This window comes from Sylvia atricapilla, chromosome 17 (genome assembly GCF_009819655.1).
Source record: "Sylvia atricapilla isolate bSylAtr1 chromosome 17, bSylAtr1.pri, whole genome shotgun sequence".
Classification (NCBI taxonomy): domain Eukaryota; kingdom Metazoa; phylum Chordata; class Aves; order Passeriformes; family Sylviidae; genus Sylvia; species Sylvia atricapilla.
Genome location: NC_089156.1, coordinates 6,249,271 through 6,393,072, shown reverse-complemented (window position 1 = coordinate 6,393,072; position 143,802 = coordinate 6,249,271). Strand labels below are relative to the sequence as shown.

Genomic DNA, 143,802 nt, shown 5'->3' with positions numbered 1-143,802 from the left:
ATTTCCCTCTTTGTTACAAGATTATGGTCATGTTATGCCAAAATCTGTTATGAACCTTGCTGTTTCCAAAGGCAGAATGAAATGCTAATCCCAGCATTTGCCCTTGCATACCCATTAAGCGAACAGCCATTCTCCAAAACCCTCTGGTGATTACACCATGTCATTGGCATCTCCTCTTTTAAAAAACACTTGAGAAAATAAAATAGAAATCATGCTGTAAGCTTCTTCCCATCAGAAACCTCCGGGATCTTTAACTGCAGAAAGAAAAAAAAGCCTTCCCTAGTGCCTGACAGCAAGTTGCATTCTTTGCCGAATGGGAGGTCAAGAGGTGACCTTGCCCCTGCCCAGCTTCCTGACGGTCCCCGGCTGCCAGCGCCGTGCTTGGAGCCCTGGGCTGCTCGGAGCTTCTCGCTCTGCGGGCCGGCACCAAAATGGCCTGACGGGGCGGGAGGGAAAAGGAAGCTGCTTCTATTCCCACAGCCTGTTGTTTGTTTTTAATGGTAAATGGCAGCTCCATCACTGCATCCCACAGGTCCCAGGGAGGGCCGTGGGCTGCGCAGGGATCGTGGGCTTGTGAGCTGCACAGGTGCCACCACAGCTGGGACTCTGCAGGGGTTCAGACAGTGCTGCAGCAGGCAGTGAGTGTCTGGGGAGGGATGAGACATCAGCCTCATGAGACCTACCTCAGGATTCTTTTTGCTGTGCACCTGATTTTCTGACTTGCAAATTATACTTCATTCCTAGGATAAAAGTATTTTCACTTACATTTCACTGCAGGGCTGGAGACAAAGAGCACCTTCGCTCTCAGGTTTTTTGCCATCTTGAGTTTTCTTTTGGGCCTGGATGGAGAACTACTGCCCAATGGGATACTGTGAGGCCTTCAGGAATGGGAACTCCATTGAAGATGGGACAGTACCAAAGCACATCCTTCGCATGAGACACAAATCCAAGCTGGTTTTTCTAGTTGCAAACATGCCACAGAGTGGAGGCAGCAGTCAGTCAATGCCCAGTCAGTGTTTGTGTTTCAGTGACCCTCATGGACATCTCAGTCCTTTGGCAAGAGTTGCAGCACCACAAGTAGAGTCAAGCTCCATCACAAATGTTTTTCTCTGAGCAACCAGGAGCACAGACAGTTCCTTTTGCTTCTGAGGAAATGTCTGTGAGGGTATGCAAGGGAGATATGCAGGAAGCTCAACACCAGATCCAACTTGTCTTTCTCATGTTAATCGCTTGTCTGTCATAACACAACAGTTAAATCTCATTGTACAAGCAGGCACTTGGAAGACAAAGGCAGCCACCCATACGTGAGGCTTAAAATGACTGGCAAGTGCAGAAAATTGTCCTACCTGAGACAATTACGTGCCATTCTGTGAGTGAGCTTGTGGCTCCCCTTCTGAGAAGCTGGCCTTCAGAAGCATTGCAGACAGGCAGCATTTCTTTTGCAAAAGCAAACATATTTTGCTAAACATATTTATGCTGGTTGTACCATCAGGTCTTTGAGACAGAAATGCTTGAATACTCTTTGGCTTTACAGGGCTAATACTTTTTGCATGGGGCTGCAGTAATACTGCTGTCTCATCTGACACACAGCTTCTTGCCAGAAGAGTACATTCCTCCCAGGTAGCCTCTGAAAATGAAACTTCAGAGGAGTTTTGCACCAGCCATGTAGCGGTATGAGGGGTCTGTTGCCTGCTTAATTTTGCCAGTCATCACTTGCTTCCATAAAAAAGGAAGAAATGGCGAATATCACAACATTCCTAGATTATTGCAAGGCTGCCTGCCTCTGCTCCTCCGCCGCGCTTTAGCGGGTGCCACACAGTGACAACACATGCATGGCTGCATCCACAGGGCACTGACTGGTGTTAGAGAGGTTATACCCATGGCCCACAGTGAAAGTTACACACTCACTCATGGCTACTGCTGTCTGCTTGATGCTGCTCTACACACCTATTGTACCCTGAGGATTTAAACTGTCAAACAAAGAGCCTGCTCTCTATTTTCTTTGCTCTTGTTCTGTGTCTGCTTTACATATTGATGGAGGATTACCCTGGTTTTACCTGCTTGGCAGGCAGCTATTCCACTAAGTACTAACTGTATTGTTCTACATCTCTCACATTTCTTGACTAAAATTCAATTTACTTTTTTTGTCACAAGAACCACATGTCTGATTGTCCTGGGCTCATTCTCTTTTTCTGGTTTTCCTTCTCTTTTCAAAATGAAAAGCTTGTAGAAAAGCTTTAACTGAGCTAATGGAAGGGGAGATTGTTGTTTTTAAGGCAGATGTGTGTCTAAGAGCACTTTGGCACTGCAGAAGGAAAAAAATACAGTCAAAGCAAAGGCTTCAAAGAAAGTCAGTCTGCTGTCTTTATTCTGCATGCTATACAGCAGTTGATGTTTTGCAATGGCATGGAGCACAATGACCAGATATAATCTTTTCTTTCTCTGCACATCTGCTAAACACACAACTCACACCCCACAGCTCTTTAGGTCCCTTTGCCTAAGTCACAGGATAGAGCCTGGGTGCCCCACTTCTTGGTAAAAGGGGCTGGGAAGAGACACAAAGAGCAGTTGAGACTTCTGGACCATGTGCCATACAAAAGGAATGGTTTGTTGATGGGGAGGGACAAGGTGAAACTCTGGAGTGAAGTCTTTGGCCAGGTTGAAGCAGCGTGGGTGGGCTGTGAAGCCACAGGGGCACATGAAGAGAATGGGTGCCTGGCCAGGGCTCAGTGGCACTGAGGGGCTGGAGAGTGGCAGTCACCCAGCCTGCTCCTGCCCTCTGCAGCTGCCACTGCTGGCTTAGGGGTTTTGTGCTCAAGAACTCAGCTCAGCAGGAAGGGGAAAGGGTGGTGTGGAGGCAACTGCCAGGGCAAAGGGGAGATGAATATTTCATTTGTTACGGGGCCTGAAATAGCTCTTAGCAGCCCTGAGTGCGAGAGTCATGTTGCGAGGTGGGGGGAGAGGTGGGTGCCAATTTGTCAACAAAGCTGCTTCAGAGTTACACCGAAGATTTATGAGTGACTGCATGGTCCTTCTAGCAGCCAAATCGGCTCAGGGTAGGTGAGCCTCATGCTCTGGAAGGGTAACAGAGCTCAGATGTGTTCAGTCAGCCTGGTCTGGCTGGAGAGCGCTGTTACCTGCACACTTCCAAGGCAGCAGCGAAGGCCTTGGAGCTCCAAGGTGTCCTGGGGAGTCACTTCTCCCTGGATGTTTAGCTGCAGCTGGCCATTAAGTGCCTTTTAAAAAGTCACCCCAAAGGTTAAGAGACAGGCCACAGTCTGATAATAGACCCCAGGCAGAGCCAAGACAAGAATCTGACCTAAGGACTGTACAGACCCAGCACACTGGGCTCACACAGAAACACAGCTGTGAGAGGCTACTGCCCACACTTCATTTCACACTGGGGTTTTAATATAAAACATCTTTTTGATCAATCAGTTTTGATGTTTTTAATGGAAGAAACAAGGAACCTGCAGGATAGAAGTCCTAGATTTTGGCCCTGAACCCTTGTTATTTCCAAATCAGAAGGATAAAACCGAAACAAACAAGCCAGCTCAGTGCTATCTGACCTCTTTATAAATCCTGACAGCTACCAGTGTCCCAGCCCAGTCTTCACAGGCACTCGCTCTCCTGTCCCACCCACTGTACCCAGCTCCTCACTGTCCCACGTTTGGACAGCAGCACAAAAGTCTGGTTGTGCTTCTGCACAGGCTGGAACTGGCTCAGATTATTGGAACAGCTCTAACTCTAAAGTGCTTGAGATGTGTTATCACCCAGGGATACAGATGTAGTTCACTGAATGCATTTAATAAGCTTAGCTCAAACCAGATTGGTTTTAGGACATTTTAAACTGATTAAGCTGGGCCATGTGACATGGCTATGGCTTCACGTGGAGATGAGACCTTAAATGATTATTTTGCCTCTTAACTCTAACAAGGGACCAAAATCTCCAGGCGTTGATGTTGGCACTAAAGCAATTATTACTGAAATAAATCTGGAATAAACCTGGAAATACTTCAAAAACAACAACTTATTCTTCAAGGGAAATACTCCTATTGGAGTTCAAATTCAAGGTGGCATTCAGACTTGAAGCTGGATTTCCCAGTCACAGCTTAAGCTATGAAGGAATAATAGAGCTGGAGTCAGCCAGAGGAAAGGCCAGAAGCACTGCTTGGGTGCAGGACATCCTTCCACCTCAGGAAAAGAGACACAGGCAGGGCCTCTTTTGGGAGTATTTCAGGAATTAGAAGTAGACACAAATAGTTTTATGACATGATTCCAGAAGAGTTTTTAAACCCCCTGCTTCCCCTCCTGTAACACAACAGACTTCTGAAACACTGACACACTTCTTCTTAGCTCAGTGACTGCAGTTTGGGCAGGAGATAACAGACTGTGCTCTTGGACATGTCTCAGCACCGAGTGAAGGGTGTTCTTTGGGATACCTTGTTCTAACCCACGCCCCAAGTATCCCTTCCCCACACTGGAGACTAACCTGGAAGGGTGTAACTTTCCCCTGAAAGCACCTTTCTCTTAAACACCAGCCTGTGCTGAAGCTGGGGGTCAAAGCAGGCTCATTCAGCAAACTAGAACGCTGCAAACAGCATCCCACCCCCAGCAGAAAGACCAAAATCATTATCTTTTAAGGAACAGCCAGCCCTCAGGCTGCAAAGAGGAGGGGGTGAGGGACCCATTATCCTGCACAGCTCCCACTGCAAATTTACTGGCCTCCTGTCTCATTCTAACAGAGTGAGGTTGGGGGAGAGAAATACCACACATAAATTTGCACAATCAGTCATACAAGGGGGAGAAAAAAAAAATCCACAGTCGTCTCCAAGATTTACGAGCCCCCCTGAGCTACAGCACAGAAAAAACAAAGACACACACACACATACACACAAGGAGTGAAGGGAAACGTGATCCCACTTGCAGCTTTATTCCTTTATCATGTTCCCTGACAGCAACCTGGGCTCAGGCTGTACAAAGAGGAAGCACACAGAAGGTGTGGCTGTGAGCAGCAGAGCAACAGTCCCAGACTACTAATGTCCATGTTACAAAAGCTTGGCACTGCTCCTTCTGGGTTATCTTGAAGCACCAGAGAAATCCTCCAGTGCCCCTCTGACCTCAGTTAAACTGGAATAAACTGAGTCCTGACATCCCAGTCAGTGGAGCCACTGCAAACTCACCTGGCATAAGCTGGGACTGAAGTATGTCCCATCATTGCTTACATCCCTGGGATGTGCCCATTTGGACAAGTGCTGTCTGCACTGCCCACTCACTCACAGTTCTTCCACAATTTTTAGAAAAGCTCTGCTTTAACAAGAAAGAGACCTGTGGATCTGGTCCTCAAGCGTGTCCTATGTTGGACAACATGGCACATGTAGAATTTAGATCCCTTTAAACTCTCAGTTTGGGCATTAAAAAATGAATGCACTAAACAACACCATTTTTTACCCCCCCCCTTGATTGTGGAATCTCCTCTTTCTCTCACAGAGACAGTAAATGTACACTGGTAAATGATACACTTAAAACAATCTAAATCAAGTGAACATGACAAGAGCTTATCATCAATGATCAATCACACTGCTTGTCGCTACATTCCACCCAGCTCCTTACAATATTCTATCATCCACATAGGCTGTGCAGTGACAGGAACATTCCCCTCTTACATGTGTGTACAGCACCTAATGCACACCTCCAGAGCCAGTTCTGGGCTCTGACCACTGAGGAATGCTGGCTCTGCTCAGCTGCTAGTCAGAGCTAAGAGAGGACCTCTTTGTGCAAATTAAAAAATTCAATTAAAATTTTCATGGCCTGGTCATTGTCCCTGAAATCTCCTAACTAAAGTGTTCCCACCCTTTTGTGCCTCTCTGTTACTGCTTTCTAACTAGGTTCAAAAACACAGATTTAAAAATTCTAAACATCAGTAAAGCTCAAGGTAAACTCAGAATCAAATCTCAGCAGCCTATTTTAACAGCTTCTTCTTGTAAGTTTAGCTTTAACAACCTCCAGCTGAGGGATGGTTGGGTACAGTTCACCAAAGCAATATAAGCAGAGGTATGGTGCAAAGAAGCAGTCCAAAAGCTCTATTTAGCTTTCTCATCACTGGTCCTGACTCCAGCACAGAACCAGTGATTGGTTTACACCTATTTCCCCATTAGTTGACATAAGCAGTTTAATCTGCAACCTGCCCTATCACACAGACTTAAAAGACAGTGATTCCTTCCCTTTTCAGTCACATAATATGACCGTGGCCAAAAAATATATTTGAACACCTCAGGCCACTTTGAGGGATTATTTGGTCATGTTCCAGTTCAGATGCTTTTTCTGAAGTCAGTCTGTGATTTTCACTTTAGAAGTTCTGCTGCAGGCTGAGATAAGTCATGGAGTCTGCAGACACCGATGCTCAGTCCTTAGGAACACCTGTAGAAGGGGAATGGCAGGTGCAGCTGAGAGAAGCACCTGGGCCCACAGACCTGGGGCTCTGTCCCAGGTATGCCACCAGCTGACAGCCACTCAGTGACAAGTTTTTAAAAATAACATGACTTGGGAACATGAGCTGTCTTTGTAAAAGTCACTGATGAATTTTGAACTCTAAGGCCCAATGCCTTTCCTAAAAGCCTTGACTCTTAAAAAGCCTAGCAGGGCAGATGGGTGCAGAGTGGCACCAGGAGCATCAAGTAACAACCAACCTCATTGCATTTGGAAACAAGAGTTTCAGCAGAACTGGAATTGGCCCTTAATGACCAACGCTAAAGCCAGAAATTAAAATGATCCTTTTCCTATACTGCCAAATACATAAATTTATGTGCTATCTTTATGATAAGAAAGCTACGGTGCCTGAGGTTTTTGGGACTCATTGCTGCATGGCTGAGGGACAGGAGACTGTGTCAGGCAGAGGCAGGGCCAGAGATGTGCAGGTCAGCTTCCTTTGAGAAATGGATCCGAGTATGAGCGTGTGGGAGCTGCCCACCAGCCCATGGGATGGTTTTGCTTGGTCTGGAACAGATACTGCCCTCAAACAGGATTTCTTCAAGGAGACAAAGCAGGCTGGAATAGGACGAACACAGTGCCTCAATGGCTGTGGGATGATGTATTTGTGCCTTACCATCACACCTGTTAAGAGCTCAAACGCATTTTGGAAAAACAGTCCAAACCTCACTTCAACTAGATCTCATGCAATCCAAATCCTCCACTCTCCCACCTCCCAGAGCTTTTGTGCTGCACTTTCAGTGCAATTACATGCTAAATATCTGTCTGTCAATATGCTGGATCCCCTCAATTTGTATGACATGCTTTAACGCAGGCCTAGCCAAGCCTAATGGAATGACAGCTATGCCCTCCAACCATAGACCGAGGGCTGCTGGGAGAGCTTGCCCGGCTCCATCAGGAGCAGGGGAGGGGAGCAGAGGGGAAAACCAAAGGCTTGGACCCCTGCCTCAAAGAGAACAGACTGGCCACCTTCTCTGTGGTTGGCTCTGGATGAAAAATCAGCAAGGGAACGCCGTGCTGTGTGTGCTGCCTGGCCCCAGACACACACAGCCTCTGTCATGGGTGGTTTGCCAGCAGGTGTAAACGCAGAGAGCTTGTAGAGAACATTACTGGGCAATGCTGGTTTACAGCAGCTGAGGGTTAGATCCCTCTGTCGTTGCACTGATCCCATATCATGGGTGTTTTAGTCATGCACACCAGGAAAGAGTCAAACTGGAAAAAAAACCATTCTTTTTGAAAGAAATCCTTAAACTCCCAGGCTAATCTTCCATAATATCGATGAATCTCTCCAAGCTTGTTTTTGTCTTCATGTCCAAAACAGCTGGGAAGGTCCTTAGAAATGACCAAATCCATCACCCTCTGGTAGGAAACGAGAAAAAAGAGCCAGGGAGAACCGCTTTAACAACCAGAGAGAATTCTATTTGTTCAAAACCTGGTACAAGCGGAGGGGGAAGATAAAATGTATCCCAACTGCACATGATCAGGAGGGGAATGAAAACCGACTAGAGGGACACGGCACTAAAAATAATGATTTTTCAGCCAGCAGCCAGACAGGCGTCTAATCCCATCTGAATAGAGACATCACTGGAACAGCACCCGTCAGGGTGACTGCTGATGCTGATTCCAGCTGGACAGGTCTCAGACAGCCCAATAAACATACCTCAGCCCTGTGTTTCTGATAAACCTTTTCTTTAATTCTTTTAAACTGCTTTCTTCCCTCAAACCTTATTGTCTCCACTGTAACCTAACAGGGTTTTAAAAAGATATAATGAAAAAAGTTAAATTAAATCCATATACTATTAACCCAGGCATTTCAGGGGACCATCCTGGCATTTGGTTGTAACTGTATTTGTAGCTGGGCTGTGGGACTGTTCCTTTATGTGATGTTTGACAACTCTGTGGTACAAGAGCTCTTTTTTACAGATAAAAACTGTTGACATTTTCCTTTTCAATATTAGAAGTGTTTAATAAACACCTCCACATAACAAATATCAATTCCTTTGCCTAGAATAACAGCTCTGGACAGAGATTCAGTTATTCTGAATTTCCCACTCAGTAGGGAAAGTTTGTTTATTTTAAATCAGTGCAAGAATTTCCTAACATATTTATGGAAGAGAAAACAATAAATCAAATGAATACAAGCCAATTCTTGCCTCTGGTAGGAGCTGTCAACTCGAGCTCCCAGCCTTCCTCCTAGCTCTTGCAGGAGCCATTGAGCCTCTCTGAACCAAAGGCTATAGAAGGGCTGCATCCTGGATAAACCATGGATACAATGGTTCAGCTGAGGGATTCCTGCTCTGCAATGGCTCTGCAAGCAGTTAGTTAGTTGGTGGTGCCAGAGCCCTCTAGCTGAGGGCAGCAGTGAACAATGTGCAGCTGGACTCACACTGGGCACATTTCCCTGTGAAGCCAGGCCTGGTCAGACTGCAAGGGGACCTCCTCATTTCAAGACTCTTCACCCTGGCCTAATGTCTGTCCAGTAGCTGATATGTTTTATTGCACATTTCAGCCACGGCTGCAACACGAGTGTATAAATCAGCATCCCAAACAAAGTGTGGCAGGGCACCAGCTCAGTCCTGCTCTCATAATCATTTTTATAGCCTTGAAACAGAGAGGTCCTGCTCCCTGATCACCACAGGGCACCAAGGATGCTCTGCTCTCCGATTTAGTGCTCTTTTTCTTGCCTTCTGTTAGTGTTTAACTATGTCTATAAAGAAGCATAAACAAAATCCCTCTACTTTGCTTTATGACGACAAGAAGACCATCCCAAGGAAACAGCAACACCTGCCAACTACCATTGCTGCACCTTTTGTCTTCTTCATTTACTCTCTAAAGCTGATTGCCAGATTCTGTTTGTAATTCATTATTCCTCCCCTATGTGCGCCTTTTTGCCATGTTAATTCCGTAACTACAAACCACCTGAAAGAACAAAGGTTATGGGGAAGATTTAATTCCCATGTTCAGTGCATTCTGACACTCGAGCAATCTTTCACCTATCTCAGTGGGTAGGAAATAAAGTCAATCCAGACTAAACTGCTCCAAAATTTAAGCACTCAAAAAAAGTCAAACTTGAACATTGTTCAAAAGTACCCAGTAGACTGCTTTTTATAGAGGAGTGCAATGAAATTCTATTTCCAGATTTTCCCTGGAGCATTCCAAATCTGGACTCGTGGTACCATTACTGCATTTTAAGCACACTTACTGAAATATAGAAAACACCTTTGCTCTTTATGACTTCAAACACACTCTAGACTAAATGACTCAGAATGAATACCTGAAATAATGTCAGCAGAGCCAGATGTTTAGCATTTGCAGAAGTTAGTACAAAACAGCTCAGTGTATACTTTTCAAATACTCAGAAGCAAAATATCCCAAAATATTTCCAGACATGTCAAAATCAGAAGTTCTTCATATGCTTTGTGGAGAGATTTTTATTTTAAAGTCAGCCGTATGTTTTTTTTTTCTAGGCCTGAATAATGATGCAAATCTGATGAGAATTAAGACAGTAAAGGAGCCTACAAAATCCTTTGGCTACACAGCAACAGAGAGGGGGTCTCCAGAGAAGGAAATTTCATCCGTCTGCTTCGCTGACAGGAGAAGGCTCAGCGTGATAAAAGAGATCCTGCCACTTGCTCTGAGAAACCCCAGCAAAACTCTGCACTGATACATCTCCTCTGACACCTGCTCCAGCTGATCCTTCGCAGTTTGACAGGCCTGGAGGGCTGAGGGCTGGAGAGGAGGTGGGCCAGGTCCTGAGAACAAGCGTAACGTTTCGTGTGTCTGATCTGGCTCTTGGCTTTTGTAAAGGCTGAAAATGAAGAAAATCAAACATTTGGGCACCCATTCTGTCATGTTGCCAAGGCTGTGCAACCTGTTCTCTGATGTTTATCTCCTACTTGAAGTTCATTTCGCAGTACAGTATTGCTAGACACTTTTTAATTTTGCCTTTCTAACATTTTATCTTACAAATCAATCCTTTCAGCTCCCTATTCCTTATGCTCCTTGAACTTGTATCTGTGCAGGAGAGCACTGCATTGTTCATCCCTCTCTAGTCCTCTGGGGACTTCACTGAAATCCTCACCTTAAGAACAAGAAAACATGAACTGCCCCCGGCTCTAGTGCACAGCCAAAAAGCCTTGGAAGTTGCAAGAGACCTGAGGCAACGCTCCAGATGTGTAACACATCTTTCTCAATTTACATGAAACATATTCACTTGCAAATACTGACAGCACACAAACTCCTGATAATCTACATGCCACACATCACAGAACACGTACACTTGCCACAGCATGACAACATCAGCTAACATAGCTTTTAGAAAGTCTTAGAGAAGAGCTTTCTCTCACAAGCTTGGCTTTGTAGCTGTGTCTCCAGTGCTTTTCCATGAACATTAGTGTTTGAGGCTATGATTTATCTCAGTTACTCACTGGAAGGAGAACAATGTAAAGGTCTGAACCTCACAGAATTTCTCAATTCCATGTACTGGCACTGCTTTTTCTTTCTGGAGTGAAAGAGTGTTTAGTCTGTTTAGCCTTTGTAATTCATGAAAAAATAAATAAACAGGCATTGGCTGTGTTGTTCTTTCCTCCCCTTATAAATACATCATCCTGATATGTGTTACCTGCTGCAAAACCCAGCCATTCTGCTCTTTCCTTTACAGATAAGACGAAGCATCTTTTCTCAGTGACGAATAACTGAGTCAGACCACATTACCTGCAGTCAGGTTGCAGATGCCAACCAGCTGCACATCTCCAGCCCCGTTCCCTGCTGTTCTGGTCTGCCTTCCTGTGAACTGCTCCCAGGGGCTGCACAGAAACCAGGGAGAGGGAGGCTGGATGCACTGTTTCCACTCATAGAAAGCATAAGCCTCGCAGAGCAGTGGCTCCTTCGTGCCTCTCTTCCTGAAGGAGGAGTCTGTGTTTGGCCTCTAGAACTGAGCATGGGCACAGCTTTATTCCCCAGATGTGGTGTGAAATTTCCCCATGTTATAATTCAATTCTCATACAGTGGTGCTATCACAGCAACAAAATATGCTGCTGTCCTTTCATTCCCTGTCAGTCCATCTGTGTTTACAGTCCGTTCTGTAACCACTGAACTTGAGCTTCCTCTGGTAAAAAATCAGTAAGAACAAAAATCAGGAAGGATTACACAGCAGCAAACTAGTTTAAAAACCCACTCTGATGGCATTTCTTAAAATCTGTGCCAGATGGAAGACTTTCAACTAAGAGAAAAACTTGGAAAAGTCCCATGTCTTCTGGCTGAACTACGAGCAACTAAGTTCCATTGCACCGACAGGAAAGGCAGTAAGAGGCAGCTCATAAATTACACTGGGCTGCTGCCATCATGAGTTACCAATTTGTAATTTTGTACAGATTACACCAAAGCCATGGGCAACATCAACCTGAGCTCTCAAACTCCCACTGAGCTGGGACAGTCTCACTCTTAGGGGCACAGGTAAAGCTATAGTGCATGTCCCCTCTTAAGCAAGCACAGCCCAGAGCAACATCAGCCACACTCTGAAACCCAGAGCTCCCCTGTGCACAAAGCAGTGTGAGGTTTATGAGCTCACATCATAAGACACATCAACTTGCATGATTGCAAAGTGGATGCTCACCTATTTTGCAAAGTGAATCAAAAAAGCAGAACTTTTTAACACTTTAGTTAAGTTTGATCCAATCCAAATTTTTTAAGTCGTTGGTGACTTGCCAAATGAGCAAACATGGAACATTTCCACAAACACAGAGCAGCTCACTGGCATTCAGAAGGGAGCTTGGAGAAACTGCAAAAGCCAAAGGTGTATAAGGCACAGCCCATCCATTCCTCCTTCTTTAGTTGGCATAGAGCATTCCCATACTGAATTTTCTTTATGAAGGAAAAGAGAGAAGGGAGAGAGCTGGTGTCAGGTGAGGATTTCAGGGTCTGGCTCATCAAATTCCAGGAGAATGACCACCCTCGTAACCCAAAACAGCTGCTGTGTTTATAGTAAACATAAATGATAACTGGGTGGCCTTTGAAGCCACCATGTCCAGTCCTGGTAATTATGGACAAGTGGATACAGCAGTGATGATCCAGAGCATTTGTTTAACGTTCAGACATAATTAAGGCCATTATCAAATTTCTGCCCCTTCAGCAAAAAGGGGGAATGGGGTCAATTGTCTGATACCACAGGCAGAAAAGCAAGGGAAGAGTTTCTTCCCAGAGTAACTCACACTGGATAAAGTTCCTGAGTACCACCTGGTGCAGCACTCGGACAGAGGCAGGTGATGATGGAAGGCCCCTTGGGCACACCAGGCAAATGGATTCAACACCAGGGCCTCCCACAGAGCTGTCCCAGCCCCTGTCCCTTGGGTCCAGGAGACGGGGCAGCTCAAACACCAAATGCATGTCTTGGAATGTCACTTCTGAGTGAGGGGAGGGGGCAGTGGCAGCATTACTAATTGCAAGGAGGTATTGCTTGTGTGCACTGGGAAGCACTTCCCCTCCTCCAGTGCCACCTCTATCCTGACCCATGGTGACTGCTTTGTGAAGGATGCTCTCCTTTCCCAAACACTCCAGCTTTATGGCAGAGGGAAATACCTAGTTTGCAAAGGGTTATTCTAAACACCAGAGCTGATGAAAAGGTAACTACACAAGGCCTTTATGGTGGGAAATTGAAATGACCCATAGTGAGAATTATCAAACAAAATCTAACCAAGTATGACAGTGAGAAAGGCTGGAGGGATGGGGAATGAATTTTACCTTTTCAAAGTTGGAGATCTAGTGCTAGGATCCATGTAGCATGTTTATTCCCTAAATAAAACCATATGATTATAGTGCATCTAAAAATTCTCCACCAGCTGGCAGGAGCTGCAAATGCCCAACTGTCAAAACCACATTTTAGCCACACTTTGGTGAGATCAAAAGCACCATCCACAGATATCTGGGCATCCCAACGGCCTTTTTTATTGTGACCTCACAGGATTAGCTTTCTTTCCCTCCTCGGAGGGAGAAGACCACAGACTGGGAGGTGGACTGAGATGACAAAATGTGGCTTGGAGGACTTGGAGTAACACCCCACAGAGCTGCCTCGCACAAACACAACTCGCTGCTGAGCAGTTTAGGTGTGGATCATCATCTATCTCCTCACTTGCAGGAGTCCCTGGCACAGACCCAAACTGCCAGCAGCACCTCCTGCTCCATCCAAGGGAATGTGGCTCCAGTAGGCCAGAAGGGCTGAGGGATGGGGTAGCTGTTCCCTCGGGAGCTGCTCCCTAAGGTCAGGGCTGGGGCACAGTGCTGGAGCAGCACTGGGAATGCTCAGAGCTCTCTGCTCAGAGGATAAACAGAGGGCTGAAATCTCTGGGGTTGTTAATCTGTCACCTTTCCCCAGCACTGAATTAATTTTTTTAATGTGTTTTTAAAAGGAAAGTAAATAAAAAGAAAAAATAGAAGAGATGATAAATGGGACCCTTTCTATTCCCTTCATCACTGGGCAACACCACCCAGATATCTGGCAGGGACAAAATATTAAAAGCTTTCCCTGCCTTGCCATCCCCAAGAACCATCTGGATTCACAGAAGGTCTAATAATCTGTGTATCCCAGATTTACTCTCCTCTCGCCTCCTCTCCCTGCTGCTACAGAAGCTGCAATGAACTGCTTTTTCCACTTCATGAAACTCTGGACTGCATGAACAGTGCTGCTCAAATATAAACCTGATTTAACAGCATGCTAAGCTAGTCCAAAAAGATCCTGAGTTTCCATTGTGCTGCCTGGATTTTCCTACTAAGAAGCTGGAAGAACACATCACATAACCTGAAACTATTCTGTGCAAAGCCTGCAGCTGTTAAAACAGCAAACAGTTTCCCAGAGCATGTCTGTCTTTGCTGCAGAAGGGAGTGTGTGAGGCTGCCGGCCGCACTGGGCAGTGAATCAGCCTGAGGCCCGCGGGACTCAGCCCAACTCTGACCTGCTGCGTGACCTTGACCCTGTTACTCCACTTCTTTGTGCCTCTGCTCCCTTTGCAGTACTTTATCTGGCCTCCCTGTTTACCCTGTCAGCTCTCTGTGCTGCGTTTGTCTGCTGCAGCCTCGTACAGATGACACAGGCAGGGGCCAATACCATAATATTAACACTTGCTAGCCAGGTTCTGCACAACTCTGCACCATGGAGCAAGGGACTTCTTTCCACAGCCGTGAAACACAGCAAGAGCTAGTACAGACTCTGCCATCACCATAAAAACAGACCAAATGACAATAAATCCTGACAATTGTTGTCATCTGTCTCTAAAATCACTGCTGCCACCTCAGGGAAGGCCTTCTCCTGGAACCCAGTGCCTCTGCAGCCAGGTGCTGTTGGGCTTTTAGATGAGAGGTGCATAAGGAATCATATTGCCACAGGGAAAACTTGGAGAGTTCCATTCCATTCATCTTCCTTGAAAATCTAACTGAAGTAAAGCACGCACTTGGTAGCACAGAACAGGAGAGGAATGAGCTCCAGAGACTACTGGAGTGCACAGAGTCCTGGGGACACCAGTGGTCTTTGGAACACAAGCCATCTCAGCTGGATTTTCTGCTTCCTTCCTAACACAGCTGCCATTAACAAAGCTTGGAGCAAAAGATAAACACCACTTCAGCCCCTGCAAGGAGCACCTTCATGTGTGCACCATCTCTCCAACTGTCAGAGCCAAATGTTTACTTGAGGCTCGAGCCAATTACTGCTGTAGACACAGCAACAAGAGTTGGTTCAGTGGGAGACATGCAAATGTGTGCTGGGGTTCCCGTGGGGGTGTGAAAGCTGCAGACCATGTGCTGCTCCTCTGAACACACCTGTAATTGCTTCTAGCCCAATATTTACCTTCCTGAAGAGAGCAGTGACCAGCCACCCAACAGCACCTGGCTGCTGTACAAAGCCCCAGTGGAGCTGCTTCCTCTGGTTTGTGTTTAGAAGGAAGCGGGGGCAGCTAATAATTTCTTCTCTGTAGCTGTACCACACGAGTAATCAAACAACTGCTGAAAGTTGGGAAGGGAGGTGTAGGGGCAGGGGGGGAAGGACCATGTGTTAACCTAACTGATAAGCTTTGCCCAGCCACAGCTCAACCTGTCTTGAAGGTGGGGTGATGGGCATGTGGATTTGTTCTTAGCAGTTCACCTGCCGCTGGCTTTCAACACTTTTTATTCCGTTGTTTTGTTTACCTTACGGGCCTATTGTCATCACCTCGGCGCTGCCAGGGCGGCCTCAGGTGCGAGCGGCGAGCGCTGGAGGTGCGGCCGCCACAGGACAGAACAGCCACGCCGGGAGGGGCTGCTCCCGCTGCTTGTGGAAATCGCTTCCTTTGCCCATGGTGATAACATCGGGCAAACAAACGCTGTGCGGACTATTGAGCCTGTCCTTCTCCTCGTGACTTGAATTGCGTGGAGCATTCAAAGCAGTATAAATAGACCTAATGTCCAGTAATGAAGCTGGAGCAGACACGAGGAGGTCTGAGTACCGCTTGATGACAGGTCCTGTTGTGGGATTATTGGATGAATGGAGGTGCTAAGCATGGTTATTGTTTTCAAGTAAGATTCAAAAAGACTGCTTCCCATCTTTTGAGCTCCCATTTTCAGATGTAAAAATCCTGCCCAATAAAGTCCAGTATGTTTGCATGGGATTTTTGGCCCACTGTCCCAATTACACACAACACAGGCTCCACGCCCAGGGAAAAGCATCCTGCCTAACTCAATTTTGTCAATTTTCTGCAGGTTGGGTGTGAGTGGGTGTGTAACCAGTGGATGTGCCAGATTGTTACAAAAGTGCCCAAGAGGGTAAAAAAACCCCACTGCTCTGTCTCCAACTCACTTATCTGTCTTCAAGAAGGCTTTTACTAAAATACAGAGTGCCATCTTTCAGTGTTTATGAATAACCTGCTTCTCTTGAATTTACTCCCAGTGTACTGGCAGAGCACAGGCACAGCCCTGCTATTTATTCTGCTAAACAAATAAGCCAAAATTTGTGTATGAAATCCACAAACAGTACATTTTCCTGATCGTTTTAGGAGGCCTTCTCTGTACGTCCTCTAGTATTAATCTACCTCTTCTGATTATAAGGCCACCAATACTGAACACAGCATTAAAGATGGGATTTCCCAGATCTCCTAAATGGTGTTGACACAAAGACAATGCACCACCAAGCACAGGCATTCAGCACTGCAGTCATAATCGCTATCTTTAATGGCACCTCCATCACCATTTGAGCTCTTCACCCCCTCTCCCCCTATTCTGCTCACACAGCACAAGGGTGGCTGGGTCTCAGGCCTCCTGCTCAGAATCCTGCAGCAGCCTAGTCCACAGCTGCTCAGCCACTCAGGGATAGTGGTGTGCAGCTGCTGAGCCTCAGAGCCAGCCTCCAAGAGTCCTGACATGGATTTTAGTGGGATTTACTGCAATGAAATGCAGAAAATCTTGTTGCCTTTAGGATTAGCCCCTTCATTTGCACATACAGTATAGCATGCTGTCTGGGTCCACTTCCTTGTACATGGTGCTCAGTCCTTCGGTTACCACCAAAAGAACTTCTGCTCGCAGGACACTCACAATTTTAATTCTTTCTATCAGCAGGCATTGCAGCTGGGCAGCTTCCAAATATTACTGGAGCAAGGACCATCAGGAATTTTATCATAGTCAGCCTAACTTGGGTTAATTTATACTGATTATGAGTGACTCCAAGTCATCAAATACAGATTAGTGTTACTGCAGTACAGGAGTTTTACAGCACTCTTGGAACTAAAATGTAGTTATTTCACTAGAAATGTTCTCAGTTTTCATTACAAAACGGTAAATACCAAGGCTGGAGCAAGGTGGGCTGAGAGAAGGCTGCCTGGGCAGGAGCAGTGCAGCCCTCAGCCTCCCTGGCCCCCAGAGCCTGCTCAGGGAGCACAGCTGCACTGCAGGGTAGCATCCCACAAGAATAACAGATAAACATACTCACTTCACAAGCCACTGGGCACTATATTTCTTCTGATGAGAACCATCCATTATTCTTCCATCCTCCTCTCTGTGTCACATTAGTGAGAGGTTTTACAAAGCAAGCCAGGGGACAGCTTTATTTACTCCCAGCTGCAGTGCACGGCACCCAGGTCCATCCGTATTGGTTACACATGACCTCGGGTCTTCCATTATGGGCTAATGTCTGCAGCCCTCTGACCTCCGGAAGTGCTTGAGGAAGAGCTGCAGTAAATCAGAGCAGCACTTAGTCGCGGAGGAAGAAAGTCCCTCCTTATCAATCTGCCAGCGGGAGAGGAAGGACTCTGGCTGGGCTGCTGAAGGGTGATGGGCTCTCAGCTGCTCAGAGAACTCCACAGACAGAAGCAGCCCTTGCATTGCACGTTGCCAAAATGGACTGTAAGAGCAAAGGGCGTGTGGGGTGAGCCTGGCTGTGCTCCTCTCCCAGCCTGGGCTGGCAGGGGCAATCCCAAACACTCACTTCACAGGGCAGGTCCTGTCTATGAAGGCCTCTGCTCGGCATGGACTGACTCTTCTACTGTCTTCCTTAAAGGATGCCTGGTCTCACACACTGACTCCACAGCGAAGAGAGGGCCAACCCAACCCTAACCTAACCCTGTGCTAAGGTCTGTAATCAATCCTTACCACTCAGCTTCTTACCAGAGGACATTAGCAGTCTGTGCAGCCTCAGCAAATTCGTCATCATGGAGTTACCCAAAGAAGCAATTAAACACCCTGTGTGGCAGAGCATGAGAAATTACAGGTGGAAGCAATAATTTAACCACAAAACGCCACACTTGCAAATCATCATCAGTACAAGCAGTTCTTCCAGTGAGGGTGGAAACAAGCAAATTTGCCACATCCTCTGTGCTGACAGGTGGAGCTCCAGCAGGACACAGAGCAGGGAGAGCATCAGGGAACAAAGCTCCTATCTCTGCTGGTCCTGCAATCAGCAGGGGATTTCAAAACTAGTAGCAAGTAGTTCTTAGGGAGGTCCAAAGAATACTGGGATGGGACCAGGTACTCTTCTATTCTGGATGGGCCCTGAAGGGAAGAGGATGAAGATCTGCCAATGAAATGCATAACTTATTCCTTACAATCAAGGCAAGAGGACCTTGGAGAACAAAAAATCAAGGTGGCAGTATCACTTTCCTTCCCCGTTTACCTCCTACGCAGATCTAGTCTCCATCTCAGAGTGCCTGGCTCAGTCAGGTCACAGGAGCTCCCTAGCTCAAAGACAATCCTATACCTCACACAGATTATTATTTTTTTTAATTCTGCTGTCCTAAAAACAAATGAAAAAGCAGCTGATCAGCTTGACCAGGTCTGGAGAAGGCTTGAAGATCCAACATCTCATCTCCATCCTTCACCCCTAGAGCGAGAATATTATCCAACATAAAAAGCAAGAGAAGAAAAGGGAACAAAAGGATTTTTAATGTAATCAAATGTGTCATGTGCCTAAGAAGTATTCTCTTATGTCATATACATGCATACACAGATTGCTTTGTATTTGTATTTTCCTTCTTGCCTGTCTCCAGAACAAACATTGCAATTTTACTCTCCCATAACTGTTTCTTGGCTCCTTCTACACATTCCAGTCCAGCAGCATCACAGATTCACTATAGGAATGACTTGCTCCCTCAGCTGATGTAGCTCACTGCCAGACCAGCATTATGCTCTCTGTATGAGGGCGGTTCTTTGGGGAAAGGCAGCAAAAGAGGCTCCGCCCTTCAGGATATGGGAAATACTACCAGAAAGAATACTATTTTTTCTGGCAGAGCTTAAGATCCATACAATATTCTCCAAGGGTGGAGAATCACCTCCTAATGACAATTCATTAGGTCACCTGAAGGGGTTTTTTTGTGGTTTATGTGCTTTGGGTTTTTGTATTTTATTGCAAAAGGAAGTTAACAGTGGGAAGGTTTTGCTCAGCTACAGTTATAGACAGGCCCAGACCAGAACCTCCTAATTACAGAATCCCAGATCTTGGAAATGCCCACACATGTATTCACGTTTCAGACCAAATTTTCCACTACATAAGGACCAGTAATTGGGAGTTTTTAAGACTATTTAACACTAAATATTAAAAGCAACCAGCCACACAAACCCAGAGACTGCAGAAGGAACAGCATGGTTCCATACAAATAATGCAGAATCCATTGAGATCCTGGGTGCCTGGATTCCTGAAGACAGCAAATGTGACACCCCTTTTCTCCTCACCTCTGTAACGATTTGCTTGCTGTTTACTTGTGTTTCAGAAGTACTAAGCCACAAGATCCTGTCCTGTCAATTCTGTCGCATTTCATGTGATGACTGTCCCTCTTCCACATGATGATAACGACTTTGAAATTCACTTGGCATTTCAGCTCCCTTCCCGCTTCTCTCAACAGCTACACAAATGATGTCAACACACATAGAACAATAGCTGATAAGCACAAAGTGCACAGGAGCCTGTTTCCACAGGGTGATCCCCAACAAGAGACTTGTATGCATTACAAATGCATCACTATTTCTCATGGAAATAAGGGAGACAGAATTTATTGCTCTGTTTGTGTTGAAGGTCCCAGATGTTGTTGAGCCCTGATGCAGACGGATCAGGCAAAACAGAAAGCTGAGCTAGGTAGACCCAAGCTGTCTCAAAGAGAAAACTGAACTGTCCCACCTGTGTGTCTCAGCCGTCACAGCCACCAGGGCTGTCACCTCCTGCTATGCCTGAAGGAAGGAGCAGGAGCACAGCCAGCCCCCCACACCAAATACACATGATGTGACATTTGCACTGCAGCCAGAGTTTCTCAAAGGGATACACTACCAAATTAATGCATAATGATAGCTTAGCACAGTCCTTTGCTTTCCCTACAGATCTATCCTTGGATAAAACACAATATATGGTTTTCTTCAGAGGTTTCTTGTTTTGTAGTTACTTTATCTTTTTCACTGCAAAAATTGAATCAAATATTTCTCAAACAAACAAAACACCCACAACAACAACAAAAATCACAACAAAACAATAGCAAAACACGGCACAAATAGAAACCCAGTGTTATTTTTTGTGGTGCCAGTTTCATATTATGGCAGCTTAGAATCCTGTGGCTCGCCTAAGACACTGAAATAAAATAAAAACTGTGACAAGTCTGTAGCCAAAGAAAAGTACCACCAAGACAATAGACTCCTGCCACACTATCTTTGGCAGTGGAGATATCCTTGCCTTTCACTGCTTCAGCCTATTCCCAGAGTGCTTTTATAGAGTGTTGTTTTAAAATCAGGATCATTCAGTGACCAGATTTATAGCACAAGTGGAAAAACCATGCCAAGGGTCCCTTTGGTCCTGCTCCCTAAGCACTGCCAAGCCTGCCCCCCTTTATTTTTTAACTTTTCTTTCTTTTAACAAGCAGTTTTCTGTCATGATCACACCTATCTGTCAGCCATTAACAGCGAATGGTGGACAGTTAACAATGGTACTTCAAATAGCAAGGTCACATCGGCTTGTGCTTCAATTTTACAAGTCTTTAAAATAGGAATAAATGCAGCTCAAGTGTGCAAGGAAGCTGTTATATAAATATGAATAAACTGAATTTGAGAGCTTTGAAAATTTGATAGTGCCAGTGAAATCCTGCTACTATAAAGACAACCAGACTTTGCTCCTTTCTACATACTAAATCATTTTGAAACCTGTTTGCTGACTGTTTTTATAGTTACTGTAAAGTGAGAGAACTTCCAAATTCACACTGCCCCAAGTATTTTTTACCACAGAGAATCTTACTGCAATTAGTCTGGTTTGTAATGGAAAACAGATGAAAGGAGAAATTAAATCAAAACCTTGCCTCATATCTAAGGTGTTTTCATGCCATGCATCCCAAGACGTCTTCCCAAAAACAACAACATTAAATTAAAAACTGAAATATTTCTACTAGACCCAACAAATGCAGATTAAGCTGAAATTTAAATGGAAAGTGAAAAGATTTTTCCTTCTCCTCACCTGCCAAGTCTTCAAAGTTCAGGGCTCTGTGTTTCTCTTTCAACACTTAGCAGCAGAAACACCTAGAGTTGAGTGGAGAGATTTCCTCCTCACACTGGCATTATTCATTATTTCTGAAGTGTCGACAAATGTCTTCAACACTACACAACACACACAAACAGAGAGTCCCTGCTCCAACGAATTTACAGTCTGAGGCTGTTATCTTTGTTCTGTTTTGGTATATCATCACAAATTTCAACAGGGTACCAAATGAGCCCAATCCACCTTCCACCAGCAGTTTTCCACTGCTTTTAATAGGAATTGAAACAGCCCCAGTCAGACTAAGTTGTAGAATTAGCTATTGCAGGAGAGAGCAATGGCATGTCTGCAAACAGCAAAAAACCTGATTCTCAACAGTTTTGTTTGAAATCAAGTGTATATTTGAATGTTTCCACACATAATACATTTTGAGAACTTAAAGAGCTCCCTTTTCACTGTGTCTTTCAACCTCAGCAGCGCTACAGATCAAGCAGCAGCAGGCAATTCCTGAACCAAGGCAGGCTGGCAGCTACAGTAACAGCTCCAGCTGGTGGAAGTTGGTGAAAGTTTTGGTTTATTTTGTGCTAAGCTTTCTGCCAGGACATTTCACACACTGGAAGTGTGTATTTTCTCTGATATTTCTGAGAGCCTCCAAGTGTTCCTGCAAATAGCCCCAGAAATTTATTTCAAATTCAAACTGTGGTAATTTTTGCCTATCCAAACCTCTGCCCTGAGTGCTTATTCATGCCTTTTCCCCAGCTGTACCCTGGGGGAGAGAATGCAGTCACACAGCCCTGTGCACTAACACACACGAAAGGGATATACACCTATTTACACCCCAAAGGCTGTACAAGGATAGCCCCAGCTGGAGATGTTGCCCTCGTGGCTTATGCTCTAGCTGGGGCATGGATCCTTGTCAACCTTCCTGTGTAAACCAGACTGGATTTTAAATGTTGTCATAATTAATTATTGCAGTTCAAGCAGCATTTCAAACCACAAGGGAAACACATTCCAGCTAAAGGCAGAAGGGACATTACTGGGAAAAGATTGGGGAAAAAAGGCATCTTAAACCCACATCCACCACATGTCCTGGTTACTACTGATTCACACCATGCCAAAGCTCAGCACCAGCACAGCCAAATGCCAAATGCCACAGCTCACAACAGCCTGACCCCACCACTCCATAAACCATGCTGAATTCAGACAATGTGAAATGACTGAGAAAACTTCTCAGTTCACAGAGCATCTTCCAAGTCACGTGGCAGCAGAGTCCCCACCAAAGCCCTCTCTGGCCTACCTGGTGCCATCTTCTGGCAGAGAGGGATCCAGAAGCGCTTTCTTGCTCCCAGCACTTGGCTGACCTGCCCTCCCTTCCAAACAGGACATGGCCAGTAACTGCTGTGAACATCCAGGCAAGGTGCCACGTGTTCCTTCTCCTTCTGTCCTCCAGCTCACAAGTGCTTCTTGCAGTTATCTCTGCTTACAGCCAGCACTTTCTGATTTGCTCAGAAATGTCCTCCTCCCTCCAAGATGAGAAGTCCAAGGGGTTTCCACCCTTTTCCTCAACTGCTTTGCTCAGTCACTCAGTCACTGTGGAAAGCAAAAATAAGATCATGAGGCTTGTGTGCAATGGAACAGACAACTTGTTTGCCATAAGATGTGAAAGTACACCACAAAAAAATTGCTCTGATAATTCTTAAGTTCCTCTCAAACAAATTGCTCTCTGATCCTTGTGGTTTTTTTTCACCTATTTCACTAAAATATTTCCAAAAGCTCCAAAACAAATGCAGGCATAAATAGCTTTCATCAGAAAGTATTCAGTCTTACCTAGAAACACTGCTTGGGGATTTAATAAGGTCACTGCTTGTCCATAGTGCATCAAGATGATACTTCATTTGCTGAACAAAGCTTTTTAGTACTTATTAAAGTTTTAGCTTGTACTGAACTTCCATCTTTTGAAAAGCTTTCTTAGTTTGTCTCTGTGATATAGCATCACCCCATTGATTACACACCTCATGGAGAGCTGACAGGAGCAGACACACTGATCACCTGTGTTCAGTGTTTCATTCGAGATCATCTCTTTCCACCCTAAACTGATCTGTTTATTGTGGAACCACTCTGGGATACAAGCCTAGTATCAGAGTGGTCATTTGGTTAAGAAAGGGGTTTTTCTGCCCCATCTGTCAGATGGAAATTGAGTGTTCCAAGATGCATTAAGTTTAGGTTGCTGTGAAAATGGGATCCACTAAGAAGGTTACATGCAAGCTTAGTTTCTGAATTATTATAAAATTTTGGATACCCAGGTTGAAAGCACAAGTCCAAATTTTATACAGAAGTGCCTTCAGCTTGAAGGAAATAAGAACTCCCAGGGAATGAAAGACTAGCTGATTTCCTTTATAAGCCCTGAAAAGTCTTTGGGGAGAAGAGACTTGGTCCACACTTTCAACATCTAGAAATAACCTCCTCTTGCTCCCTGTCTCCTACCTTCCACTTGCCCATTTCCCATAAAGGTCGTTTGCAAACACAATTGATTTGAAAACTCAGATTATTCTGTTAAAATTGCTGACTGTGTACTTGGCACCCTGAGCCAGATTGGGACAATCCCCTCAGGTCCTTTTTCCAGCTAATTTATAGCAATTTTTGTTGAGACAAGGAGTTATGGTGTGTAAAAGGCTTGCTGTCAGCCTCTCATAAAACCCCAGCACCCTGTCAGAGAAGGGACAGAGCCTGGGAAGAAAGTTTCAGCAGTGATCAGCTGGTTTCCAGATGGGTGGCCTTCTACACACTGTCCAACCCCTTGGGTCCAATAAACCAGCCCTGATTTTGCACTTTAAAAAAACAAAGATACAAACCCTCCTCTACTCTCCAATAGGGTTTTATAAACACGCTCCCAGTCTCTGTGTCAAATTTATTAGGAAGAAATTCATTCTGCTGCCTTTCTCTTTGCATGCATGTGTTCAGCCCCTTTTGCTCCAGTTTCTCACTTTTACATGGGGTGGAGAGACTTGCATCATGATTTACACCCTTCTGGGTTGTTTTCCCATCAGAAATGAAGAAAGGGCTAAACAAGTCAGAAAGCTGACGGATGGGCCTCCAAGGTATAAAACCACCCACATGAGGCAATGTTTGTTCTCAGTCTGGCATAAATTCTCCTCTTGTTCTGTCCTCTCCACCTTAGCAAACCAGAAGAGCACACGATTCAAGAGGAACAAGGCTGATCAGCAGTGCTGTAGTGAGAAAATGGCCCAGTTGTGAGCAGGAGAGCATCCTGCCTCTGGAGCAGCACAGTCACTGCACCAGTGCAGCTGCTTGGGGGCCTGGCTCTGCCTCGGCACACAAACCACACTCCCTGCACCTACAGATCTTCAGTTCCCTTCTAAGTACAGAAATCTAAACCAGCCTCTAGACAGCTATTTATTCAGCTAATGTCTGTCTGTTTACATTAATTGCTGCATACATAATTTTCCCTGTATTTAGCCCCAATTCCCCTTTTACTTTCAGCTCATTACTCTTGCTGGCATCACTGACTTCAGCAGTGCAAAGATTTCACACTTGCCATTAACCTGAAGGGAGTCAGAAATGGCCACTGTCACTCTTTTGCCTGGTAGGTGTCTAAGAGCCAATATTCAGGCTTTGGACTTTCCTCATAAAGCTGCAACTTCAAAGCAAATTTTATTCTTCTCTGAATTCAGTCCAGAAACATTCTTCACAGGAACCATTAGGACTGTTCTCTCAACTGTCCTATCAAGATGATGACCCTGATTATAACATGCTCAAAGACTTCCAAAAAGTGCAAAAATAGAAAACATAATTGTAGGGGGAGACTGACTGTCTTCACAAAGAGTGAGTAAATGTCATATTTAATCAAGATGTCGAACTAAATTTTTAGGCATCATAAATGTCTTCTCACTAAAACACATAATTATGGATGATCCTGGAATTTGAGCATGTAGGCTTTGTACTGAGGAAATTAGTAGAAACTATGTTAAGGAACAGACTTAATTGTAAATATGTGATAATGACAGCACTGATCCCTTAGAGCTCTCTGAAGGATTCACTGAGTGTATGGGTAGGAGTGAGCCAGCTGATACTCTGTAAATGTATTATTTTTTTAGAAAAACAACCTTTTATGAAGGTCCCTTACAGAAGTTTCATAATGGTGTGAGAAAGAGGAGACAATTGATTACTCCCATCATTTCTCTGATATACCTATTATAGGAAAAATCCAGATTTGCTTGCCATGACTTGCAGCCCCCTGAAGGTTATGACCAGCTTCCCATGGACTTTGCCATGGCCACAATTTAACTCGCAGGTATGATTAAACCTTAAAGAAAAACATGTCCAACAAACAATTACAGCATTTTTCATCAACACAAATCTCATCAACCTCAGCAGCACAATCTTTTTTAGAACAATGAATTTTCAGTGGAAGCCTACAAAAATCCCATGGTGTAGTATCAGGGTTATTATTACTTATTTAGAGGTATAAAGTTCCCTCATGAGATGCAGTGAAAACCAGAGCTCCTTTGTAAAGAAAGAATGCTTCACATCCACTATTAATAAGCTTTCACTGCTCAGGACAGCTACAAAAGTTAATATCAATCTTTCCTGTGAAGCTCTGCCCATCTGCAGCATTTGGCACAGATTTTAAAATACAGTAGACTCAAGTTTTCCAGGGAGCAGCCACCATTCCTGTGCTCCCTCTAGAGTGACTACTGGAAGCCAAAAGCATTTAAGCAAAGCTAGATAAAATCAGCAGCGCCCAATGTGGGTTCTTTCTGGTTTCCTGCAAGTAAACAGACATGTTTACAAGGGGCTGTACATTCACATCAATCATAAGGTGACTTTGTTTACAGTAGAGGAATTTCCTGCAGGCTTTTGCTGTCCTGGTTTCTTTCTCTTTGTATTTACTTTTGTTCAAATGCAATTTAAAAAAGCCATAGGTACTCCAGCTCAGTTCAAAACGTGACACACTGAAATCTGAAGCAGGCTATAATTCATGCCCAGATTTAGTTGTTCTTTTTCTTGTTTGTTTGTTTAAGCTAACACACGCCTCTGCATTAAAAAGCCACTTTTCTCTACCCATCCAATTCATCTACACCTGGAAAAGAGCAGCTTTAATTTATCACCCCATAAAGAACTGCTTTTGTCATCAAACCTACAAAACAGCAGAAGCCCACCTTATACAGGGATCAGGCTTATATTCAGGCACCTAAGAGACAGATTCCTGAGAGGAATTAAAGTAAAAATGTAAGTGAATGCAACTGAAAGACTGGTATCAATAGCTCTTGAGCAGCTGGGATTAAGGACTTCTGCTGCCATGAATCAGTGAACTATTTCTCCACCACTTCACTGACAAAAAATTTACTTCAGTGGGGATTTAATTTGAAGAAACACTCCAGAATTCGGCTGCAAAGTTCAGAACTTGGACAGGGAACCATGTTGGTCGTTCTGAGATACACACATGCTTTGATAAAAAGTCATGAACCAAAAGTTCCCTCTGCTTAAGCTACTGGATAGGAGAAGACTGCAGCAGACATCACACCTCTCTGACGGCACAGACCCTACAGCTGCCCCAGCCCCTCCTCAAGTGATGTGCTCACTGCAGCCTTCTCTGCCTGAGCTGTTTGCTCTCCATTCTAACCACAACTTAGAGCACTCTGAATTATTATCCCTGAGTGCAAGTATGCACCAAGAGGTCAAACACAGGAAGGGCCAGGAAAGGACACTCCTTTAACACCCAGCTTTTAGGAGGCAAGGTGCATCTAACCCCCAAATGCTACAAAACAGAGATGCACAAGACCAGGAAGAGCAAAGCCAGAGATTTGCCAAGAAGGAAGCAGATTGGTGTTTGTGAGTGGCAGAAGAGGGAAGTAGCTCCTCTGTTTGCTGCTGAGAGGCTCAGTTGCACAAATGGGAGCAGGGCCTACATGAATGTAAGACTTTTGGAATTTCTTTTCAGTAGTTTCCAATGCACAAGCCATGATTCAGTATAAAAATGAGCCTAGTACAGGCTCTCTTTGTTAGCATCTGTTAGCAAGACTGTCAGCTAATCAATACCTTTTTATTGCCAGATACCTACAGGGCTGGAACAGACACTATTTCTGACATTATTTTCAGTGTTCTTCTTGCACCTCATTTTCCTGGAAGCTGTTTTCCTTCACCTTGTGTGGCATCATTATTCATCTTCACTGATGCTTATCTACCTCCATAAATTTGCAAAAGGCCATCCAGGGAGCTGAGTCCCTCTGGACAGGCCACCAAACCCATGCAGCCAACTGTCTCCTCCTCACCACTTCATGCTGTCACACTGTCACCTGCTCCTGGGCTGGGCTTTGGCTCTTCATGGCGGTGGGGACCCTTGTAGGTGTCTTGCAATGTCCCCATGCAGCAGTTTCCCTGCTGTAGGTGATAAGAGGGAACAGCCAGGACTTGGCAATACACAACAAAAAAATCTTCCCAAACCTGTAATCCAATTTACAAGCAGCTCCTCGTACCACATTTGTGTGTCACAGGTGAATAGAGCCATGAGCTATATCTGTTAGCAGCTCCTGCTGCAACCACAGACTTCTGCAGAACTATTTGGCACCCTGGAGAATACGTTTGCAAGCCTGGAACTGCCTCCTGGAAACTTCCCAGCCTCTCTGTTTGCTTCTCCAGACAGACACCTCTTCTCCCATTCCAGGTATCTGTGCTTTTCTCTCCTGTACACTGGCAGAGCCCTGGGTTCCTCAGTGCTTTGTGCTTTTGAGGAATCCTGGCTGCACACACACAGGGCAGAGATAAACTGGCACATGGTGGTTTTCTGTTCCACAAGTGTCGTGTCCCAGGGCGATGAGCAGCACGGAGAGCAGGACACTCTGAACCAACTGGGGAGCCCTGCAATCGCTTCCTGCTGACCTCCTGGCAAACCACTCATCTCCCAGGGTCCTGTCCTCCACCTCAGCTGTTGAACTGTCTGAAACAGCACCTGAAAGGCACAAGCTCCAAGCTAAGCCTCTGCTCTGCTTTTCGTGTTTGCTTTGACACAAGCACAAGTCTTTGTGAAACTGTGTCCCAGCCTGGATGGAGCGGTTCTCCTTTAGCAAGGGAAAACATGCAGTGTTGTGACACCACAGGGGACACGGGAGGAGACAACACCAAAATTTTTCCAAGATGCCCATTGCTATCACAGAAGCTACAGGGAGCAAGATCTGCCTCTTGTCACATGCTGGTAAAACCAAGCACCCACCACGCTGTGTCACTTGGCACTAATGCACCTCACTCCATGAATAATAGTTATTGGTGTGTGGGCCATAGTCAGCAGAACAAGTACCAAGAATGTAGGACATACCACCTCAGAGTTAGTGTCTGAAGGGAGTAAAATTAAGGTAAAATTCATCTACTGTCATTTCAAATCAAGTGAATAAGGCAATATCATTTAAAGGAAAGGGGACACAGACAACTGTACCACGCACACTTTGCTAAACACATCAATATCAATGGTATCTTGGAATAATATATTTAAGAGAATTATTTTAATTCTGAATACTGTCTTGCCTCAGGACCAGTTTCTATTTGTCCCAAGACATGTTGAAACAATAAAGAACATTTTCTCACCAAGCCCCTGCAAAAAATTTTCTCTTAAGGGTTTAAAAAATTGGCAAAAAGCCTTCTGCAAGAAAAATAGAAATACTCTTTATTGCAAAATCATCACACTCCCTCAAAATGTGCATACAGATATTGGCAACTTTAAAAAGCTCACGTTTAAAACAAGATTCTTTTCTGGTAAATTTTCTTTCATTTTAGAAAAGGACAACATCAAGCAAAACTTCTCAGCATAGTACACAAACAGATGATTTCTGTAAATACTTACACTGATGAAGCATGTGCTGTATTTGACAGGTAGGTTGTGATATGTTTGTTTATCTGAAGGACAATGAGATTCTGGAGCTTCTACAGGATCATCAGGTATTTTGAAGGTTTAGAAATAACCAGGACATCACAATAAACACCCAAGTGTTTGCCATTTGCCTTACATTAACTGACTTAATAAGTCATCTGAATAAACGTGTGTGTACATAAATCTCAGGTGAACTGATCAAAATGAAAAGCTACTTTGCAACATGTCTGGCTGCAGTGTTACATTCTTCAAAAGAAACTGGCTGAAGTATAACAAAAGAGGCTTACTTCTTCTGTGGACCTCTTTAGAGCAGTATCTGCCACCCAGAAGATACTGGGGGAGAAGAAACACCACTAGCATCCCATGTCCCAATATTTTGGATGGAAGCACTAGGTGGTCGCCTGAAATTCATCACATTTCAGAAGGAAAAATGTGAGTTACATCAAGTTCTTTTTTTAATTACTCTTTCGCTGTAGAGAAGACCATAATGGCTGTTGAGCAATATACAGGGGCACTATGGAATAGCAAAGGGTACAAGGACTTGCTGTGGGTCTCCTGGGCAGTGCCTGCCACAGTAGCTCAGAGCTAGGCAGCAGTGGGGGGAGGAAGAAAATTAATTTCACTGTATCAAACAAAAAACCCTGCAGTTATTACCATCCTCAGGCATCCCTGACACAGAGTGGGCTCACTGCAGAAAAATAAAAAGCAGCACAGTGAACTGACTCCCCTTGCATCGTGTACTCAGAGCCTCCACAGAAAACACAAAGCCTCAACAGTTTGCAGGCTTCCAGAGGCACCCTGCATGCCAAGAGGAGGGGTTCATCTATCCCATAGACACTAGGGATAGGGATAACAGGGAAGAAAACCTACTGAACTCAAAGCAATGAAGCCACTGAGGAATGGCTTCCTTGTCCCTGCACCCCATGTGAGGGTAAACAAAGTCTCTTCCTCCCTTTACTCACAAGTACCCCAGTGAGCCTGGGTGACTTATTTCATCAGAAAAAGCACAACCTATGCCATGAAGACAAATGAGCTACAACTGGAGGTGTTTTTCGTGTTTAAAGCACAGTGGGCAGCAGTACACACCTAAGTATTCAGTATTTCTCCTCCCTGTAAGAAAAGGGTTTCTATAACTTTTTGAGAAAAAGCAGAGGAATCCTCAGCATTCCAATCTCCTTGTCATTGTTCACGGTGAATATTTGCGTAACAAATTCTGCATACCTGAAATTTCCTTACCCATGCTGTGTGCATGCTCACACCTGACAGCAGCTCTGCTGCAATTGCAGCCATAGAGATTGCTTGGCAAACATCAGAGATAGAGCAGCAAACTCAGCTATTGTTCTAGGGAATTTAATCAATTCTAATGTAAAAATAAGTCCAGTGTTCTTTCTTTCCCCATTCTGCTACTTATTAAAAGTTGTAACAAGCTTCACAGAGCTCCCACCCCATCTAGTAAAACCATTTGTCTAATACTCTGGAGAGTGTGGCATAACCATTTGCATTGTCCTTCAGCACCAATCCAGAAAAGTGTTTCAGCACATGATTAAGGTCCTCTGAGTACAACACCAAAGCTAAGCAAATGCCCAAGGACACTGCTGACCTGGCTGTACCAGTGAAATCAAGATCTTTAACTGTGAGGCTGTGAATGAGCATCTTGCTGGTGCACCCTGGTCTCAGGGCATGGACAGCAAACAGAAAGCAGTAGTAAGGCAAAGCAGTGCTGATGAGCATAAAATAGTATTATTATAGACAGGAAACACTTAAAGATTCAAATCACAGGATGAAATGTAGGTAGCAAGAGACATCACAGCTAACAGGAAATGTTTCAAAGCCTCCTCAGTATCAAGACAACTGGACAAGATGATCCACTTCCAAACCCATCCAAACCAAATAATTCAGTGGTTCTGAGAGAGTGAGAAAAGAAAGTGTTCGTGGCTTGCTCACCTTCTCTCAGGCCTGTGACCCCTGAGCTCAGAAGGAAAACTGGAGTGGAACAGGGAACAACCAGTCCAGGGTGCTTCTAACCCTCACATCCAGCTGTCCTGCTGCCACACAGACAAGCTGATGTGGCACACGGGCACAGTGCAGCACAATTCAGAGGCAGTGTTGGACTCCTGGGGGCAGAAGACAATCACTCATGCTGTGCTGCCAACCACTCCTGGGATCCCCTCCAGAGCTCTGCTTACCCTGTGGGAGTAAGAAACTCATGTCTCTGGGCCCCCACACAATTCTCTCTGTGTTTTGGGGTGGTATGCCCTAGGAGAGCACACACCTGCAAATACACTCCTCCAGGTGGCAAACAGAGCAAGAAAGTGGATCTCCACTAGAAAGCAAAAAACCTCCTGATAATAAGCTGTGACTGAAGTGAAATTCTCTTTATGCAAAGCCATGTGATATCCAAAACCAACCCAACTGTCCTTCATTTTGATCTTTACCAGGAATTATTAGCACCCCTCCAGGAGAAAATCCACCTCCTGTATTCTGTTTCCAGCTGGCTCCAATTCACTCATGTTCTAAATGTCCCACTGGATTCTTCTAACATTTTATAAGGTGTCAGCTTAAATTCCTGTAATCCATGGCCCCAACTAGGGCTATTAGCATACAGTATGAAAAACAATATTTGGGAACAGGAGAGCCAAACTGTGAAAGTGCAGTCTCTAAATATGGCTGCAGCTTCAGAAAAGAGTTTGCAAATGTCCAGAGATTGGGCTGCTCTCATGTACACCAGGTCACTCAGACTCCGAATCTCCTGATCTGATCACGTGTGTTGGAGCTTGAAAGAAGCAGGGAGAAGGGGAATATGTGGAGCTACAGAAAGCCTCCATTTGCAACACTGCCAGCGTACATTTATCTTGAATATGCCTCCAACAGGAGAAAACGGAAAGATACAATCTCCTGCATCTGTTCGGCTCAGGACATAATAAAAAGTGGCAAAATTTCTCTCTGTTAATACAGACTATTAGGTTTTTTGTCCCAAGAAAACAGAGGACTCCCTGCTATGTAAATGCTTGTTTCTAATAGCAATTGGTCAGCTACAAGATAGGGGACTGATTGACAAATTATTTTGCGAAATCTGATGCCTTCTTTTCTCTTGGGTGCACCTGAGGGTTGGCTGGTACCTTAACTCTCCCCTACCTAAACATCTTGACAAATGGGTTTTTAAACAGCTCTAGTCCCTCTGGAGGGGGATTTTCTACAAAAGCATGCAGTGACAGGACAAGAGGGCATGGCTCTAAACTGAGAGGGCATGTGTAGATTAGACATTAGAAAGAAATTCTTCCCCAAGAGCCTGATGAGGCACTGGCACAGGCTGCCCAGGAAGCCGTGGCTGGTCCATCCCTGGAAGTGGTCAGAGTTAGGTGAGATGGGGCTTGGAGCAACCTGGTCAAGTGAAAGGTGTCCCTGCCCATGGCAGAGGGGTTACAACCAGATGGTCTTTCTGGCCCAGTCCAACCCAAACCTTCCATGACTCTGTGATAATCAAGTAGGAAACCTTGTCTCAATGAATATCTCTCCAAATTGGAGGAGAGTGAGAATAGGGAGGAAGTTTAAGTCTTGGAGAAGATCCAGGTGTTACACACTGAGAGTAACAGAACAGAGTGAGAACTAGATAAAGCTAAAAATGAAGTAATCATTAATAACAAATCTGTCATACCCTAACAACATATCATCTGCTAGCAGCCTCAGTTTACAATGCCCTATGTACAAGCTCCTTCCACATGTCAGATTTTGATTTCTTCTCTCAGTCACATTCAAATACAGTGGCCCCTGAAACTACCTCACCCCAAAGGAAACCACAACTTTAAAGTGCAAGCCATGAATATCCCCATGGCCACAATGATTCTCAGCAGCATTTCACTTTACAGTCAAGGTCATTTATTCACCAGCTAGTAAGGGATCGTTAGTGACCTATAAGTGCAAGCCCATTACAAACCTGTAGGTCTTAAATGAGCTAACAGCACATACCGTCTCCAACCTTTTAGGGTAAGTGTGAAGATGCCTCTTAGATCAGATCCTCAAGATAGCCCGGGGATACTGATGCATTCAGGTTTGAAATTCATGCCAAAACAACCCCAAATAAAAATGCTGTGAAAAGAATCCAGTGTCAGGGTGTCTAGCTGGGAAATTAGAGTGCCAAAACCCACTTGTTTTGCTGGGAACACATCTTTTAGAAATTGCAGGCCTATTTAAGGGGTGTATGTGGGACACTGTGCAGAAACACTCCTATTACCAAACAGTAGAGAACTAATAAATGTTTCAAGTAAGATGAACTTCAGCTTATCTCCATTTTTTGTTGTTGGCAGTAACATGGTACAGTGATCTTTATTGATACACAATCCCAGAGTATCCTGGATTGCACCTTTATACTCTAGTATATGGTTATTGATCAGCAGTATTGTATGTGCAGCTCTTCCCATCTGGGTGCAAAATCTGCACTTGCTATATTTGGAAGCTGAGTAGAAAGCCAGTTGGCATCTCCCCTCCTTGCCCTCACAGGATGCCCCTTTATAGCCCAGCAATCACCAAGCGCTAGGTGACACCTTTAACCAGTCACTCATCTTGACTCAAGTGTTTGTAAAGGTTCCCATTAGCCCATTTTCCTCCATTTCACACCACCAGTATCTGAGCTCCCATTAAACTGAACCAAGGAGACATTCAAACATGACAGATCATCTCAGGATACTTTATATTTAGAAATCAGCCTCAGGCTACAACAGTTCCTGAGATTCCTGCCTCCCTTCAGACCCAAGTTTATAATGTGTACCCTATGAATCACTTTAATTTCAAATTAGCACTGTGTAGTCCCCAAAAGCCACAGAGAAGAATGAGGCTTCCACTGAGCCAAAAACCCCAGAAATGTCAGCAAAACATGGCCCTAAACATACATAAAATCCAATCAGAGTTGTTCTGGTCATTGGAAAGTTGTTCTCACAAATACTTCGGTCTTTCCCCCACCCCACACATTTTACAATTAGTTGTTTGCTTTTATTTTAAAAAATACATTTCTCACACACTGCCTTCAAGGTTTCCCTACTCTGGTCTAATGTGAGCTGGCAAAAGATAAACACGACCTGCCTACAAGATAAATCTAGAGAGGAACACACTCCATAGTAAAATCGTCCACTGCATCTGTTCCCTTCACATGAACAACTGCTGCAATCTGGTATTTCTGCTCCAAGATATTTCTGTGTTTCATACACCAGTGGGAAGCGATTAGGGAAAGCAGTCCCGACGCTGCAAAGTGCTCACCAGCTGAACCGTGCGTGTGTGGGACGATCAGCTGTCAGTCTGAATCCACATGGATTTTGTTACCTGTTGCCCCTGTGCAACACAGTAATCAATATTAAGGGATTACACTCTAAGAACATGAGTGGGGTTCAGCTTTCTCTAAGTGACCCAAGCACATGCTCAACGTGTTTGTATGAGGAGATCAAGTGAAAGATCCATTAGACAATAAAGCAGCACAAGCCCACGTTCCTGTGGGCTGAAATCAAGGGCACATTTTCAAGCACTGAGTAGGCTAAAGAAACTTGATGCCATCTGAAACAGCCCTCATCCAGTGTGTGCTGGCTGGATAGAAAATTCTTATTATCTTCTTATCCTGCTTTGTTCCTTGCTAGGCTTTTGCAGCCTCAATAATAAAGCAGCAAAGTAACATCCCAGTCAGAAAAACCAAAGTGCCACCCCATGTTTTCTTTATAAAGTGCTTCATGGATTTGCCTCCAGTAGCTTTTTCATCGAAGCAAAGGATATTCACGGGGAGAGGTGTAGCGAAACAAATCTGTGTCTGGAAAAGTTCATATGCTCCTTACTTGTTGTAACCTGAAGCCATTGCCTTCTTTTTTCACTCTCTCTCTCTCTCTTTTTTTTTTTTTTTTTTTTTTTTTTTTTTAATTACTAGTACATATTTGAGACCTGAGCCAAAATGATATAAGAAGGAATCCTGCTGTGGCTTTGCTGATTACTTGAAAGGGTCCTTTGACGGCAATCAACATGTGTGCTGATAGCAGAGTGTAAGACAATTTCAAATCAGGCCATAAAGCAGGAAAAACAGATGACTGCTGAAAACAAAGATCCTAACGTGAGTGCATGTGGTGGTCTACCACTGCAGTGTTACTCCAGGTGCTCTGTGAAGGAAGCTGCAGTGCCCTAAAAACCTTCATGAGCTAAACACTGCAACTTGCCAAGGAAACAGGGAGATATCCTTCACTCTGAGATCTGGCAGAGAGCTGATGTCTGCTCCCACTCCTGTGGGGCTGGGGACTCTGATCCCAGCAGGGCCACACGATGCTCATCCAGGAAGCCACTGACAGCACTGGGACTAAACCTGCACATCCCAGCCTTTTCCCTAACCATGAGCACAGTCCTTCCTCCAGGATGAAGGAAGAAAATAGACAAAGTTAGGCTGATAGGCTAATCTGATGACAGATGCTGTGCTGAATTTTCACATTAGACAGTGATAATGAGGACTCTCTACTGAATGCACAGAAAGATTAATAATGCATTTCTTTTAGTAAATGTTTAAAGTATAGTCACATAGGGTCATACCTGAGTACTCAATTTTATGATTTTGTCTCCAAACCCATGACATTATTATTAATTTATCATAGCTTGTTGGGTTGTTGTTTCTTTTAATTTTCCCTCCTATTTCTGAGACTTCCATCTTGTTTTACAGCTATTAATTTTTTCCTATGACAAGGAGGTTAGAAACTGCCTTGATTTTTTAAAGGCTGAGATTCCCCATTAATTACATGCATGGCTCTAGGAAATACACCAAATATCACATAACTTGGCATTCTTACCATGTTTCATGTTCAAAGCACTTAGCAAGATTCAGTTAATGGGTCCTGCTAGCACTGCTGAGTTTGGAGTTAGTGCAAAATCATTGCTCTGAGCAGGACTTGGGACCCTGACAAGGCTCTTTGGAGGATCAGGCCCTAAGCAAGATTTCTCAGGGTCATTGGAGGACTCATAACTGGGATGACAGTTTTGGATTCCTCCTGTTCCAAAAGCACACTTCTCTTATCAAAGATTTTAGCACTCAAACACAGCCTCATCCATTCCTAGGGAATCTTTGCTTAGTTTGTTACTGACATACACCTCTAGCCAACCCCACAGTAGTAAAGCAGTATACAACACCAATAAAAGCAATGCATAAAAAAAGTTTTTAAATTGAAATACCACACATCTCTGTAAGATCTGGGAAGTAACAAAGCACAAAATAGCAGCTCTTGTTTCCACACCTGCCTTTCTTTCCCATCCACTGACCCAAAATTTTTACAGATGTGTTTATCTGAAGAAAGAAAAATTAAAAGCTACTAGGTAAGAGATGCACCCTGAGGACTCAGAGGGCCATGATCTAGGAACAAGGAAGGTCTCATTATACCTGGAGAGCCCTTTTTCCTTTCACTGCTAAATCCCACTGTTGGGCATCCCTTCTGGAAAGCCTTCTGAGGTTGGTAGTGTTTGCACTGCTTTGAAATGCAAGTCTCCCCGCTTTGTTTGTTTTTGAAATGGTTTGAAAGGGAGGAGCAGACGTCCTTGGCTACTAAAGCTGAGCTTTCCCAAAACACAAGCTGCTGCTCTTTGTTTGCTTCTCGTTAATTAGCTGTGTGTCTAATTAGTGACAGGTTCCCTTTGGCTTTCCTGAAACCAAAGCCGCTCCATGTCAGTAGAGGTCCATCAGGGGACTTGTCAGTGACCGAATGGTTTCCAGCTGCTCTGGGGCTCTCCTCAGGAGCACGGTGCACACACACTGCCACTCACCCCCGAGGGACTGCTGATGGCCCTGACAAAGGAGATACCACTCCCTTTATCTGCACTGAACCCCTGATTTCAGGCAGGTCCAATCTGTAATATCCTAATCCACATCACATCCTAATTCACATCAAATCCTAATTCACCGTGGAGACAGTTTCACAGCAGGATAGGAAACAGGGGCTCATTTTCTAACCCTCTGCTCAAATCCACTTTCCCTTCCCAGTGTTTTGCTCTGACACTTCGGCCAAGATTCACCTCAGTTACTGCAGTCCAATAACACTAAGTTCACCCAAGGGTGAAAACTACTTTTCAGCTGCACAGTGCATCACTCAGCTTTCAGAGCACTCACCATAGGATACTGTTATTGCAGTTTGTTTATTTAAACTGAGGTGAGCTTGGCCTATTACCAGCTTTCAATTCACCTTTTTGGGGACTCACTGAAAAATCCCTTCAGCTGTACATGCTGGTGTGAGAAAGAGGGAAGACACAGACCTGCACCATCCCAGGGGACCGCTGAGACTGTTTCTCCCCCACGAACACGCTTCCTGCTCTTCTCTGCTCACTTCCCCCCTACGGGTTTCCATCAGCAGATCCCTAAAGAGAGAGGAGTTTATTTAATTCCCTACTGATGTCAGATCCTGTTGGTGCCAGAATGATTGATGGGCAAGCACCATGACTGACGGGAAGATGCGCTTTCAATTAGCGCTGTGTGGGCCCCTTCCCTCTCCTGCTCTCTCTCCCCAAAGTCCCTCTGGGGCAGTGCCCTCATTGCAGGTTTCCCTTTGTACCAGGATTCTGTATTCCCTGCCCTCTCTTACATCAGCACCACCATGTTACAAAAACATGGCTTATTTTCAACTGGGCAAAGCTGAACATGGAATTGTCTTGGACATTAAACAACCCCCGAACCCATCGACCCCAGGGAGATTGAGAGGGTTGTTGAGATTGAGATTTGGGAGAAGATGTGTCTCCCAAAAGCCACAGGGTTCATGGCATTTTATCCAAAGCCTCTCTAAAACCCAAGATCTGTGATACATGGCAGATAACAGCTCCAGGGAGTCATGCAGCCAGGAGAAAAAGCATAATCTTTACATGGTTTTGATGCCTATTTTGCAATAACCACTCTAAGAATGAACTACATACAAAAACTGGGATTACTCCAGTGAAACACTATCAAATGCAAGGGAGATGAGAATTCATCCTATTTGCTTTTTTGTTTCTGCAGAACTTGTAATATCTTAGCTCTTGCTCTCATTCTTGGTTAACAAATCCAACCCCTGGCATAGCCATTTGTGCAAATACGATGGCATAAGAACATCAAAAGAGCATTTTCATTTCACTTTTTCAAAGGTGATTTATTTGTGTTTCTTTCCAGGTTGCACTAGCAATAATACCATTTTCTGGAAATATTTTTCCTGCACCAAGATTTTCCATGAAGAACAAACAGTATAACCTAAACACTGACTGCAGCCCAGAAGACCGCAGTGTCACAGAAAACAATTTTTCTGTGTTGGAGTTTTAGCAATAGGCAGATGTTGATGAACAGCAGGTGCCAACAGAAAACATCAGCTCAGAGCTCACATGCTCTTCACCAGCCGCATCCAAAGCATGCAGCAAGGTTATTATTTCACTTCCCACAGCAAAGGTGATCTAGTCAGTAACAATGGTGTGGAGAAAAGAGAAAGCAGGGCACTAATGAAGAACTACACTATTCTGGGAAAATCGACTCCAGAAACAAAGGCATCGGGCTAAGAGTTGAAGAGAAATGTAGAGAGACTTTGCTGGTGATGTACTGGAGATATGAACATCTAAGACCTCCTCTATTGATCAAATAAAGCTGTTCTGAGGAACCCATATGACATGAAATCATGGCCAGATAAACTTATCTTAAACCTAAATCCCCTGTAATTGGTTCTCTGTGCCCCATCCCTCCACCTGCAAATGGGGTTTGATCATTTCCAGTAGATCTGCGCAGACCACATTACAAAGGTCACTACTTCCAGCCCACTGGCTCTATGTATTTCCAGAAGCATCGTTGTCTTCCGGAGTTTATAAAGCATCTGGAATTGAATTCTGGAAACACACTTCTAGAGCTTACCTAGAATTTCTATCTAATCAACAAATTTGAGATGAACACTTCTGTACTGGCTGGTACAAAGATTCCTTACTTACACAAACTAAACAGTGTGCCAGCAATTAAATACAGTCAAATACAAAATCATCTATAATTTCCAGCAATGAACCAAATCTCCCTTGTTTCAGACAGGCAAAACAATTCAAAGTCACTAACACTATGCTTGTACTATCTGAGGAAAAACACTCCAGAACACTGGAAAGAAATAGCTTCTAATAGAGATCTTTTCCCACATTTCCACATGGAAAAAGAAACCCCAAAGTATGTCTCTAACTGCAGCTTCTGTTGCTTTTCTAGTTCATGTCAAAAAAATGCCACAGTCCACAGAAATGCATGAAAAAGAAATCAAGCACCTTGATTGGTTTAGGATTTAAGTGACATGTATAAGCAGATGTGTGAGACTTTCCTGTATGACTCACTGCTCATCCTTGGTCAACTACAATTAGGAAAACAACAGGGGGAATTAAAATGGGACAGAAAACCATGAAGGAACAAAAGCTGAGATATCAGTCAGCCTGAACCCAACCTCAGTTACAGCATGTGAACCTGGAATAAGTCTCCTAAAATCAGTGGTATTCTTCCAGACTCACATACATGAAACAGAGTTTAGGAGGTAGTTCTGACAAAAAATCAGATGATGTGCGTATCATCTCTAGTTTCACTGCAGCTGGTATACTGTAACACAGGCCTCTGGTAGGGGGATGCTATAAACAGTTAAAGCCTGACTGTCAGAACTGGTTTGGTCCAAAGGTTGAACTGCTTCTTATGTGTTGCACACTGAGGGATGGCAGGCTTGTCTACACACTGCATGCTAAGCAGTCTGAAATGAAAAGGGAATCTGGCTTCACTCTCCACTGTTCATCTGTTGGGAAAAGAATTTCCAGGAAAAAAAGAAAATACATTTCTTCTTCACTTTCTATCAACTTCCCCTGCAATTACACATGGCTTAAATCTAGTGCAAAGGAGAGACCAGGGACCAGGGAAATAGGGTTGTCTTTGGAGAAGACTGTGTGCAATGTGGAGCCAGATCCTACATTAAAAAGTCCATGCTACAAGGAGTTCAGCAGGCTGAGAGAAATAAGAATTTGAGTTTTAACAAAAACAAGGGAAAAGGAATGTCTTTTTAGATACCCCATGCTTTTAAAACCAGGGCAAGAAGCCTATAAGGAATGCCATTAGTGCCAGCCACTGCAGCATGTCTGGCTTCAAAGCCACCCTTGCAACACTATACATGTTTTTTTTCATGTGTGTCAGTAGAAAAGAGCAGTAAACAGCTCTAGCAGAGCTATGTTTTGGTCAGATTTGGGATAGAGTTAGAAAAAGCCAAGTGCAGGCTAAGTAGCCAAGTGCTCACAGAGCCAGTACTAACTACTAAGTAGCTTGTCTCTTAATCTAATAGAAATTCACACTGGGGAATGCTGCACCCTGATCCAGAGATGTGTTCCCCGGTGAAACACCTCCAGGATCACCTATTACATGAAGCAAAGGAAAGGCAGAAAGATCTGATCCAGCCACTGACCCTGCCAACAACATCTGTTTCAGCCACACAGCAGAGATGAGCGGGGCACCGTTCTGTCCATGTGTACAAGCCCCGTGCGCAGGAAATAGGATTCAGAGAGTCCTTTTGTGAAGCAGTCCCTTGGCCCATTCCCCCAGTTTGGCTGGCTGGAATGAGCAGCCGGGTGGGTGTTCCGGCTGGGGACTTTTCTATCCAAATATCGGAGAGACCTGCCCCAGAGCAGGACGCCCGTTCTCCTCGCCCGCTGGCCGCTGGAAGCGGCAGAGCAAGCGCATCCCCAGGACCGTCTGTCTCCAGGTTACTGGTGCCCTCTGCCGACCAGCGGGAGGAGGAAGAGTCCGATGGGACAGCGACGGAGAAAGATCCCAGGCCTCCGTCAGTCTGCGTGGAAAGGCCTCAAACACAATGCACAGACCGCACTTTGGCGTAAGAAGCCCCTTCCCTCTCCCAATCTGGCTGGGTACCCGACGCAGCAACACATCTGCAAAGGGACCGCATGGTCACTGCTCATTGTGAACCTCAGCGCTCCAACCAGCCAAGGTATTTAAAAACATCACCAGCATTTGCAGGTTTGTCTTCAAACAGCCAACAGCCCCCTGAGCACACTCTGAAGTGCATCAGCCCCGGCAGTCCTGCACCACAATGGGGCAGGGGAAGTGCAGTGTGGCCCAGGAGCACTTTGTTTGTTCTGAGTGAAAGAGGGGATTATGTGAGCGGGGCTAGACAAGTGCCCTGAAGATTCAAGCGGTGTCCAGAGACAGCTGAAAACAAGCTGTACTGCAGCCACTCTGATGGCAAAAGATAAAGGGGCTGATGGCTTAAAGAGAAGGGCTCATTGCACCGGAGAAATGGAGGGTAAATTGGGCTTTTTATTTCCTGCTCATGTCAGCTGGTGATGAATTAGTCAGAAAAGAAGAACCCTGAGGAAAAGCTCCCATAGGCCAAACAGCAGGCTGAGGATTTGGGATGTTCAGGTCTGCAGGGACCCATGGCTGCCTTGTGGCACCTGCCCAGCTGTCTGTGGCCTTGGGGTTTGACTGCAGGGTGGGTGAAGAGGCCGGAGCTGCCTGGGGACTGCTGTGTGACTGGCAGAACAGCTTCCCTCCCAAGGCTGATGAAGGGGCTGAGGAGAGAGGAAGAGGAGCTCTTTGCTCAAGTGTACCAGCCCCTTGTGGCAGAGCCAGACAAGCAAGAGGAGTTGCTGAAATTTCGCCCCTGGCCTATCAGGGTCTTTTTACAGGACAGAATATTGCTCTCTTAGCACAGCTTCAGGAGGGGCAGCACACGGGTTTCATGCCCCACCAGCTCTGAAGAACAATCAATTGCTGGCAACCCTTCAGCTCCAGCCTGTCCCTGTGCCCAACAGCCCAGGAAGAGCTGGAGCAGGCTCAGAGCACCTGCACTAGAGGGTTGTGCAAAACCCCAAAGGCACATTACTGTTTGCCACACAGAAAAGGGTGAATCAGCCCTTCAAGATTGATTTGCCACCCTCCAGCTTATGACAGATTCAGCCCTTGGCCACTCATGGCAATTTTATATCCATTCTGTTTGTTAGGGTGTCACTGGGCTGAAGGAGCCTCTTCCCTGACCTGTCTTGAAGCCAGCCAACCTCAGTAAGAGCCCTACACTTCCTCAGCTGCCTCAGTGCATGTAGGTGTGCATCATTCACTGCATCCCACACTTCAGGTGCCAAAGAAGAGCACTGGCCTTGGCATCTGCTCTGCAGGCCCAGGAGGTATGCACTGAAAGACACCTGCTTTCAGGCTGTGGGAACAACCCTCTCAGGTCTCCATTAGAGAAGGCGATGACAGTTGCACTTATCCAGGTGACGAGGTTTCCCCCATAAGAGACAGGCAGAAGGATGCTTTAACCAAGGGCACACCAAAGAAATGCACCTTCCCTTGGCTAATCCCTGCCCTCCTGGTCCTTGCCATCCACAGTGAGCTAAGGGTGATCCCTGAGGTAGGGCAACTAGTTCTGGTGGCAAAAGCTTGGCTCAGAGCAAGAGCCAGACCTAGCAATAAAGTGTTCTTTATTACAGCACTTTCCTGCACCTTTTCCCTTCGGTGGCACTGCAGCACCTCCCCTTCCCAGGTGCCCTCTCCTGGACTGGACTTCAATTAACTCACAGCCTCAGGCTATAAATCAAGTCAATAAAAGGGGCTGTAAAATAAACATGAACAGATCTTCCCCTTTCCATTCAAACGTACTGAAGTGGCAAAGGCTTTTCCAAGCAGAGCTTAGACACTCTGTACTCCACTGGCCTCACAAGAGGGAATCCAATGTGCCCCGACATTAATAGAGGTGACCTGGTCACTGAGATGCAGGCAGTGCTAGGAAGTGCCCCGTAGCTTGGAGGTCAGCCTCAGGTCACTTATTCAGAATTTCCATGGGGTGGATAGTTCTAATTTACAGCTCACAAGAGCTGGAAAAAAATTCAGAGAGGGAGGTTAAATAAGCAATGTTGTTGGGTTTTATTAAAAGGCCTGGCCTACAAGAACATAAAAGCATTTCATCCAGCAGATCTACCTGACACCTCAAATAAGGAAGAAAAGTAGATCTTCAGCACCAGAGCCAAAATCTGCTCCAAGGGATGCCCAGGAGGTCAGTAAAGTTGGCTGTGTGACATCGTCAACACAAAGGACTAAGTTCTGCTGTCAAAGCAGCAGCCATGAGAACTGTGACCTGTTCTAATAATTTGCAAAGAAAGAGAACAGAGGATATATAAACTGTTGTTATTTGTAGTGCTCCAGTGTCTAAAGCTTCCAGCTGAAAACAGAGCCACAGCATGCCAGGTGCTGTAAGCCAAAGTGAGAGAAACACCCTGCTTTGAAGTAGTGGAATCCCTGTAGACATGAGGGGCTAAGAAGATAAATCAAGAAGGACAGAGCTTTGGTCTGGTTCTCCTGATGCATCCAAGGCCCTGTATACCCTCACTGGGCAATAGAGCAGGATAACCCTTCAAAGGCCGTTGGGAACAGTCTTTTACTTTTAAAGTAAAGTGACCCAATTTAGGGAAAGTTCTGCCTTTCAACCAACTCTCCATGCTGACCAACAGCACAGCAGCCTCACTCATCTGGTCCACAGAAAAGAAACCAGCTTTATTACTCCAAATTACTGCCAGTTCTCTCCATGCTCCAGAGCCTGCATCAAACATTTTTACAGCCTTAAAAGCCATATGCAACTTTGAAATACATTACCCACCTTCCTGGGTCAAAACCAGCAAAGTAACAGTAACTCCCCAAATCTTTGCACTACCACACCCTTTGGAAATCATCCATCTCCCTTATAGCTCATAATCCAGCCCCAGGGAGTGTCTAACTCGTAAGACTGTTTGCTTGGAGCTAAATCCTCTGCACATTATCGTTAAGAAATGTATGAGGCATCTGTAGGCTGTTTTCATTAGCAGAGGGTCAAAAGCCTGTGCAGAACTGAGCTGCTTGCATTAGGGAGTGAGTGACCATATGTGCACACACCCACAGTAGAATGAGAAGGGTTAAAATCCTTAGGCCTATCCTTTTGTGGCCACTCTTTCTGTGTTATTGTTGGTTAGAAAAGAAGTGCTCATTCAGAGAAGCAGGTGAGACATCTTTAGAGTCATGAGATGGATCGGAAGATACAGAAAAAAAGAGTTCAAGAGAAGAAGAAAAAGCTGAAGGGGACTGAAATCTTCATTCAAGTCTTTGTCCCTCCTCTATAAAATAGGGAACTGAGACAATGCTCCTGTAGTTTGTCCAGTTAATTATAGAACAATACAAGGACCTGGGCTGTGATGGATTGGTGATTTACAAGATAGGAGTGTGAGAGCAGAGAATAGCAATTACAGGAGCGCTTCCACACTGCCTATAGGACAGTGTTTGACTAAGGAACAGAATCCCTCCTATCTGCCTTCCCTGTTGATAAATAAGCCGAATGCCTCACAGGCCCAGGTAAACAACAGAGCTTGGCTTCACTCAGTCTGGATGGGATGTCCCTTCTCCTTCCCCCCACCCGGTCCTGGAGAGGGAGAAGGTGCAGCCCTGGCAACTGCTCACCTTTCCTGCAGGGAGTAGGTGCCCAGGACCAAGATAAGAATCACTGAAGTAAGGCCACAGGCAGTGGACAATGGCAGGGCTTGGGCCACAAAGCCATCCATCACCTGGGAAACAAAGCTGTTGTCAGCAGGGGCGGCTGCATCCTCCAGGCATGTCAGTTGTCGAGTGAGTTGGGTGACAGGCACGTCACAGACTGAGGAGGCCTCCGGGGAGATGCCAGGAGGAGAAGAAAGACCATACAGTGATTGTAACTACTCTGCACCAGTGCCGGGAAAGGCCACACTGCTTCACAGATTCCTTTCAGGTGAAGAAAGCATAAATCCCTTGGTATTGGGTTTGATTTTTCTTAACTGAAGTATTTCTCCAGTAGTTGAGGATGCAGCACTTTTCCTTGGCACAAGGGAATATTGTAACTGCACAAACTAAGGCCCTTCATATTTTCTGACCAAAAAATCTAGGCTCAAAATATTCATGGAATGTTTTTTCCTCTTTTCTGAATAGTGCAAATTTTCCCTGAGTGCAAATAATGTGAATAGTCTCTGAGTACCCATACAAGAATCCCCACCTGCCTACAGCTCTGATACAAATTTGCTCCAGGTACCCCATCATAAAACAGAGGAACATTGGAGAGCAGTGATGGCTCCACAGAGGGGTTGCAAGGGAAGGGAGCTGTTAGGTGGTATATACATCTCCTTCACACTTCATGCATTCACACTATTACTTAGGGCTTGCCTGAGGAACAGTTTATCTGATGAGCCCCTTCAATGATTACTTTTATTTCAGACTAACAAAGTAGCTCAGTTTGACTTCCCGACTCATTCATGCCTAGTTGTCCCATGTAGACAAACCCTTGCACAAGTAGCTTGGTGTATCTGTAGTTCCACCAAACGAGCCACCTTGAGGGAATAAGCAAGTTTCCAGCAGGTCTGGCTTCCACATGAAAGAGATACAAGTCTTTCCGAGTTCAGTACTGGCCAGAAGACAAGAACGAAACACATGTTTTTGATCATTTCAGAAGCTCCGAAAGAAGCCTGGTTCAGAGAATGGGCAAGAGTTCGAAGGGGAAGAGGGGAAACATGTGTCCTGTTTGAAGTGTAAGGTCTCATTTTTTTATTAAGCCATCTTAGCCACTCTTAACACATGCACGTGAAGTGTCAGCCCAGGGCAACGTGCAGAGTAGTTCATGATGCACGGATTAGAAGTTAAGACATCGCAGAGGTTGGAAACTGCTGAATTCAGCAATGTGGTCTGAGCTCATTGTAAAGAAAGATTAAAATGAAGATGAGAGTCTGAACTTGGACTCACAAGTAAGTAACAGGGCTTAGACCAGGGTACATCTTGAATTATAGGCTGGTCTCTCTCCTTTCTTTCTCCTTGTTGCAGCTCCTGGGACTTCCCTTCTCTGTGTCATGTTTGGTGACTTTTTGCTTATTTTTCTGCAGTCAGGAGAGATGCCACAAACCTGGAGCTGGGCCCTTCCACCCATTAATCAAAAGCTACAAGTGCTCTGCAGGGAGACAAAACCTCTGTGTGTTTTCTCTGATATTTCTGGAGCAAGGCATGGAGGGCGGGGGGCTGGGCCAAGGACCCCTAGTTAGATTAACATTTTATTCAGAGACCTATTAATCAAAGTCAAAAGTGGCGTGAAGCAGCACCAAGGGAGAAAAATAGCTGGACAATCAAGGCCCTTTCAAAAAAAAACCCAACCAACCAACCACCCAACAAAAAAAACCCCTCAGCTTGTCCTGATTTACTGCAACTCACTCACAGAACTAGGTGGGAAAGGGGGGATTTGCAGCCTCTATCCAAACAGGACTGGACCATGCAGGTAAATTCTGGCTTTTTTCAATTTAAGCAAACAACTCTCTGTATCCTGCCCTCAGCACCAGTCAAAAAGGTCCCTATCTTTCTTTCTCCAGAGCATAACATGCTTTCATGCAAGCTTATACTTTTTAATTATTATTTTTGGAAGACCGCACAATTACACTCCTTTTTCTTACAAGGAAAGACAGGCCCAGTTAACGGGAACAGGTCTGGCCAGCGTTCTGCAGGGCCTTTTGGGGAGGAGATAAATGACCTGAACAGCCCAACACGGGCGGGAGTCAGACACTCGTGTGTGTTGGGAGCCTGAACAACGCTGTGTTTGTTCCCTCTGGCACCAGCATTAACTCACCATGAGACGAAGCACAGGGACACAGGTGGTACAAGCCTGAAAACACAGAGATGCACTGGGCACAGTGCAAAAGGGGTACAGGCAGAGACCAACCAGGGAAGAATTCAACCCTCAACTCCACAGTTTGCCTCAAGAACAGCCACTGAAGCTCTGCGTGTCTCAGTGAGAGTCCAGTCCATCCCTGACTTCTGTTTCCTCAGGCTGTTGGAGGACGGTACCTCAAGGACTTCTGAAACCTCAAGGCACAGAAGGGAATTGGACCCCATAACCCCAAAGGGTGATGGCATTAATGGCATTATTCTGTAGGGGCTCAGCCAGTAGAACCACATAAATTAAACAGCTCCCAGAGAAAAACCTTGTGCTTTCCTCTGAAAGTGAGGCAAGCCTCCTGGAAGACAGAGGGCAAGGACTGAGCTGGACAGCAACAGTATGACCAGCCACATGAAGCAGTTTGTGGGAAACTATAGTAGTTGCCTTACACAGAGACAACTTTGCCACAAGGAAGAGGAGATGGGGAAAACACTGTGCATGCATGCTCTGCCCAGGAAAAACCAAGGTATCTCCAGCAGCTTTGGGTTGGTTTTCTCCCATGGCAAGTTCCTGGCAGCTGATGAGAGCAAGCAAGCTTAAGGAACTTGATCCCTTCTCTCTTCCTCAGGCTTCTGCCCCCTCCAATCCCAAAACACAAAGATATGGAGGAAGAAACAGATTTTTCCTGTACAGATACACAAGACGCCAGGCAAAGAGAGGCTTGTGGAATGCACAGCCCAATGGATCTAGTTTCCCAGAAAGACTGGCCCAGCCTTAGCAGAGGGTTAATTAACTCTGGCAGCTCAGGGCTGGAAAACGTCCACTTCGTGCACTGCAGTGCCTGGCCAGGGGTGAAGAGAGGGGCAGGCAAACCATAGGGGCAAAGGTCCATCTGCAAACACGTATGAAAAGCTTGGCTGGGCTTGTGCCTGGGTCCTGTGGGAGGAACACAAGGAAGATTTAGCCAATTGCTACAGCCAGTGCAGGGTCTTGTGGGTGCAAGGGGAGAACAACAAAACCACAAAAGAGCTAGAAAAACACGGCCATGCCAGGCGTAGGTGGAGATGCATTGTTATATGAGGCAGGCGTGCACTCTGCCCTCCCCTCTCTGGGCATCACAAGTGTCTTTGTACCTCAGCCTCCAGAACAAACGGCTGAGGGCTCCATGGGGCCTAGAGACACATTCCTCAGTGGGTGTTGGGGTTCACAAGTAGGGAAGCCAAGTGCATCACTGCGGCATAACAAAGAAATGAAGTTACTCCAAGGCCATGCAGACCTGATGAAAGCAGGATTTGGCTTCCCTTGGACACTCTGAAAGAGGACACTGTCCCATATCTCTGTGCACGCTTGAGTGAAGTGTGTTCAAGACAGAAGACCTCTGTTCCCATTGCTAGTTTTGCACACTGCCAGACTGCAGGATACATTTCATGGTCAACAAGAGCAAAGTCAGAGAGATCTTTTCCCAGTGTAGCAGCTCCCAGCTGCATCACACATGAAAAAATGCCCTTACTCCCTGTTATTCCTCTAGCACCTAGGATCTGAGTACTTGGAGAAGACTCCTGGCAGCATTTCACAAGACTTCTGTGAGGTGGCAGCAGCTGCCTATGTAAACCCGGGGTCTGGAGACAGACACTGCTTCCCAGACCCTGATGTCAACTTGTAACACCAACTCTTCCATCCTCTGACTTACTGAAACCTAGAGGGAGCTTGGCAATTAGCTTAACTAATTAGAAGAACTGGAGAGCATGTTGCCTCTTCTCCAGTGTGCCAGTTACTGAGAAGGAAGCAAGGAAGAGCTACGTGCAGAAAATACATCTTGGGCTGCACATCCTTCCCTCTCAGTTCTGAGGAAGATGGTGCAAAATGCAGGAGTGTTCAGTCCCAGCTTTGCTGCTGATGTGTTCTGGGAGAGCTTCTTCCCTTGCTTCAGTTTCTCCACCTTTGCAATAGGTGTAACAACTGGTATCCAGCTTGGCAAAGCCCTCCAAGATCCACTGACGAGAAGGACCTATGAGATAACTGGTATCATTTTACTAATTATGTTCCTCACACTTCCTAAAACAGCCTGTTCATCACAAGGTAGGGAAAAGGAGGAGCAGTACCTGGAGTTATTTTAAAGTGTCCCACCATCCAAAAGATAAGAGACCATATCCTTTATGCTGCATTAGGACAGAACAAGGAGCAAGTTGGGAGCTTATCTATCTGCCTGGGAAAGCTGCTGTGTAGCAAAAGGAGGGTGAGAAATTAACACAAAATTTCTGTGATTCCTTGGCTTGCTACTCAAGATGAGTATCACAGCCTTAAATATTTGAAGGAAATACTAAACCTACACAAAGGAAGGTAAGGTTCAAATGGAATTGTTTGCAAAGAATAGGGAAGAAAAAGAGAACGAACACAGGCCAGGAGGTATTGGACAAGCCAAGGAAAACATTTTGAGAACACCATGCCACTTAGTGCAGTCAAATGTATTTCAAAAGCAAAGAAATAGCTTTTCAGAAGTTACTGCATAGCCCAGCTGTAGGCAGGAGGTGTTCTGTTGCCCCTACTTTGAACCAGACGTATCCTCTCCTTCTGCCCAGCATTTTTCACTCACAAATTTCAAAGCACTCGCAGATGTTCAAACTTAGCATACTTCCGAGATTAACTTTCTAGATTAAGTTTCTTGATAACCCTACTCAATAAAATAGACTTCAGATTTTTCCTTCTGCTTACAAAAGTCCTGCAAAAGCTGGAAGTATTCACGGCAGCCCTCAAGTTCTACTGCTTTCCTCTTCATTTCAAGTGCAGCAGCTGAAATATATTTTATGTTTTATATACGACTTGGCATGGACTGACTTGGGTACAGTGACTCCAACAGAAGAGCCTTCCTCTCCTATGCTCTGAAACAGGGCTGGATTAGCCAGAAAGGTAGGAGGGCAGGGCAAGAGGAGAGAAAACAAGTGCCAAAACAGCCAAAGAAATCCTGGCATTCCTCTCTGAGCCTGTAACCAGATCCTCCCTCCTCTGTTATTCTTGCCACTCATTCTCCATCTAGAAATTGCTGAGGAGACAACTAGGCCAGCTCAGTAGGCATTGATTCAGCATTTGTAAATACTCAGTAATGGGCCCAGATCAAGCTCTTGTTGCTGGGAAACTGCCCATCAGCTCTACTTCTTCATTCTGCTCACTCCTGGTCTTTTCATGGTTGTGTGCCCAGACTCACCCTGAGGGCTGTTTGCTGTCAGCTCTGCAGCGAGGTTCTTCCTTAGCTGAGCAAGGAAACCTTTTCCAGGCAGCTCACAGTGGCAAACAAACAGCCAGCAGGGGATGTTTCCACAGACCTGCTAGGAGCCCCTTCATCTCTGTAGAGCTCAGCTCAGACCTTCCTGGCTCAGGAAAGCCAAGGGGAAACTGCCCGATGGAGAGCGACCATTCCATCCCCTATGAGCATCATGGGGGAACCCACTCGTGGCCCAAGCATTCTGGGGAATTGTCTCAAGAACACAGTGCCCCATGGCATAAGCCACCTCCCCTCAGCAGCAGGCAATGCACTACTGGCAGCTGCACTACCCAAGACCTTTCACCCCATCCTTCTCTTCCTGACTCTCCACCACATGCAAAGACACTTCAGCAGTCAGAGCCTCCTGGCTGTGCAAGATACAAAGCTGCTGGAAATCATTCTGTGAACTCTTTTTTAATATGAAACCCTCAGCTTGGCATGACCAAGGAACAGTTGGTATATGCATCTATTTTTAAGACATGGATTAAAAAATATATCAATCAGCAGACTTGTTTAGATGTCTGTTTTCCAGTTAACAAATACTGAAGCTCCAGTTTTTGGATTAGAGCTATTTTTCACTTAGAAAGTCAAGTGGGTTGCTAGTAGGCAGGCGAGTGAGCATGAAGATCAATGCACCAGTTGTAAATTCTGGGTTTCAGCTGAATTGCTTCCAAGACAGATTTTTTTTTTCCTCTAAGATGGGAAACATCCGAGATAATTTCCCATCCCACATGGATTTCACAATTTCCCATCCCTGGGAACAGAGAGTGCCTAGTACATGGGGCCCTACAGACATCTACAGATAAAGGCAAGGCAAGGTAGGAATGCTGGAAACTCACAGACAAACGGGGATTGAAATTACATGCTAATTTTTCCACAGCTAATTAATCACTGGAACAAGTTAAGGGAATACAGTGCCCAACCTTCATCCCAATTTTCTTTCATTTTGACAGGACTCAGATGCTTTCTGTGGTTTTAGAAATACTTGCCTTACTGTACATAACTAATGTTACACTACCAGGACATGCATAACGCAATGCTCTTGCCCCGCAGCTGGGCCTCCCTGCACTGGATCTTCTTAAAGAGATTCCTCTTGGCAGTTTGTGTGCACGGCCCAGCACACGCTCCAAAGGCTGAGCCCTGCCTTCACTGAAGTCAATGGCACAACAGAGCAGGGCTAGGATTTCACTCCTCTGCCTCCAGGTTTCACATGTTTTCAGCACTTGCATCTCTAAATTATTTTTTCCTGCACATCCGGAAGACAAAGTAGGGCAGTGGATTATTGCAACACAGAGCAACTTACCCACAGCTGACTTCTTCCAGAGCATGAACTTCTCCACAGAGCTCTGCACTTACTGAGGAGCTTTCTTTCAGATCTACACACAGGAAAATACATCTCATAATATATTTTCAAATTACAATACAGCGCCGTCTCTCCATTTCTACCTGATGTAAGCATATCTCTTTATTCCTCTCAACACAGAAACAGAAATCAATCCAGTATTATGCTGATTTTTTGCTCCAATCCAGCAATGGACAGAATACAGAACACTACTTGATGTGCTGTAGGAAGCTGCATGGGAATTTGCACACTGAAATTCACACACAGCACTTGGAGAGTTTCCCTTCATTTAGGCAGCACAGAAATGACAATGCTGCTTCTTGTGCTCTTTGAAGTCTCAGGGGAAAAGGAAAAGAAGCAAAGGGATCATTAAAATGCCGTTCTTGATGGATAGTGGCAAGAGGGGACGACAGGAGAGGAAGTAATCAAGAACACCAAGGTCTTGCTTTCAGAACCTCTTGCACTGGATGATCAAATGAATAAATTTGGTGGGTTTGCTGCAGCTCAGCCATCACAGAGTCAAACGGAGGAAAGCAGCAAGCTGCAATCTGTGTACGACTTGAAGTGCTGGCAGCAGTGGGAAGAGTGTGGAAGAGCAGGTACCAACAGAATAGGCAGCAGCCCACAGCAGAGCTGAGGATGAGGCAAGCAGGACAACAGCAGTTTGGCTGGAAATGAGCAGCCAGCCCAGGCAGGAGGCTTTGGGCTGGACCTGGAGAGAAGTGTCTAAAGGCAGAAAAACACATACAACTGCACAGGGAAATTGCCCTCTGCTTTGTAAGTGTTAATGGGGACAAATTCCCTGCAGTACATGGGGATTTATGGACACTAAATATAAAGCCCAAGTCCCACTGAGTCACTTTGTCTCAGTCCCCACGTAACAAAGATTTCATGTTTTACTTCCCTTCTCTCTCCCTGCAGGAATCAAGGCAGCTGACCTAATATGAGGATTCACCTGTGAGAGGTACAAAACAGCCTGGGGAAAAGCCTTCATTTCACCAACAGGTTCATTCAGAGAGATCATGACACAGCACATAAGGGGGCCATTGTTTCTGGAATAAAATCTCCATTTGAGCTCTCTTCTTTGGCCATGATCAATGGGAGGGAATTAAAGTCTCATCCTGGGAAAAAAACCAGCTTGCTAACACTGTGTTGAAAGATCAGGTAATGGAGATGCAGAGCAAGAGTGGGTCTCCACATAATTCTTTGGTGAGCTTGAGAATGCTGGAGGTAAAAGCTCCTGGTGAGAAAACCTCCCCAAACACAGGCACATCCCTTATCATACCTTATGAGAGACAACAGACTTGAGGGCCAGGAGTCCTAACAGGAGTTGTTGGTATTTCACAGTCCTTTGATCCAGATTTCAGCTCCCCACAGCTCCCCCCAGTGCAGGGGCATTTAAATTCCGTGAGTGCTTACACAGCTGCCTGCTCAGCCTCTGCATATTCTGTCCCACAGATTCAGAGAGCCAACCCGAGCAATTCTGAGCCCTCTGTCCTTCATAGCCTTGGGGTATTCTGAGAGCACTTACTCCTCACCCACCCTCCAGGAACCTTCCCATCTCCAACAGGCACACCAGTGAAAAAACACTATTCTCACCACTCAGTGATGATGGCAAGGGCTTTTTCTACCACCTGCCAAAAGATGGATTTCCATCCTCCAAAGCTCATCAGACTAAACACCCAGAGAGAACCAACCCTATTTCCATCATGGCCACATCATAATGACCACCTCCTCCCCCTCTCTGTTTCAGGGTGATGCTTTGAAACAACAATCAGAAAAGGAACTTTTAACCTAGTTAACTGGTTCAAGAAGCAATGTCTGCTGCTTGGGCAAGTAAGTCTGGAGCATCCGTGTCAGCCTCTGGACAGACACACATCACACTGGCCTTCACCCTCTCCCAGGCCCCAATCCCATGTGTATTTCACTAGTCAAAGCAAACAGGAGATTAAAAGCGATTTGCTGCCCTCTCCCGAGCGAGCCCCAGTGACTGTCAGCACTGTAGTGCCTCTGGATACAGACTTTCCCTCGATGCTGCTCCCATGCAAAAGGAACGGCACTGCTGCGGCACCGAACCGCTGTGACAGGGCAGGTTAGAAGTGATCATCAGCTGTGACAGACGAGGATGGCAGATCAGCCACACAGCCTGAACCATTTGGTATCCACAGAGGGCATTTTGGTTTTTGTAACTATCAGGGTAATCTCCCTCTGTGGAAATACAAAGAAATACCTCCCAGCATATTCTGTTCTCAATAGTCACAAACATTTCAGAACAGAAGCACACCATGAGATATATAAAGAAACAGAAAAAAATTACTTGTATGGTAATTTGAGGAAGCTTTTTTGGACTAAACCCACTCAAATCTTTTATGTTCTCCAGTAGTGCTCTATCCTGTCCTTCCAGGGAGCATGTAGCTTTAGCCAGACATACACTATCTTCAGAACAAAACACTGCAACCTGCTGCTTTCAGTGCACTTCCCCAAGATAACTAATCTTTTGCAGAAGCCTGCTAAATTAAATTGTGCTCTTCGTTAATGCCCTCCAAAATAAGGCAAATGAACCTGAGGGAGTCTTTGTTTTCATATGCAAATATACACATTAAAAAAAGTAAAAGCCTCTTCTAAACATTTCTACAATGTTTGTTTCCCCATGTACCTTAGGACAGATAATCTGTCCCATGATGTGGAATCAATGCTGTTTTCTTGGCACTCTCTGCAATGCCCTTCACACTTCAATCCTGAAGGGAAACGATGGGTTTAGAGAAGGCCAGGTGGTCTCATATTCATGGCCAAGAAAAATGCCTCTTATGATTTGTAAACAAAGCAACAAATCCCAGATCAGGCTGCCACCAAGGCATCCACTGAAAGTGCATGGAATTGGCCTGTCCCAGTGACCAAGCCCTGCAGTGATGATAACAAGTTATTGTCTGTGTGTACATGTTATAAACCACTCAAAACCCAGGTGGCAATGAGTAAATAAAATTTAATTTGAACCCATTAAAATTACAAAGCAAAGGGGGAACAGGGCCCAGAGCTTGATGGGGCTCCTTCTGCCCACCAGAGGCTCAGCTCACAAAATGGTGTCTCCACCTTTTATGGGCTAAGAGTGCATCAGCTTCATTAATATTCATAGCAGTTATTATTTGTCCCTGTGGCCCCTCCCACAGCCCATGGCTTTGCCCATAGATGGATACTTGGCCCCTCCCATGGCCTGTCAATCAGCCCTTCCGTGCCTTTCATTGGCGGAGCCTTTCTCAAATCCCAAATATCCTCCTCCTCCTTCACGTTTTTCCAGCTTTGTAACCCAGAGCTGCCAGGCAGTGACCACAAAAGGGGAGGGGAGCGTTGAAGGGAGAACAGAAAAGGGTTCAAAACTATACAGGAACATCAAAAGTTCATGTCGAAAGAACTGTAAACCCCAACAAAACTTCTCCCCACCATACTCAACAACTCTTCCTCATTTGCATGAGCCAATCACCACACCTTATTCATAACATCAGATGTGATATTTTCATTGCACACCTGCGGGTGCAGAACCCATGAAAGTGTAAGCAGAAGAACAGGGCCAGGCTCCCAAGGGTCACATGGACCCAGGCAATGTGCAAACAAGGGCCTGCAGCAATCTTGAATCAAAATAGAACCACTATCACCATAAGGTACAGGGAATGCGAATTACGGGTTACAATTCTCTAGGCTCTAAAATCAGCTTTTTCTCTGCAAAACACGCAGAAGTCACCATGAAGATAACAAGGCCTTTGGAAGAAGAAAAAAGCAGTGGGCCTTCCCCTATGTCATCCACCAACCATTTGGTCCTCCACTTAGGAAGGGCTGATCTGCTTTTTAGACACCTCAGGTTTGGAGCTCTGCATCATGGAGGCTGCAAACACCTTGGTCTGGTCTCCCAGGCTTCTTCAACCTGGTAATTTTCAGAGAAAGGATGCAGGAAGCATCTGAACCTTTGGTAAGACTGTCCAGCAGGCTTGGCAGCCCAACCCTGAAAGCCACAGGTTTGGACTGGCCTCAGTACGAGAAAATTGTTTGCAAAACAGTGTAATAGCTTGTGTTTATCTTTGCCATATTTCACCAGTACTTCCCCTTCGAAGCATCTGTGCATTCTTGGGCAGTGTCTGCCCTCAGAATGAAAGCCAGTTCTCCTTTCAGTGACATCCCAGCTGATCCTCTGCTGGGTAGCAGAGCAAGAAAGCATCTGTGATATGCAGATTCCTGAGCCAGGAGAAGGCAAGATATGCAGGCTCTAGATTTATGGATCTGCCATGCTGCCACAGCACACAAATCACTCTGCATCTAGTGCAATTCATTATCACAGCACCGTGGCTGGTCACATTTTTCACAGGTGCATATAATGCCAAAAAGGCTTTTTAACTTCCATGTGCCAAGACACAATGATGCAGAGTCAGAAGCCCTCGTGCCTGCTCAGGAAAGCAAAACCAAAGCCAGCAGTTGTTCTGTCTCTCTGGACACACTGAGCCCTGAAGGTTTTCCAGCACCCCGTGGCACTGTTAACAGACTAAGCAGTCACAGGGCTGGGATTGTGCCTGCTCCCAGTCCAGCCTCTCCCAGCACCTGAACCTGTGCTGTCAGTACTGCCCACATGCACCAGCAGCACCCTCTAGCCCAGGTAAATTCAGCTGAGAATCTGCACGAAAACCTGGCGACTCATTCTGTCACACCAGTATACTCTGCAGAGCCTTGGGCAAGCAAAGGGTCCTCTACAACTCTTGCATGTATTAATAAAGGAAAAGGACTTCAACAACATGCATAAAATACTAAAATAACAGTATAATTGACCAATAGGAATGAGAAGAAAGGGGTGATGGGATGACAGTGGTTTGTGCTACTTCCTTACATATCTGCATCTTGGTTCTGGAGAAATGGACAATGGAGAGGAACAAATCAGAAAATGGGCTTACTATTCCTGTGGGAAGTTAGATCCTCAGGGGTAAAAAAATCATTAAAAAATACAACAGTACTTAAAAATCAGGTTTGAGAGCCCTGGGGGGCCTCATGGAGCACCAATTTGGACCTCTCCACAGAGGAGGCTCCTCGGTGGACCTGTGTGCCTCCTTAGAGGTCAGGGTTATGGTGATATTGCAGGGGACACCGGTGCATGAGGGGCACTGGGTGAAGTCCAGCATGGTGCAATCCCCAGTAATAAAAAATTAAATCTGAGCTGGAGCCCCATTTCCCTGGGCGCCTTACGGCCACACCCCGTGAGGCCAACGCCACAGGGTTTGTGCTGCGGGGACACGGGGCACAGCAAGGAGATGGCAGGAGGAGACCCCCAAGGCAGAAGGCTGTCACTCACCTCAGTCAGGCCGGCCCCGGCACACACAGCACGGGAAGGTTCCTCTCAGCCCCCGACCGCCCCCGCGGGCTGCCCGTGAGGGGCCCACAGGCCGCCACGTTCCCGCCTCAGCTCCATCGGCACCGCCGCCCCAGCACCTCAGTGTCCGGGGCTAGCGCGGCCCCCGGGCAGAGCCGAGCTGCAGCAGCCTGAGGCAGAGGAGCCCCAGGACCCCTTTTTCCCCTCAGGCGGCCCAAAGTGCCCGGACCGGCTCCTCCAGCTCCTTCCCCCTCACGGGCTCCGTCCGCGGCCTGGGGCAACGGCCAGCCGCCGCTAGGGGGCGCTCGGCGGCCGCGGGGCAGCGCCCCCTGGCGGCGCTCCGTCACTGCCCCGGGTCCCGTCACTGCCCCGTGTCTCGTGTCCCAGCAGTGTCCCCGTCTGTCCCGTGTCCCAGCAGTGTCCCCGTCTGTCCCGTGTCCCCTCAGTGTCCCCGCCGGTGCTGTGTCCCCTCAGTGTCCCCGTCTGTCCCGTGTCCCAGCAGTGTCCCCGCCTGTGCCGTGTCCCCTCAGTGTCCCCGCCGGTGCCGTGTCCCAGCAGTGTCCCCGTCTGTCCCGTGTCCCAGCAGTGTCCCCGCCTGTCCCGTGTCCCCTCAGTGTCCCCGCCGGTGCTGTGTCCCCTCAGTGTCCCCGTCTGTCCCGTGTCCCAGCAGTGTCCCCGCCGGTGCCGTGTCCCCTCAGTGTCCCCGTCTGTCCCGTGTCCCCTCAGTGTCCCCGTCTGTCCCGTGTCCCAGCAGTGTCCCCGTCTGTCCCGTGTCCCCTCAGTGTCCCCGCCGGTGCCGTGTCCCAGCAGTGTCCCCGCCGGTGCCGTGTCCCAGCAGTGTCCCCACCTGTCCCGTGTCTCAGCGGTGTCCCCGCCGGTGCCGTGTCCCCTCAGTGTCCTCCCCTGTCCCAGCAGTGTCCCCGCCGGTGCCGTGTCACATCACCTTCCCCCACCCGTTTGGTGACTGCCCTGTCACCACTGCCCGCAGCCGTGGGCAAAGGGCTCTTCTCGTGGCCGAGCTCCATTCCTGTGAGCTGAGGGGGAATGGAGCCCCTGTGACTTGGGTTTGGGGGCTGAAGGACACAGGTAATTGTCCTGCTGGTCACCCACAGCCTGCTGGCCCCACCAAACCCTCTCCATTCCAGCTGCATCACACAATAAGCATCCGCACAGTGGCTTTAGCAGAAACTCCCTGTTTCTCCTGGCCCATGGGAGAAGCCAGCAGCTGCCAGAGTTTAACCCTACCGTACACTCCAGCAATTTCTCCACCTGCCTCAGGATTTGTTTTGTTTGGCATGGAGTCTGAGGGTGAGGAACTCCAGGGAGCACAACAGCATGCAAGATACCCAGTGCAGAACAGAAAAATAAGCCATTTGCATCATCATGTATCATTTTATTTCATTTTTGCTTTATTTCAAATATAATTAAGGGACACCATAAACAGCAGTAGGCACATCAGTGGGGTTTACAGTATGAGTCTCTAAAGACCAGATCTCTTGTGCCAGGTGCCATACAGGCACAGTCAAACAACTCTTGTCTTCAGGATGAATTTCTCATAATGATTCAGGGCCCCGGTCTCACTCATTTAAGTCAGTATTAAAACTAAAGTAGATTAAAAGGAATGCAGGTAAGGTAAAATGAGTGGGCTTCTAGACATGTCCTCCCACCCCCAGAAGAACATTGGAAAAGATGCATCAAGCAAGAAGATATTTCCTTTCCCTTTCACTTGGGAAACCAAGGCAGGAGAAGACTAAATCCCTAGTCTTTGCTGTCTGTGGTAGCAGAAGGAAACTATTTCTCCATTGTCCTAGCTCAGTACTCAAACAGTTTGCTGTCCACCTCTGTCCTCACCTGATCCAGCACAACCAGAAGCATCCTAGGAAATATGGCTGGAATAGTGTAGGAGGGGAGGGATCGAGCACTGGAGCCCCCATGAGCTCATGAGCTGTTTGAGTCAGTTCTGGTTACTGTAGTTTATTACTTCCTCAGTCTACTGAACCACTTCCAGCTCAGACAAGCAGTCAAGATCATGCTAAAGAATTTAAAGCATTGAAAAAAACACAAGATTGATCCTTTAGGAACACAGCAAGTGTCTGATCAGTTCAAGTCCTGCTTCAGACTGCAGTCAGGGTTAGATGCCATACTGAATTGTCCCCTCTGGGTATCACAAACTACAGGACTTTGGCACAGCATCCCCCAAAGGGAGGAGAGTCTCCTGTCTTGTGATGCTAATCATTGTTGGAGGGGCGTATTGAAGAAGATACATAAGGGTCTGCCTGCTGGTCTAGTTCTCGGGTGGTGCTGCGGGCTTCAGCAGTCATTCTCCGAAATTTCTGCAGGTAGATGATGATGAAGATAACCAAGATAGCCTGAAGGAAAAGGAGGATGAAGAGAGAGAGCTGAGAGAGGAGAGCCAGGCTGCAGTACCAGTGCTGGCACGTGGAGATGACCTCATCTTCGGTCAGGTAGGCGACGATGCGGCCCCGCAGGTGCTCCGGGGAGCTGCATCTCACATCCCTGTACGGGCTCCGGTTCTGCTGCCACTGCAGCCAGGAGCGCAGGTAGAGGATGTCACAGCTGCATTCCCAAGGGTTGCCCTGCAGGTAGACGACCTGGAGGCTCCTCAGGTTGTCAAAGAGCCCGTTGGGAATAGAGGTGAGCCTGTTGGAACCGAGGTGGATGATTTCAGTGGAAGGACGGAAAGCAACGGGCAGGTTTTCTACAGTCAGGTTCTTCAACGAGCAGTCAGTAATGTTGGTGGTGCACTTGCAGGGCACAGGGCATATGGGTGTCACGAGTGGGAGGAAGCCAAGGAGGGACAAGAGAACTCCACTGTTCATTTTCACCTGCAAACACTTTCCTGGTGAGATTGGATGAGGTGGAGACCAGACACCATGCACTCTAGGACTGACACCACCGCCAAAGCCTTTTGTTTTGTTCTGAGGATGAGTTTCTAAAGTTGGGTGAATTTGGTGTCCTCCACTGGAGACATGAGAGCTCTGAAAAGAACAGAGTTAAAATGGAGCAAATTCTTGGTCTCTCACTATAGGAGAGGGAATTTTCATGGTTTTCCAAGCCTGGATTTGAGGAGGGGTATGAATACATGGCTACTGGAAGGCTTAGTTGCAGCTATCAAATACATTTTCACTAGTCCTCAGAAGTGTGTAAGAGCTGCTTTTGTTCTTGTGTTTTCAGCATTACTGGAGAAGCATTATCAGGGTAGCCAAGAAAACTTCTATTAAGAAATCAAAAACTAGAATATGAAATTTCTCATATCTTATCATGGCTCTGGATTACATCTGTAAGCAAAGTTTCATTCACATAAACTCCAAGAGGACACTCAGAAATAAATTTACTGTTACCATGAGTAAAAAATAGCCTTTCCAGCCTTGAAAAGAAGTGAAACAGCCTTTGGCTACAGAGAGGGTGCTAACCACTGAAGATGGAGCTAGTGGAGTTTTTCATGCTAGACATTGCTCCAGCAGGTGAATAATCACCTGTGCTGGAACAGGGTAACAGGCTTGTTTTATATTACAGTCTCATGCCACTGCTGAACAGGAGCTGCTGTAACTTCTCCAGGAGAACAACTACACAGACCTGCAGCAAGGCAGCATTTTTCTGTGTTGACAAATTGTGATTGTCAATCAATTAAAAAAAATAGTAGAAAGTAGCATTGTTGACTTACCAGGGTAGTTCAGTCCTTGCTTTCTTGCTGGCTGTGCAACACAGGAGAAAGGTCTCGAGGCAGTCCAGCCAGTGCCAGAGTGTGCATAGCTGCCTTCCCGGATAATCCCCCTGCAGCTGGCTGCCAAGATAAGGGTCAGGCTCATCCCAGGGACACCTCCCACATGAGGCCTTCCTGCAAGTCTGCTGCCTGTCACCGGAAGCTGAGGCTTCACTGAGCAACTCTTCCAAGAAATGGAGCTGCCAGTGCTCACAGGAACATGTTTGCTGGGAGAGATGCTGCCAGCACTGATAACTGTGATTCTGGGCCCACAGCCCAACAGAAATTTACAAAGTCTCAATGGCATAATAACTCAGAACACACTTCAGACTGGAAGGTGATGTTACTGGTTTGTACCCTACTCCCTGACCACTTTGGTTTCCCATCTCACCAGGAAAACTAGGCAGACTGCTGACACCTAGCACTTTCTGGGTGCTGACCCTCGGGTTTCCCTTGAAGCAGTGACACAAATCTACTACTTATTAGTGAAAGATCTGCTGATAGGCATGGTCTTCCAGTCCATCCATCTTTCCAGAGAGATTTTTCAGACACTTGCATCCTCTCATGATTGGTATAGGGGTAAAATATAACTCTTGGCATTTCACTGTCTACACCAAAATAAAACTAGTTGGATTCACAAGAAAGCCAACAGACTTGGAAAGACAATGCTCTGAGGAACTGCTCTTCAGGCTGCCAAGTGGGCCCACAGCCCTTGACAAGTGCAGCTGCTGAGAAAGACTGACCACACGCTTTATTCAGAAGCTGCATTACACAAATACTTCAACAGGTAAGTCCAAGGGTTAAAACTACATTCAGGCAGAATCACGTCTTCTCATGGCCATGGCATCTTCACAGACATTTCTCTGCCATCAGCCTGACCAGGCATACACTGCACTCCTTAGCCTAAGGCCACCAGAATCACCTTGTGAAACTGTTGTCCCATTGAACTCAACTCTGTCACATTGTACTGTGGAAATCCTAGAGAGCAGAAACCATGAATGCCCTGCATATGCTCATGTTAAGAGAACTGAGGGTGCAAGAAATGGCAGAATGTGGCCCTAACCAAGGGAAATTTTTTATGCTCTAAAGAAAACAATTAAACATTAAATTTCTACAAAATTGGAGCAGATGATTCCAGTTGTTTCACTGTGGTGGGCAGGCAGAGTGGGAAAGAGATCTTAGGCTAACAAACTAACCCAGTTTTTCCTGCAGGGCCTGCTTTCCACTTGGGAGCAGCTCGACTACTGTAAGGTAAGTTTGTTCAGCAAACTTACCTCATCTCGTGTTTGGTGCTGTGTTTATTCACAGGCCAGGTGTGAAATGGGGCTGATCTAGAGCCAGACCCACTGTGGCTCTGCATGCAGCATGGGCTTGGCAATGCTCTCCTGGCTAGTTACAAACTGGATTTCCTGGGACTGGATCTTGCCCAGCTGACCACTGATGATTTAGACACCACTCCTTCCTTTGCAGGAAGCCTGCCTGAAACCTGCTCTGACTGAATTAGATAAAAGGAGAAACAGGATCAGTTTTGCTCTCTCCTGCCCATAATGCATCACCAATGCTGCTCAAGTGGCCTGAAAATTAAACAGAAAGAGGCTGGATTTTTGAATGTATTTATTTCACTGATCAATTCAGGTAGTAAACATTAATAATAATAACAATAATCATTTAATAAAATGGATATGTTTAAAAGGTTTCATTTTCTTTGTTCACAATGACAAAATGTTCAAACAGAAATTTACAAAAAAATATAATTATAATAACCCAACAGATGGACAGGAAACATAGAGCCTAGGAATGGAGCAGGGGGTGAGGAAGGTGCATGGCAGGAGCAAGCCAGCATTAAAGCACAGCAGAGTTTGTGAGGAAGAGGAGGGAATGCCATTGCAGAGCATGAGGAGTGGGAGCCCCTCCTCTGAGGGGAGGCATGCAAGGAGGCAGCAAAGACTGCACAGGCAGGACCAGCACAGCAGCAGCACACAAGGAGTTCATGCCATGGATCCATCCTGTCAGGCACAGGGGCCAAGATGTACCGACAGCCCCAGCTGCAGCCTGGGATAGCTGTGGAGTGGGACACCATCCCTGCAGCCACTCGCTCAGCAGGGCAAAGCTTGGCAGAGGCATGGGAATGTGCCAGGGGTGTAGGGTGAGGCTGTGGAGGGTGGTGTGAGGGGAGGTGGTCATTTACTTTCCTATCCACACTTCTCACTGCCAGAGCCACGTGGCCAAGCTCCCTGTGTTCAGGAGTCTCTTCTCCACTTGCTGTGAGAACTGATGCCACAGTACAACACACTCCTTAAATAAACAGATTCCACCTGCCAGGCCAGAATGTGAACCCCTGATGTCCCCCAAAATCAGTCTCTAATCCCTTTCCAAGCAGTCCCTAAATTCTGGCACTCAGGGCACTCTGACACAGACACAATTTCAGTGGTACCAACACCCCTCTGTAGAAGCCATCTCTGGTGCCTCACTCCTGTGTGTTTTTTCCTAAATGCAACTTGCACCATCTTTGCCAGCTGGTAGCCAAAGGCTCCATCTCTCTGTAGAGGACAGGCTTGAGACTGTTGACTTGATGTAGGAGGCACGTGCACTGAGCTGATGGAGACTTCCCCACCTGGAGGGATGGGCAAACCCACCCTCAGCAACCCTGTGACCAGTGTACCCTGTGCCTTCACCAGCACACAGCACCTCTGTGCACAGCCCAGCATGAAAGGGGTCAGCTGCTCTATGTCCATGCTAAAGGGAAAAGGTCTCCTTTATCTTATAGGAATGAATCTGTTTAAAGAGAAAAATCTCCAGGTGGACAGGGCTCATTTGCAGCAGAACATCCTCCTCACCAAGATTAGTGTAAGGAAAGAGGGGACATGTACTTCAAGAGGTTTCCTTTTATGCTAGTACAGACAAAGCCAAGAACTCAGCTGTCCATCTTTTTGGAAAACCTGGAGGAAGCTCTTGTTTCTGGCTATTCCACTGCTCAAGTAAGCACATCATGCAAAGAAAGGTTATACTTCCTCTCAGGTGCCTTGGTCCTTCATGTTACTGAAGTCAAGTTGAGTCCTTCTGCTCTCCTAGGATTGCACTGCCACTAATGAGCCCAAAACAGGGGAGCATGAAAAAAAACAAACAACAAAACAAAACCAAAACAACCCAAATGTTGTTGAACACTGCTCTTGCCCAGCTTGCACAGTTCTGTCAAAGGACTTCCATCCTCACTTTGTCCTTCCACACTGTGCCAGGGTCTCTCCCCTGCCCCTACAGCCCATGTTCTGGCCAAGCAGAGGCTCAGTACAGTGAATAACTGGAACCAGCCAACCTACTCACCACCTGGACAAACCCTGACTGGGACCCTAAAGGCCCAGGGAGGAATCAGGCAAATGCAGTGCCCAGTAACAGAATGCAGGGCCTGGCTATTCCTGGCCAACACTGTGCTTCCTACCCAGGGAGATCTACTGGGGAGAGCCAGAGATGGAGAAGCAGATACAAAAGGGGAAAGGGAACAGAGTCAGCCAAGGAGCAGAAGGGCCCAGCCCATGGCTGCACTCCCTGGAGTCAGAGGGAAGAGCCAAGTGTCTCTCCCTACAACAGCCCTGGCTCCTGTGAACGTGGCAGTGTTGCTGGTGAGCCCTGCCCAGCACATCACACTGCAGGGCTCTGCTCTGGCTGCACTCAAGTTAAAAATACTGCAGGAAGCAAGAACAGGACAGGAGCTGCTGCCCAAGGAGTGCTTTTATCTCTGCCCAGCAGACCCACCAGCCTTCCCAGCACTAGGGCAGGAAGAGCCAAGAAATAAGGAGAGGGAGAAGGGCTGAGTGCCTGGGGGAAAGGCAGGGGAGCAAGAGCCAAGCCTGCTGGGCTGTGCTCAGCCCCACTCAAAGACAATCCTGCACCTGCCAGGCTGACCCAACTCCTGCCCACACAGACTGCCTGCAGATCTCAGACACAAGCCTACAGAAACTGCCCCTTCCCCAGGAGAAGTTCAGAGCCAGCAATGTGCTCATGGGACTGCAAAGCCTGGGGGTAGGGGACAGCTCTGCACTTGGGGTTGGATTTCAGCCCTAGGGGTTCTACCCCCTCCAAAGCAGTCTTGGCCAAGTGCTCTGGATGCCACAGTGCTTTTCAGAGCAGACACTGAAGACACACTGCAGCTGATGACCAGAGCTAAACTAATGAAACACCCTCACCCAGCTACTGCAGGGCCTTAGGGTTCCTCTGCCAATGCCTCCAGCCTGCTGTGGGAGGAAACCATGGCAGAGAAGGTGCTCACTCCCATCACCTCCTTGCAGGCAATAGTCAAGTTGAGTCCATCAACACAACCTCTCTGCCAGAAAGATGTAACTGAGAACAGTTTTCTTCTAACCAGCCTCGAGGCACTCAGTCTCTTGCTGCTCAGTGCAAATATCCTGGAGTTTTCTTGACAGGAAGAACAAAACCAACCAACTAAACAAAAAACCCATAAAAACCTGGACAGGATACCAGGCAATCATCAGGACTCCTGAGCAGGTCAGTGCACAGAGAAACTCCCAGCCCCAGTTCTCTGGGCCAGCACTGTCCCCAGGCTGAGAAGCCCAAGCAGTGCAGGTCAAACTCACAGGAGGGTATGGCTGCCTCTACAATGCTTGTGCTGGCCCCAGACAAGGGGAACAGGGACAGGGGCACAGCACCTCGGTTGGGAGTAAACACTTACGTGCATTGACAGAGATACTCTATAAGTTTTTACACCAGAGAAACCAAGACTTTAAATACCAGAGCATTCCCAAACAACAGATTAGTACACAGGAAAGGGGGATCTTTTTCTTATTTTTTTAGGATGCCTTAGAGACGTCCCAGGCTAGTTTCTTAAAAAAAAAAAAAAAAAAAAAAAAGGAGAGAGAAAAAAAATAAATGAAAGAATAATTATTAAAAAAGAAATACACATCAGTTAACTGTTAAGTGAACAGCCTCCTCCACAATCCAGCTGGTCGAAAAGCCAGCACTGCTGCTAATAAATTAGAGGGTGCGGGTGCAGCTCTTGCCCACAAGTCTCTATACAATAGGAAACAACAGGAAACCTTTTCTAAACGTTCACAGCTCTTGCCAGGTCTCAGATGGTCACTGGGGGATCCCCCTCTGCCCTCAGGGTACCTGCCTCTCACTGATCCTGCATCTGCTGCTGCATCTTCTGCAGCATCTCTTGCATCCGCCGTAACTGCAGGAGACACAGAAGAGAGGGTCAGAAAGGCACCAGTGGATCCACACTGTGGCAGCCCTTGGAGCTGACAAGAGGAGCCCTCAGGGATATTAACTCCTGCCTGAGCAGGAGTGTCTGGGGGGAATGGAGCTGTGTTTCCTGACAGAGGAAGCCACAGCTTTCACACCCTGTTCTCCACCCCAGGAGCCCACAGGGGAACACAGGAGGGGGAAGCCTCAGGACTGCCTCTATGGGGCAACCCTGGAGAAACTCCTGGGATTTCAGCTCCAACACTCAGGCAGAAATGGTACTCACCTCCTCATCCTTCATCTTAATCAGCTTCTCTGTCTCAGTGTCTGGGGTTGGGAGAGGCAGGATAGGAATGGGGCTTTCTATCCTGTTGTCCTGAGTCAGCTTGCTAGAGAGACGGAGAGAGGGGGTAAGAGCAGTCACTCATGGTTCAGGAGGACTGGCTTTGGTGTCACCACACAGTGACTATCACTCCCCCTGGCAGAGCCACCAGCAATGCAGTATGACACACCCAACCAGGTGGAGGGGCCGTAGGGCAATCCAGTCCAGAGCTGTGGCATGCACTTGGATGGAGAATGAGACCTCCTGTTCAGGAGGTGGGAGGCATGGGACAGGCACAGCAGAGCAGCATTGCTCTGGGGGCTGGGGTGCCCATGACTGCAGGTAGGGGACACAGGAAGGAGGTGATTTTCTTTCAAAAGACAGGAGCTGTCAGTACATGAGGAGGGAATGGTAGTAGCCTAAGAAGTCTGGGCTGAAATTGAACTTCAACATGCCACTTGCATGTGTTCACCACTTGGAGTCACCATTGGCTCATTATTGAGACAGCTGCAGCCTTGGAGCTTAGGCTCTCCTACCAAAACGACTCTCTAGAAATGGCCCTGTGCTGGTTCTATGAAACTTGTTCACTGGCAAGCAACTAATCATGGCGTGAGAAACGGTACCAAACTGAAGCTCTCTCTAGGCATAGCAACCACTTTTTCACTGTGCTCTTCTTTTAATAGACACACAGCCTACCTAAATAGCAGCTGTGACACTGCTCACCCAGCTCTAGCATTTAACATAGTTATTTTGGGACTCCATATACTTGCTGCTGAAAAAAACAGGCTTGTCTGCTATGCAAAAGCACTGGGATACAGTGTGTGTCAGGAGAATGTGCCAACCTGCACGTCGGCACACATGCAGGGCTGCTCCTTGCTGAAGCACAGCGATTCTTTTCTGCAACGTGGCAGCACAGAGCCACCCAGCCAGGGCTGGCAGGAAGTGAAGGGAATGGTTCACGACAGAGGAGCCAAGACCTACTTAAACCCAAGTTTTTTCACCAGTATATCAGTCATGGAAGGGAGAAGGAAAAATAGAGGTCTCAAATGAGAAGCCTCTGAGTTTTCTCTTGTCGGTTTTCTGATCATTCTGACTAAAACCACAGAGCACCAAATGCAAAGGGAAGACAATGCAGAGAAATCTTTGGAGATGTGTTGTCTTACTAATTGCCTGGGCCTCACTGTCTGAGAAACAGCAGCATCCCAAGGGTTGTGTTATTGTTTAGACGTAACTGCAGACCACAGAATGCATTCCTGTTCAGCAATGCACACAGCTATCATTCACCAGAGAGAGAGTTTATCCCATTTTATTAGGCTGGATCTATTTCATTCACTGCTAGAAACAGCTCTTCAAAAGAACCTCCGGGCCTATTTCTCTACATCTGCATGGGGAACCCTGAGACAGGAATGTGGATTCTTAGGAGTCTTGGGTTCAGGCTGTGGGAAACATGCTTGGCTTTGCTATTTTAGTTCCCAGTGCCAGTCCTGGAGGCTGCAGCCCAGCAAGTCCCCAGCAGACCCACAGCCTCCTGAGCAATGAGCTGTTGTGCGAGCAGCCCCAGCTCCACAGAGGGTGACAGAGTCCTCCCATCAGAGGTGGGGACCCACCTGGTCATTTGCTGGATGCACTGAGCTCGATAGTTCTCGTAGTGGACATCACAAGTGACGTCCTTCAGGTCGTGCATGTGTGTCCGGATCAGCATGTTCCGCAGCTTCACGAAGTCGCAGTGGGCCTGGTTCTCCACTGTGGAAACAACGATGGGAGAGTGCTTGGATATCACACCTCGCCAGGCCTCTCCAGAGAGCCCCTTCTCAGCTCCTGGACACACAGACTGGGCTAAAACCCCACCCCAGGGCCCCTTCTTCATCATCCCTGACCACTCCCCTGGCACAGACCTCAGTGGTGCTCTGCACTTCTCAAAGGCCAGGCTGCTGAAGGTACTGTGTTCCCAGGATGTTTTCTGTTAAAAGGATTAATTAAGCACATAGAGCAGAGCCTTGAGAGAGGATCCCATGTACATGGGATGTTATAACCACAGTGAGCACAGCTGGGGATGGAGGCAAATTACTTGTCTCATCAGAAATTAGGACTTATCAAAAGGCCCCTGTAGACAAAATCAGCCCCTGAGGGGCAAAGCCAAGAGCAAGCAATGGAGAGCTGAAAGAGCTGCTGTTGCCATGGGGAGCCTGGCTCCAGACAGTGCTGTGGAAAGCACTGTGCTGCTGTGATGATCTCCTTTTGCCTCTCTGCAGGGCTGGGGAAAACCAGCTGTATCAGGCACAGGGGTTCACAGAGTTGATCCTACTGCCAAATGCCATTATCCCAACAGGCACAGCCCCCTCTGGAGCCACTGAGGGAGCAGAGCCAACAGCTGGGCAGCCCAAGCAGCCAGCACCAGCCCAAGAGTGCAAACACAGGCTTTTGGCATCTAAAGCTGCAAGGTCTTAAAGCAACAAACCAGCAAGGGTAAATCAGCCACAACAGCAAAAGCCATTCCAGGGTTATTCTGCCTAAGAGCTTTATGAAATTTCTCCCTTTAGAAAGGAAGAAAGTTGGAGACAAACAGTGTGCATCAGCACAGCATCCAACCCAGCAATCCAGCACTTAGAGTAGCAGCAGCAGAGGAGGGAGTACACGAGGGTTTGTGATTGTTTGGCTGAGGGCAACAGCTTAGCCCCAGAAAACAAACGGGCAATGCCCAGCCTCCCCCGCTTAATAAGCCACGTCCTAGTGCACATTAAAGCTCAGGCATTCATCCATTCACACTGGAGCCTCTCTTCTTCATTGGCAAGGGGTGGATGATTGGACACACTCCCACTAACACAGAGCTCCTGAGCCAGTCCCGTGCCTCAGTCTGTACCCTACCTTGTCCCCTGCCGCGTGCCAAAGGTGGCGCAGGCAATCCCAGCTCTCCCCTGCCACCCCTGTTGGAAATGCCTGCCTGCCCCTCCTCCCAGCGCTCCCAGGCTCCGTGCTTACCTTCCACAATGCCCCAGGGGTAGAGCCGTCCACGGACGCGCTGGCCTTTGGCCTCCACCACAGTGTTACTGCCGATGACGGCAAAGGGAGCGCTCTCCTGGAACGAGAGGCACCCTGAGCCCAGCTCAGCCCCAGCTGCCACGGCTCCCTGCACCGGGGCCAGCTCAGGCACAGCACAGCAGCACGGGGAACGTGCTGTAGGAGAGGCACAGGAACATCCACACACGCCACAGAGCAGGGCATCACAACCCACTTGCAGAGACAAGCCTAAAGCACTGGCATCTACAGGCAGCCTAGTTCTCAGCCTGACCTCAGCTGTCCTGAGGGAAGCCGTGTGTCTGCAGGTGCCTGCAGCCCTTCATTAAGGGGAAGCTCTACAAGGAAGCCAGAGCAGAGGCTGGGACACCAAGCAAGTGGGACAATGTACACCAAGAGCAGGAATGTACAGGCTGTGCTCCTCTCTGCTCAGAAGGGAGTCAAAGCCCATTGTGCCCCTCTGACAGGAGAAACAAGGCCACACTGCATGCACACACAGGCTTGGGAGGCGGTGAGGATGGGCTGCTGGGGCCTCCAGATACGCCTGTATGATCGTGCTGTGTCCCCCAGCACAACTAATGTGTCACAGCAGTGCCTAATCACTCACAAATCTCTCCTCCTTGCTGATGGCATCACCCAGAAACAGGTGCTCAGAACTGCTGTACAACCCAGCTTTCATCTTAAACACGCAGGCTGGGGCAGATGGAGGAAAGACTGACACTGCCTAGAGGGAGAGCAGAAGGGCCGTGGGTTCATGCCACACTTGACTTCACGGCACCAACAAGGATATCAGCACCTCCTCCAGGCCATCCACCAGCCAAGGCTGCTCCCTGGGTAGCACTAGCACAGGCCTCCAGCACAAGCAGGGTAGCTGTGGTTCCTTTTGGACTGACCCACATACCCATGAGCCTGATTCCCCAGGCCCTGCCGAGCAGATTCCTTACCTTCAGCTCTCTGTCTTGCTGCTTGAACTCCTCATCTTCATCAGAGTCACACTCAGGAAACTGGTACACCTTAATGCCAAATTTGTCGATCTCTTCCCGGATCTGCACCCATGCAAGACAAAACCAAAAGGATGTAAACCTAAACAATACAGAGATGCTGGGTTTATTCTGTTTATGCTACCATGGTTCACTATAGCCTACAGATGGCAAAAGGATTTGATGTTTCTTCTACAGTCAGCCTCTCTGCTGACTTCCCTTCTCACAGCAGAGCACAGCTGCAGCTGTATGTGCAGATACTGTGTGTGTGTATATGTATATATATACACACAGACATGCTGTACAGACACATAAATACATGTCTCTATCTCCCCTCCCTTGGCTCATCCCTGCCACTACTTCAGGGATAACTGTACAGAAAGAGCATCTCACCCTCTCTTTTAGCTTCCGGATCTCGGAGGGGATCAGGCAGTCAGCTTTGGCAATCAGGGGCACAATGTTGACCTTCTCATGCAGAGCCTTCATGAACTCAACATCCACAGGCCTCAGCCTGCAGGAGGAATGAGGGACACTGTTAGCAAAGACACACTGGGCAGCTCCCCCTGCAGCCTCCCTCAGTCACCCAGCACAAAGGGAAAGGGAAAAGGACTGTCACAAAGCCTCTGCAGGAGCACTGAGACAGCCCTCAGCTAGGGCCGTTCCTTCAGGAAAGCTGTCTCCAATTTTAGCTGCTGAGTGTCTCATACAGACACAGGCTGGGTATTTGCCCCCTTGCAGGCCAAATTCTGCCCAGGCCACAGCCTGGGGTCTCCTCCAGCTGTCCTGTCCCACAGGCATGAACACAGCCCCTTCAGCTGTGCAGGCTAGGCTGACACATGAGCCAGTAAGGGGCAGGGACTGAAGGCAGCTTAAAACTCCCTTTCCTACATCAGTCCAGCTTAGCTAAATAGGAACACACAAGTCTGCATGGCATTATTTCTCCTGATTTTCAAATCAGGCTGTAAGGCCTGAGGGAGATCTGCTCTGCCTGTTCACAGGCTGTCTGTCCTGCCAGTGAGGGGAAGGGAGTGCCGTGATGCTTGGCAGAGGGAGAACATCCAGACAGCTCCTCTCCTGTGCCAACAGCCCTGGCAGTGTACAAGCTGCTGCAGGGCAATCCTGGGGCACAAGGGTCTTCCCTCTGCTCTGAGTCACCCCCAGGCCTGCAGTGTGGGCTCTCACCCGTGCCCAAAGGGAGAGATGAAGTAAAGGCAGCAATGCACTCGGTTGTCCTGGATGTTCTTCCGGTTCAGGCCACTTTCATCACGGAAATACTGTTCAAACTGCTGGTCAATGTAGTCGGTGATGGGCTTCCAGCTGGGAAGGGCAATTCAATCAAAACAAAATCATCAGTAGTGTCTCCTGTCTCCTAATGACTGAGGTCAAGGACAAAAAGGAAGGCAGCAGTGCCCTGCTCACCACTCAGTGTTGTTAACAGCATCTCCAAAGCCTGGGGTGTCCACTATGGTCAGCTTCAGCTTGACACCCTTCTCCTCAATGTCCACTGTGTGCTTGATGATCTCCACTGTCTGGTTGATCCTCTCTTTGAACAGGAGCACACGAGTTAAGCCAGGCTGTAATGCTGGGGTCCCCACTGCACCCATGACAAGCCAGCTCCCTCTTCCCACACACAGGGAGTAACACGGGTTTCAAAAAGCCCAGCTCATGCCCTAAGGAGCCTCAAGGGGGTGGTACTGCAGGAGGAGGCTAGCAGCAGGCAGACAGACTCCAAGAAGACACACAACCCTCTGAAGCGGCTGTAGCCCAGCTGTTCTGAACATTTTGTCCAGTCACTGGGGAAGGGGAATCCTTACCATACTCCAGCATCCAAGAACAAAAGACAAAATCTCAATATCTCATCCCAAAGGGTTAGTGCTGCTCTGCAGCCTCATCTTCCCTTCAAAGGACAGAAGAGCCTTACAGCCAAACCATTTTTCTCGATTCTTGTGCCTTAGCAGACACAAAGGAGGGCAGAGCCACAAACAAGAGGGCTGGGACCCAGCCAAGCTTGTAGCTGCTGCTGAAGCAAGGAGCCAAAGTGCTAGTCCTTAGGACAGTCCCATTCACCCTGCTTTGCCCCCAACTTACCCTCTGCATTGAGGAGCTTTCTGTCTTTGTAGAGGTCTGTCAGGAACAGGCTATTCACCAGCGTGGATTTGCCCAGACCAGACTCTCCTAATTGACAGCGCAAAGGGGAGGAGGAAAAAGCAAGCAACATGACCCACTAATTGACTTACAAATGAAACTTTGAACAAGGCTTTGAATCCTGAGCCAGAGGAAGCAAGAGAGACGAGCTGTCAGGAGCTGTTCATTGGCACTATATTTTTCCAGCAGTGGAAAGCCTTTTGCTGCAAAATATCTCAGTCTTGTACAAATGTGATCTCTCAGCTCCCCCATTCTCCCTCCACTTCCTTTCCCTCAGTCTCTGTTCGACCCTGCCTTCACCACCCAGAGCAGTCACTGTTGGAGGAAAAGCTTGCTGGAGTGGGCTGTGAGGGGTCAGGAGGGGTTTGCTCCTCCTGGGGGAACTGCCACAGGCTGGGGAGCAAAGCAAGGCCTGAGACAAGGACCAGAACAGAGCGAGGGGAGGATCCAGGTGCTATGGGAGCACCTAAGGGAAGTGAGGAGCTGGTTCCCTCCACATACCCACCTCCATGCACGGGCAGCCTCACCTGCAACCATCAGGGTGAAGTCGAAACCCTTCTTGACGGATTTCCGGTGGACCTGGTTGGGCAGAGTGGCAAAGCCCACGTACTGCTTCTCATGGTCCTGCGGGGCAGAGGTTGATGGCAGCAGGTCAGAGAGTGCCACTCCTTCTGCCTGAGCCTCACACACCGACAGCCAGTGGGACTCAAAGAGCCCCTTGGGCAGCGCCAAGGGCTGGAGGAGAGGCCAGTCCCTGCCCTGGAAGCAGTGAAGGGCAAGGCACACGCCTCCTCTTCCCACATGTGCCTGTCCCACAGGTGCCACAAAAGGACATGTCCCTGCTTGGCCACACTCCCGGCAGCTTCCCAGCACAAAGAGCACAAGGGAATAGGCACATCTCACCACTCCCACCAGAGAACACATCCAGGGCTGCGGCTGACAGCCTTCCTAACTGCTTCACCTGCACAGTCAGGTCCCCTTCACAGCAGGGTCACCAAATGCCACCTCCCCCCAGGTCATTCCCACATCCTTCCCACCAGAGGCATGTGCTACATGATGGAGAGCTCTGTAATTAGCACCTCGGGGCTTGCACTGTCTTGAGCCACGTCTAGAGGAAGGTACAAGTGGCTCAGCTTCTGCTTGACCTGAGAGGGGATTATTTCTTGCTGTGTCACAGCCACTCCTGGCTGAATAAAAGGAAATCCTGAGTAATCGCTTGTGTTATTTCTGAAGAGACCAAAGTTCAAGGAGCATGGGAAGTGGAAGGATGTGGAAATATTGATAATAGAACTAAGATGATTTTGGTGAGGGTATTACATCAAGTATTATTGGAGTGTTACCTACCACCCAACCACCCCCCAGACACAGCCCCTTGTCACTGAGTGCTCTATCAGAGCACAAAATCCACAGGCACCCCACAAGCATGGCACACGCTCTGTACAAGCACACTAAGCCATTCACAAATGCCTGAGCTAGAGACGTGGTAGACTCTGCATTTCAACAACACTGAATATAATCATACCACTGGGATTCACACCACAGATACATCCACAGAGCCAAGAGTTCCTCAAAACTGGCCCTAGCTCCTATTCCATGGATGTCTTCAAGCACATGACTGCCCTCACCCATTCTCCAGGAACAGCAGGGAACACTTCCATTCATAAATTTAACTGTCTCCATTCCTGGGCCACACACTCAAATAAATACAAAACATGATCCAGGGTGCTGAGCTTAGGGCAATGCTGACTTGCACCTATTTCCACACTGCAGGTGGGACACGTTGCTCCCAAGCAGCTGCCTACAGCTGCATGTCCACCTGTGTGAGAGCCCCTGGGCATCCTCAGTCTGACAGACTGCAAAGTTCCACTGGGGACACTGAGCAGGGAAGACAGAGATTCTCCTCCTCCCAATTTATGGCTGCTCTGGAGCTGCCCACTGAGATGGAACAGATGTGGCTGATGGCCATCATGGCCCAAGGACTCCGTCCTTTAGCACTGTCACTACCTTCTGGCAACTGAGGTTAGGTTTGGGTCTGAAACTTGGTCATTTTAGCCCTGAGTGACTGTGGGCTTGGATCCCCCTCACCTCCCATAGCCAAGGCAATGTTGTTTCACCACCCCACAGTCTGGAAAGTCAGGAAAGGACAGAGAAAAGGAAATTAGAGAAAAGAGGAGAATTAGAGAGTGCCCGAAGTGCTCCACTGGCGGCTGTAATGACTGATGTAAAAGGCAGTGACATCCCGAGCAGCAGCACAGCGAGACCCCCGGTGATGAGTGATGGCAGCTCTGACAAGCTGCATGCAGCAAAGCAATGCCTGCCTGGAGGACACCACAAACCACCACCCAAAGGGCTCAGCAGAGGGCAAATGAGGTGCACAGAGCAGAGTGAGAAACGTGATAATTGCAAGGTCACAAAAATGAGGAAGAAAAGACAGCTTCCAGCCTCTGTCTCTCAGTACTAGAGCTGCCTCACAGCTGCTTCACTTGCTGGTAAAACACACCCATGAGCACAGCCAAAGTGGACACGTAACAGCCAACACCTCACAGTAAAAGATCCAGTGTTTCCCAGCAAGCACCACAAATACACACTTCCCTTTTGTGCTTTTCCTGCCCTGATCTCTACCAGACTTTGGAAAGAAAACGATCACCTGCTCTCTCCAGAGACTTGACATGTGAAATAGTACTAGTAATGTGCTAATGAAACCATAGCTGAGGCTTGGGGTGTGTTTCTCTTGTTTTGATTTTTTTAACCTAGATGACTAAGGGCTGACACTGGGGAGCTGTGCTCTGGTGCAATGCCACTACCTTCTGCCAGGTGTAACTGGCTGAACCTGATCTCCTCTCTGTACAGCCCAACCAAGACAGCGTGGATTTGCTGTACCTGTGGTTGCCTCCCCACAGCAACGTGGAATCACGATATTCAAAAGGAGCACATCCCAGCTGGTGCAGGACACTGCCCTTTACCCGTGACTCATGCAGTCATTTCCCTTGCAGAAAGGAAGGTCAGTGCTGAGTGCAACACCAACAGAAGAGTTTCCCTCACGATGGGGGCAGCCAGACCTGTGAGGGGAAAAACCCTGTCTCCAGCCATGTCTCCCTCTGACCCGCCATGAATACACTGCAGAGCCCTGTCAAGGGTGAAGGCAAGAGATGCAAAGTGAGCTTCTCTTCTTATAACAGCCCTCTCTCAGGAACAGCAGTGTGGTCTCTGCACCAGCCTTTACTTGTGGTTCTTCACTGAAAAGGTTCACATTTCACCTTCCTTTGAGACACAGTGTGTGCTCCTATCCCAGTCGTATTCAGGCACCATGACAGGCACCACCACCACCTCTGCCAGCATGGCAGCATCAGCATGGCACTTCTGGAGCCCAAGTAGCCTCCTGAGCCTGGTGTGTGCCTTGCCCAAAGCTCTAACTGCTCACCACCTGCAGGTACTATCTGCAGAGCAACTGAGCATGGGGTGGAGGGGCCTGGGAGGGCTACTGACAGAAGCAGGGGGCTTTCTGGGTTATGGAAACATAAAATCCACTCACAGATCAGAGGCTTGGATGGAGGGAGTTCCTAAATGCATCACAGCCCCTCCCTGTGCTCTTGACCCTCACAAGTCAGGTCCCATCAGGCTGACAAAAGCCATGACAGCTGGTTCATGCACTGTGCTTCCCTTGCCAGCTCCAGCTGTCAGGAAAGGGCCTCAGCCAGCCAAGCCAGCGGCACTCTGGCACAAGGAGCCCCTCTCCCACTGCCTGCTCCATGCTGCTGCCTTTGTTCCCACTGGCATCCCGCTACCACGTGCCTGGGAACGTGCCCCACACACCACCACAGAGGCCACCAAGAGCTGTGGCCAATCTTTAGGACCCTGTCACAAACCAAAGCATCTCAGGCCAAGCAAAATACACCCATACTCTCCTTTGGCACATGCTTGCTGGTTCACCAGGCATTACAGCAACATGTCACATCCTCTAACACCCAGCCGAGGTGGCCGGGCTCCCCTGGCAGCCAGTGCTCTCCCTGGGAGTTCCAGCCAAACAACAAAGCCCTGGGTGGGCTCCAGCCCTGTTCCTGTCGGAGGCATAGAAACATTCAGGATGTGTCGCACAGAGGAGAAGCTATCCCGGTACTGAGGTGTTCACAGGGTTGTCTGCACCTCCAAGTACAGCCTCCATCGCTTCTGTCCTTCCCAATTCCCTCCTCACTTCTCTGGTGGATGTGCTGTTTAAACCAACCCAGATCTCACGTGACTTCACCATTCAGCCTGGGGATAAAAGGGGCCTTGCTGGCTATATTCAGAAGGGCTAAAATTAAACATCATGGGATCGCAGAAAATGTGAAGAATAATCGCTATCAAGCTCTGGAGCAAGCCCCAGAAATGATGGAGCTGTGCTGGGATCCCGGCGCCTCTGCAGGGGGAAGGGGCCCTGCCGGTGTCAGCGTCCAGCAGAAGGCATCCAGCTCCCTCGCAGGCAGCCCTTCCCGCAGCCTTCCCCTCCGGCCACGGCTGCACGGACCAGCACAGCCCAGCCCGGGAGGACAGGCAGACTCTTTGCTTCCTTCCATTGCAGAAAGCTGCATAAATTCATAACACAAACAGCCCCCGAGGCATCTGCCACGGACATCTGCTGCTCGGGCCTGGGGCTGAGCACAGGAGCATCGGCAACACCACTCGCCCACCAGCACTAGCCGAAGAGAAGGAAAGCGGCCAGCAAAGCACAGCATTAACACAGCGTTAATTAACACAAACGGGGCTGCGTGTGGGCATACACAGCGCTGACTCCTGCCCCGAGCCCCCGCCAGGCACACAAACGCCATTCACACAGGAATCACAGCACCGAATAACCGCACAAAAGCGTCGGGCATCTGGCACTGCCCCCCGGGCCCCGCTGCCCCGTGTCCGTGCCCCCCGGGCCCCGCTGCCCTGTGTCCGGGCCCCGCTGCCCGGTGTCCGTGCCCCCCGGGCCCCGCTGCCCCGTGTCCGTGCCCCCCGGGCCCCGCTGCCCCGTGTCCGTGCCCCGCTGCCCTGTGTCCGTGCCCCCCGGGCCCCGCTGCCCGGTGTCCGTGCCCCCCGGGCCCCGCTGCCCGGTGTCCGTGCCCCCCGGGCCCCGCTGCCCGGTGTCCGTGCCCCCCGGGCCCCGCTGCCCGGTGTCCGTGCCCCCCGGGCCCCGCTGCCCCGTGTCCGTGCCCCCCGGGCCCCGCTGCCCGGTGTCCGTGCCCCCCGGGCCCCGCTGCCCCGTGTCCGTGCCCCCCGGGCCCCGCTGCCCGGTGTCCGTGCCCCCCGGGCCCCGCTGCCCGGTGTCCGTGCCCCCCGGGCCCCGCTGCCCGGTGTCCGTGCCCCCCGGGCCCCGCTGCCCGGTGTCCGTGCCCGCCGTCCCTCCCTTACCGCCGTCTTTCCGCTCCCCTGCTCCTCAGAGCTCTCATCTTGTGCTGCGCGCGTCTTCTCGGGCACCATCCTCCCCCCTCCTGTCCCCGCCGCTGCCCGGCGCTATAAATACATCCCTGTACCTTCAGCTTGCCCGGGTGGCTTCGCTGTGCCTGCGTCCGGGGAGACAGCAGCCGCTCCACTAACCGCTCCTGAATAATGATCGAATCCATCACCGCGGCCGGCAGGACGGACGGACAGCCACCGCGGGCCAAGGGAAAAACCCCAACCCATGTGTTCCCTCCCAGCCTTCGCTAAATCCATGCGGCAGCCCCCCCGCCCACGCGTGCACACACACGCAGGGCTGGCTCGGCTCGCCCCGGTGCCGAGGCGAGGAGGAGAGCCGCGGAAAGGCGAGGAAAGGCGAGGAGGCTCCCAGGCAGCTGCCCGGGATTTCCTGCCTCCGCCTGTGCCGCGGGAGGAGCCTGCCAGCGAGGACAGGACAAAGGCCACCGCGGCCGCAGGCCAGAGGCGATGTCTGTCGCCCCGCCAGTGTCCCGCGGAGAGGCTGCGCACGTACCGGATGCTGTCCCTGCCACCGCTCTGACTCCGCCTGACAGATGGGCCTATTCAGCTGCGGGATTTCTTACATACCCTGTCTGACGCAGCCGAGACAAAGGTTTGCTGGAGGAAACCTGCTCTCGGCAAAAATGCGCTGCTTCTGGCTGTGTGGGTGAAGGTCTCAAGGGTCCACAAACCCCCAAAAAGCAGGGTTCAAATATAGCCCCCAGAGAGCAATCCTGTTTGACGTGGGTCTGTCCCCACGTGGTGCGGGCTGATCTCCTGTCCAGCCCCGGCTCTATTGCAGCCTCATCTCTGAATCCAATGGGAACAGCAGCAGATGCATTCTAGATCCTACAGCAACCATTCAAGGTCTGAAGACGTTTCAGAACAAGGAAGTATCTGTGTGTTCATTAAGCAGATGAACCCAACCCAACAACAGCCCAGCACATCAAAGAAGCCATTCAAGTCTGGGTTCTGAACCTTTCTATAAAATATGCCTTCCAGCTTTTCTGGACAGCCATAAAAACTGAACAGGAATTTATATAAAAGTGACAAAAAGCTCCTAATTTCATATAGTCACACCATTCTGGAAACCAGGAGGTTAATACCACAGCATGTATAATGAAGTGACAGGAGATGACAGCACTTGTGGTGCTGGAGGAACCTGTCCCTTGCCCCACGGGTTCCTGAGCAGCTTTCTGCTCACCAGTGGGAAGGACACAGGCTGCATCCATACTCCTGCCTCGCTCTCAGCCAGAGCTCCTGCTGCTTCTCTGGGATCTGCAGGGCTCCAGCAGTGACTCCACAGAGTGCCAGAGCAGCAGGGCCTGCCCTGGTCACCTTGGGCCACAATCCAGGGCCTCCACCATGTACCCCTGCCATACAAGAGCTTTCATACGACACACCTGATACCTTCTTCAAACCACCCTGCGTTGCCAGCAGCATCCTTAATTACACCCACTGGGTCTTGTTCCCAGTTGTTTCTGTGTGTAGCAGTCAAGCAGAAGGCCTGGACTGAGATCCAGGTGTGGCAGGAATTGCCACTGCTCAGAACAAGTTCCCATTTGGCAGCTCTGCCCTCACTCTGCAGCACTGCTCCATTCCCCAGGGAGCTGACAGCCCTGCAATGGTCTCCCAGCTCAGTGGTAGGTCAGGCCATGCTCATGACACTTCTTCTAACTCCTAGATTCACCTAACCCTTGCTTTCCAGGCCTGGGGGACTCTCCCCCCAGGGTCTGCAAGTGGCACATGACTGAGGAGCAGTGACAGCACTGTGCTGCCTGCGCTGGGCAGTGAGACCAATGGCTTGTGGCACACACACCCAAGGCACATCCAAACTTTCTTAAGATAACAGGAGGTTTCACACGTCCTTCCACACCATAAACCACAATAGCTGCAAGCAAACCCTCTCCAACCTCCGTGAATTCTCATGACTTAGAAAACCCTTGTCTGAGGGCCACAGGCCACATGGCCACCAACCACAAGCATCTTCCAAAAGCACATGGAGACACGCTGTGCCCCCACGAGCCCACTGCACCAAATCAGAACATTCTTTTGGGCTGGGATCACAGATGAAGTCAACAATGATTTGGTTGCAACAAAACCACAGTGTTGTTCATGGCCCCAGGAGCTGTGCTGACAGTGCAGAGAGGAACAAGGAACTACTGTCTCCTAGTGCCTTGAGCTCTCACACATCACACATGCTCTCAGGACCGGCAGCCAGGGAGGAATTCCAGTCAGAAGATCATGCCTGATAACTCAGGGAGCAGATTAGGAAAAGAGACAGAAAAGTCGGTCTTGGCTACAGAGACCATCTTAAGACTGAGTGGCCAATGCTATGGCTTCCAAAATGCTGAAGGACAGTCAGCTGGTCTCAGCCTCCTGTCCCTCCTAGAGATGCTCATCTGGCATCCTCGGAGTCACCAAACCATAAATGACAGACTCGTTTGTGTCCCTCAGACGTGCTGCATGACACACCCAGAGCTGTTTGCTCAGGCTGATCTGTGTCCAAACTTCCCAAAGACAGCCAATCCAATCTTATTTTGCCCCTGTCCCTTCTGACCACAGTCCTCTTTCCACACAGCTCTTAGAAATGCCCACTGCTCCTGGCCTGCTCCTCCAACAAGGAATCTGATGTACACCATCCTTAAAAGAAAAACACAGGACATCTTGTGCAGTGTGCAGCAGAGCTCAGCAGAGAAAAACTTGGCACTTCCAAATGTAGAGAAAATCCAAAGTGTTTTCTTCCCCTGGCACCTCGAAGCTCCTCTCCAGGCAGGAGCTTGCAGCAGGAGCTCGGGGGTCAAGCTGGCTGCAGCATCCAGGTTTCTGAGTGTCAGAGCAGACAACCACAACCTGCCCAGCCCCAACCTGCCAAACAGTCAGTGAGGGCAACACAGGCATGGGGTGCACCAAGTCCTTCCCACCTCACAGACCAGCTCTTTGTCAAACTGTGGAGGACAGCAGAGAAGTCCTCCACCTGCAGGGGAGCTGTTTTCTGGCTTAGGGACTGCAGTGCTCAGGCTCCATCCTTGGTGAACAACCAGGAGCATGTCATGGAAGGGAAAACTTCAGCCTGATCCAGACAGACACTCTTGAGCAGTACAGAGCCAGGCAACAGAGTCCAACCATGGATGCACCCAGCCAGCCTGGCCTGCATGGAAGATTGGTGAAACTGCATCTCCATGGCTTGGCATGGTCAGCACAGTCACGTAATAACAGCATTTATGTTTCTTCCTCTGAAGCAACTAAGCTATTTTCAGAATTCCCCACAGAAGGGAAATTTTCTTCCCGGCTGTTTTCTAGGACGAAGGGAAGGGCAGTTCCAGAGAAGCTGTTTGCTCAAGCTGAACAGCAGCAGCAGCAGACAGCAAACCTATTCCCAGCTTGGACTAGGGAAATGGAGGCTGAGGAACAGCCAATGTCCTCCATGCAGGTGCATAGCTGGGAACCTCCAGGGCTCAGTTACCACCTTCTTCTCCTGCTGCCTCCTCTCCCACTATAAGGAACATCAGTGCTGACTTCAGACAGATGAATCTCACGGGTATCAAGGTTGGAACTCTGCTGCTCGATCACCAGCAGAGCTGCACACTCACCCTGAGGCTTCTGCTGGCCTGATTCAAGGGAAAAAGCCTTGCTGATCTAAACTGTGATGAATAATTTAACCTCAAACTTGCAAGCAAGGCTCCATGTAAGTGGCTTCTGGGAGCATCAGAGCCCTGATGCTTTAGCCTGGCTTCATCCTGTGATGCTCAGGAAAAAACAAGATACCAGACAAGAAATGCAGAAATCCCAAAGCACAGGATTAATCCCCTGTATGTTTAGTGCCACAAGCACAATCTGCACAGCAGTCAGACCTCATCTTTTCTTTTACCTATCCCACAGGTCAAACTTTTAATTTCCGCTCAAGGATCACTGCTGCTTTGTCACATAATCCCTCCAGAAATGCATAAAATTCTATTTCAAAGGTATTTGTGCTCCATGCTTCCACTTGAAGTGCCTCGTGCTTCCCAAGAAGCACTGTGTGACTCATGCCATGCCTCCACTTCCAGCTCTTAAAAAAGAGCGACGACCGTAATTTGCCTCCTGCTCGTTTAAACTCGTGACTTGCTCTGGAGCGAGTTCACAGAGCTTCTCACACCCAGCTCCTCATTTGGGATAATCTGCACGATGTAACCAAGCGGGCAGACGTGGAGCCGGCTGGGTGTGTTCCAGCAGCCCCTCGGTGGCTGCTGTCCGCGGAGGAGCCGCGGTGCGGTACCGCAGCGTCCCGCGGGAGGGAGGCGCCGGCCCGCGCAAGGGCCGTGTCCGAGCGGGGGAGCCCAGGCCGCTTCCCCAGGAGCCACGGAAACCAACAGACGGGTCAAACCTGCCCTCGCTGCTTCCTCCGACTGCGAACACACGCCTTAGCACAGGACACAGGTTTCCAAATTTAGTCTGTTAAGACAGAGGGGGAAACAAGGTGGTGCAGGAAGGTCTGCGACAGTCTCGGCACTACTACTGCTCATCTCCGATTCATCCGATTCATCCGCAGCACAAATCGGGCTTAAGTAGATGCCTGGCTTCTCATCTCAAAGCTACAGCTGGGAAAACCAGGGAGAGGCAGAGCAGAGCCCTGCCAGCCTTGGGATGCCAGGAACATGTTTGGGAGACAAACAGGTACACCTTGCTCTGGGGCACAGAAGCCGGCTGGGCTGAGAGTGCTTTGGTGGAAGAGGATGGAAAATAATGGTGATTTATCCTCTGCAAAGGAAAAGAACTGCTTCTTCCAGCTCTCAGGTTCTCCGTCCAAATGACAAGAACATCAGTTTTGGAAGTTCTTGATGCACATTAACATACATGAATAGGAAGAGGTTGGGGACAGGATCCTACAGAAGATGCAGTCTATGTTACAGGTAGTGGTCCCAATCCTGCGATCCTTACTCACCGAGTAGTCCCTTTGGAATACAGACGACTGCTCACGTGAGTAAGGGATGCAGGATCAGGCCTGTCTACCAAAGAGGCTGAATCCTGACCTGGAGAGGACATCACGGCCTCTGAGCATTGTGAGACACCTACACCTGGTCCAGCAGGAGCTGATCCAAGGGCATCACAGGGGAAGACAGACAGTCCAGGCTGGGGCACCACACCTGCAAACAGCACACTGAGCACAGACCATGGAGAGCAAGGCAGTGGACAACAAAGGTGTTCCACTCAAGCAGAAATTCTCCTGATTCATTCCAAATTCACTCATCTCATGGATACGCCTATGTCTGCAATGAGATCTTTCTTAACCCTGCTGTCCTCCCAGCAGGCTCCTGAAAACCTTATTGGGAGAATGAAAGCCAACTGTCTTGGAAGAACTCCCAACCTCTCTCTTCCAGCTACAATTAACATAACTTTAGGAGTAGCTGATGCCCACAAGAGAGGAGAGTAAGCCCACTCAGCTCACCAAATAATTTTAAATTTCATTAATTAAGGGGGAAAGGCAGCTCTCTAAAGCAATCTTCAGTTCTGGGAGGCACCCAAGGAGTGAAAAGCTGGCCTTGGACTGTGTGAACAATAACCCCAAAAAACTCTGCAGAACAAGGAGGTAGAGGCACCTTCTTCCTAGGGGGTCTCCTGCAGGTCTTCCAACAAGGACTCCAAGGCTCCAGCCACACTCCCTCCCTCCATGCTGGCAGCTGCCTCTGCACACTCAGTACCATGCAGAGTCCTTGTGCAGAGGCGCACAGGGACCTTCCCCTTCCCTCCCACCCTCACCCCTGGGCTTGCAGCCCCAGCCCACTTGACCTACACGAGCCTGCTGAGAGGGAGCCATGCACTCACCCTCCTCCCTTTGCACCAGCACAGCTCTGCCTGAGCTCCAGCTCCATCCCCACACAACACAGCCATACCTGGCTGCAAAATGCTGTCCCTTGGAGCCCCACAGGCCAGTGTTCCTGGGGAAAGCAGCTGTGAGCCTCCCAGTCTGCCCCGGCTCACTGTGATGTGTGCTGGACCATCTGCTATCCCACAGGGGACTCCCAGGAGCCCATTTCCCAGCCCCTCCATAAAAACGGTCTGTGCAAACGTCACTGCCCACACCAGTCTGCCCAGGGCTGGGCCTTGTGTCGGGACCAGCATCTGTCTTTGCAGATGGATAATTAGATTCCCTTTCCATTTCCTTTACCCTCATGATGGTTTTTCTGGCTAACAGTTCCCCTGCAGCCCTGCACAATCCAACAGCATTAGTCAGAGGGAAATTCTGCTCCCTTCCTCCCAAGGATGTTGTTCTTGGTTCAATATGAACAGCAGAATGAACTCCATGATGATCTGAGTGCTTCACTGGAGTAGCATTTGTCCTTTTCAGCCTGGCAAACACAGGCTTCTCACCCATAGCTGCACCCTGCTCCTTTTCCTCAGGTGATACAGAAATCACAGCGTGAATCCAATGAGTGTGATGTTGGCAATTGGAGGCACTCAGCAGGAATGCACAATCAGCTGGACTGGGCTTGCAGCACATCTCCATTTATGAGCAGTGGTGCCAAACACTCCTTTTGGGCAGGGCCTAAAGAAGCGTACCTGATTCTCAGCCATGGTGTGAGATGCTCTCAGAAAAAGATCATAACACCCTCCTGCAGGAAACCTGAGGAAGAGATGGAGCAAGGATGAAATTGGGGTAATTTAACACAGAGCTGTATCTCAGAGCTCCCAGAGAAGGAGAGGATTGTGTGCCCAGATGAAGTATCCAAAGAGATCCTCACTGAGCATACAAGATTGCCTGTCCTCCCCCTGCCACTAAGAAGTGGCTTTCTGGGAAGCAGTACTGAAACCTAAAGCCCTGATGGTTGCACAAGCATCCCCAGGACCTGCAGAGATGCACAGACACATCAGTTCCACCTGACAGAGGACTTCTCCTGCTGGGATCCACAACTTTGCCACAGGAGATGTACAGACTGAAGCTTTCAAAGACAATCTGTCAATTCTGTCCTCTTGTACCCTGTGACATCTTGTGTTCTCCATGGGCAATGTCCTGAATCCATGCAGAGCACGGAGCTCACGGACCTCCAGTGGAAACCCTCGAGATTTCCAGCAGCTCCACATCACTGCCTGGGCTTGGTAGCTTCTATTCTGCACCTGGCTGCAAAACCCAAACTGCTGCCTGCTCCATGCAAGGGGCTTTGAAATGCCTTTGAGAAGATCCCAGGAGCCTGGAGCCAACTCTCTCCCCTGTGATCCATGCCAGCCCACTGCTGGCTGCCCACCAAGAGCTGGATGGAGCATTACCCAGCTGTGCCAGGCTCCCAGGCCATGAGGCTGGGACACTGCAGCCATCAAGCAGTCAGTGCCTCTTGCACCATTTGCAGCCTGGCTGGGCTTCCCAGGGCCTGGCACACACTGGTTCCCACACTGGATCACGGCAGCAGCGAGGCACGACGTTCCCAAGGGGCATCACAGGCCTGGCTGCCTGAGGAGGTACCCGGCACAGCTGTGTCAGGGGCCACTGGCACAGCTGTGGGACCACCCAGGCAGATACAGGGCCCGGCAGTTTGCTGCATGAATGAAGAAGAAAAGGTAAGGGCAGCGAGGCAGCTGGGGACCAGCATTGCTCCCCACTTGCCTGTGGTTGTGCAGCCATGCAGCATTCACATTGGCTCCTTGTACCCTGCCATCGCAGACACTGAGGCCGTGCCTGGGGGGCAGCTGTCAGAATAATCAAAAACAGAATCAAGAATGCTTTCCAACACCTTTCTCTCCCCTTCTCCATCACCTGCTTGCTCCAGCAAACACCAAGCCTGGTTATACCTTTGCTGCACAACTCACCACTTCCCTGTGCCCTGCAGTGTGACTGGAGATTCACATTTTATGTGATGATGGGAGAAAACTTCAAGTCACTGAACATCTAAATCAAACTGTGCTGTCAAAGGGAATTTAAACAAAGTTTCTTCCAAGCTTAAGAGTAATACTCAGTAACTGCTGAGTGTTGCTTCTCCTTATCAGGGAGATGTTGACCAGTACGGCAAAAATAAAATGAGTTAGTCTGAGTTTGTAGACTGAATCAGAGCAAAGAACCTTAGATGAAGAAGTATCTGGCTCAGAGTCTCAGTAGAGATTGTGTCACATTCTAGAGGGCTCCCCATGCCCTTCCATAAAACAGGTGTGAATTGCACAGTCTGGAGGCCACAGTAAGATGACCACACAGATCATTTACCAAGACTGGTGGACACTGACAGGTCCTGGTGGCTCTGCAGTACCCAGATGAACACCTGGCCTGAAGCTGCTGCAGGACACAACGCAGTTGGCCAGGCTGGGGGGTCAGCTCAGCAATCTTGGTGCTCTTGTGACAGAGGGGCAGTAACAGGCACCCCAGCACTGAGGCAGGAGCCCAGCACAGCCCACCAGCACAGCAGCCTTGTCTCTTCAGTCCAGCCCCAGACTTCATTAGCAGTTTTGCAGCAGTGAGAGATTCCTACTAACCGCTGAGATGGGGCCATCTGTTTCCATTTACGTGCTGGCTCACAGGAGCAGCTACACAAGGAAAAGGACTCCAGAGAGGGTTTGCTCTCCTGAGCACACAGGGAGTGAACAGCCAGCCAGCTGGGACAGAGGCTGAATTCACCCTCCTCTGCAAAATGAACACTTGGGAGGCACCACAGCCCTCCTCCTTTGATTTTGTGACCAAGCTCCATCATTAATCCACTTACAGGCTGCTTCCCTGAAGGCACAGAGAACTTGGTCCCAAGTGCAACTACACCAAATTACTGCTCTGCATGGTACCACAGCAGAGGAGGGGTTGATAAAGCTGTTCTCACATCTCTTGGCCTGCCCTCTCAAAGCCAAAAGGAATCTGCCACTGATAAGCCAAGATCCCTAAATTAATAGCTACCAGGGTCCTGCAGAAATCAAGTTATGCAAAGAAATCTTTACCCAGACACCTTTTCCATGCATTCATCTCTATGTACACACTGCTTGGGCCAACCATGTACCCAGCTGCCCCACAAAAGAGCAAAACGTGCTAGTGGTGCCTGTGCAGCACAAAAGCACAGAGTGGAGATGAAAATGGCAGCAGGTACCATGGGAGAGTCTAGGCAGCTTCCCAAAAAGGTAGAAGAGGAAAGGAATAAAAACTGGGGACACTCTGTGTGGGAAGGGCTATGGAAGCATTGGTCCTGTCTGGCAGCTGAGCTTTGGGAGGACTTTGCCACCTTCCTTTACCAGTCACACCTGCTTGGGAGGGAAAATTGTCTTCTTGCTCAACAGGAGGTTTCATACTATAAAACAGATTGCTTCATTCTTGGCAGTTTGTGTTCAGCAACTACCCTTTTCCTGTGTTTACTTCCTCTCTGAGTACACATTTTTTCAGAGCCAGAAGAGACATTATGCTCCTCTCAGCCTGCCCATGGACCCTGCAATTCCCTTCAGAGATTCTTTCCGTTTGGAAGATCTGGTGCCTGTGGTGGACTCACAACAACAGCAGAGAGCAGCAGAACATATAATATATGTTCTCCTTTCCTTCACAACAAAATCTTCCTAGTCTTGACTGGAGAGAGCAGAAGAGAGTGTTCTTGGACAACAGAGTGTTCCTGGAGAACACTGCTATTAGGTGAGAAAGGATGGAATATCAGGACATAACATGAACAAAACACAGCAACAGTAACACCTTGTGATACTGCAGTAGCAGCAACTGGCTGGACAAATCTGCCACAAAACCAAAATCCTAAAGCATCCTATACAGCTTTGTGGAGGGATCCTTCCCAACATGATCTTGTCTTACTGCCCCAATCCCATTGCCAGCTTCTCTGTCCCATTGTGGTTTTGATTATCTCACCTCCAACCACACCCCTCTGGAAAGGGCAGTTCTGGATCACTTGGCAGGCACCATGCTCAGCCTCCCAACAACACAGCACTGATGCTGCAGCCAGAGGTGGGAGTGCAGCCAGACCTCAGGTCCATTCTTAATAGCTGGAAAAGAGCTTTCTCTAAGGTGTATCCTCCTGTAGCTCGTGTCTGGTGTAACTGCCTGAGCACAGGAGCTTCCCTTGCTTCTCCAATCTGCCTTTGCTTTGCTATCACATATTGTCAAGCTGTCCCACTCAGCTCTGCTCTGCTGAAATCTCCCCAGGACACATTTCTCCTCAAAGCTCCAGGTAGAGTGACATTGCCATCCTGGTCCATCACAGCCCTGCCCAGTCACCCTGAGGCCACTGCCAGGGACTTAGAACATTGCAGAGAGCACACACAGCTTCAGGCCACAGAGCACAGGCCACTGAACCTGAGCGACCAGGGGAGCCCTGCCTCCTGCAGTTCCCAGCCACCGGGCAAAGCTCCGCTCAGGCAGGCAGGATCTGCTGCCAGGACCTCCCCCAGTGACCCTGCCCCGAGTCAGGGGAGGCCCTGAGCACCACAGCAGGGCTGGGCACAGAGCCCTGAGTTACCATCCCAGCTCCAGAGCTGACAAACCTCCCAGCAGAGGCAGCGCCTGGTACAAAGCCCCTTTTGTTCCTGACACACGAGCCCGCTCCAGGCTGCCGCCGGGACACATCTTTATTGTGCCCTCCTGACCTCAGCAGCAGGCAAGGCCTGGGGATAATGGTCCCTTTCTGGGATGCTGCTGGGGCTCACACACAGAGGCTGCCCCGCCAGGCAGCCAGCGCTGGCACCGTGCATCTGTCACAGCAGCACACACCTCTCGGGGGCTCCACTGACCAAACTCCTCAAAGACATGGCAGAACTCCTCTGTAACCCAGCCAGCAACTGTCACCTGTCATTGCACTTCAGTGACATGGCCACAGCTGTGGGATGCTGAGCAGAGGGGAAAAAAGGGGCATTTTAAACACAAAATACCTGTTTGCACTTTGAGATTGTTTCATCACATACAGGCATGGAGACAATTCCGAGGCAGCAGGGAGCAAAATCTTCAAACTCTTGTCCTCACTGTGACATGGTCACAATAGGATTCATTTTCAATCCCTGCTCCCAGTGCAACAGGGAAGAGGGGCTGGAGGGCTGGAGAAAGTCTCTTGCTAGATCCCAAGAATGGTGAAACTCCCTATTTAGCAGTGCGGGAGGGGAATTTATATCCAAGCAAGAGTCTCGATGCCACCTGGGACAAGGCCAAGAGAAAAGCAAATTCTTCCAGTCAATTTATCCCCCTCCAATACTGCCTCCCCAGCTACAGGGAGTTTCTGCAGCCACAGAGACATGAGAAAAGACTGCTTTTATTTTCCCAGCCATAGCCTACCACAGCCCAGCATCTCTTCAGCTGGAGCTGGAGCCAGAAGACAACTAATCTTAAGGGGAAGTGGCTGGACACCCCCACACAGCTTGTGAGACAGCACTTGGAAGCTGTCCTTACTAAAAAACATGGACATTTATTGAAATCATGAACTGCATCTGGCAGACCAGCTCCCAGCATCCAGGACAGAGCTGGGCTTGCTGGACATCAGCAGAGTCCAACGACTCCAGGCTCCATCTGTGGAACAGAAAATCTTGGCCACTTCAAAATAGCAGACATCAAGGCAGGAGGAAGGGCCCTTTGCCACGTCAGGAAGCAGAATTGTCTGGTAGTTTCTGCAAGTAGCATCTGTGGTCTCCTGTGCCCCTCACCACTATCTGGACCTGCAGCTGACACTCCAGCTGGCTCCCACCCCATGCCCCAGATCCTCAGATCTCCTGGGTTTCTCACTGACATCTTGGGTCCTAAAAAACAAAGCCTTCGGGAGGGCTCTGATCCCCTCTTCTGCTGATCCAGATTGTCCTCAGATTCAAAGAACCCAGCAGGGACTTTTCCATCCATACACATACCTTCAGCTCCTTTCCACACAGCACACAATCACAGAATGTTTTCCAGCTGGACACAGCTCAGCACCCTGCAGGGCAGGGCTGGACCTTTCATCAGGAACTAACTGCTCTGATATGTGACATGTCCAGCCGTGCTTTTCGGACTCTGCTTCTCTTTCCTACTTCCCCCACTCTAGCATGTAGAAAGATGAGAACAGAAAGATAAAAACCCCCAGAACCATTACCCACTTCCCACCCCTTGCACAGTTCACCACTGGGCAGGAGGCACAGGGCTCTCCTGGAGCCTCAGCCCCTCGCCTGCATCATTCAAAGAGCATCATAAGCTCTGGCTGGGCCTCCAAACACTGCTCCACCTCAGAGCTGGAGACAGATGAGGTCACCTCCAGTCTGAAATCACTTCCCTTCTCAAACTGCTCCCAAGACTGTGCCACAGATTAAAAAGAGTGGGATGGGTGGGAGGGAAACCCAAACCAATGGAGCATGTTCCCCATTAAGAGCTCAACACTTAATTTATCTCTGCCTCCCAGTCGACTGCCATCTGAACCCTCCACCCTCCCTCCTTCCCCTGCAAGAACAAACCTGGCAGAAACTGCTTTGAATTAACAGCAGGGTACAGCACAAGCTGCATGGGACTACACCGGAACCCCAAATCCCAACCCAAGCAGGGCAGTGGGGGAGAGCCACAGCTTGGTGTGGTCAGATGAACTCAGCCACACTGCTCTGCCTTGTGCCAGCTCCAGTTGCTGACCTCCAGCTGCAGCAGCCCAGCTCTATCTCCCCACACACACAGGGTTGGAAATGGTTTGTACTGGCAATGCAGCACTGAGCACCAGCACCACAACCCTGTGGTTTCTCCAGCACAGGCCCGTTCTCCACTGTACAAGTGGCCACACTGGCCAAGGTGGCAGCAGGATTCTCCCACCTGGATCAGACAGCACAAATGCCTGAGGAACCAGACTGAGAAAGGAAAATGAAAATTAAGGTCACTGGGAAGGGGGAGTCCTAAGGAAAAGAGCCTTGCAGTGGCCACACTTGGCCAGGAGAAACCAGACTGACAGTTCAGTGGCATTCTTTTAAAAACACATTGACCACAGATGAATCAGTGTCTCATTGTTAGAAGCTCTGACCCGACCACAGTACCCTGCAGAGCCTCAGGCAGTAACGGCCACCACACATCACTGTCATCCACACACACTCCTACACAGTCATGGGTTTTTCCTCTCACCCCAGACTTTGCTCAACACAGGAAGTCATCCAGGTTTTGTGGGTCTCTTCCAGAATTCCCAGTCTCACTGCAATGGCAGCCATCGGATGGGGCCATTTTGTCACAAACACAGCTGCTGTGATCCGTAGCCTGTTCAGAATCCAGTCCACACATGCACATGGCCTTGGCCTCACTGGTGACACAGCAGCCACTGGGCACAACCCCACAGGGTGCTATGAGCTATTGCAGATGCAGTGGATAGAGGAACAAGGGGCAGAGCATGCTTGAGTGCAGCTATGGATCACATTCTGCATAATTTTAGACCTTCTTCAAGCAGATGGAAGACTGGGATATGTGTGCTGCCAATCCTGTGACAGTTTCTTTGGATCACACAACAACCCTGGGGCTGAACAGCAGGAGAAGTACAGCATGACTGCATTTCCCAGAGAGCACTTTGCTCCTCAGCCTCTTTCCAGAGGCCAGCTCTGGACAACCATCAGTCAAAACTGAATGAAAAAGAGACGTTTCTTCCTTGTGGGCTTCAGCCCTTCTAAAAGCAGTGGGCACTAGAGAAAAGAATTTCTCTCCCTGGCACCAGGCACAGACTTGGGCTGTTCAGGCAGCTCCTCTTCAGCACAGACTAGGAATAAATACACTGCAGGACAAACAGGTTTCAGCAGATGAAGCAGCAGGCTGTTCCTACTTGCCTGCATTCCCTTCTTTCTGCCACTTCTGGCTTCACACCTGTAACTCAGTAAGATGCCAGCAGAAGTCATCAACACAGTGAGGACCTGGTGGGGAAGTGACTGTCCAACAGACAGGCTGCCTTGCTGGGGAGATGAGGAACCACAGAGCTTCTACACAGCACTGCCTGCGAGTTCCCAGTGGGACAGCTCCAACAGCAGTGAGTGGAGCAGGGTGTGCTCCACACCCACTGCCCTGAGAAACAACCACCACTACATGGAAGGAACAGGTCTGAAGTTCAGCATTTGGGCTGAGGGGAATCCTGAGGCTCAAGTGCCTCTGGGAAGCTTTAGCTGTGGTATGATTGACTCACAGGGGAGCAGAGCCACTCCTTCATCAAAGTATGGTGTGTATCCCTAAAAATCATGGCCTCCAGACAGAAATGCCTCTAGACAGAGCTGTTATATCCTGGGCTTCAGTTCCAGCACCTCTGAGCATAGAGAACTTCACTGCAAACACCCACACCTGCCCTGGCTGGGCCAGTGCTGTCTGCTGAGTCCTTGAGGATCTGCTGCTGGAGACCACTGAAGAAAGGTCATGCTCTTCACCCTGCACCCACTTGGAGAGCTCCAAGCCATGTTTCTGCCCTCTGCAGAAGACACCAACACTGCAAAAGATCTACAAGATCTACAAGAAAAGATCTACAAGAGCAAAGCCTGCGTGAGTTTTCCATGCTGTTATGAGTCTGGGTGAAGCAGAGACAGGCACATGGGAGCATAAGGCCTCAGGGCAGTGCACTGCCTGGCTCCTCAGCCCTGGATTTGTCATCCAGAGAGCAGACTGCAGTCAGCTCCATGCTCCCAGGGAGCACATCCCTGTGTCAGGGTGCTGAGCTGGAGCAGAGGCGATCCCAGGCACAGAGGGGCCGTGCTCAGCACACAAGACAACTGCCAGGCACACAGAGCAGCCAGAAAGCAGCACAGCCACTGTGATGAACAGTGACCATCCCCTAGCCAGCTCCTGCCAGGGAGACCCAGGGGGCTTTAACAAGAAGTCTGAAGGAAAATAAAGAGGACAATTTTCAAAAGAAGGTGAGATGAGCTTAAGAGATTAATCTGCAGTGGAACATCTCTGCTGAATATGTCCCTAAAATAGAAGCAGCGTTGTAAAAGTTTCAGTTGCAATACAGAAACCAAAATGTTAAATGGGTCTGTCACTCCTGAGTGCAGCCATGATCCTTTCACAGAGCTACAACTCTCACTGATTTTTTTGAGGCAAAGATGAAAGGGCCATTCAGAGCAGCCTGGAACGTACGTACCTCTTGCAATATTTTCAGTTATTTTCCTTCAGCAACCCCTTTCCTGGACCTAATCCATGGACCACAGCACATGAAAGGCAGCTGTAAGCCTGGCACCAGGTGTGTAAATGCCGAGGCAGCAGCAGCCTCCTCATGGGAGATGGTGAGAGCTCTTGCTACACAGCAACTTGGATCAGAGAGGGATGGTGGGGGGGAAAGCAGTGACAAGGCTGCTCACCAGAGCCAAATTTATAAAAATACAGGAGGTATCTAGCTCCTCAGTTTCAAAGGAGTCAGGCACTTTCATCTGTATTAAAAGAAGGCTGGCCCTTGGTTTCTATTATTGCAAATTGCCTAAATTTTTTTCCTTTTAAATGACTACACTGTACAATGGCCTTTGTGGAAAAGCTCATGTTTCAGCCTAGTGCCTTTCATCTCCACACCACCAACCCAGACCAGAGGAATGTGTCAGCTCCTTGGTTAATCCAGAATGTGCCGACAATTTCAGAGGCACTGCAGGCAGGATCACTTCATTTGTGGCAGGAAGAGCCCACAGTCCTGGACTGGCACAGTGGGAAACTGCAAAGTGTGGCCCAGGAGAGGCTCCAGACACCACTGCCATGCAAACACTCAGAGACTGCCCTCGTGTCACAAGGCTCCATTGAGCTTCATACTGGGACAAGAAGATCAGAGCTGCTATTATCTTACAAAAATAAGGCACTGGGTTTACAACCCAACTCTTCAATTTTGTCAAATCTCACCCCTGATAATTCAGTATAAATTAGTGCAGCCAGACCAGGCAACCCAATTTGACCAGGACAGATGTGGAGTATTGTCCTGACAAGGTCTCAGGGATGGTATTTTCTACTGAATTCAAGAATGCCATTTTGCCTCTCTCCTCATCAAAAATTACAGCCTTAGGAACCAACTTTATCACCCAACTGGACTGCAGGAGACAGACACTAAAGCTGGACATCTTGCAGAGGGTTATTGAAAGACAGACATTCAAAAGTGCATTCTCTACACCTCCTAAAATCCTTTCCACCTTAAGATAACAATTTCTTCCCTGAAAAACTGAGAGAGAAAGCAACCACAAAAGGTTAGTGCCCCAAGCTGAGTAACTACTGTCCTTGCATCAAGACCACAGCCCAATCACTGAACAAACAGGGTTCTCCATAAGATCTGCTCTTTGCTGATAATATCACTGTGACACTGTCTTTGCTGCTATTTCAGTCTTGATTTCCACTGTGAAGTTTATCCAGTCAGTCATCAATATACTCTCTACTTGCCCTGTAGAAAAACTGTTATCAGCAACTCACTAATACAGTCCTGATTGTAAAAAACAGATAATTGTGGAATCCTGAGAATTTTTCTGTGGTATTGCTGATTTCATAAATTTCTTTCTGGGCTCATCTGAAAATTACAAAAATGGCAAAGTACATGAGATGTAAGCTGAGAGCTGCTAACATAGCAGGCACTATAGCAGGTATAGCAGAGTTCATGAAGATGTCATCTTTGAGATGATTACACTGGATTTCTAGAAGTCAGAATGAAACCAGATTAAAAAGATATTAGAGAAGACAGAAAGCCATTTGACTGTAAACGCTGTGGCTGTTGGACACACAAGGGGCAGCAACACGCAATGTTAGAAAGAACTTGGAAGCAATGGAGTGGAAAAAATTGCATTTGCTAGACTGTGTTTTCCTACGAGGCAACCCAAAGGAAATGGAAACAGCCGTGTAGGTAAGGAGAGGAGTGAGACAGTGTGGGAATGCTCCACAGAGTTGATGGGTTAGCAGAGAGCCAGCACCCCATGCAATGTCAGCTCAAGTGACAGTCACAACAGGCCAAGAGTAATTTGTCACTCGCAGCCCTTTAACGAGAACTGGGTGCAAAATCAAATTAGATACCCACGAATAGCTCTTAGGACGCGCAGCACAGCGTGAAGTCAAACCTTTACATGTTTTCGGAATCCAAAGATAACTATCTTCAAGCAAAGCCTGGAACCACTGTCATATGCAAAATGAGGAGAGGTTAGACTGGGCTTCTAACCTGGGCTCTGAGTTGCTAGGCCAAACAGCAATCTCTTGGGATGTATTTTCTGGGATTTATTTTCTCAGATTTATTCTTTCTATGGGTTCTCATCCCACTGCTCCTCACAGGCTTTTCAGGCTCATTTATAAACCATTGCCTCAAATATACAAAGAAAAACCTGCTTCCTCTTCTGAAGAAAACACATGCTGGCCTGTTACTGCAGGATGCCAGCCAAGAGGTGGGTGGATGCCCTAATTATTTTATTTTTTAAAAAATAATGAAGAAAAATAGTTATTTGTCATGAAGGAAAATCCCTAATGAGCTAAGGGACAAACTCTAGGTACCCAGTACACATGGATTCACTGGAGCCACAAGGAAGCTCAGCCCCTGAGCATACACAGGGTGTCTGAGGGAACGAGAGCAGCAGTCTCATCCAGACGTTTCCTGGATGTCCACTGCCATTAATGTCATGATAAATGGAATCTGAGTCCACCAAAATGCCCAATATGTTAGAGCTCTGAGCTCTAACTTGCAGGGACACACTTCAGTTCCAAACACACCCAAGTGCAGGATGCAGCACAGGAGCAGCTGACGGGAAGAAGCATGCACACACTCTGCAAAGAACCAGCTCATTAAACTTTCAGACTAACAAGCCCCATGATACTCCCCATTAGCAACCCTGTGCACACACTGCACTGCTGCCACATGAGGGGCAGCTCCAATAACAACATCACTTGTTTACCAAGAGAACAATTCTGCTATTGCCTGACACCTGCCCATGACAGTGTGACCATGGGAGGAGCAGGGAGATGTTCAGATGACACTGGGCATTCAAACGAGGCAGCAAAACGCCTGGCACTGGCTGGAACGTCTGAGCAGCTGCTGAGGACCAGCCCTACCATCTCAAACAGAAAGGCTTTCACTGACATTAATGAGAGCTGCTGCAAATAATGCCATCCCACAGCTCTGAGATGGCATGCAAATCCATTTGGGGACTGGCAGCTGAACAGAGCAGGCACAGAGGAACAGGAACGCTGGGCTCCCTCCAGTTGTTTCTGGTTTACTCAAATTGCTGTGAGATCCAGTGCTGTGAACCTGGTGTGAGCCAAGCATGGTGGGGCAGGGCACATGAGGCTTACCCAGGTGACAAGAGGACATACTCCTGCTGCACAGTGATGGTCATCAGGGTCCCAAGCAGGTCCAAGAGGCACTACTGAGGTGTATGCAGCAAACAGCCTCTAACTCACTGACCCCCGTGTGTTGTATTTCTCTGGGGAATGGTTTTTTCCCCAGGGCCCCTGGAGCTTGCAACCCTGTAGTTTGACCCTTCCTTCCTTTCTGGACCTAATTGGCTGAGTTCCAGCCATCCCCCTGGCAGGAGCCTTGATAAGGTCCTGCTCTTCCTCTTCTCGTTCTCTTACTTCCTGGGGTCCCCTCTTACCTCCTGGGGCCCCTGCCTCCTACCCTCTGGGCCCTTGCCTCTTGGCCCTCCTGCCTTCGCCACCCCGTATGGAATAAACATCTTGAATCAACCCTGGGGGTAAGAGCCTCTTTTGGAATCTTTTGCCCTGGTCCCCTCGAAGCATTTCCCCCAAAGCCTCCCAAGAAACAGAGCTAGCCCCGGGGGGCTGCGGGGGAGTGCTTCACCCGTGGGCCTGCTCTGAGCCTCTGAAGTGTCAGCCCCAGGGCTGATGGCAGACTAGAGCTGATCCAAAGGGTCCAGCTGCTCAGTGAACCTGGAGTGCTTCCCAAGCATATGCCTGGATTAACTGCTCACTAAAAGCACCAAGTTCTGCTAAATTAGTGTCCTCCCCAATACCCACCTCCCTCATAAATACACACACGGCCAAGGGCTCCTTTCAAGGGGAGGGGAGCTCTTTAAAGCAGCTGAACAGCACAGGTATAAACCTTCAGATGAGACACAAGCAGTTTCTCTTCTGCTTGCTACAGTTCCAGTGCACTGCTGCAGCTGCATCACAGAAACCATCTCTGAGAGTCCGGACTGCAAGAACAACTGCCAGGAGACAAGAGATCATTCCTGACAGCGTCTCTCACTGTCCCAATGACACATCTCTGCTCATCTTGGCCCGTGCAATCATGGCAAGGCTTTGCTGCAGACCAGCTGCATCTCTTGAATTAACTCCTGCTGCCTTGATTCAACCCACTGCCCACAAAACAGGGCAAATCCCAGTTTCTGGAGGCTCTGATGCTTCTTCCATTACTGTCTGATCCCAGCTGGCACCAGGCTCTCTAAGCAGCAGGAACCTCTGAGAATTTACAGGATCTTAAAAGCCATAAATCTCCCTGGCATTTTTTACAGCAGGCTTTGGGCAATTACTATTGGTCTAGATGGGCATTTCCAGTACTGCCTACCCACATTTCCAGTGATTTCATATCACTTGCAGAGACTCGGGAGAGCTTTAAACCAAACAGAAAGCACAGCCAAGGGGACTGTGCTTAGGGCAGGCAGATGCCTTTGTGACTCACACTTTACCTGAATATATAATTAATGTAGTATGTAATTTATTTGAAAATAAAAGTGGATGTAAGACTGCAGGACCTAAAGAGTCTACACTAGTGTACGTATCACAGCAAGAATGAGCTCAGTGCGTCAGGAAGGATTAAAATAGTTCCCACACTGAGGAAACAGCAAGAAGACATTACAAAAAGCTGAAAGCAAAGTGGCTTGCCTGTGAAGTAATCTTAAAAATAATTGCAATACAAACTATAGTAGTAAAAGGCCTGGCTTGTGCTCTCATGTTCTCACAGCTTCATGCACCAGGGGTCTGCAAGGAAAAATGAAACGTAATCATTGGAGCCACACCTGTACTGCCACGGACTTTGCCTCACAGAAAGCAGAAGGAAGATGTTAAGCCCTTGGAGCCTCTTTTCCCACAAGCTGAGTGGATCTCTTTCCCCTCCCTTGCTTCTGCACTGAGAACATCCAGAGGTCAGTGGGACGGGCTCACTCCTCATGGCCAGTCTCCAGCAGCTAGCACTCTCGATCCTGTGGTTTATTTGCTCAGCCTGCACTCCCAGCCCCCGGTCTCCCTGCCAGGAGCCATTCTGGGAGAGCAGCACCAACAGCTGCGGGTGGGGTCAGGCAGAGACGGGCCGTCCCATCTCCATAAACACACCCCGGACACATTGGATAACGAGCTGCAAGGCGAACGGGGCACTCCCAAAGATCCCTGGAAGGGCAAAGGGCTGAGCTGCACAGAGCTCAGGTCTCCCTGGCCTTGGCAGCCAGCGGTCACACAGCACGGCAGGGTCAGGCAGCCGCTGCCCCTCTCTCCCCAGCAGCAGCCCGGGCACGGTGGGCACGGCTGTCTCTGCCATCAGCCACTGCCGCTGTGCACACAAACGGCCCAGATTTAAGAGCTGAGTGAGCAACTGGAGTTAACTTCTAGTAAGGGCGTCCCACCTCTGACTGACTTACACCCCACAGAGCCTCAGGCTGGCATGAACCACAGCCCAAGCGCTCCAGCGCTACATTTGCAAGTGTTAACCCCAGCCTCCCTCAGCCCAGGCTGCCATGGCCGAGGGCTCCTGTATCCAGAGAGGTCTCTGCCATCCTGAGCATCCCTGCACTGTCCTGCCCTGCCCAGCACAGCTACAGCCCTCTTCCAGAACTCAGCCTCAACTTCTCTTACTTCTTTTGACTTCAGGAGTGGACAGTTGTACCCAGGCCAGAAACGAAGCAATTCTCCTCCCCCTCTTGGTGTTCCACCCGTACAGATGCTTGTGCAGGGTTTCACTTCCTCTTCAGCTCTTGGCCAACACTTGGCCAAGCTTTGCTGGTTAGCAGAACAGTGCCTGCATCTTCTCAGCACACTCTCCCTTCCAGCCACCCCCGGCACTTGGCTGCTGTGATGCTGCTGGGCACCAGCCTCGTGGGCAGGGAGTGAGGACTGAGGGAAGGGACGGCAGTCTAGAGCTGAATGTTAGCAGGTCATAACAGATTTCAACTAATGCACTGGAAGTACAAAGAGAAGGAATGAAGAATATCACCCCAGTCAGTCCTAAAACAAAGACAGCTCTTACTTAAGTCAGAAGCAACAGATCTGTTCCACTTCCTGCAGCCCAGCCCCTATGGTCAGCACTGTACATCCCAATCTTCCCTCTCAGCGTGCAGTGCTGCCTTCCACTGTTCATGCTGAACTGTGTTTCTGGAAAGCCAAGTCATGGATGAACAGCAGCACACATACATACTGATGAAGAGCATATGTTCTGGCATCTGATCCCAGCACCACACACAAATCCAGCTCCTGAACACTTCTGTGGGAACAAGATGACTGCAAACCTCTTCACAGCTCCAGGGACAAGTCTCTGGGAGAAAAGGAATGTGTAACAGCAGACAAACTTTTTTTCCTGTGCTTCAAGGCTAACCACACTGTAGACATGCACACACGCACACAAAATCCAGCCCTTGTGGGAATTATTCCAGTATGCTATGAAACCACTTGCATATCCCTCACAAACATCTGAAGTCACACATGTATTAGAGGTGCCCCACATTTCTTTTATGAGTCAAGCATTATCCTGTGTGGTTTCACTGTCACAGGGAAACCTCTGCCTTGGGCAAGAAGGGGACAAACACTCAGCATTGGTCAGGGAAGAAAACTCTACAGGTAAGCAAAGAATGCACCCTCCAGTTCATGCTATACAAGAAAAAAGGCAACACAGAGGCCACTTGAACTGGAAGAGAAATGGGGATAGGACAGGAGCCCTCTCAGCTTGGCCAAGAGGTATCCCAGCAAGGAGTTCCTGAAGCATTAAGGATGGAGCTGAGCTCCCCAGGCTTGGTTTCAGCACATATGAGCAGTAACTGCAGCATGATTATAGGGGCCACCACTGTGGGGTGTCCCAAAACAGCTGGGGAACCCCCTTGGACTGAACATTTGAAACTCATTTGGCAAAGCTCTAGAGAAACACAGCAGGCACCCACCTGGCCTGGCACAGCAACCAACCAGCTGGCCGAGATGGAATCTCCTCTGGATTTCCTAGATGTCCATTTCACTGGGTATTTATTGAACAGCACTTTAGACTGAAACTGGGCAATGTGGGGTTTAGAAGACATTGAACTCCACCAGTTGTTTCTCTCTCTTGACTTGCCTTTCCTCAACTTTTCCAAGAAATTGTCATAACACAAGCCTTTTAGATTTATTGCTAGAACCATCAAATGAAGAACAGCATCAGCATGAAGCCAGTAATATTTTTGACAACATAAGTGGTTGTAAGAGACTCCTTGACTTTGGAGACTGAAAGCACCCAGGGACTGTGTTTCTTCTCTGTTCAAATGGCAGCAACATTTTCCCCTCTGCAATTGCAAGCTGTCTTTTGCAAAGCCCCAGCAATCTGAAAGTCAGCAGCCAAACAAGTGTCACCAGCTTGTCTTGGGGTTAAATGAAGGTTGTTCCTACTTCCTCAACATCAGCAAGGATCAGGCCCTAACATCTGTTGAACCTACACATTTTGTTAATGTGCCTGGAACACTGGAACAACCCTGTACAAATCTCACAAGTACAGCAGAATTTTGGAGTTGTGCACAAGTAGCTGGGCAGGGAAACTGAAGTGACAAAAATCCTGTGGAGGAAGCACTTACTTCTCCTTTCCGTGAACTGCAGAGTGGTACTTGCACCAAGAGGGCTGCACCTCTCCCCTGCCCTGCACTCACATCTGTTTCATCCATTTGGAACATAAATAATTGAAGAGAGACAGCAGCAGCAGGAGACAGAATCTGTGCCCAACTCTCCAGTGGTTCTGTTTCACCATAAAGTCCACGCACTGACCTCTTTTTACAGCCCTTTTCCAACTGGCCAAGCAGACAAAGAATGGAGGGGGGAAAAAAAAGTCCAAGTGCCCAGGATGAAGTTCCCTTCCCAGCTCAGAACAGCCCATCTGTGACACGGGGCCTCCTGCAGCCAGGCTGTTTAGACAGATGCACAGCAGAAAGACAGGCAGGGCTGAACCTCCTGACCTGCTGCAGTCCCACCGCTCCCAACACACTGTTCTGAGCACTGAGCCTCTGCCCAGCTCCGAGGGCAAGGGACCAACGTTGTCTTTTGAAATGGGCCAAAAAAAATGAATGAAACACATAAGGCTTTTCACAGGAGAAGTAAAAGCTTCCACTCCTATGCTACGTCTGGCCAAGATACACTGGGACATCAGAAAAACAAGCAGGGATGTGCTGCTTTAAGAGTGTTTCCAGTATTTACCTCCAGACTCTGTGACTAATTTGCTACTCCCTTTCTGGCAGGAGCATCTTGGTAGCCAGGATGCATGACCAGGGTTGGAAAACACGGAGGTTGGAAGAGACATTAATGTGGGGAGTCAAAGAGAAACAGCCTCACCCAGGGCAAGCTATGACACAGTGAGAGACTATCCAGCTGTGGTGAAATATCCCATTATACAGCTGCAAACATAATTTTGCTTTCTCTGAGGGGGAAAAAAAAAAAAAAAAGCCACCTCACCACAACCACCCTGAATTGACACAGAGCAGGAACACAGATTCATGCTGCTACTCCCAATGACTCAAAGAATCACAATTATAAAATAATTGGTTTAATTCTGAGAAAATTAAAGAGTCGGTGGTAATCTGTTCTTCCAGGTTCCATACTTTTCTCCACAAGCAAGAGCATTCCTCTAGTCACAAGACTACAAGAACTGTTATTGTAAGAAAAACATTTAGGTTAAAGATGGCAATGCCACAAGGAACAGTGCAGGTACAAATCCTCCAGACTACTCCAGCAGAGACTTTGGGGAGATTCTGTAAAGTCTAAGTTCTGCTTATGGTCTTTGTTGTACAGTTGCAGGACAAGAGAATCTACCACTCCAATGACACTTCTCATCACACGTTTCACAAAACTCAGTTAATCAATTCCCCCACCTAAGTATCTACATAGAAATTGAGGGTCACATTAGGTCATGTTCAACCAGCTCAAGGCACAAGGAATCACCACTTTTCCCTCCTCTTAATCTGTTCTTGGTCATCAGCAGCTGCCTGCACTGGAGTTGTCCTCAGTGTGATAGGTAGTATCTACAACTACTCTGGGTGCCTCAGCTCTGTGCAGAGTGCAGCCTTCCAGGGATTACACTGTCCTGTAGGCCACCTGGGCTTATTTCTCCAAAAGCACAGTAGAGAAAAGGAGAAGGCAGTTCAGCACACTTAAACAGGGAACTGGGGGATTTCCACCAGCCAGTGTTCTTTGATAGGCAAGGCTGGGGTTGAAAGTTGACCTTAAAAATGATGCTCTGTGTTGGCACAGTTGCTATTTTAGATAGAAGACATCTCTGCTGTTGAAATATCTGCTGTTCCAGGAATGATAGAAATCTCTGCTCCATTTTTATTAGAAAAAACCAAAGGAGTCTGAATGTAAGTTTTTAACATATAAACCTCAGATTCTCAAAAACTGAAACACAAAGGCAATGAATTCAGTACTCAATGACTCGCACTGAAACCACTCCTCAATCAAACTATCTTTTACACAGCATCTCCTCTATACACAGCCCCCCATATATATTTTTAATGACAAGCAGACCACTTCAAAAAAGTTTAAGTAGGAAAAAAGGACTACGCTGAATGCAAAAGGCACAGCCCTGTAATTTCAAACCCACTGAAAGAACTGGATCCACCAGATAGTCTCTGCTCCCACACCCAAACAACTTTGCAAATTGATGGGGCGGGGAGAGATCAACTTGGGAAGGAGAAGTTCCCATCCTCCTGATTTAAAAAGAAACAATGACTTCAAAGAACATGAGAGACGTGAACCTGAATGAGCAGGAGCCAGCTTCAGAGACACAGCGAGGTAACACCCCAAACACACACGCCAACGACAGGAGCTAGGAGGCACGTTGGCATGTTCTGGAGGAGTGTGCCAGGAGACTCCAGTTTAACCAGGTACTTGGGAGTTTTCACCTTTACTCCTCCCACAGCAACACCTCTGGCTTTGGCAGGGCGTCCATCTGCTGTACTTGCCCTGTCAATTCTTGACAAATTGCTGGGTTTCCCCACATGGGGCCTACTCCTCTGCACATGGGACATTAGTCATTGCTTCATTTCCTACCCAGCTTCGGCCATGAGAATCCCTTAGTGATCCAGCGGTAAATAAATTGCTAAGAGAGAAACCATCCCTCTCCAAGAGGTGCTGAACTGAGGTATAATAAAACTGAGGAGCCTGATGACACCAGGCAACCTGCCACAGAGCTCCTCACCAGCCCATGCTCTTAAACCACAACCCTTCCCCTGGGAATGCTGGATGCTCTGCACACAGAGACAAGTATGAAATCTCCACTGACTGCAATAATTAAGAAGCCATTCCCTGGAAATCACAGAGGTGGAGAATCTACCGTTATTTTTTCCTGATGAATGGCAGTAATTAGGAGCCCAATCTGCAAATAGAGTACCCTGAACCCAGACAATGCATCAGCCCTGGCCATGCTGTGAAGGAGGATGAACACACATTGTGTGACACTACATTGTTCCTTTCTATGGACACGGTAAGTCATGAATATTATTAAGACTTCACCAAAGAAAACCCTGCTTACATGCAATCTATTGTACTGCCCTCTCAGAAGCTCACTTAATTCCCCAAACATTCATTAAAAAATCGCTTTTATTATATTTTTTAAAAAAATTAATTTAGACAAGAACTATAGTGTTGCTATAGCTTTAGCAATAAATTGTTATCTGCTGTCAGACGCAAGAAGATAGGAAAAAAGAGGCACAGGAAGAAAAATCTTGCTCTCAACAGATGCTAAACAAAAATAATTTATGCTTTCGCGTGTTCACTTTAATTTTAATAGATTGCTTTGTGTTCACAGCTTGGTTTCCCTTTCCATCCACAAGTAGCAGGGCTGGCCCAAATCCATAATGAACTGTCAGGCAAGACCCACTCTACACTGAGCACAAGACACACAGTTACACACAGCCTCCTCACTGGAGGAGAGACTCCTCTGCCCCAGCAGGAACTGCACTGTCCTGCACACACAGGCTCTTTGGGGTACAGACTCCAGCCCACTTTTGCCTATGCAGTGTGACAAGAGCCTTCAGGAGTTATTCTAATATCTACAACACTCCTCTGATCTCTACCTCGCTTCTTCCCCTAGGGAATGCACAGAGAGGAGCCTTATACATAACCCGCTTCCCTCTTCATTTAAAAACACGAACTGAAGAACAGCGAGGTTCTGGGAGGGGGTCACAAAGCTTCTCCCCACTTCACAGCTTACACTAGATGTTCTGCAGTGTCAGAACACATTCTGGATTGCTTTCACCCAGAAATAAAACAAGACTTAACTGCAATATTCACAAATAACTACAGATACTAGCAAAATTTCAAGTACCTTGGGAAAAATGCCTCTGGTGATCCCATTATCCTATTACCCTTAGATTAACTTTGCTCTTTCTCATCACTGTGATCATCAGCTCACAAAAATACACAGTGCCAAGTCTGAATTATATAGGGAAACACCACCTCTTGCCATGGCCAGGTGAATACCCAAGCTGCTACAAAGCTAGTTTGCTTTTCTTTTTGCTTTTCAGTGACCTGAAAAGGCTGTGCAGTACTAGGGTCTTAGCAGGCAAGGTGTTTGCTTCATACAGAATTGGAGCCTCAGAGAAAGACTGGACCAAAAGGCAAGTGTAAGCCAGGCTGGGAATGGATTTCATTCTTCCCATGCACTGCTGTGCTGTGTTAACCATCAGCTCCATCCCCACCCTTGTGAGACAGAAAGGCTCTTCCATTTACAGCAGACTTCCCTTATATCGTGATGATGGGTGCTCAGGAACACACAGGACCCTGATCATCCCTTACCTAAGCATTCAAGCTCTGCAGAGGAGGATTCCTCTTCTTTTCGAACATCCTAAATCCCTCCAAATACCAAATAGACAACAAAAAAACCTGTCGATGTCATCTGATTGCATCACCCCTCCTCTCTCTCCAGGACTCAAAGGCATGTCTCCAAACAGCTATTAGCTTTGCAAAGCAAAACAGATGTTTCCTAACACCCAAATCCTGGCCGCCTGCGAGGTGCCGATGGGCTGCAGCACCAAGGAGCGGCAGGAGCGGGGCTGTGTCTGCGCATCTGTGCTGCGGAGGGGCGAGGGATGCGAGACGTGCTCCCAATACCCAAACGCCTCTGCCAGCCCCGCGCTGCCTTTCTCCATCCGAACCCGCTCGACACACCCAAAGGCAGCGACAAAAAGGAACCCCAAGCCAAAACCCGGGGGGGATGCGGCAGGCACAGCGCCTGGTCCCCGGATGAACGCGGCCAAGCGGCCGCGGTGCCCAGGTGGCTGGCGCATCCCCGCGGAGAGCCGCGGCCGGCGGGAGCCCACCTACCTGCTTCTCCTCTGCGGGGCGGCGCGGCCAGGGCGGGATGCCCGCGGCGGGGAGCGGCAGCGGGGAGAGAAAAGGACAGAGAGTGAGGCGACGGGGACGCGCCGGGCCGCGGGGCGGAGCGGCCGCGCGTCCCCGCCGCCTCACCTGGGTTCACCAGCTTGCTCTTGTACCGCATGCCCGTGCTCATGGTGCCTCCCCGGAGCGCCGGCCGTGCCCGTGTGTGCGAGGGCGGGTGGGGGACTGAGGCAGTGCGAGCGCCGGGGCCGTCCCCCCGCCGCCGAGGGGCCGGGGCCGCCCGGGGCCGCCAATCCCGGGAGCCGAGCCCGCCCCGGGCCCGCCCCCGCCGGCTGACAGCCGGGCCGGGAGGGCAGCGGACCCGCCGGCACCGGCACCGGCACCGGAGCGATCCCTCCCCGCAGCCCCGCGCCGTGCCAGCGCCTGGCGAGCACAGCGCTGATGTGCGGGAATGAGCCCCCCGCAGCCGGCAGGCTGCACCTCCCTCAAGGTTTAAACACTATAAAAGGCAGCGCTCCCTGCTCTCGGACAGAAACACAGCACCGAGAAGGAGGAATACAGCATTAAAAAAAAAAATACAAAACCCAAACACAAATGGAATAAATAGGAAATGTGTTTCCAGATTTAGCATCTCAGAATACAGTGGGAAGTCCTGAATCATACTGCAACCATGCTGTGTGAAGTAGGAATGTGTGCTCTGTTTCCATTAAAAAAAATTAAAGAGGTTATATGGGAAGTTATTTTAGGTAAAGGCTGTCAGCGTAACTCTTTGAGACGAGGCAAGAGAGAACTTAAATGAAAAGCAGCAGTTGACCATGACATGAGAACAACTCATAGAAAACTCAACAACAGAGAGGGAAGGAGAATGGGACGTGAAGACTGAGGACGCCCAGATCCTTCCTTCACCTGACTGCCACGGCTGCAGGGAGGGGTCAGGTCTTCCCCATATCAAGGACAGGCAAATTATCAGACCTGAAACTCTTCTGGACAGAATGAGCTTGGCAGGGTGATGGCTGCATAACTGAAGGGCACTGCCCTGCCTGGGAACAAATCTGACACCAATGCCACAATACCAACTTCTCAAATCCTTGTAGTCATCACAGCATTTATCTTGGCTTTTCTTCCACCTTCTTATTCAAAACATCCCTCATAACAAAACAAGGAGACACTTCCAAGGCCTGGCAATCCGAGGTACATACATTTTAAAACCACATTAGCTCACTCTGAGCTCACTTTTAGCCATTGATCCAAAGCATCAGAAAAAAATGAATCAGGTAATTGTCAGCAAATTTCCTTGTTTTTAAATGCTGGAAAGCCACAGATCATTAGAGACTCTGCGCCACAATTAAAGGCACCAATGAGCCAATCAGCCTTTCATGAGTTGTTTTACAGTCTGCCACAGTGTTTTAAAACTAATGAAGACTGAAAGGACTGCGGTCAAATGCTCTTTGATCCTGCTGAACAGTCGTTAAAAAAGTTACATGTGGGCACTTTGTCTCAGTGCTGGAAAATGTCAGTGTGGAAAAGGCCAAGATGAAATTCAGAGAAAGGGACTTGTCTTCCAGGGCCCTGGCACTGCCAGCACCTATGGGAGTTGAAATGCAAAGTCAGAAAGCAGGCTCTAGCCAGTGTCCCCTATCCAAGAGCTCCACAGTACAAAGGCTTGGCTTAACAACTGTATATTCCCCCAGTAAGCTGTTAAGTATTTTAACAAAACCAAGTTCAAATGTAACTGAAAACTAACACCAGTCAACATCAAAGAAGTGGTAGAAAGCATAAAAAAATAAAACTACATTGAAAGGAAAGTACTCACATATGGAATCAGCAGCTCTACAAGCCCTTCTTGGACAATTATTAAAATAGATCTCAAATTTTGAGCCAAAATGCTCCATCTGGAATCCACAAACCCAAAGAAAGTACAGTCTATCAAACGGTACTCAGTATCCCCAAGTAAAAATCTTTTCACTGAGGCTTGCCACACAAGAACTGTGACAGTGACTTCAGGTGCCTTGCTCTAAAGAGAGAAAAAAAACTCCTGTTTTTAATAAAATTAAAGACTAGATGCTTTTGACAGTCTGCTTCCCCATTGTCCTAGCCAGCTTTGAAAGACAAAGCTTTCATGCCACCTTTGCTCAGAGAGCTCATGTAGCCTGTAACTAAGGTCTCCAACTGAAGTCTGGGTTTCTCAGGAGGGGTGTGGCTGTCCTGACTTTCACAAGCACAAAAGGACAGCACATAATTAAGAGGGTTGTAAAATATGGTGCCAGAAAAACAACAAGGAAGGTGGAAATAAAAGCAAACAAATTATGAGAAAAACTTTGCCATTAAATCTCTCACCTTGGCCCTCTGGACAGACATGGTTAAATTCAAATCTTCATAAAAACGGTAGAAAATTTGTGTGAATGCAAATCTGTCACTCCATTTCTTCTTTCAACTTCGTTATAGCAGCCACTGAAGTAACAATGTAACGTCCAAATTATGCAGTTCAACTCCAAACAAGCCAAATATGCATCCCAGTGATGCCAATCATTTGTGAGTCCTATCCTGATTAAACACTCATTGCTAGACAGCAAAATTAGGGGTAATCATTACATGAAAGACACCCCAATTTAATACAGAAGACAAAGCGTCTCAATCCCATATTTGGAAAGTAATTTACACTCGTGCATATATAAAACACACAGGACTACAAGAGCATGCAGAAGAGAGCTGCAACTCAGCAGTGATGTAAAGGAAATAACAACATTCATGAACTTATAAAGCAAGGTGTGTGATCAGATTTTCCAAGATATTCACCCATCTAAAGACATCAGTAGGAGCCTAATGAACTTCAGAAAAAAAACTAGATGTGAAGCTTTGCTACCTAACTTACAGGTAAAATACTTTTAAAGTTGTTTTGAAATGAAATCAAAGCAGTTTGCAGGTAGACAGATTTCAGAAAACACCTTCATACCCCAGGGTAAACATCACAATTCCTTTGAATATGCACTGTGCACAACGCCATTACAGCATTTCATACATTGGCTTGAAAAGGCAAAATAAAATAAAACAAGAAAAACCATCCCAAAAAGAAAATCCATGTTTTCCACATTCATACAATTTATTACAAAACTTCAATGAAAAGTAGTGCTATGATGTATATATAAAAAATCAGTACATGCCATCTCTCAGCTGACAGATAGAAATGCCTGTGACAAATTTTTGCCATCAATACTCGAGACCTGAAGCCAAACCTCCAGAGGCATCCACACAAGTTGTTGGTGTGTGGAGTGTTTATGGTGTTTTAAGGCACGGCGAGTTAGAAAAGTCAGCTTTTTCCAATCACTGGTGAATCATCGGCGTTTCTTACATTTTCTCATACATCACACAAATGCAAATCACCAGAGATGAAGCTTTAAGAGCAACAAAAGCACAGAGAAAGTTCTGGAAAACTGATACGATACATAATAACCTAAAATGGCAGGTGAAAGCTATAATACTGTGCAAACACACATACGGTCACTGTAAACAGGCCACAAAGTCTTAGTATTAACCACAAAACCGTTCAGAACAACCTAGCAGATAGATGATTAATTCCTTAAACCCACCACAATGACTAGTCCAAATAGTGTACTCTTGGCAGTTTCTGAATAAAAAGGTATAGGAAGGATAATAAAACCACATTGGTAAGTATGAAGACAGTGTTACCAAAAGAATAATAATAAAAAAAAGATACACTATAAGTTGAATAACATTGATTATATAAAACAAGCAGTTTTACAACACGATCTTCAGACTTTGTGTTTGTTTTAACGCAGGTCTTGGTCTGTGGCATCCAGCTTTTGCATTTGAACGTTACCACTCGGGCAAAGAAAAGAGAGCACCCATCCACTTAGAGAACCGTGTGCTGCTGGGAACAAAAGTGGAAAACAGAGCATTAGAAAGGACAAACTCTCGGCACTGTCAGAGCACTGGGGGCAGTGGGAGCCCCTCCGAGCAAAGCAGCATAATCCAGGGAATAGGGAGTCTCAGTTCCTGCAGCACAAGGACCTGCATTACAGCTAGATCAGCTGAGCACTTGGGTCCCAAATATTTATCACAAATGTCCAACAAGAGCTTATGAATGAGAACTTATTTTTAGCTACATAGTTTCTTAGGCACCCGTACCCCCCTCAGCCTGCAGGAACACAGGGAGAGTGTTACAGCCCCTCTCAACAGCCCAGCACATCGACCTTGGCCTCTTCTGTGAAGCATTATTGCTGCCGAGGGAAACAAACCACTCAGCTGAACAGGGCTAACACCAGCCAGCAAGCTCAACATCATGCACCAACACTGCTAAGGTAAAGCAGGAAAGCAGAGATTTTTAAAGCATTCATACAGCAGTGTTCCTGTGGCTGAAAAAAAGGGATACTGGCCTGCGATTTCAAAAATAACTATCAGGTTTGGATATTTCTACAGTTACTTGCCAATCAAAAAGGCTGCTACAAAGAAAGCAGAATCCCAGCTTTCCCTGAAAGTTGGATCCTGCTTAAGGAGTTGTGTAAGGTATGGAACTAAGGGAAAACACTTCAAATTCTCCAGCCCCAAAAATACTCATTCCTGATAGAAAAATTAGCTTAATCTAAATGCTCATCTGGATGGAAAAAAATGGGAATATACTAGAAAACACTGTTGTGCCAACTTGTAAAATACACTTAACACTAATCCAGCCTACAGTGGGGATAAGGAGCAACGTGCTTTGCTCTTTGCCATTCTCTCTGTGGGAGCTCTGTTCAATACACAATTCCTTCCCATTTTAAGGAGCCCATCACTTCTAGTAACAACTAAAACAAGCAAGCTAGCAATATGGCTTTAAAGCCAGAGTCCATAACTTGTTAAGCAAATTCAATATTCAAATTCAAAATCAACCCGTTGGGCTACACTGCTACTTTGAGTTTGAAAGAGAAACTTGGTTTCTGCCACTGCCTGCCCAACTCTAATCTGTTACAGAAGATACCTCAAGAAGAAAGTGTTACTCATGTTTCAGACTCACAAAAAGACTGGAATTTGCAATAAACATGAAGGCTTGGGCTCTAAGCACAGCTGTGCATTGATGTTAGCAGCATTAGCTACACGATCCCCACATTTTATAAGCTCATACAACACACTTGGGCAAAGTATGTGTGTACTTTTAATGTGGATTCATTTCACTGCTCTTTCTTCCTCATCTCCTTGTAAGGCAGTATTTTATGATACAATTAGGTTGATACTGTTCTTGACAAGTTTGACCTCCAGCTTTACTAGACCAACCTTAGAGCCCCCCACACTCATTTCACCAACACATGGAGTTAACAAACACCTCCACCTGCAATGTGAGTTCATACCATCCTTGAACAAAGAGGATATTTCTCCAGTGATTTAATTAATTTTGCCATAAAACCAAAACTCTCTCAGGAAATAGCATAACTAGAAAGTACTACACACACCTGCACCTAGATCACGTGGTCACATAGCTCAGAATCCTGTATTTGTGAGGATTTTTGAACACATTGTAAAGAAAATGGGTTTGTCTCCCTCCCAGCTCTTCCAAGAACACCACTACATTGCAGGGGGACTTGTCACCTCTGTGCTCACTTCTGAACCCCAAATGAGAGAAAATTTGCTTGAGAAGCAGCTCCATTTTCTCACTCTCGTCAGTCTTTCTTCAAATAGCACCCATTTTATGTTTTAACCCCAGCCCTTGAGTGTTGCATTGTCAGCAGGAACTTTGAGAAATGGCATCTTTCAGAAAGCAGAGGAGTACTGGATGACACCAGGGCTCTGCTGTAGGTTTTGACTCATTCTATCACCGCACCCCCAACATTTTGGTTTTCTGATGTTTCAGTCACCCTCTGTTGACTTCACTGCTTCAAGTTTGTTCCCTTTCCTTCGCTGCTCAGTAGTGAGACCTCATACTTCCTTCCCCACAACAAACATCATCAGCCAAGTTCACAGTAAGTTACAAAATTGGCCTTTGAACTGATTACCAACGCTCATCAGTTAAATATGTTAATAGGGGTGATAACCACAGATTCACATCTACATGCCAGGATTCAAGCTTCAAAACTATCAGAAATACTTCTCTGTTTCTTTAGGAATAAGTGGCCCTGACACATTTTCAAAGTCCCCATGTTACTGCACGATTTCCAACAGAAGTCTGTTCTCCAAAGGTGAAAAAACCTGTGCCAGCCCATCAATGCAGGATTTCATCAACAATCCACAGTCAGAAGAGCTGAGGAGAGCTGGACACTGACAGTCCACTCCTGGTCTAGTTTCTAGCCAGAGAAACACCCACTGGCAGTGCCAGGCAGTAGTTCCAAACACCACAAATTTGCCCAAGCTTCACATTCTCTAAGCTCTCAGTTTCAGCTGCCAAAAACCTACAACATCATCTCTACTTCCTCAGATGACGTTGCTCATCAGATCAATTCAGCATTCAGCAGAATCATTTTAGAAGGCTGGTTGCTATGACAGTGCTCTGTGTTGTTCTGTTAAATGATGTCAATTCATTGGTAGAAAGAAGGAGCTGTTTGGTGTCTGTAGCACTGCTCTTATCAAGAACCAGAACAGTGTTAATGTGCTTAGGAGGCTTTAAAATACTTGTGGAAATCACAAGCTATACTAAAAGAATTTTCAACATCCTACAGATATTTTAAGTGCAAGATGCTTGGGTTTCTTTTTTGTCTGAATGTATTTCCCTAACTATAGCTACATTTCCAGATGGCTGTATTAGCATTCCACAGCCTGGCTTCTGTTACTGATTTGTCCCAATATGATCTTGAAACTGAATGAAGACAGATAAACCAGATTTGTATGAATAACAAGAGGAAAACAGATTGCAAAGAGATACACTTTGAGAAACAAAGAATGAAAGGGAAGAAACATCCACCAATAACCATTTCACTGGGTACAATTATTCCAGCTTTTTATAATAATTGTTCATCTGGGATGGACAAGTTCAGAAACTAGTAAATATGCTATTGGAGTTACTGCAGGCTTATTTCAAAAGCATTTCATATTTGAGTGCCCAAATAAAATTAAATCTGTTTTGGGTTTTGCTACCTTATTCCACCCTTCCATCTTTCTCTTCAATCCTTCATATGAACTGTCAAATATAAGAACCAATAAGATCCTACACTTTAAAACAGCGTCTTGTGTTTAACAAGAAAAAAAATCCGAGGAAGATTAGTATCAAGTGTCAGGGTAAAAAAATTGTTACTTCTTATTCTAAGAATATTCTGGCGTCTAGCTGTGCTCTCATTTCCTGCTCCACCTGCACTAGTTGCACACAGAAGCAATTAAATGTTTAGAGGAAAGAGACAAAAGCATAGGTCAACACACCTTTGTCAGGGCTGCACTCGAAAGATCTTAATCACCACAATCTGTTCTCACAGGCTTTTGTCAGAGACTACAGTTGGAAACAGGAATGACCAGAGTGCCAAAATCATCTTCCTCTCCCACCTCTAACCCAGTCTCCACCAGCATTCATCTTCATTCCCTTTCTGGATTCTACTTCTCCACAGCAAGAAATCTGTCTGTCCTCTTTGGAAACTCTGAATGTATTCCCTGTATCTAATCTTTGCTTTTGTAACTCCCCTTATTCTTCTCCTACTCCAGCCTTGAAAGTAAAGGAAACTGCTTGAAGTGAATTCTCCCTTTGCTCTTTCCATAAAACCTTTCAAGAGGGCCCTATTCAAAAGGGATCAGGCAAACCAGATCTTCCAGTCATCCCATCTGTGTAGCACTTTCTGGTAACACAGACCTGTCAGTCTTTTTGGCCAGGATTTGAGTTCAGCACTTTTCAATCATTATGCAATGCTCCTCCTGGAAAACCCCAAAGCACTCAGCAGTCTCCTCCCCACCCCAAAATACAACTGAAATCAGAAGTGGATATTTCACATATTTGGATATTAACACATTTCATCACCCAACTGTTTATTCTCCAGCTCGTACCTATGATGGTCTTCATACCATACCACACCCCACTTTTCCCAAAATACCTGAAAACATCTGTATATCTAAGCTTTATGTAGGGGAAAATATTTTAAGGGACTTTTGAAGAAAACACCAAAATTAGGTATGTATCCAAAATAAAGAGAGTCACAATATTAATTTTTATATAAACTCTCTGTTTATAAAGTCACTTTTTTTTTTCTTAGCACAAAGTAAGGGTGCAAAAGAGCAATGGGAGGAGAGACTGTGCTCTCAGTAGCAGAGGTGATCCTTTTATGTTCTTGTAAAACTAGAACCTGAGAGATGTTCAAGATAAACTGTGACAGAACAAAAAGATTAATACCAACTACATTTAAATTTGTTGGCAGTTGGTTCTGCTAACCACTGTGTTAATTACAAGTTTCCTGGTTTCTCTAGAAATTGTGATTTCAATAAAATACGGCAAATAACTCTGATGGGAATGGTGGAGGTTGAACTCATCACTCCTCTTAAGTTGCAAAGTCAGTTAACAGGCTTGAGAGAAACTTCCCTAAGGCTAAGCTCTGGATGAGGATTCCCTTCCACATGCTGCCAGGATCATAGAGCAACACCCTGATTTAGGAGGACTGCATCTGCAGTTCTGACTGCATACTGGCCAACAAATTACACTAAAAGTCAATCTATCACTCTCTCTCTCAAGGGTAACAGAACCAGAAGTTCCAAAGTCTTTCCTGAAAGCAATCTGTCAAACATGATTTCCACAGCAGCTGCAGAAATGTAGCTTAGCAAATTCCAAAGTAACAGCAGGACCTCCATGTATGAGGATCTCATTCAAATCCTTCTCAAAATCATCAATACTCAGTACTTCAAGCCCAATTAACTTGACCTGCTGATTTAGTTCCAATCACAACAAGATCATGGAACACTCAGTTAAACCTGCAAAGTCTCCTGCTTAGCACACAGAGCGGTCCAAGCTGCACTCCAGATTAGCAGTGTGAGGTATCCACAGAACATTTCCCTTGGACAGACATGAGCATGCTCAGGACTCTGTTTACTTACATAGCCATGGCTGCAAATTCAGCCTGGGACAAACCATGCTCCAGTTCCTTTTTATAAAGGCCATGTCCAGTATTGCCAGAAGCTGTGAAACACGGGGGATCTGGGGCCATTTCTGGCTAACCATTAATGGGAATACTACATCCCATCAGCCCTCAGATACTGATTCCACAGCAAAGCCAGCTTCTAGGAACTGAGGAAAGAACTCTGAATATATTTGTACCTCTTGCCATCCTCTGCTCTGCCAACAACAACTGTGGACAAGGGTAGATTTATGGTGGGTTTTTTTCTTATTGAGTATCAGTTTGAAGGTGTCATGTGATTAAACATGATTTCTAACTCCTACAAAGAACTGAGCTCCTTAGCAAAAAACAGTAACAATCACTTACCCTAAAAAAGCTTTCCTACACCAAACAACCATTTCCACAAGTGGTAAGAATTTGGCCACATGACTACAAAGTCACAGTGAAAACTTGGAACCTTCAATTCAGACTACAGTATTTAACAGTATTGAACAGGCTGCAAAATGACCAGCTCCTGGCCAGGGAATGAGAGCTTTCTGTCAGACACTGCTATCACACACACTGTGTGGTCAGCCACAAAATTATCCTCGGTGTTTAGATTTCCAGCTCTGGGAAAACATATCTTGCTATGGAAGTTGGAAGACATGATGTGAAGACTCTTCTATCTGCAACAGTTGAGACTGTGACAGTAAAAAACCTGAGACTGAATTACTTATTTCCCCTAAAATACTTTACTCAAAGATAAGAGTGCACATACCAGTAAAACCATCAACTTCTGCTTAAGTGAGAATCCAGTGAATAAGTTTATTTCTTAAATTATTTTTTTCTTCTTTTTATGTAAACAGGAAGACTGAAGGTTCAAATAAAGGCAACAAAAAATCTCCTTATTTTAGGCTTGGAATGTTGGCAGCTGACACAAGGTCATAAGGGATAATATAATCCATTTTATTCAAGCTTTACATTCCACAAGACCAGCAATCACAACTAGAGTATTAAACTGAAGTATTAAGCAACAAGACTCCTCATATCCTTCCATTTTTTGTTCTTGCATTTAAAAAGAATAATTCTACCAGAAGAAAGAATGAGTATGTGCTACAGGAATCTTCTTCTTCACTCACTCTGATCCCCCCTAATACATCAAACATATCATCAAGGGAGTCTGTTTTCAGTACACCTGACCAAAATTCTGTCTGGCCCTTTGAGAAAATGGTTAAAAACTCGGCAGCCTACATACCCCAAAACACTAACTAATATGGTTTGCTTACACATCAAATTAACTTTCTGAACAGCTTGTGCTAACAGAAGCAGAGCCTGATGATCCAGAAGTAAGGCGCTGAAGAGAAGGATTTACAGGTCTTACAAACAGCTGGAACAAACACTGACATACATATTTTCTAGTCTACTCATGACACCACCTTTTTTTTCTTGTTAAGTACAGTAAAAGCAAGCCCAAAGTGCAAAACTAACAATAATCATTACCAAAATCCTTTGTAAGAGGTGAAAGCAAGTCAGAAAAGCAATACCTGATGCATCCAGATGTTAAGCACCTTAGTCATCACCAGGCTTCATCCTCATCTGGGCCTGCATCTGGGCAATCATCTCCTGCATGCGGCGCAGCTGCAAGAGAAAGACACCCAAGTGTTTACAACAACTCCAAGACAAGCCCAAAAATCCAGGAAACCTTAAAACTTCTTTTTTTTTTTTTTTTTTCCCATGGAAGAACACAGATCCTGTTTTCCTCTTCACAAACTGGAAATGGTCAATAATTCACATAAATGGATACTTAGGTTTTGTCCATCTCATAGTCTTCAGTTCAGTACATCTGATTTTAACAAAAGATTTGTAAGAATACTTAAAATGAAAATTAAGCAATAGAACCCAAATCTTTTTAAGTCAGCTGTGCTCGCAGACCTATGAACCAACATTTAAGCCATAATAAGGAAAGCATGTCCTTTAGGTGTGCACCTGAGTGAGCTGAAGCAGCTTTGCTCTGATACAGGTGCTCAAAGTACAAGATCATGTAGGAACATTCAACCCATGACAATCAGAGAACTCTGCAAATTTTTAGCAGCAATAACAGCCAAACATGGAAACAAGATTTACAAAAAACTATTTCAAAAGAAAAATAGGAAGATGTTTATAAAATTTGGAAAGCCAGACTAAACATATTAAGCACCAATATTTTTTCATCTAAACAATTACTTTTCCTGGAATAACTGTCTTCTTAAGGCATTTTCTTATAACACTTGAAAAGTTGGTTTCCATCTCATAAAAGGCCACTTTCATACAATGCTTTGTTGCTGGTTGCTTTTTGAAAAAAAAATGAATTGGAACAAATGTTCCTAAGATAGAAGAAAGAACACAAATACGGATTTTCAAAGTATATATGCAAATATCTCTAATTTGCTTTACAAATGACTGGGTACTTCCTTCCAAACGCAGGTGGGGAAGCTCCACACACAGAACTACCAGAGCCCCATTTTACAAAGTGGGAAGGAAATGGGCTGCTGTTTCCATGCACATTGTATAACCTATGAGTCCACCTCAAACCAGAGATCATGTAAAAATCTGAGACTTGTACAGCAAGTTCTCTTTTTATTATGTAGAGAACTGCTTTTTATTATTATTTTCAGGGGGGAAACTAACTGAAAAAGCACTCTGTCTGAACAAGTATACTCTATTTTCATCCAGTCAACCACATAAACTATTGTGATCCTTGTTACTCCACCAGGTTCAAAAGAACCTGAGACAAATGCTTGAATACATGCACGTGGTGCTGAGCTGTTGTTTTGTTTAAAAAAAAACAACAAACAGAAAGAAACATCACAGAAGAAGAAAAACTAACTGCAGGTGCCTGCTCTCAGATACAGATTTAGGAAAGAGTAAGAAACAGAAGATTAACTAAAGAGTAAGAAAGATTGCAGCACAGCCAGCTGTACCAGAGCTTGTCTAAAACTCGCTGGCTTATGTACTTATCCTCCTGCTGCAGCAGCACAGGGCTCAGGAGAGGCTAATTCAGGTCCCTGTGACTGCTGCAGAGATGCCCTCTGACAAAGGGAGATTCACACAGAACAGATGAGATCCAGCTAAGTCTGTCAGGATTATTATAAACCCATCTACATCTTTCTGCTAAGTACTTAAAACAAAATGCTTCTGATCAAGAAGATAGCATAACATTGCAGGAAGAAGGAAAAAAAATCAGAAAGTTCTCAAAATGAGTGCTGCATTGACTTCATGAGACAAGAAAAAAGACAAGCTTCAAAGATCGACTTGTAAAAATGTTAAAGACACCTGGTCCTTTGAACTGCCTCTCTGCAGATTTACCATTGGAATGAAACTAGCTTTTTGGAAGCTCTCCTACTTGAGCACTCCAAGCTGAGCCATGAAACATTCCCAAAATAGAAACCATTCAATAATCACAGGGGGAGATACTGCTGCACACGTATTATAGTGATTGCTCAAATGCAGAATTCTGCTAACAGCCAACATCATATTTTAAGGCTTAAATACAGCACTGAGAATTGCATTTTCTTAACTTTAACTGATAAAAATATGGCCATAGCACAAAATAAATCAGATGCTCATATGACACAAATATAAGGCAGCACAAAAGCTCCAGGAAACCTACTCTGCTCCAGCAATAAGATTGTAGAAGATTTTCCTTTTCCATCCTCATGTGGTGTTTTTGAGACCTACTGGTGAAGTCTCAGTCTTTTCCACTAGGCAAGGAATGGCAAGTTTCTGAAGCTATTTTAGAATAATTCAGTAGAAAAACTTCCAGGTATAAGGCCTGTGAAAAAAACTAGGCACACTGTTGGTAAAGTCACAAAAAGAGAGTCAAGCTGTATTGTGCTCAAGTGGTAACCATGCCAGTCTCTTCATCAATTCCTCTGGTAGTAGAGGACAGGACACAAGAGCTGCTCCTCCACGTTACACTACAAACCAAAACCAGCTTGTGTTCACCTTACTGGACCTACTGAACAGCCAGAAAAACTCTGCTCTTAATAAAGGACAATGTAAAAGAATCACACCAAAGACTGAAACTGATGTCATGTCAACATCTGTGCTCCCTTTGCTGGTGGGGACTGCAAGCATCCAGGGCAGAAAATTACTTTGATCTTTCTCAGCAGCGAGTCCTCTCACTTGCAGGATCAGCATTGATATATTTGTGCTCATCTCCTAAAGAACGGATGCTACAACATGACAGCATAGGGCCAATGCATATCATGAAAAGGAAGCTAGGAAACAATGTTTGGAAATCTGTTAAAACAAATAATTCCTGCGAATTCTCAGATAACAAAAGGCAAAAGAATAAACGTAGCCTTGGCACAAATGCCCCTTAGTTTACTTATGTCAGGTCTACAATTCAGTTCAAACAATCATGTAACTATTGCAGCAAATCAGAAAGGAAACAAACATTTCAAATGAGAGCTAAGGTTACAGAGTTAGAAGTGAACCATACGTCTCGTTAATGCCTTCCCCGCCCTTCACAGAAACCACAGACACACAGCTCTGCTGTACCTCCAGAACCTCACCACAATCCCAACAGACACTGCTCCTGTAAACAAGGGAAGGGCTTCTCAGCGAACAACACGCAGGTATCACAGGAGGAGGAATATTAAAAAACAAACAATATTTACTTCTCACTGATACATTTCCCCTCTACCAAGTCTGATTGTTTCTGCCCGTGCCTTTACATAAGAAAGGCAAAATTGAAGAGGCTGCAAGAATAGGGGAAGATGGAGAACTGCAGACAGTGGATTTTCTAGTGAATGTTCCCATAAGAGCTCTTTTGATCAAAAATACTTCCAGTAACAAAGAATACAAGTAATTTTGTTAACTGAAGACAAGAAAAATATTCCTGATAATTTGGAAATGGGGCTACCATTAGGATAAATGTCTTCCACAGGACATGTTGACAAAGAGGAGAAGTTACCCTGGCCACAGCCATTGCAGTACATGAGCAGCATGTGCTGTTCCTTCAAAAAACAGCTAAAGACTACCAAAAAAAAGCAATTATAAAAAAAAAAAAGCTTTTTCCTTGTAATTCCTCAAGAGTTCCCATTGCTAACTGGGGTTTTCTTTTTAGGAAGTTCCCCAGGACTAAGACTGCACATTTCACAGGGCAAGGCTGAAGCATTCTGCCTGCTGCACTGCGCAGTACCATCCCACAAAATAAATTCAATTTCAGACCTGTTTTTATTTCCCTCAGGTCTAGGAGTCTTCATCAGCAGTCATGCTGTCTCCTCCCATAGAAGCCTGCCCCTTCTCCTTCAGGACAACACTTTCCCAAAGCCCAGCAGCTGCAGGCAGTCACCTGCACACATCAGTCCCATCCTGAGCCCCAGTGCTGGCCCCCAGCCCGGCAGCCCACTGCTGCTCCCCCTCCCACTCCCAACCAACCCAGGGCTCGTCACCTCATCTGCCAAAGGGTTACACATGTTCACAAGTGGAAGGACAGAGAGAAAACTATTTCAACATTGTGTTCATTCTACAATACACAGCCCACTGCTGACCAACTCTTCTGAAAACAGAAGCATGGAGACATTTGCCAAAAGTCTAAGGGTAGCTCACTAAAGAAACCCAGAAGTGTTTATTCCTTGCTGTTTCCATGTAATCACTGCCCTAATGTTTTTTTGGAAGTACTACCTCTCAAAACCTTGCAAGATTTTTATTAGCAAGACATTTTCAGAGTAGGAAAAATATAGCAAAAAACTACAAATGTTAAGTTTGTGCCCACTTACACTACAACATCAAAATAATCTGTTCTCATCATACTTACAGTAAGGAACAAGAAAATCTTTATGCCTGTTTTCATTTTCCAGCTCTAAAAAACAGGTCATCACTTGCAAATGAGCAAAAGCACAACCAGACTAAGCAATAAATCCAAACTGACAGATTAGCTATTCCAAATTGGCTGAACTGGGGACCACATCCTTTGGCATAATAAAAGACCATTTAGCAAAAGTGATGCCTTGATAAAGATGATCCTGGCACTAGTTCAAGCATTCATTCCTTCCAAGGTTATATAAACCTCACAAAACTGTAAATAGAACATCAAGCACCGTTACTGATGGGAATGCAGAACAGGAGGGGAAATGGATATTTGTTTTCTCTGTGAAGGCCATGGAATGCAAGCCCATTTCCTCTGTGCCTCTTTCCTCCACAGATTTTTCCCAGTCTGAACCTTAGGGATGATTTGGAGATGAAGAGACTTCATACCAGCTTATCTACAGAAGATTCAGCAAAGCCTCTTGATCTCTTTGGAACAATAGAACGCAGAAGTTAAAAATGTATTTGTTTTTTCAAGTTCTGACCTAATCCCCAGCAACTTCAGCAGCAATTATTCAGAGATGATTAGCCCCAGAGGAAACTTTCAAAGATTGTCCCCTGAGAAATTCAAAATTTCATCCCTTTAGCCATGTTATATAAAAGACACATCACATATTTAAATACTGGTCTATTTTGACCATTCTGTGTCAATGCATAAATAGAATATATATATGTATATATATATATATGTGTATATATATATATAGTGTCTGTCATATCAACAGTTTCCAGGGAAAATATTTATAGGAGACTTTTTTCAGACATAAGTCTTAAAACAAATAGTTCTACAAGGATACCCAAGATTCTACTTAACTACTAGGCATGTACAATTTACAGAGTTCAAATAACAGGAGAAACAGTTACAACTTAAATTCTTTAAGTCTACTTGCCTGCTTGGAATCACTAAGGAAAAACAGAAAAAAACATTTTGAAAAAATGCTCTTGACTTTCTGGAAGCATTCAGTACTGCTGCCTGTCAGCTGATGGGCTCCTGTAGCTTTGCACATGCCTCAGTAAATGGGAGGCAGTTAATTTGTGTACAGAACACTTGCAGAAGTTCCACTCTTGTATGTGCACAGCCATCAAGTGTGCTTATGCTGCTGAAATGCAGTTATAGAGTGATAAATATGCAGCTCACCCAAGCTCCAGTAATTCATATTATTAACTACTAATTATGGTGGTAATCAGCTGCTACTGCATTTCCTTTTAGGAAATTTTTTTGCTATTTATATCAACGTGCCCGGGTTAGCCAATAGCTAACCAGGGTTAGTTATTTTTAAATATGGATGCTATAAGGGAAAAAGGAAATGCACAGACCAAAGTAAAATTCAAAAATTTCCATGTATGGAAGTCAATCTTCCACCTCAGAAACACACAGAACTGCTTGTAGTTTTTTTTCTTTTATTCCAAATCACTGCACATGTGAAATGATCTTTCCAGTCATGTTGTCCTGCAGTTATAGATGTGGATCCAAGCTGAATTGGATAAAAGAAGGATAAAGAGAAAAAAAACAATCTACTATCTTACAATTGGCAGCAAGTCTTCAGTTTTCACACTGTGAGTAGTATAAGCACTGGCAGCATTTTGCTAGAATTTAAATACCAGGCTAAAAATTTCTGAGTCTTTACAACTTCAACATAAAAATACTAAATTAAAAGGCCTAGCAACAACTTGGAAACAGAGTGAGAAATCAATTTGAAAACACCAAATCCATAAACTGACAGGTGCAACAAAAATACTATGATTTAAGTCAAGATTAAGATGAAAAAACATATGTATTAATTATATTATGAAATTTTTAAGATTTTTAAGAGCCTGTTTCTACTCCACAGCCACAAGACATAAGAATAAATTTCCTGGTAATGTGCTTGCAGTAAGCACACGCTCATCTGGAGTGACATGAGACTGTCAGTATATCCCACCACAGCACACAGCACGTGCAGCTGACAAATATAAATTGATTTCAATACTTAAAATTGAAAATATCCTTATGGAAAATTAGCATCCAAACAGGAAGTGATAAACATTCTACCTACAACCAAGAGTGCACATACTACCTCCATCCACAATGCCAGTGACTATAAAACACTGGAAGAGCAGTATGTATGGTCAGGGTAGGTCTGTCTTTTAGCTCAGCTCCAATCCTACCTGCCACCACTGAAATTGGAACACAGCATGTTATATTAAAGAACAACTTTTAGGAAGTTCCTCTCACCTCAGCCTCTTTCTGCTGGAGGATTCTATCCTTGTCTACCACTTCCTCTTCAACAGGCCTATTGAAGAAAAGAACACATTGACAACATAAAATACAGAAGTAAAAATCTCCAAGAACAGATTCAAGACTCATATTTCAATTATTACAACATCATCAAAGTCTACATTCTTCCATACAGGGGAAATTAAGACATTTTTAAAAGCATGGTTCTCATTTATAAAAGGCCATCTTTACTTCAGACTCCTGCTATTCACTCTCCATTTCTTAAAATTTGATTTCTTTCCTGCTATATGGGTTATTATTTTTGCAATTTACTTTAATTAAGAGATTTCCTTCACTATCTATCCATGATACAAAAAGGAACCACTAAAAAGCTGTGTAGGCTACTTCCTTTCTTCTTTAACATCAAACTGCTTTGCTGAATACTTGAAGAAAAAGTGGAATGTGGACAAGAGTAAGTTGCTGTCCAAAAAGATGAAGCAAAGCTGCGTGCAGATGTACATTTTTTCCATTAAGTTGCCAAGGACAACCTTGCCAAGAATGAAAAAGGGATAATAAACTCCATTTAAAAAATTATCAGAAAAGATTGTTTGGTCTAAACTTCTCTCTTTAGCTACACAGGAAGGAGCAAGAGAAGCAAAAGCTCCCTAAGCAGATAGACTGGGGCCTATTTAAATTTGCCCACTAGTGCTCATTTTCTTCAAGCAGACACCATTACATAAAACCTATCTTGCCTGCAGGCACCTTCTGTCTGCACATTCCAATTAAAAGCATAGAGAAAAGGGGATTTAAGCTGCTTATAAGCACAGCACTTCGCTATATATTACTCCTCTTCGAGAAAAGCACTTCACACAAATTTCAGAATTCCACGGATTGAAATCTCATCAGAAATGACTGTTTACAGGTGGGATTAGTTAGGAGGAAGAGCAAGCCCCCTGTCAGAGGGCAGTGAGGAGCAGCAGAGCCCAGGGGCAGCACACACTCACTTGCCAGTGCGTTTTAGCCTCTCGGAACGGAAGTTCTCGTAGTGCAAGTCTTGGGTCACCTCCTGCAGGTCCTGCATGTGTGTCCTGGAACATGCAAAGGGCTGTTGAACACTCTGCCATCCTCAGCAAAGCAAAGAAAAACACCCTTTAATCTTCTGTTTCTGTTTTATCTAATGGATGTATTTACCAGAAAAGTAAATCCTTACAGACCAAGCCAGCCAGAACTCTGCTGTCAAGTTCATTGATCTTTAATTCATTCCTAAGTGCCCCACCAATATTATTCAAAGATCCAAAATACGCTGTCTTCCTCTTGGTCATTAATTACTTCAGACAAATTGTTTATACCAGTATTTGCAGCGTTAAGAACCTTGCAAAGACAGTTATTCAGAAAGATACTTTAATTCCAAAGGTATTTTATTACTCTTAAGTGCTGTCAAATATAATTTGTAACTGGGAACTGGGTGGAGCAGCTTGGCTCACAGAACAGCTGACATTGCTCAACAATTTCCAACTACCAAGAAAAAAAAGGAAAACCCACTTGCTCCCAATGCCCAGCAGAGGGCAATCCCTGCCCAGTGCAGACTGAAATTGGAATGACACAACGGAATTCACTTCCAACAATAGCAAAACATCATTTTTAAAAATAATCACTTAAAACCATTTACGCAGGCAGAATATCCGTATCGGCTAAAATCATAACGGGGTGGGGTATCATACTGAACAAAGGATCTCCCATTCTGCCAAGAAAATTGCACTTAGCTTTTGGAATATTCTTCACTTTGAAGAGTATTTTAAAAGCCTCACCATCCCACCAACTGCACTATAACAAAACATCAGTTGGTAGGTACAGGCCATCAGATCAGTTCTCATAAGGCACAGAACCATCACATATATCTGGCAACATAAAATATAGAAAATATTTTCTGAATTCAGAGATCAGAGGCTACAGCAGGGCAACAAGCTGCAGGGGACTAAAACTGGGCTGCCACTAGTTTTAAATTAAAGAATGAATGTTGCTATAGGCTTTTAGCCATTGTGGCAGTGACGTCACCACAGGAGATGGGATCACTTTACCATTACTCACACCAGCATTGTGCGCAGCTTGAGGAAATCATTGTGCTCTGGATTTTCAACTTCAACAACTCCCCAGGGATAAAGGCGGCCTCGGATTTTTTTACCCTTCACCTCAATAAGTTGATTGGATCCAATAACAGCGAAGGGAATGCTAGCCTAGTTGAGACAGAAAAAAACAAGTTACTGCTTTGATTTTTGGCTGGTTAGCTCTTGTATTTTGCTTTGTCTTTCTTTTAAAGAAAGCACAAAGATTCAAATAACAGGCAAGAGAGGGGGAAAAGAAATGTTGACAAAGACTCTCTTCTAAAGTCCTCTCACATCAGAAAACAAATGAATCCCATTCTAGGCAATGCAACCTCCCCTCATGAGCACCTGTAGCTCTGTTAGGATCAATTTGTTTTAACAGAGGCCCAGAAGGAAATGACATTTTGCTTTAGGAACACTTGACTGTTGTTCAAGTACAGTTTGGGCATAATGTGTCATCTGACATAACATCATGCATGGAGAACAGCCAACAGAAACATACTTCAGATGCAGAGTGAAGTAGCTAGAAAGAGAGTTTCAGACACATTCTTCAAACACCTTTGCAAGCACAAGGAGGAAATTACTTCAGTAAAACCTTGATTATCTGCTTTAACACGAGGCAAGTTGTTAATTAGCACAGCAACCATAACACACAGAGTCTCTCTCCTTGCTCACATGTTAAATCGTTTGAGTCAGAAAACAGACTGCAAATAATAGCTCATGGTGAACAGTGGTTTACACTTAAGAGAAAAGGAGAGAAACTCGTGACACACTACACTTGGAATTCTAATGAAGCAAAGACTGGAATAAAAGGGATTATAATTCAGAGTCAACATACAAAGGAAACTGAAATTTTTGAGGCATTGTAAAAGGAATAAAGTACCTTGAGGCATGTTGTAGATTGAAGAACTACAGCAGCAAAATAATAAACTAGGAGTGAAACTTGCCTTTAAAACTCTAGTTTGTTCTTTAAACTCCTCGTCTTCATCAGAATCCGCATCGGGGAGCTGATAAATCCTAATGCCATGTTCAGAAATCTCATCCAGAACCTGAAAGTTTGCAAGAAGGAAAGAATAGTGCTCTTATTTTACTGAAGAGGTATTCTCTTAAAAACACATGAAACTGATGTACTGGTCTGTAACGAATAGTCACCTGATTCAGTGTCCAAAGTGCAAAGTAACCCAGGCTTGCAGGTTTTTTAAAAGGCACAAAACATAAATGTATTTAACATAGCAAGTAAATAATTTAAAAATGCCAGAAGATTTATGAGGCAAATACAGAAGTGAAGTGAGGCTAATATGAAAAAAGAGTAAAAGTTACAAGAAGGAATTCATTAGTTACAGAATCAAACCATTCATCACATGTCAAAGTACATTTCTGTGCATTTGATATGTTCAAAAATGTAGAAGACAGTGTCTATTGTTTCTTGAATCAAAAAAGATAAAAGCTTATTATTATCCACTTAAATGAGAAAGTTAAAAATTCACTTAAAAATGAGAAAGTCATTAAAAATCTACTAAGAAAAAGTCCCTGTTCTTAAACAGTTTTCTTTGTCATTAGTGTCTGAGGTTAACATAAAAAATACAGTATCTGTATTCCTGGGCACATTCTTTTCCTAATGAAATCACTGCAGGGGTGAGCAGCCAGCATAACTCTGGGCCTTTGGCAGTTTCAAAAGGTGGCACAAGTCAATTCCTTTTTCAAAACCAAAGAGAATGTTCCTGCTGCCACACTGCTGAACACATTTAAGTCAGCTCTTGCCATTGCATCAAATGTACTGACGAGTTACTTTTGAGTGTGGTGATATGAGGAGAGCATAGAAGAATGCTGAGATTCCACAATGACTCTCTCCAAAGGGATCTTGGATGTTTCAGCAGAGAAGAACTGTGCAAACTTCCTACAACAGCAACTGTAACCCCACCAACAGCACCTGAACCAAGCAGCTGCTCCTGCTGAATGAACTCTCAGCATAGACAAAGTCTGGGCAAATTCAGGGAGAGTTTTAAAGTAATGGTAAAAATGTTCAGAAGAGCCTGTGTAAGGACTTGTGATGCTATTACTGCATATGTAACTGGAGATTAATTTGGCAGCACAAAAACAAGCAGACTTCAAACAAAGAGGTCTTAATGAGCCTTCTCTGAGTGTTGTTGGGTTCCTCCATCCTCTGTCATGACGGCAACTGACAGCTGCAGTAGAAATGAAAATTGTCCAAGCAGAACTGGGTTATTAAACAGGTGTTTCAAAGAAAACAATTCTCCAGACCATTAGCAAAGACCGTGTATGAGCCACAGCTGTTCCCTGGTGATGTTTTCGTGCCAGGTATACAAACATCCCCCGCACTCACACACGCGCTCCATTGAGTGCAGCACCTCGAGCTACACAGAGAGCAGTATTTTACAGAGAGAAAAGAAACTTGGGAGTAAGTGTTGCCAACAGGCAATTAAGACATTCACACAATGACATTTAGATCAATGGATGCTGTTACTGTTTTGCAAAATGAAAGGGACCTGAACTGTCACCAAATGACAATGAAAGATGCACAGCTGGGATGGGTGGGGCAGCACTGCAGTCTGATGCCTTTAAGTAGTTGCATAAAACAAGAAAGCACATTTAACCTGGCTGAGATCTTGGAGATAAAATGCAAGTGGAACAATAACGGGAAAGCCGACAGCAAGGGGTGCTAGAATAATATATTACAGCTGTTAAACCTAGTGCTTTCCTGAAAGGAAAAAGAATTGCAATAAAAACAAACTGTATTTTATGCTCCTAACAATGAAACAGCATTTTACTTCTTCAAATCTGAATTTTATTGGCCTCAGAGGATTCTGTGTTCCTAAAGATTAGCCTTCCCATGGGAAATTAAAAAAAAAGTCAAAATATTAGTTCCCCTTGCATGAAGTCATTCTTTTGAGCATGTTTCCTTAGCAGCCTTGCATGGCACAGCTTGTGAAACAGTCGTGCATTTCTTCCCACTCAAGAGTTTTAAAAAATAACTTTGAATTCCAGAAAGCCCAAACAGGAATTACTCCAAGCTGGGTTTCCTTTGCAAGCACCACAAGCTAATCTTGCTGCTTAGTCCACAGCGGCAAAACAAAAACATTTTACTTCAGATTGACGGCCAAATGGCAGAAACATCTAAAAAAAGTAAGGCTTCAAGCTGCGTCAGCAAAGCAGGACTTTGATTCCTATTCTTGATTAGAGACTCTGCTGGCCAAGATGCTTTGACTTAGAACAATATACAGTAGCTTTGATTTTCAAAGCTTTGGAAGCACATTATACATTTGACTTAATATAAACTCAGTTTGCAGTGACCTTTGCCAGCAGTATAAAAATAATGAAAGCTTGTTTACCTGCTCTCTAACCACTCCCTCAGACTACAGATGCCCTTCATCTTGTGGGACTTAGCCAGTGCATGAATGTGGTGTCCATATGTCTAAATCCAGACTGTTTCAAAGGTTAGTTAGTTAAAAGAGTGAAATTCCCAGGGAACTGGATTGTAAAATACCTAATGTTCCACTTAAATGCATCCTTCAAGTCTTCCAACATCATTCTGCTCCCAAATGCTGAATAAAAAAGTAAGCTATGAACACTGAGCCTGAAGTACGCTGCTGAAAGGGTGAACACAGGAGATTTTATAAAAAGTAGCAGCTCCACAAACAATGTGAGATAAAAATCTTTCACAAAGTCAGTACAGTAACAGAAAAGGAAATGCAATAAAACCTGCTCAATCAGCCACATTTTTGCTTTATGATTTCCCTATGAGTTCTTTCTATTTGAATGCAGTGCACCTGTTGTTACCTTATAATATTTGTGGAGGAACAAAATTAAAGCTCAAGAGCCTGGACAGAATTTCTCCCAGCAAGATCTAAAGTTCCCTGTTGTCTCAATGAATGAACTTTTTTTAAATTTCCTTCCTCCTTTCACCTGGTTCACCAAAAAGCTGCTCATTTCTGTACAAGTATCTCCTCCCCTCTTCAGTGGATGTCTGCCTGCATTACAGACAAGGTTCATACAGTCACAACTGTCCCCACTTTTCACTTTCTCAGCTAAGAATGATTCATTCCATTTCTTGGGCAAGTTTTCTTACATCACTGAGCTTTATAAAACACAGAAGGAATGCCAGCAGTACCTCACCTTGTCAACATGTAGCTCTTTACGTGCCCACACAAACCATGGTCACACCTGCCACTGTGGCTCTGGTTCATTCAAAAAAAGCTCCAAACAAACCCCCTGAATTTAGGTGGAGTTCAGCTAATGTGCTGCTTTGCAAGCATGATTTTATCTATATGATTTTCCCAGTTAAACCTGTAACCCCTCTTCAAGAAAATAGAAAAACATTCCCAACACAAAAACCCTTGGAATAAAGATTCAATAATCATTCTAAAGGCCTACAGGAAGTCACAGGGTCACAATCAAAACAACTGTTATGCCCTGCATGAAAATGTAATATAAAATGTATCTTACCATGAAAAGGTTTACTCTGGTGTAAAATACAGACTGCAGTGTAGAGCTACTAATTATCTCTACACTGCTCAAGGGGTAAGTCATTAAATTTGTAAAAATTCATAGGTTTTGTTGAGTTCAAACCCGTTAGACTTTAATAATTACTATACTAGTTTTGAGTCGATTGAGCCTGACAAAGCTTGTAATCTCAAATGTTACTGGACCACCTCTAAGAATACATAATACAATCACACCACCTACCAGTTCCTTTAACGAGGTGCACAAAGTCACTCTCAATCGATGAGAATAAACCAGAATAGATTAAATATTTACATTCATTGCTCAGATGAAATGGAAATTTGGCTTAAGGTTCAAGACTGGTACAGCCACAGATATTGACATTATTCCATTGGATTCACTCCAATGTCATATCTGGCAAAAGCTGGGCTGTCTTGGAAAGGTTTGTCAAAAACCAAAATTTCAAGATGCCAAGTAAACCTCACAAAGCAAAGAATGATTTTAGTACCACTGTCTGGAAAGACAGACTGTCTCCACTGCAACCCTGAGTACGTCCTGGTGTTTCAGATGAACAGATAAGCCAGCAGGAAAAATGATCACACAACAACATGCATTATCCCATAACAGCAGAGCCACAAAAGCATCCTGCTCACATACTAACCCAAGCGTCCTATCTCTGCATTACTGTTTCAGTCTGTACCACGGGTGCACTTATTTAAAAAGTTTCCAACCACATTTTGCTGCAAAGGACACAGTGGAGTGCACAACCCAAGTACCTTCTGTATGAAACTGAAGATACTTCCTCAGAACACACCTAATGCACTCCCTGCACCAAGGGGTGCTCAGGCCACTGCTCTCTCAGAGCCAGTCTGAAACATCTCCACTTCTCCTTTTTACAAACCCAGCTGATTAAAACCTGCCCTGCTGGGCACTTTAGGTGTGAGGTGGGAAGATTATTTCTTTGGCCAATATCATTCACCCCTCTTCAGTCTGAAATGACTTAATATTTGGCTTTAACATTGTACAGACTGCTGCGTTCTCATGATCAAGAGTTAGACCTACTCTTCTCTTCAGCCTCTCCCTCTCCTTCAGCGTCAGGGTGTCAGCCTTGGCAATCACAGGGACGATGTTGACTTTTCCATGAAGAGCCTTCATGAACTCTACATCTAATGGCTTCAGTCTGCCAACAAGCAGGAGGAAAAAAAAAAGATTTAAAATAGGCATGGGGTCTTGTGTCATTTGTTTCATAACAGACTAAAAATTATTATTTCAAGTGTCCACATAAACAGTATTTTCACAAGAAATTAAGCCATTAAGCTTAATGTCTTGCTTAGCAATTTGGTTGTGCAAAGTTTAAGTTGTAATTAGAATTGTCACTATATAATGAAGTGGATATTAAAAGCATTTATCTGTCTGGGTGATAAACAATGCAGTACTGACTGCCTTGAAACCATATTAAATGCCAAAGGGGACAAAGTAAAGGAGAGCACTAATCTCCAAAGTCTGTTTTAATTGCACTGGCAGGTTGGTAACTCAATTAACATTACTGCTAAGTTACCAGTTCAAGTATTGAACAGACTTATGAACTGTTATGAAGGCACAACACCCTAAAACACAAAAGCCTGAGGTTTTCCTTACCCATGGCCAAAAGGAGAGATGAAGTAGAAGCAGCAGTGGACTCTGTTGTCTATGATGTGGCGCCTGTTCAGACCACTCTCATCGTGCAGGTATCGCTCAAACTGGTTGTCGATGTAGTGGATAATGGTTTTGAAGCTGTGGTATGAGAACAGGGAGAAAGAGAGGCATCCTACATCAGCTTTAAATAATAAGGAAAGAATCATGAAAAGATAAGAACAGAAGGAGAAACACGCTGTTATTAAAAACATCACTGTTACAAAAAATTCAACTTCCTAGCATTTTATCTAGTACTGAGGAAAAATATTTTGATAATGCACAAGGGTGTTTTCATAACAATCACCAAGTGTCAACTTATGCCTAGAGCCAATTTCAAGTGCTACTCTGTTCACTGGATAAAAAGTTCAAGTGCAAGCTCAGAAACAAAGTGCTGAGACAACACAGGAAAAAAGACCGAGGATTTTTCTGCCTTTTTTCTAGGGGTAGGGGCTGAAGATTTGTTTTTGAACCAGTTGACAAATTACATATCCCGGATATCCTCTTGATTTACAATCCTGACCCTAGAGCCAGGTTTCTATAGTTACCTATGAAAATTCTGGTATTCTAGTCTGTTTGAATTAAGTACAAACACATTTGCAAGTCATGCACTCAAGCATCATATGATTTCTTAAGCTATTTTTGTTACCTCACAGAATTCTTTTCTGTTGGCAAAGAAAAATAATTCCTATTTAGTTCAAGACAATTTAAAATACTCCTACAAAGAAGTAAATGAGCACAAAAATCAGATCACATAGATTAATCGGACACAGAGAGTAGTGACTAGAGAGAGAAAAGAAAACACAGTGCATAACTAAGATAGTTTTAAGCTATTCCAGAGCATGCAGACACCTGCAAACACCATTAATATAAAAGGACACTTTATATGACGTGCTGCAGCGGAAGGGAAATGAGCAGCTGACGTAGGTAAGGTTAGGCAGATGATTGTGTATCGTGAACATGTCTTAAACTACTTGAGAAAAAACTAAGCAGAAAGCTTAACTTGAGAAATAGGAATATCCATATTTCTTTTGGTGAGAAAGCACGAAGTTGATGAGACACATTTAGGGAGGAAACAGAGCAGATAACAGAAAAGAAAACTAATAATTTGGAAAATGAACACAGAACGCTGGCAAACAGTGCAACAGGCAGCAACATTTGACTGAGGGCTGCGTGGCTGCAAAGGAGATAATAAAAGAAAGTAACAACAAAGATCCTGGAGGGAATTTGATTCTCCAAAGCTAAGTAAGCTTCTGGATTGAGAAGGAATAAATCCACAGTAGAATATATACACACACATTTAAAGCCTTGCAAGATTTGGCTGTTCTAAGCCATATTACAGAAGACAACAAAGTAAAAGATGAAATTTATTCGGTTTTGACCTTGGTGCTACTGATTAGGAAACAGCATCCTATTACCTAAACATGCTGAATAACATCAATATCATTTTTGTTCCTGTTCAGCTTCAATATTTCTCTTAGCTGGTAAAAGGTAACGAGACCGAAGACACACAGATATTAGGACAGAAACCAAACGCTAACAATGGGAAAGAACTATCACACATTTCTCTGGCAATGTAATTAGTTTACGTGCAGTGTTCTAGGTCTAACAGCTATAATTTTCCCTATAAATAAGGTGTGAGTGTCCTGTACCTCCTGACTTCCGGGAAACACCTGGCTTACACCGCAGTGCTCTTATTGCTTAGGAGATAGCACATCCTGTATCATAACAGCAAACAACACAAACACTGCATTTGAGCCCACTGGGGGAAAATGAACAATATTATCAAGCTGCCAAAACCCACAAAATATAACCTTAGTCAGTTAAAAAAAAAAAAAAAAAGAAATAAAAAAATAATTTAGCAGCAGCCAAAGAGAAGCTATTAAAGAATGACCTGTGGCACCACAAGCAAGATGAAATCAAGAGTGTTATCAGCAACATCTAACAAGTTCACCTGTAATCTGTTTTTGTCAAGCACTTTTTTCAGGCCAGATAGCAAAGCAAATCTAAGTATCTAAGCAATGTTTTTCCTCCCCTGATCAGATCCCCTCTCTTCTCATGAAAGATGTTATTTTAAGGACATGCTTCTCTCATGATCCAAATGTACTCACACATGGAAAGATGCTGAACGTGTCAAACCTTCCACCATAAAGAATTTTGCTCTTCTCCAAATCCCTAAACTGATGCCACAAGCAATCCTAGGTGTGGGCCTGATTCTAGAATACAGAACTACATCCAGAACTAAAGCTTCCCACAGAATCTTAAAAAAAATCACCATGGTTAACTGTGGTTCACCTCCATCTTTCTTTTCATGTTAAGTACAGTAGCATCCAGAAAACAAGAATTACTCTATTTCAGAAAATGTGTTGCACTAAATCTATAACAAATCACTTCCCAATCCAACAACTGTTGTTTTTCCAGTCCAGTAGGCCTCCTGGACACACTCCTAGTAGCACAAAATCCTTATCAGTCCTTTTTCTTTGACACAAAATACATAAAAATTTACCTCAGCTACCATCCATAAAAGTCAAACTCTAAAATTTAGCCCTTTCATCAATGCACAGAGACTAAAAGCCACCAGGGAACCTACTCGGCAGAAAGATACTTGAAACACTCCCAGCCACTGCTGCCTCCTAGAGACACTGTGCCAGTTTGATTTACCTGTGTTCAAAAATAGCCTTAGTAAAATTTGTCACCTTGAAAAACAAATAGTCTGCAAAAATTGCAGCCTTCCCAAAAAAGAAGCTTAATAAACCTTGGATCATCATCAGCACTATGTACCACTGAACCCTGGCTGCAGTAAATGCTCCTGAACACAAACATAAGTTCAAGAACATGAACTTGCTCCTTCCTCTGAACTACCAAGGAAGGAAGGTGGTTGCACTGGGTTAGTCCTTACCACAGCTCAAAACAAAGAGTCTGTCCATCCAAGTCCCTGAGACATCCTGTAAAGATTAACAGACTTTGTCAAAATGACACTTGCCATGGCTGAAAGGCTTTTCATGTGACGCAAGCAGACTAAAGAGACACCGTGAACTGCATCTTTTTATTTTGTGAGATGTAAGTACTATTTGTTCCTGTAGTGCATTTGATGTTTCAGATTTGTCAGAGAAAATGACATATAAATTGTTCTACTCAGGTCTGAATCACCATGGAATGATTCTATTCAGAATACCTCCAAAAAGAAAGGGGAAAATCCGAACACGTAGGTCTCTAAGAAACATCTGAGCAGAATAAACAAAGGGCATTAGAACACAATCAACAGGAAGAGCTCTCTATAACACAATGCACAGGCTGCAGAGCTCTCAGCTCCAGCGGAAGGAAGCTCTAGTCAACAGTGCACAAAATAAGCAAGACCATGATGCAGCCCAGAAAGATGCCTTTGTGTTATTCCAAACATTCGATTTGTTTCGACTTACAAAAGTAGGAAAAGTGGGAGGAAAATAAAATCTCACTACAGCTTCACTTTCAGACTTTTATTTAGTGTATTCCAGAACTTCACTCTCTTCACTTTTGCTGCATTCCTACATCTACACCATAGAAAGGAGCAAAGGCATCTGATAATAGGAACACTGCAGATACATCATTCTGTCAATGAAGGATTGCAAAACATTCTGTTAGCATTATATATGTTTATTTTATCTGGTCTTATTTTATTTTTCCTGGTCTTTAACTTACAGTGCAGGACTCGAATCAACCTGTATTAGCTTTATGCTTCATTGCTCTGCACAGTGATCCTTGCTTGCCTTGGGATCACTAACAAAACTACCACAAATAAAGTGTCAACAAAATTAACAACTAAGAAAAATAAGTACTGTTAGCACTTCTTAAACGACAGCCATGTGAAAAATCAAAGTTTTACTCCACTGAAACTAGAAGCAGGCCAGTAAGGACATCTCAACTTTATTTGAAAAAAATCATCAGCTCTCCACAGTTAAAGAGAATTACCTGAATGTGATTATTTGGAAATTACATTTATGAACTTAGTAATTCTAACTTTGTTACAAATTGCCCTGTTCCTTTCTAGCTGCTTTATAAATTTCTTCCTTCATAATCATTATGCTAAAGCAATTATGTGTATTTTCCAGGGTATCTGCTGACAATTATTTCATCCATTAAAGATTGTCAGTGATATTTAGGCCAGAGAGAGCCAAGTGGTAATTTCATCATAAAAAAACACCAGTTCTACCCAATTCGCTGGTAGTACATCTAGAGGATAGGGAATGAAAAGAACTGTCTTAAAAACATGGAAACTGGATGGGCCAAAGACACAGAAAGTAAAAGTTTCCCCTCACCAGAATTTTGTCCTATTGGAATGTCCATAGAGACAAAAAGCTGACTGCAGTGCTCAGAGAAACTTTTTGAAGGAGAGGCTGTTAATTTTGAGGCAGAATCATAGACACAGCCTACAAAACTTTTAAGAACATCGAAAGCGGTTAGAAAATTGAAACTGGAAGTTGTAGAAAGTACCAGACCCACGAGAATAGTGTTTGTGTAAGACACACACTTCATGAACAAAGCAGTATTCACACACATACCAGTCCTGGCTGTTAATGGCATCTCCATATCCTGGTGTGTCAACTACAGTTAAACGCAGCTTCACCCCTCGCTCCTCTATCTCTACTGTAGAAGCTTCGATTTGAACTGTTCTCTCTATTTTCTCTAAAATAAAGGAACATTTGGATTGTTATTTGCCTATCAATTCCTGCAGAGACACCCACAGCAGAGAGCAAGAGAGGAGGAACTGCAAGCTCAAGTGTGTGGTACCCTGCATGACATAAAATATTTAATCAAAATACACGAAGTGGTAAGCAGAATTTAACACCACCATTTCTTGTACGTAAACAAGAAACAATAAACTAAACCGTGGGTTTACTTATGACAATATGCAAAACTAAAACCATAATACTCAAAAGCACAATAGATTCTTTGTCAATAGGTTATTTACACCTCTAACCAGAATTCAAGGCACTACAGACAAAAGGCAGTAAAAAGAAATGGGGATTAGAGCAAAACCACATTTAGGTATATTGATACCTAAAAGGTTTGGGAGCTGGTTTTTTTAATACCAACTGATAAAGTAACAAAAGCTGTATTTGAAAGGAAATCTAAATAAGAAAATGACAAAACACAATTTAGAAAATTTAAATACAGCATGACAAAGTGGTGCAATGGGTGAAGAATGAAGCAATATTAACTGAAAGAACATGAAATTTTATAGGGTGGAGTGTGCTAGAGGAACTGCAAAACCACATTTACCTGCAGCTCCAGGAATATAACGTTCTGGATAAAGATCAGTCAGGAACAGACTGTTAATTAAAGTGGATTTTCCTAAGCCAGACTCACCTACAAACAAAATAATTCAGGTTATTAAGCACATACACTTTTTACTGCAAGATTTTTAAAGTACCTTTTCTTTCTCCCAGCCCACATTATGGAGGAAAAATAATTTGTTCATCAGGATCCACCCTAGCTTTTGATACAAAAACATCAAAGGTTCAGCTAAGCACTTTGAAAACACCGGAAAAACAAGCCTCCAGTGTTTTCATAAATGTTACATGAAAATTGTAAGTTTACTGTAACAGATGTCACAATAAAAGCTGAAAGGTCATACAGCACTTGGACTATAGATCTAGAGATAGTTCAGTTACTTGAGGGAAATTACAGCTTTTTTTCATTTAAACTTCAAAAATCGGGAGCTGTAACTCTCCTGCTGAAAATTTCTGAGAGCTTGAAGGTTTTCCTAAGCTAGAAATTGAACCTGCAACACTGCTGGGAAGACGAATGAGTAACACAATCCCAAACTTTTAACAGGCAAGTTTTGCACCCTCAAAGTTAAGCCCATATAGGTTCTGTGAAACTGAAAATCATAAAGCAAATTATTCAAAATTCACCTGAGAAGTTTCATAATTCTGTAAGTTCAAATGATACAAATTTTGTCCTACATCTAAGTAATGAAGTTAAACGTTTAAGTTTAACTACTAAATCTGAGTTTAAAAAAAAAAAAAATTCACTTGTTTCCTAACTCCAGGAATCAAAGGAGTCAGGATTTAGACCAAATGACCATTTTATTTTAGATGCTACTAACCTGATGTTAGAGATGAAAAAATTACCTATATTTCTCATCACAAACTACATGACACAAGAACTCTACAATTATCACAAATCACCTATTTATCTTCCAAACACTGCTGAATACTGTCACCAAGTAATCCCAAATGGTACTACAGAGCACATTTTCACTTTTCACTAACTGCTACAAAAGGGTGACAGTGCTGTGGACTCCCTTTGCACTTGCACACCATTAAACTGATTTAATGTAAACATAATTCAGTACTTGGAAGAGCTTTGTGCCTGAAGGACTCTCCATCCGAGAGACTCAGAGGTGCTCATCGACAGAACAGGCAAATTACAGGTTTATCTCTGACACCAGAGTGAGTCAGTACAGAACAGCAGAAAACACAACAGCAGCATCACCATTTCAACAGCAAGATACTCACCGTGGGCAGTCGTGCCTTTAACAGGGAAACCAGAGGGAAAGAAAGATTAAACAACTACCCCTGTCACCCGACCATGAATCAGGAATGCAAAACTGTCCTGCTGGCTCCAAGTCATCATCTTTATTCACTATAAATACTCCCTCCTACTAAACATGACAAAATAGTAACAGATGTAATAAAGTGTACAGAGGTTCAAAGCTTTTTCTACTGCGTAAGTCAATTGCTAAGTAGGAAGATGTAAGCATCTACGTGAAAAATGTTCTTGTATAACAGTCAAAAATACTTAAGGAACTCACTTACCAACCACCATGAGTGTGAATTCAAAGCCCTTCTTCACAGATTTCCTGTGAACCTGGTTGGGCAGATTAGCAAACCCCACATAGCCCGCCGAGTCGGAAAACTGACAAGAAAACAAAGGTTGGATATAAATGAGATCCCTTTCCCCCTAAAAAGCAGAAAAAGAGTTTACTTGTTTCTACACAATAAAGTGCAGGGGTATATAAAGCACAAGAAAGAATAGAGATTGAAAGAATTTTTGCTGCAATAGCAAGGCAGACCTTGAAAAGGCTCATTTACCAAGCAGGTTGATATAAATAGAAATCAGATAAGTACCTTGAGCTACACAAAATAAAGTCTCCTGTTGGATAAAATAAAAATAAAAATCTGCAAGCTTGCAAGAACACACTATTATTAATCTTAAGAAATAAATATAGCTCAAAATAAAAAAAATTCTGTTTAATTTTGGTGTCTGCTGCTTCTATCTTCTATAAAAATAATGCATATGCTTACAGGTAAAGAACAGAAACATTGTACTAATGGGGGGATTAATGAGATATAATCACACAGAGACGCATCTTTTGCTTGTTAAGTTGTTCACCTATCTTCACAATCTTTAACTTGCAACACAAAAGCAGGAAAAAGAAACATGCCTGAAAAACTTATCAAAGAGATAGGGCTATAAACAGGGCAGTCTGCTCCACCATCTGTTACCCTTGACTGAAAACCTAATAGGAGCCTAAATAAGAACTGCAGCCACCTGGTTTAGGGACCTATGAGCTACCTGGAACCAGATGTCTTCTTCACAGATGAGTTTATGATGAGAACAGGTTTTTTACAATGCCATACACTTCCAGCGGCGTGGGGGGATACAAGGGAAATCACTTAAAAGGTAATTATTTATTTGCTAACAATCCTTTTAAAGCCCATCCAGGTGAGCAAAAACATTAGAAATGAAGGTCTCTCTTATGATATTTCCATGGGTGAAGGTATCATTTTAACTTTGTAAGCAGAGACTGAATGTCTGGTGAACACCAGAAAGTCTATCACTAGGATCACATACAATCTCTATTTCTATTAAGCAGTTCCTTTTAAGAAACACATCTGAAGCAATAATTCATTCACAATTTCAGCATTGCAATAAAACTACAAATGTTTTCAGAGGTTGAACAGAGTCTAAACAAAATTTTGGCTACGCAGCCATCTCTTTACCTTTACTTTTTCACCTGACTGAGACATGTTTCTTCACTTCAAGTTTCAGACACTAGAAGAAAAAAAAAACCATAGTGCATGTCAGCTGACTTGAAGATCACATTACTTTTAATTTTGAACTGATAAATTGCATGTAATATTCATGTTTTATTCTAGTAGTATGAAATGTCACATACTCAAGGATTACCAGAACAAACAAGCCATAATCAAAATGTCTTCCTTCTGAAATAAATCACAGGAGTACTTAATCTAAATACTTGAAAATTTCAAAACAGAAATAGTCCTTTAAAGCGCAAAGTATTAAAATTTAGTATGATAACAAACTTTCACCCATCCTGACTTTATAGAAGGATGGTTCACAGATAGGTGAATGTAATGCAAATGTTGTCCAACTATTACATCTGAGAATTATTACCACATCCAAAAATTCTCATGAGAACAGGACACCTACATGATTCCCAGGTAAGGGTCATAACATAACATTATTTTCAGTGACTTCAAAGTGCAGTTGCTGGATAGGACACTACCCTTGGCTAACGACGCTAGACACAAAAATTCATGCCAGTGTGAAGGACTATCAAAAGAGATTTGTTCTTCAGTTTCAGACACCCAGAACAGCTGGACTTTGGCAAGCCCTTATCTCTTTACTCAAGGATGTTAGCTGTGCTATAGATTAGTTATCAGGGCAATAGCAAGGCCTTTCATTTAGAGCAGCCCCAGAGCAGGGACAGGAAACGCAGAAGCGGCAGGAGCACTTCACAGCTTGCTCTGTTGACAATGCAGCTCTTGGCCTGGGAAAGCAGGGAAGTGACCTATGCAGGCACCTGTGTGTTCAGACCTTCCTGTTGGGTAGCACCAGTGATTTTAGCAGGATACAGTCCAGTTTCTGACACTGGCAGTTTGACAGTCAAATCCTGGCAGGGATAGACCAAGCTCGGGACTGAAGGAAAAGTCAAAGTTAGCGTAATTGCTGCTTGGAGTTTTAAAGAAAACAGGTCTTCAGCTCCCATGGTATTTCATTTGCCCTGCAGCAGGCATTTAAAATCCTGGCAGCTGTGCAGGTGCCAGCTACCCTATGAGCAAGGAAAGTTGTTTTTTTCCTCTTCCAACTGCTTTTCCCCCATAGCCAGCTCATTTGGCTACTAATGAAAGCCCAATGCAGCCACTGCCCGGAAAACAGGGAGGTCCTGAATCTAATCATCTTCTGTCAGCCTCTAATTGTGTATTCCTCAAAACATTCTGGAAAACATCCCTTAAGAATGGTTTTGCAAACCAGAGCTTATTTTCCTTTGACCAGCATGCAAAGGCTCATTCCAGCCTTCAGCCAACCATTGTCACAGATCCTTAAAGACACTCACAATCCCACTGACAGAAGTAACTCGTTGCTCTGTTGACATCTTGTTTCTAAGTTTGGAAACCTCTGTTGTCACCTTGTCAATAAAATTAGTAACATAGTTCAAGAGTTTAGAAAAGCTCATAGTTACTGAGTGCTGATGTAGATATACCTGACCCATTTCTCACATTAATGCCAGAGGAGAAGTCACCCAGGCCCACTGTCCACAGATAAAGGAGAGATGAGGAAAGCTTCAGATTTCAATATGCATGGCAAATTCCCCACTCCTGCTTTAAACTGATAGTACAGTCGCATCCACTGTAGCATTACTCAAGTCACTTGATTAAAAAGCAGAATAGTCAAAATTGTTGTCAACTGTTACGACACATTCAGCTTCATAATTAGTCTGTCATGTCATAAATAACTTTTTTTTTTTTTTTTTTTTTTTCATAAAATCATCCGTTCCACAAATACAGCTTAGGAAATCTGTTTCCTACAAGGCAAACTGCATCACCTTGTGTCTTACTCTAACTGAAAAATTGCTGTAGCCAAAGCAGCAGCCCAGCTGCTCTGATCACATCATGACTGCAGTTCACACTTCCAGTTAGTAATTCCCAATGTCTTTTGTTAGAATAGAAATGCGCTAGCTAAAAGTTACCTCAACAACAACAAAAACCCTCACAGAAGCACCTGCTGCTCTACAACACTTAAGGCACCGGGATTCGTTTGGGAGCTCAGTTGCTCAGCCCTGACATCTTGCAATTCCTAATACTGCCCTCATGAGGTTTCCTCGAAAATCATTCCACCAAACAGCTTCCCCAGATGACCATGTGCTGCCTTCCCGAAGCTCTACCACAGAGTACAACCCAAAACCTTGGAAGTAACAAAATGTTAAATGTTCCTACAGCCCCAACCAACCACAGCACTCTCAGCACTGCTCACAAGTGAGGGCTTGGCACTGCACCAGTCCCTGCTGCGCATCAGTGGCCACAGAAACGCACAGCTCTGCCTGCACACAGTGACTCAAACACCAAAACAACATGAAGCTCAGTCTCTGACAACGCTCCAGGTAGTTCCCACACCTGGAAATTGTAACATCTAATTTCTTATCAATTGTCCAGAACAAAATGTATTAAAAAACCCTCACAACTAAGGCAAACCAGAGCAAGAGCTGTATCTGTTCTGTTTTCTTTAGATTTTCAAAGTGCTCTTTCAATCAGTATGAGATAAGCAAAATAGCACATACAAAACAGCTCAAGGAGAAAGGAATAGATAAGATATATCTGCAACAACTTGCAAAAAGCAGTGAAACTTTACATAAGTGCTGGGCCCTACTTAACAGGCCTAGCAGAAAAAAAGTGACACCGTGCTACAGCACAGGAATGTCCAAATCTGGTTTTGAACAGTGGAAAACATAACAAAGTTTCATTTTAGATTCCAACAAATTCCTATCCTGAACAATATAATGTTGGCAATGCAAAGGAGCAAAGTGCCACTGAGCTCAGCTGCAGCTGGAACGCCATCCCACCATCCTCTGCTGAGAGCAGTGTTCTGGTGAGAGAGAAAGAGAAGGGAAGGAAAATGGGTCACTTCCTTTGTTCCTGTCAGGATGCAAGAAGTAAACTGTGAGGAACAGGCAGACTGGGAGCTTCTTAATAAGAACCAGCACAAAGAAAGCACCACTGAACATGTACAAAGAGGGTGTCCATATAAGGATATCAAACAACATTTTTAAATAATCAGTGACGTTACAACCATCTCCACAAGCAGAACAGCCCTCCTGATTTCTCAAACGAGGCTTCTTTCTTTCTTTCCATCAGAGGCTACAGAACTTGGATAATTTTTTTGGCAGTATTTACTAGCCACAGACAGGAGTAAAGACTAAAACAGGTTTCCCAGTGCTGGAATACGTCTCGACAACATCAGCATTCTAAAGTCACTCTTCAGACTTAAAGCAGACAGCAGCACCAAGATATGGCAGTAAAACAGCAGTATTTGTGGATTCTCACTAAAGGAACTACAAAACTCAAGGAAGAAATGTCAAATATTGAGTCACATCAATAATAATAGAAAAAAATGTTTGCACTATGATTCTGTGAATCATAGTGCAAACAAGTGTGTGTCATGCTTTGTTCCTGGCATGTCCTCACCCCCACTGAGGGAAATCCCCTCACTTCCTCTAGACCGACAATCCCAGGTGATTTCATTTTTCTTCATTAGGAGTATGAATGCTCTTTTACACACACTAACAATTCTGCTTTACTCTTATTCAGGAAAATTACTCTACCACTTCCAGCAAACACGGAATTTACAGAAACTGCAACAACCCAGATGTGACCTTTGCAGACAGACCACACTAAGTGTGAGCCATTGCTCTGGCTTGGAACTGATGTTCAGAGCCCATAAGTTCTACAGGTTTCTTCCTGGTATTTTATTTGAACTAACAAAACTGTACTGGGAATGCATCAAAATTTGGAACCTGCCTGTGACCTTACAGCACACATATGCACAGCAAAAGGAACAAGAACTAAGCAAGAGTTCAACCACTTGTATGAACATGAGTCTTAAAAGGTCAAGAAAAAGCAATGCACGAACCTAAAGCTCTAATCTTAAATATTTTATTTAAAGTCCCATTTAATGCTAACATATGACTCTAAACAACTTCCTTTCATACTGATCTTTTTAATGAATACAGTTACTTGAAATGCACAAAGGAGGCAGTGATACCGTTCTTGGTAATGATCAGTTTTAGGGATGATGTTGTTGCTATGCAAGCAGGTTTTGACAGTATTTTTGCCGTGTTACTGTGTCAAAAAGCACTGTTAAACGCAACTGTAATTGTGAAAAACAGGGGCTTTTTTAAAATTAAAAAGACAAACATAATAGCCACGATCACTCATCAGGAAATAGGCAGCTCTGCCTCACACCCACAGAGCTTAAGCCTAACTGTGTACAGCCCGCCAACGCACAGCAAACTGCTAAGTTTGTATTTAAATCGTTCCCAAGTCATGCTTAAGTCTCACGATACCATGAAGTCTCCGACCTACACGTGAGCAATAATTAATGACAAAAAATAAAGAAGTAAAGCAGGGTTCGGCCTGTTGCCGGAGCAGGCACTGCTCGCTCTGTGCATCCCCCGCCGCAGCCCCGGCCGCCGCAGGCCCATGGTGGGTGCTGCAATTTTAAAAGCATCCCAGGAATGCCTACTGGAGACAGCACTTCCTGCTCCATCCTCTCCTCGCATCTCCGGCTACCCCAGCACCGCGGCCTCGTCCACAGCTCAAATTAAATTCTGTCTTGCTTTAAAAAAAAAAAAAAAATCAAGGTGTGCGCGAACCGGCCCGACCGCGGCGTCCCGGGGCTCCTGCCCCCCGGGTGCGTTTCTCCCGTCCCCACAGAGCGGCCGCACAAATCCCCGCAAGCGGCGGCGGGAGGCGGCGCCGAGGCCGTGCCGTGCCCGGGGCAGCCCCCGCAGCGCTGTGAGGGCGGAGGCGCCGCCGCCGCGGGGACGCGGCCCCTTCCCGGCGCTCACCTGAGGCCGCGGCCGCTCCCGCCGCCAGGCCGCGATCCGCGCTCCGCCCACGGCCCTCCCGCATCCCAGCAGGCACCTCGGCCGAGCGCCCGCCTACCCCGCGCCGCTCTATGGTCAGCGCCCCGCCGGGGACAGCAGCCGCAGGCGGCGCCGGGAGCAGCGAGAGGAGGGGCAGAGCGTCCTCCGCCCGCCCCGCCGGCAGCGGCCATGGCGGCCCGCCGAGCCGTGCTCAGAATGCCACTGCTACACTTCATGGTTTGGTTTCTGTCTTCTACCCGAACACCGCTGTGTTTTGGGATTGCTCCACTTACAGCGGGTTTTAGCGATACTCCTCATTGGAAAACCTGGTTGGTGTGATAACCGGGGGGAATCGAGCTTAAAACTTCGTGCTGTTTGACAGTAATGCAGTGTGTAACACCAGCCTGGTTGGTCTGCAGATGCTCATTCACACATGAAGCAAATTCCTCTGCCGAACAAAAGATCCGAGGCACTTGTTTTAGGTGCACTGTTCTCTCCCCTCAGGCTTCCCTGTGTTTCTGTGAGAGCCTCGGTCGCTGTCGCCGCTGAAGGGCCGAGGGATTCTCGCCTGCAACTTCTCTGAGGTACCGGAGGCTCCAGCAGGCGAAC

General features: G+C 46.1%; 3 protein-coding genes across 8 annotated transcripts; all 3 read right to left on the bottom strand.

Moving 5' to 3' along the window:
- Window positions 1-58,289: 58,289 nt before the first annotated feature.
- Window positions 58,290-61,935, bottom strand: GP1BB (glycoprotein Ib platelet subunit beta). Of its 2 annotated transcripts, none has more exons than XM_066331435.1 (3): window positions 61,916-61,935; window positions 60,603-60,722; window positions 58,290-59,578 (listed from the first exon to the last, which is right to left on the bottom strand). In XM_066331435.1, exons 1-3 carry the CDS (start codon window positions 61,918-61,920, stop codon window positions 59,146-59,148), a joined length of 558 nt encoding a protein of 185 aa, XP_066187532.1. In that variant the 5' UTR covers window positions 61,921-61,935; the 3' UTR covers window positions 58,290-59,145. The 2 variants fall into 2 exon arrangements, with proteins under 2 accessions (XP_066187532.1, XP_066187533.1); XM_066331436.1 differs by lacking the exon at window positions 61,916-61,935 and adding an exon at window positions 59,764-59,916 and having other exon boundaries at window positions 60,603-60,735.
- Window positions 61,936-62,238: 303 nt separating this feature from the next.
- On the bottom strand, window positions 62,239-105,059 carry SEPTIN5 (septin 5). Of its 4 annotated transcripts, none has more exons than XM_066331424.1 (11): window positions 105,037-105,059; window positions 72,827-72,923; window positions 72,243-72,329; window positions 71,574-71,697; window positions 71,337-71,471; window positions 70,548-70,665; window positions 70,119-70,220; window positions 69,139-69,235; window positions 67,767-67,902; window positions 66,124-66,226; window positions 62,239-65,826 (listed from the first exon to the last, which is right to left on the bottom strand). In XM_066331424.1, exons 2-11 carry the CDS (start codon window positions 72,834-72,836, stop codon window positions 65,770-65,772), a joined length of 969 nt encoding a protein of 322 aa, XP_066187521.1. In that variant the 5' UTR covers window positions 72,837-72,923; window positions 105,037-105,059; the 3' UTR covers window positions 62,239-65,769. The 4 variants fall into 4 exon arrangements, with proteins under 4 accessions (XP_066187521.1, XP_066187520.1, XP_066187518.1 ...); XM_066331423.1 differs by lacking the exon at window positions 105,037-105,059 and adding an exon at window positions 84,258-84,318; XM_066331421.1 differs by lacking the exon at window positions 105,037-105,059 and adding an exon at window positions 77,795-78,050.
- Window positions 105,060-108,128: 3,069 nt separating this feature from the next.
- On the bottom strand, window positions 108,129-143,278 carry LOC136368929 (septin-2). 2 transcript variants are annotated; one of them, XM_066331412.1, is made up of 13 exons: window positions 143,176-143,278; window positions 138,311-138,362; window positions 137,123-137,222; window positions 135,582-135,668; window positions 134,861-134,984; window positions 130,290-130,424; window positions 129,714-129,831; window positions 125,138-125,239; window positions 124,177-124,322; window positions 123,093-123,176; window positions 122,107-122,164; window positions 115,583-115,676; window positions 108,129-108,940 (listed from the first exon to the last, which is right to left on the bottom strand). In XM_066331412.1, exons 2-12 carry the CDS (start codon window positions 138,335-138,337, stop codon window positions 115,608-115,610), a joined length of 1,050 nt encoding a protein of 349 aa, XP_066187509.1. In that variant the 5' UTR covers window positions 138,338-138,362; window positions 143,176-143,278; the 3' UTR covers window positions 108,129-108,940; window positions 115,583-115,607. The 2 variants fall into 2 exon arrangements, with proteins under 2 accessions (XP_066187509.1, XP_066187508.1); XM_066331411.1 differs by having other exon boundaries at window positions 108,129-108,937.
- Between the last annotated feature and the right edge of the window lie 524 nt (window positions 143,279-143,802).

Excerpts from the sequence above, each read along its gene's own strand:
- GP1BB (XM_066331435.1), bottom strand. Across the intron at positions 59,579-60,602 it reads GCAAGGACTGAACTACCCTG|GCTCACCTCTATTCCCAACG; the intron begins GTAAGTCAACAA and ends CGGTTCCAACAG.
- SEPTIN5 (XM_066331421.1), bottom strand. The coding sequence starts at position 77,884 with ATGGATTCGATCATTATTCAGGAGCGGTTAGTGGAGCGGCTGCTGTCT. Across the intron at positions 72,924-77,794 it reads GCCACCCGGGCAAGCTGAAG|GACCATGAGAAGCAGTACGT; the intron begins GTACAGGGATGT and ends TCTGCCCCGCAG. Across the intron at positions 66,227-67,766 it reads TGCATCCAGCAAATGACCAG|CAAGCTGACTCAGGACAACA; the intron begins GTGGGTCCCCAC and ends CCGTCTCTCTAG.
- LOC136368929 (XM_066331412.1), bottom strand. The coding sequence starts at position 138,337 with ATGTCTCAGTCAGGTGAAAAAGTAAAG. Across the intron at positions 134,985-135,581 it reads TTATATTCCTGGAGCTGCAG|AGAAAATAGAGAGAACAGTT; the intron begins GTAAATGTGGTT and ends CCTTTATTTTAG. Across the intron at positions 125,240-129,713 it reads GGGAGAGGCTGAAGAGAAGA|GTTCTGGATGAGATTTCTGA; the intron begins GTAGGTCTAACT and ends GCAAACTTTCAG.